The 144,179-nt window shown below is 44.8% G+C and overlaps 2 protein-coding genes across 6 annotated transcripts; one reads left to right on the forward strand and one right to left on the reverse strand.

Annotated features, from left to right (window-relative positions):
• Window positions 1–14,975: 14,975 nt before the first annotated feature.
• On the reverse strand, window positions 14,976–18,359 carry LOC115115957 (FUN14 domain-containing protein 1-like). The gene is made up of 5 exons (XM_029644438.2): window positions 18,286–18,359; window positions 17,612–17,768; window positions 17,308–17,383; window positions 16,967–17,095; window positions 14,976–16,720 (listed from the first exon to the last, which is right to left on the reverse strand). The coding sequence occupies exons 1-5, from the start codon at window positions 18,302–18,304 to the stop codon at window positions 16,643–16,645; spliced, it is 459 nt and encodes a 152-aa protein (XP_029500298.2). The 5' UTR covers window positions 18,305–18,359; the 3' UTR covers window positions 14,976–16,642.
• A 2,345-nt stretch (window positions 18,360–20,704) lies between these two features.
• LOC115115956 (lysine-specific demethylase 6A-like) lies at window positions 20,705–108,239 on the forward strand. 5 transcript variants are annotated; one of them, XM_065015745.1, is made up of 31 exons: window positions 20,705–21,176; window positions 21,276–21,375; window positions 27,601–27,709; window positions 29,640–29,689; window positions 34,270–34,328; window positions 42,447–42,491; window positions 45,631–45,751; window positions 59,369–59,423; window positions 63,657–63,691; window positions 71,011–71,104; window positions 73,580–73,706; window positions 80,215–80,313; window positions 80,737–80,956; window positions 81,472–81,630; window positions 83,239–83,361; window positions 83,646–83,723; window positions 86,372–86,479; window positions 86,638–87,117; window positions 88,243–89,162; window positions 92,578–92,707; window positions 93,278–93,383; window positions 94,696–94,901; window positions 95,161–95,192; window positions 95,769–95,843; window positions 96,147–96,295; window positions 98,404–98,518; window positions 98,798–98,985; window positions 99,264–99,405; window positions 99,522–99,648; window positions 103,697–103,867; window positions 106,731–108,239. In XM_065015745.1, exons 1-31 carry the CDS (start codon window positions 21,016–21,018, stop codon window positions 106,755–106,757), a joined length of 4,611 nt encoding a protein of 1,536 aa, XP_064871817.1. In that variant the 5' UTR covers window positions 20,705–21,015; the 3' UTR covers window positions 106,758–108,239. The 5 variants fall into 5 exon arrangements, with proteins under 5 accessions (XP_064871817.1, XP_064871822.1, XP_064871829.1 ...); XM_065015750.1 differs by having other exon boundaries at window positions 21,312–21,375; XM_065015757.1 differs by lacking the exon at window positions 42,447–42,491 and having other exon boundaries at window positions 21,312–21,375.
• The last annotated feature ends 35,940 nt before the right edge of the window (window positions 108,240–144,179 follow it).

Here is a 144,179-nt window from a genome sequence, read left to right on the forward strand (position 1 = left end):
CTCTGAGTAGTCTGGAATGTAGCATGTATTTCATGTACACTGGAATCGTTTGAGCGTTAATTCTTTTTGACTAATAAATGATATTAGTTGAATTGAGTAAATGCAGCCCTGGTTTTACAAAGTAATGATTTGATTGACCATAACGCTTATAATTGAGCAGGTCTATTGGTAGTTGTTATTTACACTATACATAGCACATGCTTGGGTTCCACCTTGACGTCTCTGATCTGCTTGCCTCAATAACACAATGCTAAAACATTGGTCGACCAGGATTAGCTACTTGTATCTAGTCTCTTAATAATTTCATAACGGTGCAAGAAAGACACATGTTCATTATAATCATACTGAGAGGTGATGTAAAGGCTATTTTTTACACTGCTGCTACTCAGTGTTTATTATCTATGCATAGTATGTACAAATGACCTGGACTAACCTGTACCTCCAGCACACTGACTCTGTACCAGTACCCCCTATATAAAGCCTCGTTATTGTTATTTTATTGTGTTACTTTTTATTAGATTTTTTCCTTTAGTTTATTTAGTAAATATTTTCTTGACTATTTCTTGAACTACATTGTTGGTTGAGGGCTATTGCAACAACACATCATCAGTAGGGTTAAACTAACCTGTCTCGCGACGGTCTAATCCCAGCTCACGTTCCCTATTAGTGGGTGAAAAATCCAACGCTTGGTGAATTCTGCTTCACAGTGACAGGAAGAGCCGACATCGAAGGATCAAAAAGCGACGTCGCTATGAACGCTTGGCCGCCACAAGCCAGTTATCCCTGTGGTAACTTTTATGACACCACTTTTGCTTAAAACCCAACAAGTCAGAAGCATTTCACGGTAAGGTTGTATTCGGCGCATGTGACACACACAATTTGATTTGATTGGTTAGGAACTATAAAACAGCAGCCATCTCCCTCCGGCGTCAATTATCCACAGGCAGACAGGCACGCTTCTGATTACACTGGATCCCCTGTATTCCCTCTGCTGTGCCGAGTAGATAAGTGGGGAACGGCCTGACAAGGGATAAGCTTCTGACAAGGCAGAGGCATCCTAACTTATCTTACAATCCAGAGAGCTATAACTACTGTCATGCACAGGCTGCAGTCCCATTCTCTACCCTTCTCCCCTATTTTGTGTGTTTTGTCAAGTTGTTTGTAACTTATTCTGTACATAATGTTTCTGCCACCGTCTATTATGACCGAGAAGAGCTTTTGGATATCAGAACATCTGGATCTTTTTTCCTTTAACCTGTTGCTTCTACCCTCTACTTTTTTGAACATTCTGTTAAAAATCGCGCAACATTTCAGCGCCCTGCTACTCATGCCAGGAAAATAGTATATGCATTTGCTTAGTCTGTGTGGATAGAAAACACTCAGACGTTTATAAAACTGGTTAAATCACTGCTGTGGCTTTACCAGAACGGCATTTACATCGAAAAGCACAGGAAAAACTGATCACTGAAAATGGGAAAATATATCCATGCGCTACTTGAACCCATTGATAAAGGTGAACCACAATTAATTGACTGAGGTTGCAGTACCTACAGCTTCCACACGGTGTCTAGAGTCTTGTCATTTCCCTTCGAGTTTTTTCTTGGTCAAACACATGCAGGACACCGTATCTCCTCCGGTCTAGGACCGGATATTTTCGTTGAGTTTCTAGCCGGACATTTTTCCAGACGGACAGCTAATGATCTTTACATCGCCTCCTGATGAATTTTATCACTTATTAACGTTTACTAATACCTAAAGTTGCATTACAAACGTATTTCAAAGTGTTTTGTGAAAGTTTATCGTCGACTTTTTGAATTTAAAAAAATGACGTTACGTTTTGAAACGATGTTTTTTTCGTTTATCACACAGTCTACATATAACGATATCTAGGCTTTATATGGACCGATTTAATCGAAATAAAGACCCAAATAGTGTTTATGGGACATCTAGGAGTGCCAACAAAGAAGATGGTGAAAGGTAATGAATGTTTTCTATTTTATTGTGCGGTTTGTGTAACGCCGAAATGCTAATTATTTTGTTTACGTCCCCTGTGGGTCTTTTGGGGTGTTACATGCTATCAGATAATAGCTTCTCATGCTTTCGCCGAAAAGCATTTTAAAAATCTGACTTGTTGCCTGGATTCACAACGAGTGTAGCTTTAATTCGATACCCTGCATGTGTATTTTAATGAACGTTTGAGTTTTAACTAATACTATTAGCATTTAGCGTAGCACATTTGCATTTCCAGAGCTCTAGTTGGGACGCAAGCGTCCCGAGTAGAGGGAAGAGGTTAATTAGTCTGACGCGAAGGATATACTGTTGCTCCCGGACCAGGCCCATCCCCGTCATTCGCATGAAGAAAAGATGGAGAAACTGGGAGCGCAGATCCGGGTGCTTTGTGAGAATTCCTCAGCGAGTAGGTAACCCGCCTCTAACATCCGTTTTATTGGCCAACATGCAATCACTGGAGAATAAACTGGATGAGCTCCGTTCGAGACTATCCTACCAATGGGACATTAAAAACGGTAATATCTTATGGTTCACACATATAATATACAGTTGGCTGGGTGTTCCATGCATCGGCAAGACAGAACAGCTACGTTCGGTAAGACGAGGGGTGGTGGTGTGTGTCTATTTGTCAATAACAGCTGGTGCACAATGTCTAATATTAAGGAAGTCTCAAGGTATTGCTCATCTGAGGTAGAATACCTCATGATAAGCTGTAGACCACACTATCTACCAAGAGAGTTTTCATCTATATTTTTGTGTAGCTGACTATTTACCACCACAAACCAATGCTGACACTAAGATCGCACTCAAGGCGCTGAATAAGGCCATAAGCGAACAAGAAAATGCTCATCCAGAAGCGGCACTCCAAGTGGTCGGGGACATTAATGCAGACAAACTTAAATCCGTTATACCTCATTTATACCAGCATGTCACATGTGCAATCAGAGGAGAAAAAAAACCTCTAGACCACCTTTACTCCAAACACAGAGACACATACAAAGCTCGCCCTTGCCCTCCATTTGGCAAATCAGACCAAAATTCTATAATCTTGATTCCTGCTTACAAGAAAAAACTAAAGCAGTACCAATGACTTGCTCAATACGGAAGTGGTCAGATGACACACATGCTACGCTACGAGATTGTTTTGCTAGCACAGACTGGAATATGTTCCGTGACTCATCCAATGGCATAAGAAGTATACCACCTCAGTCACTAGTTTCATCAATAAGTGCATCGACGACGTCGTCCCCACAGTGACCGTACGTACATTTCCCAAACAGAAACCATGGATTACAGGCAACATCCACACCGAGCTAAAGGCTAGAGCAGACGCTTTTAAGGAGCAGGACACTAATCCGGATACTTGTAAGAAATCCCGCTATACCCTCAGACGAACCATCAAACAGGAAAAACGTCAATACAGGACTAAGATTGAATGATACTACACCGGCTCTGACGCTCATCAGATGTGGCAGGGCTTGCAAACTATTACGGACTACAAAGGGAAACCCAGCCGGGAGCTGCCCAGACAAGCTACCAGACAGGCTAAATGCCTTTTATGACCAACTGGGAAGTGTATTCACTGACATTTTCAACCTCTCCCTGACCGAGGCTGTAATAACTACATGTTCCAAGTTGAAAGAGGATAATATATACAGCGAGCAGTGAGGTGATTGATTTCATAGGCTGATGATCTATCTGGCGGTTTTCTTCTCCATATCTTTGTCTCTGTGTTGCGAGTGTCGGGTCGATGTTGGTCTGGACACTACCGAACATGTCTTCCAGGAGGACAGAGTAGTTAATGCTCTTCACCTACAGTCCATGTCAAACTGTGGACAATCAATTAAGTTGATTGAATTCAACAATAGCAGAACAAAGGGCTCAAGGCAACACACAATATAGGACTCGACAAGTCCCTCATTGAGGATGACAGCTGACTTGTTTGGTTAAATAAAGGTTCCCACTGGGCACAGATGTCAATTCAACATCTATTCTACATTGGGTCAATGTAATTTCATTGAAATGGCGTGGAAACAACTTTGATTCAACTAGTGTGTGCCCAGTGGGTTAGAAGTCCTAAATTAAATAATTGTCACACTAGTAACATCCCTGAATTTAAATAGATCCAGATTAAATGCATTCGCAAAACATAAAAGCTTTTGTTTTGAAAAAGTGCAATGTTAGTGGTAACAAAACTAAATCAAAACTGAAAAAATATGTTCAAACAGGAGTCCCAGGAAGACATAGGTACTGTAGATGCCAGGCATCAGCAGAAGCGGACAATCAGGAAAAGCGTCGGCTGGAGTGGTGTAAAGCTCGCCACCATTGGACTCTGGAGCAGTGAAAACCACACTTCACCATCTGGCTGTCTGACGAACAAATCTGGATTTGGCGGATGCCAGGAGAACGCTACCTGCCCCAATGCATAATGCCAATTGTAAAGTTTGGTGGAGGATGAATCATGGTCTGGGGTTGTTTTTCATGGTTCGGACTAGGCCCCTTAGTTCCAGTGAAGGGAAATCTTAACGCTACAGCATATAATGACATTCTAGACCATTCTGTGTTTCCAACTTTGTGGTAGTAGTTTGTGGAAGGCCCTTTCCTGTTTCAGCATGACAACATGTTTGTCGACATCGGTGTGGAAGAACATGAGTGGCTTGCACACTCAACCCCATCGAACACCTTTGGAATTAATTGGAACACTGACTGCGAGCCAGGCCTAATCGCCCAACATCAGTGCCCAACCTCACTAATGCTCTTGTGGCTTAATGAAAGCAAGTCCCCGCAGCAATGTTCCAACATCTAGTGGAAAGCCTTCCCAGGAGAGTGGAGGCTGTTAAAACAGCAATGGAGGGACCAACACCATATTAATGCCCATAATTTTGTAATGAGATGTTCGACCAGCAGGTGTCCACATACCTTTGGTCATGTAGTGTACGCGTCTCTAATATGGTCATACATTTGGCAAGAGGTTAGAAAGTGCAGCTTGGATTCCACCTCATTTTGTGAGTTGTGGGCACATAGCCTGAGAATCAGGTCTTGCTCAATGAGTCTGTAAATAGTCAAAACTTTTCTTAAGTTTGGGTCAGTCACCGTGGTTAGGTATTCTGCCACTGTGTTCTCTCTGTTGATGCTTTCCAATGCTGTCCGGGGGCTCTACAGGCTCTGTTTGTGAACAGAGTATCTCTCTCTCCCCTTTCCCTCCCCCCTCTCCCTCCACCCCCCCCCCCCCCCCTTCTCTCCCTCACTCTTTCCACCTTTCCCTCCCTCTCTCCGTTCCCTTCCCTATCTCTCTCCCCTCTCCATTCCCTCTTTTTCTCTCTCCATTCCCTCCCCCTATCTCTCTCCCCCCTCTCACTCCCTCTTTCTCTCCATCCCACTTTCCCTATCCACCTTTCCCTCCTCCCTCACTCTCCCCCTTTCCCTCCATCTCTCTCCCGACCAGACGAGCGCAGAGATTAGACAAGGGAGACCAGACGAGCACAGATGAGAAATCATCATTGATGCCAAGCTTGAAAGAGGAGATGCAAGACTTGTGTGCACGTTTTTGTGTGAGGACACAGCTGTTTTCCGTGTGTTGTTGAGGAGTCTGGAGCCAGTCCTTGACATTATGACATACCGTCTTCATTACAGCAGCATTGGATAAGGAGGAGGAGGACATTTAAGACAAATCTGAAACTAACCCAGGGTAACCACATGGCCACATAAACAAGCTGATTTACCCTGTGGCGTGGATAGACATTTCCTACATGCTACAATCCACTGTGTGTGTGTGTGTGTGTGTGTGTGTGTGTGTGTGTGTGTGTGTGTGTGTGTGTGTGTGTGTGTGTGTGTGTGTGTGTGTGTGTGTGTGTGTGTGTGTGTGTGTGTGTGGCTCCTGACATGCTGGTCTGTGGGGATCTTCTGGTTCCAATGCTTCACTCACACTGCTGGAACTAATGGCTGCTACTCAAACCTCAAACCCAAACAGACAGAACCACACACACAGGCAGCGACACGGCCTGCCAACAATCACCTGGACAATGGCCCCAGATCCCCAGCAATTAGTTCCAGCAGTGTGAGTGAAGCATTGGAACCAGAAGATCCCCACAGACCAGCATGTCAGGAGCCACACACACACACACACACACACACAATAACCAACCAGTAACATTTGATTCAAACACCATAGTTGACTACTAAATTGGTACTGGGGTTCTAGTTCCTGAGTCCAGCATTTCCTACCTGAATGTTTTCTTAGGGAATCAGTCCAGCATTTCCTACCTGAATGTCAGCAGGCCCTGGCAGGAGCACAGAGAGTCCTACTCAGAGACAAAACCGTTGTAGGAAGGTACAGGCCAGGAGGGCTCAGGGGCAGGGGAGCCTTGTACTTTACTTGACTGAAGTCCTCTGAGAGAGGGGCAGAGAGAGATATAACAGAAAGAAATAGAGAGAGATCGATAGGTAGAATGATAGGGAGAGAGAGAGACAAAACATTTGAAGGAAGAGAGAGGAGAAAGTAGTAGAGATGGAGAGAGAGGGTTGGTGGGTTAGGTGATCCATCCCTAACAGACCTGAGCCTCAGACAATAACCTACACAACATTTGACCCCCTGATGTCCCCATCAGGCCTCTCCATCATTGGGGGGCCCCTGGGATAGTCTGTGACTAATACAGGGAGCCCCCCCCCCATAGACAGTTTAACCTTGCCAAGACACCTAGGAGGGGAAGCAGAATGGGGTGGAGTGACCAACACACACCCACAGACAAGAGTTAGATTACTGCAGACTGGTCAAACCCCACCTCTCCTAAACCCTCCCATCTACAAAAATGTGAGCCCCATTTGGATGGTGCAATACAGCGGACATGTTACCAAAAAACAAGCGCGTGAATCATGATGATAGCGGATTAATTTCAAAGCTTCTCGCTCACAGTGGCGAATCATCAGGTGGAGGTGGGGTATCTACTGTCAGTCAGGGACAGGAGACTGACAGGCCTGGAGCTGCTGCTTTGGTGTTGGAAAAAGTTCTAAATGACATCTGGAATTCCACAGCCTCCAGGACTCCAACTATGGGTAAGACTATGTTCACACAGTGGGCTTGAACTGCTGATATCACCATGAGAGTCAAAGCTTTGTTTACTATGATGTCAGTGCTGGAAACGCTGCTCTATCACTCAAGGATCCAGGCCTTATTACTGCAAACGCCGCTCTACCACCCAAGGTTCCAGGCCTGGTTACTGTAAACTCCGCTCTATCACTCAAGGATCCAGGCCTTATTACATTTACATTTAAGTCATTTAGCAGACGCTCGCCAACGCCGCTCTACCACCCAAGGTTCCACCACCCAAGGTTCCAGGCCTGGTTACTGTCCAGGCCTACCACCCAAGGTTCCAGGCCTGGTTACTAAACTCCGCTCTATCACTCAAGGATCCACCCAAAGGTTCCAGGCCTGGTTACTGTAAACTCCGCTCTATCACCCAAGGTTCCAGGCCTGGTTACTGTAAACTCCGCTCTATCACCCAAGGTTCCAGGCCTGGTTACTCTAAACTCCACTCTATCACCCAAAGTTCCTGGCCTGGTTACTGTAAACGCCGCTCTATCACCCAATGTTCCAGGCCTGGTTACTGTAAACGTCGCTCTATCACCCAAAGTTCCAGGCCTGGTTACTGTAAACGTCGCTCTATCACCCAAAGTTCCAGGCCTGGTTACTGTAAACGCCGCTCTATCACCCAATGTTCCAGGCCTGGTTACTGTAAACTCCGCTCTATCACCCAAGGTTCCAGGCCTGGTTACTGTAAACTCCGCTCTATCACCCAAGGTTCCAGGCCTGGTTACTGTAAACTCCGCTCTATCACCCAAGGTTCCTGGCCTGGTTACTGTAAACGCCGCTCTATCACCCAATGTTCCAGGCCTGGTTACTGTAAACGTCGCTCTATCACCCAAAGTTCCAGGCCTGGTTACTGTAAACGTCGCTCTATCACCCAAAGTTCCAGGCCTGGTTACTGTAAACGCCGCTCTATCACCTAAGGTTCCAGGCCTGGTTACTGTAAACGCTGCTCTATCACCCAAACGTCCAGACTTGGTTACTGTAAAACATTTGTGACATATGTTGTTGTTATATACAGTATATAAACATATTTTGATTTATTGACAGTGATTATTCTAAAAGTTGCATGGTTTTGATGCAATGGAGAGATTTCCATAAAAAATTTGTGTCACATTGATGGTAAAAATGATTATAATTATGTTGTTCTAATCTCCAGCCGGTCCCAAATCGAACCTTCATTAAATATGAATGACAAAATGTAAATTCAGATATGGAGAGCATCTTGGGGTCAATCTAAAACATTTAAAGATGATGGAAATACTTGACATTGAAAACAACAAACATGGGTGCACTTGAGTTTGCCAGAGCCATGCAGTGAAGTTTTTATTATACTTATACTGACATCAAGTGGTTATACACCAGAACTGCAGGCGATGGACTAAGGTATGGGATAAAACAGATGAACAAAGTTGGCGTGTGTGTGTGTATTGTGTGACTCACCAACGCCGTATTTGGAGCAGTAGAATGCTTTGCTGAAGTTGTCACAGATGACCACCCTGCACCCCCACACATTGACCACACCTCCCAGTGTCCCCCTTCTTATAGAACTTCTCATGGACAGCACCCATCTGACAGAGGAGAGGAGAGGAGAGGAGAGGAGAGGAGAGGAGAGGAGAGGAGAGGAGAGGAGAGGAGAGGAGAGGAGAGGAGAGGAGAGGAGAGGAGAGGGGAGAGGAGAGCTAGCGAGAGAGCAGCGAGGGGGAGCTAGAGAAAGAGAGAGAAAGAGAGAAAGTGAGAGAGATACAGAGACAGAGGAATACAACAGTAAAATATGATGGATCAAACTGACCCTGTACACTCCAAAGAACAGAACTGTGTTTCTACAACATCCCTTACAGGTCACCAAATTATAGGCTTCTTTTCTATTTCACATTCAAAATTTTACTAGTAAAATCTCCCTAGCAACACCTAACTTTGAGGGGGTCCAGGATGTAGCACCCTGCCTGGCCCATAGGACCAAACATGTTGAGTACCCTTCGGTCTGTGATCTCTCCGGGCTGACGCTTGGTAATGGGAGCATGCTGCAGGAGAGAACAGAGAAGAAAACCCACAGATGGAGAAGAGTCAGAATTAAAAACACACACGCACTTATACGCACACACACGTGCCAAGCTAAAACCCACACACACAAGTGGCTGGTTCTTGCCCCCTAGTCCTTGGGAATGGAAGCAACATAACAGGGAGAAAGAGAAAGAAGACAAACAGACCAAATCCTTATAATTTGTCTTGAGGGACAGGCTTACTTTTCTATCTGGGGGAAATCCTTTTGTACCACTGGCTAGGAGGTTCAGATGTAACCTTTCAGGATGACATTTAGAGAGAGGCAACCGAAACCAACAGCCTGACAATCTCTGGAGAAAAAAATAAGGAAAACAACCAACAGTGGCCATTTTTTATGTTGAGTTAGTGTCTGAACAATGACAGCTAAATGTTGTTGTTTTTTTACCTTTATTTAACTAGGCAAGTCAGTTAATAACAAATTATTTTTGACAATGACAGCCTAGGAACAGTGAGTTAATCGCCAGGGGTAGAAAGACAGATTTTTACCTTGTCAGTTCGGGGATTTGATCTTGCAACCTTTCAGTTACTAATCCAACACTCTAACCACTAGGCTACCTGCCACCCCCATTACTGCACACCTGTCAGGTTGGATGAGAGCTATGTGAGGGAAGGGAGGGCGGTAAGGAGAGATTGAGGGAGGGAGAGAGAAAGTGAAAGAGAGAGAGAGACCTGTCAGGGAAGGAGTGAGGGAGAAGACATCCAAGCAAAGAGAAAGAGGCACTTTTCCTCTTGACTACACTTCTGTCATGATATGACGAAATCAAATGAAAATGTTGTGCATTCTACCAGGAAATGGCTTGCTCTTACTCTTTTTTTACATGTGTATTGTATGATTTCACTTATGTTTTGGAGTGTCACTAAGTGGATTCACAGGAGCATCGCCTATATTCACTGGAGATTAACAACGGGAGGAAAGCAGAGGAACTCATGGACCTGTTGGCACACCAATCCCCTTGCGAGAATGCAGATACAATCATTCAGATGTATTCCCATTGGTTCACTGCATATTGTAGCCTGTATTTAAACCCTTGAAGAAGCAGCATGGAGGCAAAACATCTCAGGGTGCCGATGAGGAAGGATCACAAATGAACAGGAGAAACTGGAAAGGGGGTGGAGCGCTGGCGGCATCAATGATGGAAAACACGGACTGGGGAGTCCACAGGTTTTAAAAATTTCCACTGGACAGGAATCACGTTATTTTAAAGAACGGATTTTGGTTTTTAAGGAATCGACTGTGGTTTATTGTAAATATATACTCAAAGACAATTGTGTGGCATTGTGCTGCTCAACATTTCTTTGTTCCTCAGGTCTAACCCAGAGGAGGTGGAGAGGACAGAGCAGAAGGAAAACCATGATCGAACTTCCCCACCCCTTAAACTGGACCAAGACCTTTTCTATTTTTGTGGAACGAAATTCCACTTCAGCCCATTAGTAGGTGGCTTATATTTTTACGTGTTCAAAATAAATGTCCATACTTTTTGCTGAAATCACACCTCCTTGTGTTTTATGATTAGTGTGGTTCCCAACTGCTCACGACAACCTTATACATTTAAGTGTCCTGGTCTCCAAACCTCCATCGGGTGGTTTAGTGGCAGGATTGTGACTACTGTATTTGGAACCCAGGACAGTAACAATTAGTGAAATTGCAGAAGAAGCCCCATGAGTGTAAGGTACGGCTGCACCATTTTTATTGGAGCACCATGGGTGCCAAAATTCCAAGGCTCAGATGTGCGCTATGAAGACTGGAAAGATCAGATTCAAGCCATGTTGCGCACAAATGTGGTCGGAAGCTCAGCAATGTGGTTTCATCATGAGTGCATTGGAAGGAGAGGCCCGTAGAGAAATCTTCATTCTTGAAGAGGACGTACGAGCTACCCCGAAACTCATTTTCCAATATTTGATATATCTACTGGTGCTTTACGTGCTCTGTTTTTTAATTGGAGAGAGAAGCCTGAGGAGTCTGCACGTTCATATGCCCTGCGCCTATGTGAGCTGGCGCAGTGCTTTCAAAACTGAGACCCACAGGACCACTGCCAAGCAGACAGACACACATGACCAGTACATCCTCGGGTCTGCGAGAAAGGTCAGAAACTATGACCCCGACCATAACTTCCATCAGCTGCGCCAGGAGGCCCTGTACCTTGAGGAAGATGGGCATGGCCAATATGAAGATGAACCAACCTGCGCAGTGGTTTGGGATCTTCCAAATAACCCAAACATTATTCTTGGAAAAAAGAGCTAAAAAGAGAACCGCTGGCTGAGATGGAGAAAATGGCAGAGCTCAGCTGAACCATCTGGGAAAAGCTTTGAGGAACCAGGGTGAGGTATGAGAACACTTCTTTGTAAATGGACAATGGGTCCCTAGTTACCCTTATGACAGAGGCTTGTTTTAACCAACTTTTTCCAGAACAGGATGTTGGCTCCAAGGAGGACCTTGGCTGGCTGACACTGACTGCAGCAAATGGGTTACAAATCCCTCACATTGGCTATGTACTAGCAGATGTAAAGGTGGGAGAGCTTGTGTTGAAGTACAAAGGGATTGTGATTTCAAGGAGTGAACTCAATAACCCTGACTCCCTACTCAATATAGGCAGTAACATCATGACGGGATACATCTCTCTCTGATTCACAGATTAAATATGAGTTCTTTCCAACACTTTTAAAAAATGTTTTACCTTTATTTAACTAGGCAAGTCAGTTAAGAACAAATTCTTATTTTCAATGAAACCCTAGGAATAGTGGGTTAACTGCCTGTTCAGGGGCAGAACGACAGATTTGTACCTTGTCAGGTCGGGGGTTTGAACTTGCAACTTTCCAGTTAGTAGTTTAACCACTAGGCTAGCCTGCCGCCCCACATCTGTTGACCCCTCAGCCACGGATCCAGGACTCCACAACACCCACATAAAAGGTGTGGGTACCAGTCAAGGTGAAAAATCGAAACTCCTTTCCAGTCATATTGCCATGCTACCACAATAGATGGCCATACCTCCCACCATGTACCAAGAGGTTGATAGTCTCTTAGGGACCGTGCAGAAAACAGGACTAGTAAGGGAAGCACAAGCCCCAGGGACGCACCAACTGTCTTAGTCAGAAAGAAGAACGGAGAACTTTGAATTTGTGTTATCAGAAAATGAAAAATGTAAACTCATAAAAGATGCCCATCCGTTGGCCAGAATTGAGGAAGCACCAAACACACTCACAAAAGCCAGTTACTATTCCACCCTAGATTTGGCCAGGTGGAAGTGACAGACCAATACCGTGAGAAAATGTCTTTATGAACCCCGCTTGGCCTTTAGGAGTTTGAACGCATGCCCTTTGGGTCGTGCAATGCCCCCGCAATCTTCCAAAGACTAATGCAAAGCTGTTTGGGTAACTTCGTAGCAGAGTCCCCTTTGGTCTCCCTTGACAGCTTCATTGTGTATTTAGCAGACTTTGAAACACTTGACCTGGATATAGTGGTGTGGGGGCTGTGCTTTGGCAAAGTGGGTGGGGTTATATCCTTCCTGTTTGGCCCTGTCCGGGGGTGTCCTCGGATGGGGCCACAGTGTCTCCTGACCCCTCCTGTCTCAGCCTCCAGTATTTATGCTGCAGTAGTTTATGTGTCGGGGGGCTAGGGTCAGTTTGTTATATCTGGAGTACTTCTCCTGTCCTATTCGGTGTCCTGTGTGAATCTAAGTGTGCGTTCTCTAATTCTCACCTTCTCTTTCTTTCTCTCTCTCGGAGGACCTGAGCCCTAGGACCATGCCCCAGGACTACCTGACATGATGACTCCTTGCTGTCCCCAGTCCACCTGACCGTGCTGCTACTCCAGTTTCAACTGTTCTGCCTTATTATTATACGACCATGCTGGTCATTTATGAACATTTGAACATCTTGGCCATGTTCTGTTATAATCTCCACCCGGCACAGCCAGAAGAGGACTGGCCACCCCACATAGCCTGGTTCCTCTCTAGGTTTCTTCCCAGGTTTTGGCCTTTCTAGGGAGTTTTTCCTAGCCACCGTGCTTCTACACCTGCATTGCTTGCTGTTATGGGTTTTAGGCTGGGTTTCTGTACAGCACTTTGAGATATCAGCTGATGTACGAAGGGCTATATAAATAAATTTGATTTGAAAGGCTGAAAAATTTGGCTTGAAACTGCACCCTGACAAATGTACTTTGTTTCACAAACAGGTCAAGATCCTGGGACAAATTTTCAGTGGAGATTGGGTTGCCCTGATCCAGAGAAGATTGCCATCGTCCAGAGCTGGCTGGGCCGTCTCTCAGACAGTAAAACAAGTGCAGTCTTTCCTCGGATTTGCTGGTTATTACAGTAGGCCCATACCTGGTTTTGCAAGCTTGGCCCGGCCATTCAATTGTCTCCTAGTCCCACTGTTCTTGAATTCTGGATCTACCACCTGGATGGCGTTGTCCAACAGATAGAAACAGATCTTACACGCAGTCGGTAGAACATGAGACTCTTAATCTCAGGGTCGTGGGTTCGCGCCCCACATTGGGCGCTCTTGTTTTTTGGGGGGGCGGCAGGTAGCCTAGTGCTTAGAGCGTTGGGCCAGTAACTGAAATGTTGCTGGGTCGAATCCCGAGCTGACAAGGTAAAAATGTGTCTTTCTGCCCCTGAACAAGGCAGTTAACGCACTGTTCCCCGGTAGGCCGTCATTGTAAATAAGAATTTGTTCTCAACTGACTTGCCTAGTTAAATAAAGGTTAAGTAAAACATTTTTAAAAATTACGTGATACTTCTCGCTTCTGAGGCACAGCCTCCCAAAATAATGTGTCAAAGCTCAGCACCTGAGGGGGAGAGATGGTGAAAATATAGCAGTCTGTCTGTAGTCATCCTTCTTGACAACAATTAACCACAATGTGTATGCACTTTCCAAGATTCTTTGGAAAGCCCATAACAGTTCCATGACAGACCTGTCAAAAGCCACTAATGACAGAGTGTCACTGCCCTCTCCTTTGGGAAAGACAAGAGTAGTTTGGTTGTGCCTTCTGGCCCAGCAGCAACTCCCCTTCAATGCCTGGCTTCCCTGAACCCACCATCATAGGGACCCCCCTTGGAACAGTCAAAATACTAGGACTTGTGGAATTTGTCTTTCCCCAACTGTAGGATAAGGAAGTCACAAATGAGTCAAGAAAAGACAACAGAGCCAATTGCAGGGGAATATGATGGTTTGTGGTAAGAGGATAAAGTCAGACAAGCAGGAATTCATAACATAACATGCAAATTGCTGCCCTAATTTCCTTGCAGCAAACAGGAATGCACTATATAAGGCAAAGCACTTGCACAATCTGTGGACGCAGCTAGTCGATATATAACGTTAGCGTGAGCTGTTTTTTTCTGTTCGCTTCAATTCGCCAAGCATAGAGTATATATATGGTCATTCAATAAACAAAATAAAGTAAAATATATCCACTAGAAAACCTTACGTTTTTGATAAGAGAATTGCCAGGCAGCATCGGCAGCGCAATAGAAGCAGTATTTGGAATATAAATGTACTTTATACTTCGTCCAACTCGTGAGAACGTCTTCCGTTCTTCACCAGTTTTAGGTTGCCATGGAGCGTGCCGGTTATCGTCCGTTGCCCGGCAACGGTGCAGCGTCAGAGTCTAGAGTTTCAGTTAGATTTTTTTTTTTGCAACATTCTTCTCTGAAAATGGTAACACCGCACAGGAACATTTTTGCAATATTGCAACAACATTTGGAAATAATATACAATTTCAATTACATAGTAACGATGACTTGAAAGATAAATGCTTGCTCATTAAAGTAATTTAAGTCAAATTGGAGGGCAGGAAATGATCTGCGCCCTAAACTCAAAGTACTGAAGGAAGTTTAGTTTATTGGGATCCCTATTAGCTACTGCACTCTTCCTGGAGTCCACATAAAACACTCAAATACATGACAAAGTACAGAACAGTAATAGACAAGAACAATATAAGATTTTAAATTAAATACATTACACTAAATAAAAAACAAGTTATATATAGGAGACACCAAGAGACAACAAAAATATAATTTACACACTATACATACATATTCATATTCTTATATACAGTACAGGTAAATTAGATCTTTAGAAATAGTAGAGGTGCTGTGATACAATGTTTTTTTAAATCTGTTTTTTAAAGCTATTCTTTCATTTGAAATAAAGAAAGCCATGATTGTTGGTTGCATTTGGTATTTTATGTTAAGAATATATACACAAACTACAACAGCATTGTAATTCAATAACAAAGGTAAATTGCTTTCCTGTGAAAGAGAAAACACAAAAGAGGCTAAATTACCTCCAAGCAAATATTGCACCACTCGTAAAGGCAAAAGAAAGATAGTCATGGTAATCCTAAATCAATAAATATAATGTGATTGAAGTATTAACTCATACAAATAAATGAAAAGGGCATATATTGTCATAAGGTGAAAGCACCAATTTGTAAGTCGCTCTGGATAAGAGCGTCTGCTAAATGACTTAAATGTAAATGTATTGTGCAAACATGGTGCACTGCATGACTTGGGAATACTTGCGGAGTAGGACTATATTGACCAGAAAACACTCGAAAGAACTAGACCCAAATGTAATCAATAAGTTCCCGCATTGCAGCCCAATTAGGTGTGTATGTGTAACAAGTGCAACAGTACACTGTACATATACTGTACACATGCATGAAGTTCTGCTGAAGACCACACAGTCGATCTGAATAAATACAGCATCAATCGCAGTGTTTTTCATCTTCCTATTCTTTTTTACATATGTACATACGTCCATCTCCAGCAGCAGCTCAGAGCCATTGGAAGTGAGTATGTTTCTATCTCTCATATGATGAATATATGAATCAGAGTGAGCCAGGAACACCGGATCCCATCTACAGGTTCGCAACACCTGTGTGCTCTTAGCGCATTTTGATTAATAACTGTTTTGTAGACCAGCGTTTCCCACAGGACCCACTGGCTAGTTCCTTTTGGGTTGTACCCAATTGCCTTGAGTTGGGGGCTAAAGCCTAGCTAGAAACACGGTTTTGGGTTGTACCCAATTGCCTCGAGTTGGGGGCTAAAGCCTAGCTAGAAACACGGTTTTGGGTTGTACCCAATTGCCTTGAGTTGGGGGCTAAAGCCTAGCTAGAAACACGGTTTTGGGTTGTACCCAATTGCCTTGAGTTGGGGGCTAAAATCCTAGCTAGAAACACGGTTTTGTTTATTTGGTGGAGCAGCAGGAGATCTTGTTTCCAGTTTCTATCAGGTGGTGCTAAAACCATGCAATTACATGGTAGATAGACAGGTAGGTATTGTGAAACAGCATAGTAAGTACACATTACAGAGTATTTACAAACTACATTACCTTTTTTTGCGGGTTGTGTAATTGGCTCAATTTGATATATTGTGCTGTGCATCTGTTCTTGTTGTTCCCACCACGTTTTTAAAAGGGCATTTCACTTCACAGCCAGACCTCTCAAGTGATTCTTATCTAAAACTGCAGGCCCCTGTGGTGTTCTTAGGATGCCAGCCCAAGCAAGAAGCCTCCAAAGAATCCACTGGTGACGATCATGTTTGTCTTCACAAACTCTGTGGACTGGGAGGGATTGAGATAAATAACAGTATTAAAATGTAAGAAAAGTGCAATATCCTTTTAAGACGAATAACAAATCTGAATGCATATGGATAATTGATCCCTTGACTTAGCAGCCTAGTCTGTACAAGTAGGCATAATTTGTATTATGTCAGTATGAATGTAGTTTAATTCACACTGCTTTGTCATGCACAAATCAAATCAAATGTTATTTGTCACATGTGCCGAATACAACAGGTGTAGGGCTACCTGGTCGATAAAAGAGTTGAGCTCTGGTACAGCCCTGTCGGCTTTCTTCTTCAGGTGCCTCTTGGCTTTGTTGACATCCTTCTCCACTCTCTTCCAGTCCACCTGCACATAGCCACTGTGGTTGGCTATCTGGAGAATAGGATAGACATTTTATTTTATTTTAGGGACTATTAAAAAAACGAAGCAAAAATGCTATGTAAAATAATCCATGACAATAAGGATTTTAGCTAATAGTATTGTAGCTAAAGAGCAAGCTTCTCTTCGCAGTGGGTGACCAGCATGTGAAATAACTCATTTAGACTTTTATACTGTACATTAAAAACTTAGTGTTGAGTTCCCACCTGTAACAACAGGAATCCTCCACCCACAGCGGTGGCTGCGATCTTCCCCACCTTCTGGAAAAGATATCCCGCACACCTGGCAGCGAGAGACAATGCAAAACTCTAATTAAACCCTATCCTGCATGTAGTACACTAAACAGGGCAATAGAATCCTCTACAGAGGAAGCCTGTATTTTGATCATACCATGCATTAAAGTACAGTAGCATTGACCACCATGAGAGAGATACATCAAATGAGAAAGAACAGTCCTGAGGATGCTCCGTTGTATAATCAACATAGGCTACCTTGGCCTGCAGGACTTACCAGCCACTCACACCACCCAGTGCTATTTGTGTGGCCACCGAATACTTCTCAGCCATAGGACCCGAATTGTTCCCACCAAATAGGCAGCCCCACCATTGTTGACGCCTAGCATATTGTGTCAGGTCGACCACCTCATATGTGTCCTCATTCTCTGGGTCTTGGGGCGGGAGACACAAAGTAGAGCACTTTTTGTACAAGAGGCGAACAATTGTCAGTTTCACAAGTATTAATATCCCCGTCAGACGTGTTGGATGATTGTGCCATATTCCATTGGCAACAGTACAAATGAAGTCACGTCAAACCATGTTGGAAGGAGAGGATTATGAGTCTAATTTCTTACAGGCACATCTTGGCATAATAATCCATTCGCGTATGTGGGGAAATAGCAGTCTAAAACGTCAAATTGCATGGTGTTATAACGTGGTAACAATGTTGCAACTGTAGCCATTCCTACTTATCTTGATATAATCTATGACGTTGATACATTGAAACATACCGAGTGAGTGCGATCAGAGACCGAAAGAGTAGACCTAATCGTTTTTTAGCGAGTAGGTTGCCACATATTTGACATATATGGATATGATTTAATGCTCCATAGCGTACATCTAAGATGGAAATATGGGACCAAATATGGAAACATAAAGGTCGTTTTTTGGTTTGAGAGCGACACTTACCCTCTTCACGATCCGCCATTTTGGAGTGTCTTGACTTGAATGTTGTTGACAAATGCTGTCACAGGCGTGATGGGATACATGGTTTGCATAGTTTGTCAGACAGTCAAACAGAATTTCATGGATTTAAAAAAAATATCACTCGAATTATTTCTCTTATTAGAATGTCTCAATACAGTTTATAATTTAATGCAGCTTTCATAAATGTAGGTTGCCTCACAAATAAACAAAACTGACAAATAAAATGTTTTACCCCCCCAAAAATGTATAGCTTGCAAAGTATATAACTGTACACAGTAAATGTAACAGCACAGAATAGGCTACTTCAGTCTGTTATTTTGGAGCAGGATTATCGCTATAATAGAGTCGGGTCTGTAGCCTTTGCAATAAATTACTGATTAATGTTTTTTGTGTATTTCATATTAACATTCATCAGAGTGATTTATGGATAATATACCCTGTGGTACTATTGCATGGTAAGTGATATGACAACTGTACAGTATGACAAGTGACCTGGTATTCTGGGAGATGTTTTAGGATTACACATAACCTAACTCAATGTCTCCGATATCTAAGAGCTCTTGAGCTTTATGTAACTAAGCCTATTCTATGACTTCATGGTCGGTTATTATTTCCTTCATATTGAAAAGACACAATCTGGAGTCTGTGTTTCATCCCTTTGGCAGCCCACACATTTCATGGACAGATTTTATTAGATAAACTCCAGGTGCAAAAGTTACGTGTTTCTACAGTATATCTACAATGCTAAATGATGTACTGTTGAATCTTGGGTAAAATAATTAGCAGATTTGGTAGGCCTATGCATATTGGGCTTGCTGCCTATGTGTTTGATAACCATTATGCTTCATTGATTTAATTGAAACCAGGACATTAATATGATCCCTTTCTTTTTCTCTCAAATTACACTGCTTCCTGTTACAAGACGGCGACAGGTGGCCATCTATCTCTGTCACCATGACAGTGATGACAAATTTACAGCCCAGCCTATATTTTGGCGCGGGGGGGGCATTCCAATCGAACTGGAAAGCGACCTCTGCTCTGAGTTATCAAGTCTGATGGACGAAGCCACATCGTCTGCAGGAGACAACAACAACAGCCAGCAGGATCAAGGCTCCCCATATACTTCATCCAATATCCAAATCTTCACCTTGTGTCATTATGAGTTGAACATTGGTAACAACCCCAACTCCCCAAAGCCTGTTGTGTTGTGATGGACATGTTTAGTCAGCTCCAATATGAGTACTCCAGCATCAGACCATTTAGAGAAGCTTCAAGTTTCACTGTTACGTGCACAAGTACAGTGAAATGCTTTTCTGGCAAGATCTAGTTTGGCATATGTCTGAAGATACAGCATCTTGTCTACAACGTTATTGGCATCTTGCAAAAATAAACACATTTGTCTATGCTAACACTTGTAACACTTAGCACTTATATACAGTACAAGTCAAACGTTTTGACTCACCTACTCATTCAAGGGTTTTTCTTTATTTGTATTATTTTCTATATTATAGAATAATAGTGAAGACATCAAACTATGAAATAATACATATGGAATCATGTAGTAACCAAAAAAGTGTTAAACAAATCAAAATATATTTTAGATTCTTCGAAGTAGCCACCCTTTGCTTTGATAACAGCTTTGCAAACTCTTGGCATTCTCTGAAGTATTATAAACTATAATTTTGTAAATCACACACTACATTGTTATAGCAAACAGTGATAACAAAGCAATCACATCAGATAAAATAGTAATCATCAAATCAAATCAAATTTATTTATATAGCCCTTCGTACATCAGCTGATATCTCAAAGTGCTGTACAGAAACCCAGCCTAAAACCCCAAACAGCAAGCAATGCAGGTGTAGAAGCACGGTGGCTAGGAAAAACTCCCTAGAAAGGAGTAATAGCAACACTGCAGCATTCATGCATAATCCTTGGCAACCAATTGACCTGTACCCCCTCCTATCCGTACTCTAATCCTTGGGACGTCCATATGTAGTTTAGGTTTCAAATGGTCAAGGTAAGGGTTAACATTAGGGTTAGGTAACTATACTTTCCTAGTTAAAAAAAAATGTTAAAAGTTTATAGTAAAGGTTAGGATTAGGGTTTAGTGTATGGATGCCCCAAGGATCCCAAATTATCACTAACCATACTGGCAACCCTTGAAAAGGACAGTTACCTTAACCAATAAGATACCTCAAAGTAGACCTAGAAAAACGTATTGCTTATCACAATACAACATGGGAAACCAATCGAAAGAAGCTGTGGAACTGCGTAAAGTTGAGGGGTTGTTATTCGTGTGTGTGAGGAACGACACCCAAGAAAAATGAAGTCACATGATTACACACAGATACATTCGTTGGTCACAGTGAGGAGAGGGCGTTCCTACGGTGGCGGCGTGCATTCGCCTATGTGACACAATTACAACAACTTTGAGCTGGTGTGGGGGGAAGTTTACTATATTACCAAATAACGCCCTATCGTAAAAACCGGCATCAACTCTACTCCTTGCATTATTTGGCAAATACATACATGTAGTATTTTGTGTACAATCATGCGATAAGGCTGTTTTTGGACGGGTCTTGTTTTCCTTCAGGATTTGGCAATCACTCGGCTGAGCTAGCAACGTTTTCAGTACTACATACGGTGGTGTACTTTCGTTCTTATTATATTTTGGTGGAGTTTTGTCGCCCGCTTCCCTGTTCCTTTTCTATGAAATCGTGCAGAGTGTCGCTCGACGCGGCTGCTGCTCGAAGTCTCCGCGCTGCTGGTGATGAGGCAAAGAAAATGGCGGCGGGAAAAGCGAATGAAATAGAATTTGACTTTCTGAAGCTAACAGCGCAGGAGAGAGAGAGCTTGGTCGAAATTGACAGGTTAGCGAATGAGCAATGCATTTGCTTTCTTTGTCTACGTTTTTGTGTATTGAATTTTCGTACATTAAAGTATTTTAAAACGACCTATATGCCCCCAAGTAATACGGAACCGCCTGTGTTGTCCTCTGCTTGCAGTTCACTATTTGGATTTCAGAGGCTTCATGAAGATGGCGCCAGAACGAAGGCCTTACTGTTAAAGGTATGCCACAGATAGGACCAGAGTCGCCCCTCCGCTGTCACTCCTGATTCGTGCATATCTGGAATAAGTGTCAGGGACCTGCTGGACATTTAACCACAAACCCCTTCCATTAGTTAGAAGCCAGGCGCACAAGTGGGTGGATATTACGTTAATGAATTCCCTTTCCAGTCAATGTGAATTATAGTTGTATCTTGACAAAATGTGGAAAAGTGACACCGGCAGCATTTTAATTTAACTAATGTTACAGGACATTTGAGAAATGCATTGGGTGCGTAACCTGATTATGGCGTCCACCCACGGTACTCATAATGACACAAGTCACATTTCGATGATCGTAATTCATTTTAACAGAACATGCAACAGTAGGATGCAACTGCGTGCGTCCTTTACCAAATTTCCGATGCGCTGTTAGAGTAACTGACACATTGACTTCTCCTCAGCCAACAAGACCAGTAATGCACAGCAAAATCACTAACCTATGTCAATCTACTATCCCCGTAAGTAGACAAGTTTACACTCTATTGGTCATTTTTTTCGTTATGTGCGAGAAAGAAATATGCTATTCCAAACAGACTCTGGGACAGTTGTGGGAAGATGGATCCTAAATTCATATTACCAGTAAGCCTAGGCTACATCTGGCAATGATGCTGATGCAACAGAACAGAACGTTTAGCTTAAAATGTGGATAAAACTATTATTTCATCTCATTATAAGCGCAGCAATGTGTACAAGTCAGTAGGCTACATACTAATGTTTGTTCCTTAAAGTGGAACTGACGGCGTTTGAACTACTTTGCAGATATGAAACAGACAATCATATCAGTCAAAAATGTACATTTCCCAGTTTATGCTACAAAACCAACTTTATAAGAGGTTTTAATAATATGTTCTGTTTTCCTCAACATTCCATGACATACACGAAGGTATTGTGGGCAGAATAGATGGATGTATTTCAATGTTTGATTAATATAATTCACCAATACATTTAATTCACCAACACTATCACTCCAGTGTTTAATTGCTAAATTGTAATTACTTTGCCACCATGGCCTATTTATTGCCTTTACCTCCCTAATCTTACCTCATTTGCACACACTGTATATAGACTTTCCTATTGTGTTATTGACTGTACGTTTGTTTATTCCATGTGTAACTCTGTGTTGTTTGTGTTGCACTGCTTTGCTTTATCTTGGCCAGGTCGCAGTTGTAAATGAGAACTTGTTCTCAACTGGCCTACCTGGTTAAATAAAGGGGAATTAACATTTTTTAATTACATTTCTTGGTGGTCCAAAATATTGCTATCAGGTTGTAAATCACACCTGGCCTGGTACATTGTTTGCTGCCTCCATTGGGATGCACTGTTTGAGTTTGAATAATGGCTCAATATAAAAAAAAATGGAATAATGTACACTGGGGCAAAAAAGTATTTAGTCAGCTACCAATTGTGTAAGTTCTCCCACTTAAAAAGATGAGAGAGGCCTGTAATTTTCATCATAGGTACACTTCAAATATGACAGACAAAATGAGAAGAAAAAAATCCAGAAAATTACATTGTAGGATTTTTAATTAATTAATTTGCAAATTATGGTGGAAAATAAGTATTTGGTCACCTACAAACAAGCAAGATTTCTGGCTCTCACAGACCTGTAACTTCTTTAAGATGCTCCTCTGTCCTCCACTCGTTACCTGTATTAACGGCACCTGTTTGAACTTGTTATCAGTATAAAAGACTCCTGTCCACAACCTCAAACAGTCACACTCCAAACTCCACTATGGCCAAGACCAAAGAGCTGTCAAATAATGACCATCATTATGTTTGGAGGAAAAAGGGGGAGGCATGCAAGCTGAAGAACACCATCCCAACCGTGAAGCACGGGGGTTGCAGCATCAAATTGTAGGGGTGCTTTTCTGCAGGAGGGAAAGGTGCACTTCACAAAATAGATGGCATCAAAACGGAGGACAATTATATGGATATATTGAGGCAACATCTCAAGACCTCAGTCAGTATATACTGTACTCTATACCATCTACTGCATCTTGCCATCTTGATGTAATGTATCACTAGCCACTTTAACAATGCCGCTTTATGTGTTTTCATACCCTACATTACTCAACTCATATATATATATATATACTGTACTCTATACCATCTACTGCATCTTGCCTATGCCGTTCAGCCATCGCTCATATTTTTATGTACATTCATTCCTTTACACTTGTGTGTATAAGGTAGTTGTTGTGAAATTGTTAGGTTATATTACCTTGTTAGATATTACTGCATGGTCGGAACTAGAAGCACAAGCATTTCGCTACACTTGCATTAACACCTGTTAACCATGTGTATGTGACAAACACATTTGATTTGATTTAGGAAGTTAAGGCTTGGTTGCAAATCGGTCTTCCAAATGGACAATGACCCCAAGCATACTTCCAAAGTTGTGGCAAAATGGCTTAAGGACAACAAAGTCAAGGTATTGGAGTGACCATCACAAAGTCCAGACCTCAATCCCATAGAAAATTTGTAGGCAGAACTGAAAAGCGTGTGCGAGCAAGGAGGCCTACAAACCTGACTCGGTTACACCAGCTCTGTCAGGAGGAATGGGCCAAAATTCACCCAACTTATTGTGGGAAGCTTGTGGAAGGCTACCCAAAACGTTTGACCCAAGTTAAACAATTTTAAGGCAATGCTACTAATTGAGTTTATGTAAACTTCTGACCCACTAGGAATGTGAAAGAAGAAATAAAAGCTGAAATAAATAATTCTCTCTACTTAAATTCTGAAATTTCACATTCTTAAAATATTGCCAAGAAACTGAAGTTCTCGTACAACGCTGTGTACTACTCCCTTCACAGAACAGCGCAAACTATCTCTAACCAGAATAGAAATTGGAATGGGATGCCCTGGAGCACAACTGAGCTTGAGGACAAGTACATTAGTGTCTAGTTTACCACTGAGGAAGTACAGTTCCCGCTCAGCCCAGTCAAAACTGTTCGCTGCTCTGGCCCCCCAATGGTGGAACAAACTCCCTCACGACGCCAGGACAGCGGAGTCAATCACCACCTTCCGGAGACACCTGAAACCCCACCTCTTTCAGGAATACCTAGGATAGGATAAAGTAATCCTTCTCACCCCCTTAAAAGATTTAGATGCACTATTGTAAAGTGGCTGTTCCACTGGATGTCTTAAGGTGAACGCACCAATTTGTAAGTCGCTCTGGATAAGAGCGTCTGCTAAATGACTTAATTGTAAATGTAGTTTGAGAAACAGATGCCTCACAAGTCCTCAACTGGCAGCTTCATTAAATAGTAGCAAAACACCAGCCTCAACATTGCTGGCCTTCTAGGCAGAGTTCCTCTGTCCAGTCTCAACGTCAAAAGTGAAGAGGTGACTCCGCGATGCTGGCCTTCTAGGCAGAGTTCCTCTGTCCAGTCTCAACGTCAACAGTGAAGAGGTGACTCTGCGATGCTGGCCTTCTAGGCAGAGTTCCTCTGTCCAGTCTCAACGTCAAAAGTGAAGAGGTGACTCCGCGATGCTGGCCTTCTAGGCAGAGTTCCTCTGTCCAGTCTCAACGTCAACAGTGAAGAGGTGACTCCGCGATGCTGGCCTTCTAGGCAGAGTTCCTCTGTCCAGTCTCAACGTCAACAGTGAAGAGGTGACTCCGCGATGCTGGCCTTCTAGGCAGAGTTCCTCTGTCCCGTGTCTGTGTTCTTTTGTCCCTCTTAATCTTTTATTTTTATTGACTGGTCTGAGAGATGGCTTTTTCTCTGCAACTCTGCCTAGAAGGCAAGCATCCTGGAGTCACCTCTTCACGGTTGACATTGAGACTGGGTTTTTGCGGGTAAGAATCAGAATGTCCACAAATGGGCTTAACTACAGACAGAACTACTTCTCAGCTCAGTGGCCTTCTATTGTGCCCCCCCCCATTTTAGTGGCCTTCTATTGTGCCCCCCCCATTTTAGTGGCCTTCTTTAAGAAGCTTTTTGTGAATATGAAACATTTCTGGGATCTTTTATTTCAGCCCATGAGACATGGGACCAACAATTTACATGTTATGTTTATATTTTTGTTACCTGAGTTTGTGCCTGTGAGATTGAGTCCGAATAGTGGAAGCGTCGTCTTCTCTTCCCTTGCAGTTGAAACTCAAACAGAAAATCTACAGAAGTTGTGATCAAAACATTGTAAATAGCCAAGAAACACAAGGACAAAGTTTCACTTCAGTAGACTTTCGTTTCATGTCAACTAACTTTTATGCCTGTTCACAGGGCTTATATAAAGGAATCTTTCACTCAGCTCTTTACGTGTGCACAGATCCCCAGCCAGGCAGTTGCAGCGCCAGGGGGAATAGGCTATATAGGATTCGTAGTTTGACTTTCATTTACCAGCTATAAAATTAAACGGCTACTGCAGCATTTATTTGACTATAAATGTGATCATACTTGACTTTTTTTATTTTATTGAAGAAATGATCACACTGTGGAGCCCTGAACACCCTCCAACGTGGCTGGTGAATAGATATCTTACCCGCCAATGCCAAAATCAACCCGCAGGCTGTTAATTTTATACCCTGCCCCTGCACATTGACTACTGGTTCCCCCTGTATATAGCCAAGTTATCTCACACTGTGTATTTTATGCAGTTTTAGTATTACTGTACGTGTTTCACTGTTCTATTAAATGTTTTTTTTAGATATCATTTTCTCTTTTCTTTCTCTCTGCATTGTTGGGAAGGGCCTGTAAGTAAGCATTTCACTGTTAGTCCACACCTGTTTTATGAAGTATGTACAATTTGTTTTGATATACCTTTGCCTGAAAGTATATATATATTTTTACCCTGCAATAGAATTGAATCATGTCGGAAATTTGAACGTTTCTGTGGGACCACATAGGGTGACCTGCAATGGCGTGGTATTTGGGGGGGAAGGGGTGACTACAATGGTGTGTTGTTTGGGGGGAGGGGTGACCTGGAATGGTGTGTTATTTGGGGGCGTGACCTGAAATGGTTTGGTGTTTGGGGGGGGGTGACCTGGCGTGGTGTTTGGGGGGGTGACATTTGTCTGGTTCATATCAGCCACTGTCTGCTTCAGTCAGGTCTTGAGTGATCCTGTAGCACAGTGTCTGGGATGCCTGTCTGGCTGGCTAGATCTGAATGGATGAGACAGGGCTGTGGTGTGACGATTGAGACTACGCTGTCTGTGTGTCTCTGTCTCCCCTCAGGACTGCACTGACCTCTCTCCTCTCTCCTTTATTTTTCTCACTCACTCACTCACTCACCCACCCACTCTGTCTGACACTTTTGGCTGCCGGACTGACTCTGAGATCCCCCTCCTAGTCAATACAGCTCTACAGTGTCACCTGCTCTACATTGTGCGTCAAATGAGGAACACATGACTACCGCTTCACCCTGGTTCCTGGTATGCCATTGCTCCTGCACTGTAATAACATTCCTAACAAATGCAAATGTCGTTTTGATATCAAGTTGGTGGATTTGAAATGGCTCGACCAAACTGCTCCCTTTTCTCTCTCTTGAGTGGCTAGGCTATATCCCGGCCACTGGTCCTGGTGATATACAGCTGGGGTGCACATACTTTTTATTCAGCCAGTGACTCTCCATCCTCCAGCTCACTGCCTGTTTCTAGGTGCTGCTCTCTCATTTGGCCCTCAGCCAAACTGGGTAGGCACACCTCCCTCTTCCCTCTTTGAAAGTCTGTGGTGGTGATTTTGTGTGGCTGTTATTTACATTTTGCCAGGCTGTAACCCCAACTTTGGCATGGGAGCCTTGGCTTGTCACCTTGCCAAACGACTTGGGCGGTGAAAGCCTTGCAATGCAACCTCCCACTGAAAGGTGGGAGGGGACACCTGTGTGTCTGGGGCGACCTGCCAGAAACCTGTATCTATTTTTATGAGAGGTACAGCGATATGGTTCAGTGATGATAAAGTTATTTTAGGGACTTGTAGTTGCTGTTTTGTAACACGTTAGATGGCTGTTATTGTTTTCATATGTTCCTCATCAGGATTTTTTGCCATTAGACAGACCGTAACCAACGTGTTTAGGAAACTTAGGCCTAAAAGCTCAAACTGATTTGGTGTGGACTTCTAAAAGTTGGGGCATTCTTTAGGCCACCATTTTTAATACGGGGTGTTGAAATGATTTCCCTCTCTCCTCTTCCCTCTCCCCTCTTCCCCCTCTTCCACTCCCCTCCCTCTCTCCTCTTCCCTCTCCCCATAGGCTGTAAGCTGCTATGACTCTGCTATCCTGAAGTCAGAAGGGAAAGTAGAGCCAGAGATGTTCTGCCAGCTGGGCCACTTCAATCTTCTCCTGGAGGACTATCCAAAAGGTGATCAAACGTACACACACACACAGTCTACACCAGATCACATCCTTAATTTAGTAATAACAATGCTTTTGAAATTGTATGTTTGGCAGAATGTAGAATTTCGGTGTTGGAATTTGTCCTTTAAAAGTAGCAGCAGCAGCTGCCAGACAGATTACACGCCCTCCCTCTTATTCTTCCCAAACCCTGTAAAAGGTGTCTGGAAATGACAAATAATAGTAGGCAGTTATGTTGGCGTGTGGCATGCTCTGCTGTCTCTGTTGTCACACGGAGTCCTTCACTTCTCTGCTGTCTCTGTTGTCACACGGAGTCCTTCACTTCTCTGCTGTCCCTGTTGTCACACGGAGTCCTTCACTTCCCTGTTGTCACACGGAGTCCTTCACTTCTCTGCTGTCTCTGTTGTCACACGGAGTCCTTCACTTCTCTGTTGTCACACGGAGTCCTTCACTTCTCTGTTGTCACACGGAGTCCTTCACTTCTCTGTTGTCACACGGAGTCCTTCACTTCTCTGCTGTTCCTGTTGTCACACGGAGTCCTTCACTTCTCTGCCGTCCCTGTTGTCACACGGAGTCCTTCACTTCTCTGCCGTCCCTGTTGTCACACGGAGTCCTTCACTTCTCTGCCGTCCCTGTTGTCACACGGAGTCCTTCACTTCTCTGCTGTCCCTGTTGTCACACGGAGTCCTTCACTTCTCTGTTGTCACACGGAGTCCTTCACTTCTGTTGTCACACGGAGTCCTTCACTTCTCTGTTGTCACACGGAGTCCTTCACTTCTCTGTTGTCACACGGAGTCCTTCACTTCTCTGCCGTCCCTGTTGTCACACGGAGTCCTTCACTTCTCTGCCGTCCCTGTTGTCACACGGAGTCCTTCACTTCTCTGCCGTCCCTGTTGTCACACGGAGTCCTTCACTTCTCTGCCGTCCCTGTTGTCACACGGAGTCCTTCACTTCTCTGCCGTCCCTGTTGTCACACGGAGTCCTTCACTTCTCTGCCGTCCCTGTTGTCACACGGAGTCCTTCACTTCTCTGCCGTCCCTGTTGTCACACGGAGTCCTTCACTTCTCTGCCGTCCCTGTTGTCACACGGAGTCCTTCACTTCTCTGCCGTCCCTGTTGTCACACGGAGTCCTTCACTTCTCTGCCGTCCCTGTTGTCACACGGAGTCCTTCACTTCTCTGCCGTCCCTGTTGTCACACGGAGTCCTTCACTTCTCTGCCGTCCCTGTTGTCACACGGAGTCCTTCACTTCTCTGCCGTCTCTGTTGTCACACGGAGTCCTTCACTTCTCTGCCGTCCCTGTTGTCACACGGAGTCCTTCACTTCTCTGCCGTCCCTGTTGTCACACGGAGTCCTTCACTTCTCTGCCGTCCCTGTTGTCACACGGAGTCCTTCACTTCTCTGCCGTCCCTGTTGTCACACGGAGTCCTTCACTTCTCTGCCGTCCCTGTTGTCACACGGAGTCCTTCACTTCTCTGCCGTCCCTGTTGTCACACGGAGTCCTTCACTTCTCTGCCGTCCCTGTTGTCACACGGAGTCCTTCACTTCTCTGCCGTCCCTGTTGTCACACGGAGTCCTTCACTTCTCTGTTGTCACACGGAGTCCTTCACTTCTCTGCCGTCCCTGTTGTCACACGGAGTCCTTCACTTCTCTGCCGTTATGTAATTCCACTGCCATTTTTTGTGGATGTCTCTGGGCTTTATATGACTACAAGTCTGGGGGAGTTTCTTGAGGAAATGTAGGTCGTGTGCGTTTTCATGCTTGAGTGTTTAAGTTTGAAGAGCTGTTTTATTGTTATGCTTTGGGTTTTATTTGGCCTGTATTGCTGATGAGGTAGTGGCACCACAAGATTGTGTGTTGAGTGGATGAAGATGATGTAATGTTGGCTAATTGTTACAGCATTGTTTTGATCTGTTCACTAACTGGTCTCTCCTCTCAGCATTATCTGCATATCAGAGGTACTACAGTTTACAGTCGGACTACTGGAAGGTGAGTGGCTACTTTCTGAAACATCATTTATCCAAGTAGATGTAGCTGTAGACTGCTACTTTCTGAAACACCATGTATCCAAGTAGATGTAGCTGTAGACTGCTACTTTCTGAAACACCATGTATCCAAGTAGCTGTAGCTGTAGGACTGCTACTTTCTGAAACACCATGTATCCAAGTAGCTGTAGCTGTAGACTGCTACTTTCTGAAACACCATGTATCCAAGTAGATGTAGCTGTAGACTGCTACTTTCTGAAACACCATGTATCCAAGTAGATGTAGCTGTATACTGCTACTTTCTGAAACACCATGTACCCAAGTAGATCTAGCTGTAGACTGCTACTTTCTGAAACACCATGTATCCAAGTAGCTGTAGCTGTAGGACTGCTACTTTCTGAAACACCATGTACTCAAGTAGATGTAGCTGTAGACTGCTACTTTCTGAAACACCATGTATCCAAGTAGATGTAGCTGTAGACTGCTACTTTCTGAAACTCCATGTATCCAAGTCGATGTACACTGCTACTTTCTGAAACACCATGTATCCAAGTAGCTGTAGACTGCTACTTTCTGAAACACCATGTATCCAAGTAGCTGTAGACTGCTACTTTCTGAAACACCATGTACCCAAGTAGATCTAGCTGTAGACTGCTACTTTCTGAAACACCATGTACCCAAGTAGATGTAGCTGTAGACTGCTACTTTCTGAAACACCATGTACCCAAGTAGCTGTAGACTGCTACTTTCTGAAACACCATGTATCCAAGTAGCTGTAGCTGTAGACTGCTACTTTCTGAAACACCATGTACCCAAGTAGATGTAGACTGCTACTTTCTGAAACACCATGTATCCAAGTAGCTGTAGACTGCTACCTTCTGAAACACCATGTACCCAAGTAGATGTAGCTGTAGACTGCTACTTTCTGAAACACCATGTATCCAAGTAGATGTAGCTGTAGACTGCTACTTTCTGAAACACCATGTATCCAAGTAGATGTAGCTGTAGACTGCTACTTTCTGAAACACCATGTATCCAAGTAGATGTAGCTGTAGACTGCTACTTTCTGAAACACCATGTATCCAAGTAGGTCTAAATGTTGACTGCTGACCCCTTGTTTTCTTGGCATTCAACTGCATACCTTGACGTTGACAGTCTGTTCATAAAGGAATGGTGTTAGACTAGGGAAGCTGTTCTCCAGTGTCCAGGTCATATTCAGTTGACCGTTTGACCCGGCCAGGCCAGCCACCAGCTCTTATCATGCGGTGTGTCCTCTCCCTGCCCAGTGTGGGTGGATAAGGGGAGGATGGATGTTAGTTCCAGTCTGCCGTGGTGCCCATTGGCGTGTTAGTGGAGATGAGGTGTTGGGGACGTGACTGTAATGGTTGACGTGACTGTAAATGGTTGACGTGACTGTAAATGGTTGACGTGACTGTAAATGGTTGACGTGACTGTAAATGGTTGACGTGACTGTAAATGGTGACTGTAAATGGTTGACGTGACTGTAAATGGTTGACGTGACCGTGATGGTTGACGTGACCGTGATGGTTGACGTGACTGTAAATGGTTGCGTGACTGTAAATGGTTGACGTGACCGTGATGGTTGACGTGACCGTGATGGTTGACGTGACCGTGATGGTTGACGTGACCGTGATGGGGACGTGACCGTTGTGTTTCTGCCCCTGTTCACTGCGGTTCTGGTTCTGGGACTGTGACTGGGCCTGCCTGGGAGAAAGGGCTATGGCTTTAGAATGGAGTAAGGAAGGGCTACCTGGGACTGGGCAGAGGGCTGAAGCTGGGGTGTAGGGTTGGAGCTTGATCGAGGCTTTCTGGACTGAGCATCAGGTTGGGCTTAGGGTTGGGTGTAGGGTTGGAGCTTGAGTCTCACGACTGTTGGTGAGGAGCCAGGTCTCGGGTACATTTACATTTAAGTCATTTAGCAGACGCTCTTATCCAGAGCGACTTACAAATTGGTGCATTCACCTTATGACATCCAGTGGAGCAGCCACTTTACAATAGTGCATCTAAATCTTTTAGGGGGGGGGGGGTGAGAAGGAGGACTTGACTGAGCTATGCTGAGACTGGGAGGAGCAGGGAGGTAGGCTATACTCCCTGAGTCTGTGGAAGAAATGGTCAAAACATTGACTGAACTTGACTGAGTCGTTCTGTCTCATGGGAGGTGAATGTGAAGGGTAGGCTGCCAGGCTGTCAGAAACATTCTTACTCAGACTCTCGCATCCTCTCTCACTTTCTCAACTCTCACATCGTCTTACTCTGGGGACCGATGCATATCGATTAATTATTACTGGTGTTGCATGGTATACTGAAACTTCTGTACTTTTTCCGATACTAGAACCTGAAAAATGGTTTGATACTAAAATGTTTGTTGCTTTCGGTACTTCTGTCAAATGTGTCTCAAGTTGTCTACTGATTGAGAGAGGATCAAGTCTGTCAGTGCAGCCGATGTCCTCTTATCGTCTGCTCCACTTACTCATTGCTAGTTCTAGCGGCTAGAGTCTGTCTGTTCTGAGGAACCACTGCACTCACTGGGAGTCTGGGCTGCATCAGTTATGCTGCACAGAAGTTAAACTCTAATAATGCATGTAGAAATGTTGAAAATATTTAATTACTGTTCGCAAAACAATGTCCATTATATAACTTTATTCATTCACTTCATCTCCCCGCCTCACCTCTTTCCCAGTCAAGATCATCTTAGTTTGAGCCTCGCTGTCAGATGTCATGGGTCTTAAAGAGACAGTGCAGACTTTTATAAAATAACAGATTACTTATTCTATGCAGATGTTGTTGATCAATAAAATAAGTCCCAAATGGAAAGGAAACAGTTTGTCAAATTGACTGTGTGATTTATATAATTGATTCATTAATGCATACATTCAAATCTAAAAAGTCAAATGTAATGTAATGTAATCTGTCTGATCCTCTCTCCTCCTAACTCCTCAGCCATGCTGTCTGTCTGACCCTCTCTCCTTCTAACTCCTCAGCCATGCTGTCGGTCTGATCCTCTCCTAACCCCTCAGCCATGCTGTCGGTCTGATCCTCTCCTAACCCCTCAGCCATGCTGTCTGTCTGATCCTCTCTCCTCCTAACTCCTCAGCCATGCTGTCTGTCTGATCCTCTCTCCTCCTAACTCCTCAGCCATGCTGTCTGTCTGATCCTCTCTCCTCCTAACTCCTCAGCCATGCTGTCTGTCTGATCCTCTCTCCTCCTAACTCCTCAGCCATGCTGTCTGTCTGATCCTCTCCTCTCTCCTAACTCCTCAGCCATGCTGTCTGTCTGATCCTCTCTCCTCCTAACTCCTCAGCCATGCTGTCTGTCTGATCCTCTCCTCTCTCCTAACTCCTCAGCCATGCTGTCTGTCTGATCCTCTCCTCTCTCCTAACTCCTCAGCCATGCTGTCTGTCTGATCCTCTCCTCTCTCCTAACTCCTCAGCCATGCTGTCTGTCTGATCCTCTCCTCTCTCCTAACTCCTCAGCCATGCTGTCTGTCTGATCCTCTCCTCTCTCCTAACTCCTCAGCCATGCTGTCTGTCTGATCCTCTCCTCTCTCCTAACTCCTCAGCCATGCTGTCTGTCTGATCCTCTCTCCTCCTAACTCCTCAGCCATGCTGTCTGTCTGATCCTCTCCTCTCTCCTAACTCCTCAGCCATGCTGTCTGTCTGATCCTCTCCTCTCTCCTAACTCCTCAGCCATGCTGTCTGTCTGATCCTCTCTCCTCCTAACTCCTCAGCCAGATCTGCTCTCTTCTTTTCTGGTTGATTGGTATGTCTGTATGAGTAGGAGGTTCTGTGCTTAGAGGCTTTCGGTTGTGACTGATACTGGTACTACAGTGTCATGTGAAACTATGGCACAATGGTAACCTCAAAGGTGAATTCCTGGGACACAATGGTAACCTCTGAAAGGTGAATTACTGGGACACAATGGTAACATCTGACATGTGAATTACTGGGACACAATGGTAACCTCTGAATTTCACTCTTTGGAAATGAACTGCAGTAGGTATTTAGGCCTCTACTCTGCCATTGACCTTATGGGCATTGAATGTACTTTAATCCTGAGAGGGATGAGGAGCTGCTGTTTTTTGGCTAGGCCAACTAAACACTTTCCATTTAGATGACTCAGTCAGGACTGTATGTTAGTGATATCAATCCCTCCAGGATTGCATTATCATTTTTTGTGGGCAAAATCAACAATTCCCTTCATATTAGGCTATGCGAGGGCCTGCAAACTTGACTAGTCACGGCACTATTTCCTCAAAACAGTAAAATCATCTAAATTTTTGTGCTTTTTCGTGACAAATTGGATCTTTGCATATTGCAATGCAGAAAATGTCAATTGGCACTGCAAAATGAAGTGTCCCCTTCTCTGCAAATATCACAACAAAATCCCAGCTAAATCCTAGAGGGACTGTGACGTGTCCTTTTTTGTTGAAACTTGACTGAGCAATGTGTTGTTCAGACAGTATCTTTTTTTTAATTTAAATTTTAAAATGTATTTTTTTACCAGTGCTGTTTGAGAAATGGACTAAATGTTCCTGCCACTAATGGTTTTTCTCCCTCTCTCAAGAATGCTGCTTTTCTATATGGCCTTGGTTTGGTATACTTCCATTACAACACATTTCACTGGTAAGTACGCATGGACAGTATTTTCCTTTGGACTGTAGTGTGTTTTTATTAGCTTGGCCTCGTGGATCTGTGTTGTGATACACAGGCTATATAGTACATTACGTTTGTGTAGCTATCGTGTGTTCCTTACTGTGTGTATGTTTTCATTGAACCCTTACCTGACTGGTGGGATTGACTGTTGAATAGTCAATTATGCTTCTTTCATTCTATAAACTCATAGTTTAAAGTCCAATAACATTTTATTGGTCACATACACATGGTTAGCAGATGTTTAGCAAAATGCTTGTGCTTCTAGTTCTGACAGTGCAGTAATAACTAACAAGTAATATAACAATTCCCCAACAATGACCTAATACACACAAATCTAAATGGGTGAATGAGAATATGTACATGTAAGTATATGGATGAGCAATGGCTGAGCCGCATAGACAAGGTGCAGTAGATTGTATAAAATACAGTATATACATATGATAAGTAAATGTAAGATATGTAAACATTATTAAAGTGGCATTATATAAATTGGCATTGTTTAAAGTGACTAGTGATCCATTTATTAAGTGTCCAGTGATTGGGTCTCAATGTAGGCAACAGCCTCTCTGTGTTAGTGATGGCTGTTTAGCAGTCTGATGGCCTTAGACAGAAGCTGTTTTTCATTCTCTCTGTAAATTCTGTTTATCAGTGCTGCCATTGCTTTGTATGACACTTGTTTTTCTAAGAATGTTGCTATTTACTGCCTCTGTCAATTGTAGGTCAGACATAGCCCAGAATACTACTTACAGTAAATATAGAAGATTTGATATGCAGCAAGACTAGAGCCTGTTTGAGTTTTGGGCGGGGGGTGGAATGAGGAAGTTAGGTGGCTGACAGTTCAGGGAAAGGAAATCCTTTTACGTTCATACACTTAAGTTAGGATGATGAAAAGGTTAAAGCGTGGGGAGAGGGCGTAGTGTGATGGGGGTGCGACCAGTCTCAACGTCAACAGTGAAGAGGCCATTCCGGGAAGCTGGCCTTCTAGGCAGAGTTCCTCTGTCCAGTGTCTGTTATTTTGGCCATCTTAATATTTTCTTTTTTATTGGCCAGTCTGAGATATAGCTTTTCTTTGCAACTCTGCCTAAGAGGCCAGCATCCTGGAGTCGCCTCTTCACTTTTGACGTCGAGACTGGTGTTTTGCGGGTACTATTTAATGAAACTATTTAATGAAGCCACCAGTTGAAGACTTATGAGGCATCTGTTTCTCAAACTAGACACTCTAATGTACTTGTCCTCTTGCTCAGTTGTACACCGGGGCCTCTTCTCTTTCTATTCTGGTTAGAGCCAGTTTGTGCTATTGTGAAGTTAGTAGTACACTGCATTGTACAAGATCTTAAGTTTCTTGGCAATTTCTCACATGAAATAGCCTTCATCTCCCAGAACAAGAATAGACTGACAAGTTTCAGAAGAAAGTTATTTGTTTCTGGACATTTTGAGCCTGTAATCAAACTCACAAATGCTGATGCTCCAGATACTCAATTAGTTGAAAGAAGGCCAGTTTTATTGCTTCTTTAATCAGTACGACAGTTTTCAGCTGTGCTAACATAATTGAAAAAAGGTTTTCTAATGATCAATTAGCCTTTTAAAATGATAAACTTGGATTAGCTAACACAACGTGCCATTGGAACACAAGTGATGGATGCTGATAATGGGCCTTTCTACTAGAGGTCGACCGATTTTATGTGAATGGCCTATTAATTAGGGCCGATTTCAAGTTTTCATATCAATCAAAAATCGCTATTTTTGGACACAGATTTTTATTTAATTTTTTTAATTATTATTTTTTACACCTTTATTTAACTAGGCAAGTCAGTTAAGAACACATTCTTATTTTCAATGACGGCCTAGGAACAGTGGGTTTCCTTGGTCAGGGGCAGAACGACAGATTTTTACCTTGTCAGCTCGGGGATTCAATCTTGCAACCTTACGGTTAACTTGTCCAACGCTCTAACCACCTGCCTTACATTGCACTCCACGAGGAGCCTGCCTGTGACGGCGAATGCAGTAAGAAGCCACGTTAAGTTGCTAGCTAGCATTAAACGTATCTTATAAAAAACAATCAATCAATCATAATCACTAGTTAACTACACATGGTTGATGATATTACTAGTTTATCTAGCATGTCCTGCGTTGCATATAATCGATGCCAATGGGATTCGCGAAAAAGGACTGTCATTGCTCCAACATGTACCTAACCATAAACATCAATGCCTTTCCTGCAATCAGTACACAAGTATATGTTTTTAAACCTGCATATTTAGTTAATATTGCCTGCTAACATGAATTTCTTTTAACTAGGGAAATGGTGTCACTTCTCTTGCAACAGAGTCAGGGTACATGCAGCAGTTTGGGCCGCGAACTGTGTGAAGACTATTTCTTCCTAACAAAGACAGCCAACTTCGCCAAACGGGGGATGATTTAACAAAAGTGCATTTGCGAAAAAGCACAATCGTTGCACGACTGTACCGAACCATAAACATCAATGCCTTTCTTAAAATCAATGCACGGGTTTATATATTTTTATACATGCATATTTAGCTAAAACAAATCCAGGTTAGCAGGCAATATTAACCAGGTGAAATTGTGTCACTTCTCTTGCGTTCATTGCACGCAGAGTCAGGGTATATGCAACAGTTTGGCCCGCCTGGCTCGTTGCGAACTAATTTGCCAGAATTTTACGTATTTATGACATAACATTGAAGGTTGTACAATGTAACAGCAATATTTTGACTTATGAATGCCACACATTAGATCAAATACGGAACGGTTCCGTATTTCACTGAAAGTTTTTTCGAAATTATAGTTTGCGGAATCGACCATATTAATGACCAAAGGCTCATATTTCTGTGTTGTTATGTTATAATTAAGTCTATGATTTGATATTTGATAGAGCTGTCTGACTGAGCGATGCGTACGAGTCTGCTGCTCCCTACCATTCATTCAAACAGCACTTTAGTGCGTTTTGCCAGCAGCTCTTCGCTGTGCTTCAAGCATTGAGCTGTTTATGACTTCAAGCCTGTCAACTCCCGAGATTAGGCTGGTGTAACCAATGTGAAATGGCTAGCTAGTTAGCGGGGTGCGCGCTAATAGTGTTTCAATCGGTGACGTCACTCGCTCTGAGACTTGGAGTAGTTGTTCACCTTGCTCTGCAAGGGTCGTGGCTTTTGTGGAGCGATGGGTAACGCTGCTTCGAGGGTGACTGTTGTCGATGTGTTTCTGGTTCGAGCCCGTCAAGGAGAGGGACGGAAGATATATTTTTACATTGGCAATACTAAAGTGCCTATAAGAACATCCAATAGTCAAATGTATATGAAATACAAATGGTATAGAGAGAAATAATCCTATAATTCCTATAATAACTACAACCTAAAACTTCTTACCTGGGAATATTGAAGACTCATGTTAAAAGGAACCACCAGCTTTCATATGTTCTCATGTTCTGAGCAAGGACCTTAAACGTTAGCATTTTTACATGGCACATATTGCACTTTTACTTTCTTCTCCAACACTTGTTCAATTTGGTTTAAATAATGCAAAAAAACAAGTTTCATTATTCAGAAGCTAGCCAGAACCTAGCCAGAAGCTGGCTAACTAACGTTAGTATTCAGCTAACCACAGTTGGCGGTCATCAGCTATCCTTTAGCTCGAAAAGCTATCGCCAGTTTTGTACAACGCGACTCAGACCAGAGCATACCGGACCTATTTTCTATCCATATCCCCGGATTTCTACCGCAAGCTCTGGACATTTACACCTGGATCTTGCAGCTAGCTAGCTGGTATCCGAGTGAGTATTGGCTTACGTCGGTCCCGGAGCAAACATCAATTATTCTGGAGCTAGCCAGCAGAAGAGTTCCATCAGCCACTCCTGGGCTACAATCACCTATCCAGACCCGTTTTAATGCCGATACGGGGCCCCACCGGGCCTTCACGACTGGACTACCGACGTTATCTACACGAGGGAGTTATCCAACTGGCCACTCCGTCGCGATGTAACCTGAACGCCAATCTGCGGTCCGTTAACCGTTAGCTGTCTTATCGGCTGCTAATGGCTACGCCTACCTGGCTACGTCAACAGCACTGCACCCCCAACAGCAACTCACCCAAGCCTTCCCCATTTCTCCTTGTCCCAAATCCAGTCAGCTGATGTTCTGAAAGAGCTGCAAAATCTGGACCCCTACAAATCAGCCGGACTAGACAATCTGGACCCTTTCTTTCTAAAAAATGATCTGCCAAAATTGTTGCAACCCCTATTACTAGCCTGTTCAACTTCTCTTTCGTGTCGTCTGAGATTCCCAAAGATTGGAAAGCAGCTGCGGTCATCCCCCTCTTTAAAGGGGGGGACACTCTTGACCCAAACTGCTACAGACTTATATCTATCCTACCCTGCCTTTCTAAGGTCTTCGAAAGCCAAGTCAACAAACAGATTACCGATCATTTCGAATCCCACCGCACCTTCTCCAATGCAATCTGGTTTCAGAGCTGGTCATGGGTGCACCTCAGCCACGCTCAAGGTCCTAAACGATATCTTAACCGCCATCGATAAGATACAATACTGCGCAGCCGTATTCATTGACCTGGCCAAGGCTTTCGACTCTGTCAATCACCACATCCTCATCGGCAGACTCGATAGCCTTGGTTTCTCAAATGATTGCCTCGCCTGGTTCACCAACTACTTCTCTGATAGAGTTCAGTGTGTCCAATCGGAGGGCCTGTTGTCCGGGCCGCTGGCATTCTCTATGGGGGTGCCACAGGGTTCAAATCTTGGGCCCACTCTCTTCTCTGTATACATCAATGATGTCGCTCTTGCTGAGTCTCTGATCCACCTCTACGCAGACGACACCATTCTGTATACTTCTGGTCCTTGTTTGGACACTGTTTTATCAACCCTCCAGACGAGCTTCAATGCCATACAACTCTCCTTCCGTGGCCTCCAACTGCTCTTAAATACAAGTAAAACTAAATGCATGCTTTTCAACCGATCGCTACCTGCCCGCCCGCCCAGCATCACTACTCTGGACGGTTCTGACTTAGAATATGGGGACAACTACAAATACCTAGGTGTCTGGTTAGATTGTAAACTCTCCTTCCAGACTCACATGAAGCATCTCCAGTCCAAAGTTAAATTTAGAATTGGCTTCCTATTTCGCAACAAAGCATCCTTCACTCATGCTGCCAAACATACCCTCGTAAAACTGACCATCCTACCGATCCTCGACTTCGGCGATGTCATTTACAAAATAGCTTCCATTACCCTACTTAATAATTTGGATGCAGTCTATCACAGTGCCATCCTTTTTGTCACCAAAACCCCATATACTACCCACCACTGCGACCTGTATGATCTCGTTGGCTGGCCCTCGCTTCATACTCGTCTCCAAACCCACTGGCTCCAGGTCATCTACAAGACCCTGCTAGGTAAAGTCCCCCCTTATCTCAGCTCACTGGTTACCATAGCAGCACCCACCTGTAGCACTCGCTCCAGCAGGTATAACTCTCTGGTCACATCCAAAACCAACTCCTCCTTTGGCCGCCTCTCCTTCCAGTTCTCTGCTGCCAATGACTGGAACGAACTACAAAAATCTCTGAAACTGGAACCACTTATCTCCCTCACTAGCTTTAAGCACCAGCTGTCAGAGCAGCTCACAGATTACTGCACCTGTACCTAGCCCATCTATAATTTAGCCCAAACACCTACCTCTTCCCCTACTGTATTTTACCTTTACCTCCCTTATCTCACCTCATTTGCTCACATCGTATATAGACCTATTTTTCTACTGTATTATTGACTGTATGTTTGTTTTACTCCATGTGTAACTCTGTGTTGTATCTGTCGAACTGCTTTGCTTTATCTTGGCCAGGTCGCAATTGTAATTGAGAACTTGTTCTCAACTTGCCTACCTGGTTAAATAAAGGTGAAATAAAATAAAACATTTGAGGCTAAATTGATTTTATTGATGTATTATAGTTAAAATAAGTTTTCATTCAGTATTGTTGTAATTGTCATTATAACAAATACATTTTAAAAAATCGGCCAATTAATCGGTATCGGTTTTTTGGGTCCTCCAGTAATCGGTTTCGGTGTTGAAAAATCATAATCGGTCGACCTCTACTTTGTACGCCTATGTAGATATTCCATTGAAAACCAGCCGCTCCAACAGTCATTTACAACATTTATCAATATCTACACTGTATTTCTGATCAATTTGTTATTTTAATGGACAAAAAATGAGCTTTTCTTTCAGGAACAAGGCTATTTCTAAGTGACCACAAACTTTTGAACGGTAGTGTATATAAGATTTATGAGAAGGGGGAGATTAATAGAATATGACGATCATCTAAACTGGAGGGGGAAATTATTGTCTAAACACCCAGCAATGATGGTGAATATGCACAGTGCTCACTCACCGGGAATATGGCCGATGCGTTCCACTGGTGCCAATAAGATATAGGCCTACTGTTGTTCGATCAATTAAGTTGAGAATTTTGATAATTAAAAAGCAGATTTGTTTTTAAAAAATTGTGTTTTCTTTACAGCAAGAGCCATTTGCTTTCCAAATGTATGTTTTCCCACGATTACATTTGGTAAAAATTGCAATATGCTTGGCTGGGCCTCTACCTTTCGCTGACAGGTGCAACTCAACAATCGTCTATTTGGTATAACTCACGCACGTTGCCCAAATGACATGCGCTGCCTGCCTTCCAACTGTAGGCAATGCGGTTTAAAACGAGCTAATGATCCTCTGTGTTCAAATCATGCTTCAGTAGTCTATTTTGAATGATTGTATTTATTTATGTATAGACAGAAGTAGGCTATATAATTACTTGGGGAAAGCTTCCCCTGACATTATGGACGCGGCGCCTCTGATCCTATGTCAATCTACTATTCCCCCATAGTAGAAAAGTATTCAATTGGTCAACTTGTCGAGAAAGAAATAACCCAAACAGACTCTAGGACAGTTGTGGGACGATAGATCCCAAATTCATACAACCAGTAGGTCTAGACTACATTAGTACTTAAAAAGCAATGAATCTGATCAGAACATTTAGCTTAATGTTAATAAACTATCATTTATTAAAACGATTAGCGCACAAGGCAGTAGGCTATGCACAAGTGTGCATTTGGCTACTGGACAATGAAAGCAAGTTTTTGGAAGTCTTTATAAAACTATTGCCTCCCACAGATATGGTTGCATTTTGCCTAGGCTACTTTGAAACGAGGTTAAACATGCCTCATATGTAGTGAATCGTTCAAGTAAAAATAAAAATGAAGTAGCTATATGTTTTAAAAATGCCTACAGCCTCCAGCTCGTTGCCTAACCATTTGAATGGCGAATGAGAAGCACACTTTGTAATCATGGCCCCAAAAACTTTTTTTAACACACGATTGCATTTAGAAGTGTTGCGCTATGATTGGGCTTATAAAAGTGTTGTCTGACGGTTTTTGCGTTCTGTCTGTCTGTATGCTGTGTGCATGTGATACATAACGAAGATGCATAACGAATACACACCAATTTAGTTCCTTTAAATTATGCAAATGAACTCGTAGACAGATTTACATCAACTGGTATTTCCATCGATGAATAGGCTAAAAAAGTATTATTTTTGCAATGGGATGTTATTTTTCTCCTGGACAATTTTATTTGTCTGCTCACACTTTGCTTCTGCAGTGGGGTGCTCTGTGTGTGGAATCCAGTGTTCAGTCTTCGTTATCTGTCTCAGCCAGGTAACCAGTTACCAGACCCTGCTGTGTTGTTAACAGTACTGTGGCTCGGTCTCTTCACATGCTTACCTCACTGTTTTCTACCACTTTCCAAGCCTGTAAAGTGTATGGGACGAGCGACTACCACAGATGCCACTATAACCGAATAAGCCTAACTACATCATTTTAAATCACAAAATAAAAAGTACCCCAGAAGCTTTTTACCAAAATACTCTCTCTCCCCATATACCTCTTATAGGGAATATATTACTATACTTTAGAGTTGAAGTTGGGACCTTGTTGAGTAAGTACTTTGCTGTGTAGTGGTGTTAGGCATCTGTGGCATTGCCTGATATTGACTACTGTAGGTGCCCTTTCTCCCTGTCTAGGTCAGTGCAGCTCTCCTCCTCAGAGGCCCAGGCAGGACAGAGAAGGTAGGCCCGCTATGTTGGTTTCCATATGGAGAAATTCCATATGGCAACTTGATGCCATCTTGAATCTACATGTTGTCTAGGCAGTCATTATGCATCTACATTTCAGTAATTCCATAGAGAATAATGCAGCTAGGAAGGTCATATTGCCCTGACTAGGAGCCATCTTGAATCTACATGTTGTCTAGGTAGTCATTATGCATCTACATTTGAGTAATTCCATAGAGAATAATGCAGCTAGGAAGGTCATATTGCCCTGACTAGGAGCCATCTTGAATCTACATGTTGTCTAGGTAGTCATTATGCATCTACATTTCAGTAATTCCATAGAGAATAATGCAGCTAGGAAGGTCATATTGCCCTGACTAGGAGCCATCTTGAATCTACATGCTGTAAAGCCAAGTCGGACCATCACGGTAGAGAACTCCAGTGTCGCCCCCCCAGAGTGCAAAGAACCTTGGCGTGTCCCTGGAGAAACACCCTGTCGTTCTCTGCAAACATCGAAGCAGTGACCTGCTCCTGCAGTTTTATGCTCTACAACATCCGTAGAGTACGACCCTGCCTCACACAGGAAGTAGCACAGGTCCTAATCCAGACACTTGTTCTCTCCTGTCTGGACTACTGCAACTCATTGTTGGCTGGGCCATCAAACCCATGCAACTTATCCAGAACACTGGAGCTCGCCTGGTCTTTAACCTTCCTAAGTTCTCCCATGTCACCCTGCTCCTCTGTACACTCCACTGGCTTCCAGTCGAAGGTCACATCCACTACAAGACCATGGTACTTCCCTACGGAAGAGGAAGAGGAACTGCCCCTCCCCACCTTCAGGCTATGCTCAAACCCTGCACCCCAATCCGAGCACTCTGTTCTGCCACCTTAGGTGTCTTGGTCCTCCCACCCCTACGGGAGGGCAGCTCCCGCTCAGCTAGGACAGCAGAGCCCTGGCCATCTTCCGAAAACATCTGAAACCCTAACCTTCAAACAATGTCTTAAATAATTCTCACCTCGACCTGGATTATATATATATTGTTCTATTGCTAGGTCTTACTGCCCTGTTGGAGCTAGAAACAAAAACATTTCTGCACATCTGTGTACGCAAACAAACTTTGATTAGGGGGCTACAGGGAAGCATGTAATCTGGGTTCCCTCTATGTACTACAACTTACTTTAAACAGCTAGAGGCTACAGAGGAATGCAGCACTATCAAATGTAATGTTACCAGATGTCTCCAACCAACCCTGGTCTGAGAGAGCTACAGGGCTAGAGCTGTGGTCTCCAACCAACCCTGGTCCTAGAGAGCTACAGGGCTAGAGCTGTGGTCTCCAACCAACCCTGGTCCTAGAGAGTTACAGGGCTAGAGCTGTGGTCTCCAACCAACCCTGGTCCTAGAGAACTACAGGGCTAGAGCTGTGGTCTTCAACCAACCCTGGTCTGAGAGAGTTACAGGGCTAGAGTTGTGGTCTCCAACCAACCCTGGTCCTAGAGAGCTACAGGGCTAGAGCTGTGGTCTTCAACCAACCCTGGTCCTAGAGAGCTACAGGACTAGAGCTGTGGTCTCCAACCAACCCTGGTCCTAGAGTTACAGGACTAGAGCTGTGGTCTCCAACCAACCCTGGTTCTAGAGTTACAGGGCTAGAGCTGTGGTCTCCAACCAACCCTGGTCCTAGAGAGCTACAGGGCTAGAGCTGTGGTCTTCAACCAACCCTGGTCCTAGAGAGCTACACAGCTAGAGCTGTGGTCTCCAACCAACCCTGGTCCTAGAGAGCTACACAGCTAGAGCTGTGGTCTCCAACCAACCCTGGTCCGAGAGCTACAGGACTAGAGCTGTGGTCTCCAACCAACCCTGGTCCTAGAGTTACAGGACTAGAGCTGTGGTCTTCAACCAACCCTGGTCCTAGAGAATTACACAGCTAGAGCTGTGGTCTCCAACCAACCCTGGTCCTAGTAGAACAGTAGTCTGGTCCTAGAGAGCTACAGGGCTGGACTAGTAGAGCAGTAGTCTGGTCCTAGAGAGCTACAGGGCTGGACTAGTAGAGCGGTGGGACATATTCCCTACATTAGATAATACAACAGGATTTTGTCAGTAATAGCATAATTATAGTATTATTGGGGTTCAGTCAGAGAACACTTTGCATTGTTTAATGTTCTCCCTCTGTCTCTACCAGTCTGTCTGGCCTGGGGACTGTTTAATGTTCTCCCTCTGTCTCTACCAGTCTGTCTGGCCTGGGGACTGTTTAATGTTATGCCTCCTGTCTCTACCAGTCTGTCTGGCCTGGGGACTGTTTAATGTTCTCCCTCTGTCTCTACCAGTCTGTCTGGCCTGGGGACTGTTTAATGTTCTCCCTCTGTCTCTACCATTCTGGTTTTCTGTTAGCTTGTCTGCTGTGCACTCATTTTCACTGCCAATCTGTTCCAGCCTAGAGAAGCTAATGTGCCTACCACTCTGGAAGGAAGGAATGAATAAGAGAGAGGGAGGGAGCGAGGGATGAAGGATTGGAACAGGGAAAGGAGGGGGAGGGGGAGTGAGGCCAATGGGTTCAGAATGCTTATCCTGTGAGTTTGTGTGTAGTGAGATCAGTGTTTCTACTGTCGTCTCTCGTGCTGTGGCCCTGACATGCGATAGCCTTTGTTTTCACAACTGCACTGTGAGTGAATTGTTTTGGTTTGTGTAGGTTCTTGTAATTGTTTGTTTATGTGTTGAATACGGGTATTTGTATATCAGAGGGGTGAAGCAGTAGAGTGGGTCATGTTTATTTTGCAGCCTATATAGTTTGTTTATGTGGTTTACATCAGTGTTGTTATGGATGGGGGTTATGTTGCCACGGTAACAGAGCTGCTTGCTCTCTTGCTTCTGTTTATTCTCTCTCATTCTCTGTGGCTCAATCCAGAGATGCTCTAGCAAGGCAGAGAGCTGCAGGACTCTTCCACGCCTCTGAATGTAAAATACAAAATGTATTTTACAATAGTAGGAGCATGTCAAGGTTTTTGTTCCTCGATTTTTATCCCAGAAAAAAAGCAGCCTCATTTAACATATTGTTATTTCTACACATTTTGCTTTTGTGATTTTTTTTTTTTTTTTGGGGGGGTGTGTTTTGTTCCATCCTATGTTTAATTCTCTCCTCCTGTTTCTCTCTGTATGCAGGGCGATAAAAGCATTTCAGGATGGGCTCTATATTGACCCCAGTTTCTGCCGAGCCACAGAGATCCACATGAGACTGGGCCTCATGTTTAAAGGCAACACCAATTACGAGTCCAGTCTGAAGGTATGTACTATTAAAGGGCTGATCCCAATTAGTCGACTGCATTTGATTTTTAGTCTATATCACTTCCCCATTACATGTATCATCAGTAGCACGTTTACCGTACTTCCTATCGTTTCTAATCTACGTTTGTTCGATTATGGTAGTTTATGTTAATGCATTCAATTTATGATTATTTTAATTATTCCAGTCTTACTGTTCACATTGTTGGAGTGGACACAGTGTTTTCAGAACCTATGCTACGCTTGCAAGAAACACGTTTTTGTTTATTTTCATTCCATTTACAAGTTTTGTCAATTCAATTTAGTCATTATGTTTAGTTTGGAGCGATTCTGTCAATGTTGAGTAAGGACGCGCACCTGATTATGCATAGAAGTATATAGGCTATCTGGGCTGCGAGCAAATGTATATGGGGATGTGATGGTGTTCCTGATTTGCTTCACCTGCCACCACTAATGACGTGTGGAGCTTCTCAGAGTAATGTTTTCTTCACCTCAAACATCAAGCAAACAAATGCTGTTTTTACATCCATTGAGAATGACAACCAATTCCTCAATGTATTTGAAAAATCTTTCCAGCGCTCTCCCTTTCAAAAACCTCTCAGCGTGAAAGAGAAAAATGTCATGTTCTGATCCAGTGGAAACATCATAGAACAGGCCTACCTGATTACTTCTTGTCAGTGCTTGACTTGAACTGAAATAGGTTCCGGTACTCATTTTGGGTAGTGATGCACCGATATGCCCTTTTTGGCCGATATCCGATATTTTCCTTGCCAAAAAAAAGATACCGATAACTTATATTTAACATTTTAGCTGCCTTTTGAAGCATTCTAGTATAGTTAAATAGTTAACACACATGGACACAGCGGTCTAAGGCACTGCATCTCAGTGCAAGAGGCATCACTACACTCCCTGGTTTGAATCCAGGCTGTATCACATCCGGCTGTGATTGGGAGTCCCATAAGGTGGCGCACAATTGGCCCAGCGTCGTCTGGGTATGGCCGGGGTAGGCAGTCATTGTAAATAAGAATTTATTCTTAACTGTCTTGCCTAGTTAAATAAAGGTTACACACACACACACACACACACTGACCAAAAAGTTATTTTGTTGCCATTTATGTATGTCCCCATTACCAGTAAAACATCATCAAAAGCTATTTCTTTCACTTTGCTTGCTGTGCTGTTTCGTTGTTCAGTTGTTTCATTCTCAACCAGGATTTTTATGGGAATGCTGTTTGGGTCTTTGCTTGTCAAAAAATATACATGTTCAATAACACTATTTGACGTGTCAAATAAGCTTGTTGACCAATCAGGACCTGAATATGACTGCACGTCACATAATAATTTAACGCATTCATGCATTTCTTACGTAGTTATTACACTATCACTCGTATTTCACGTCACAATGATTCATTGATACATATGCCTTGATGATGGTAAAGTTGTCTCGCGCACCTACAGTGCTGGTCATAAAAAAAAAGAAGCTAGCTCATTGATGCAAACAATGTTTTTCCTCAGAAACATAGCAAAACGGCAATCTAGGTGTCATCATCTAAAATAACCCTAATTTATAAGACATTTCTTATTTGATTAATGGTGGCCGGACCCATCTATGTGAAGCTAGCCACAATAAGGATTAGTCACAATAGTGGAGTTTGCATTTAGCCATCAAAATAAAAGTATGACATAATTCTACCTTTTTGTATTAATTTGTATCACTGTCGATGACATACTTTTATTTTGAAGGCAAACCACAAATTCCTCTCTTGTGCCTAATCCTTATTGTGAGCAAATCAAGTGCACTATAAATCTACCGTTGGCATAAAAGAAAGCTACAGCAAAGTTGATCTTGTGAGGTTTCAAAACATTTAAAGCAATGACTAGAGAGAGACGGTCAAAGAATACAGCAAATAGCTGCTGTTTTTGAGTGAATTCATGTTTTTTAGTTCTTACACAGCACTTTCAACACTTTTTAAGACATGAAATGTTTTTCCTATTTTTCCACTCAGTGCTACATCACTCACTGCAGCAGTAATGAATGATCGGAGAAGTGTATCATGAGGCATGTGTTATTATTATTGGCTTGGGTCTTTTTTTAGAATATCAACAATATTGAGAATGTCAACATATCTAGATCTCTGCCTCTCTCTTGAGTCATTTTGTCTTATTTCATCAAACCGTAAGCTTAAAGAATCAGACCAGCTCAATGCATATCGTTGATTCTATTAAAAACACACAGGGTGTGTCTATATATGTAAAAATACACTTTTAAAAATGTAAACCAATCGATTGGTTGAAAGAACAGACAACTTTTGGTCGACCAAGATTTTCTTTAGTCAGGGACAGCCTGCTGATGTATAAAGCCTAGGTATGTATCAGTGCTCTCCTTTATGACAGTCTGTCTCCTATTTCACAGAACAATCTTCCCTACTGGAGTATGTGTAGAAAAGAATAGCCTGTCTGGTGGGTGTGTAGGCCTGTCTGGTGGGTGTGTAGGCCTGTCTGGTGGGTGTGTAGGCCTGTCTGGTGGGTGTGTAGGCCTGTCTGGTGGGTGTGTAGGTCTGTCTGGTGGGTGTGTAGGCCTGTCTGGTGGGTGTGTAGGCCTGTCTGGTGGGTGTGTAGGCCTGTTTGGTGCCATTGACATTGACACTATAAGCTAGGGTGGATCTCTGTGTCTTTTCTCCTCTGTGAAAGTGATACGTCTGAATGTATACTTTGTTCTGCTTTGTTTTGTCCAGACCAGACACGCGCACCTGAGTGCTTCTGAACCAGACAGGGTTAGAGCTGCCATGCATTGGATAGGGGTTGAATGGTGCTATTATTACCAGCAGAGCTTAGAGAGGAGGAGCATGTAGTAGACTGTCTGAGTCTAAAATGGAATGTGGGACGGTGGGTTTACTTGGAATGTGGAACGGTGGGTTTACATGGAATGGAGTGGGACGGTGGGTTTACATGGAATGGAGTGGAACGGTGGGTTTACATGGAATGTGGAACGGTGGGTTTACATGGAATGGAGTGGGACGGTGGGTTTACATGGAATGGAGTGGGACGGTGGGTTTACATGGAATGGAGTGGGACGGTGGGTTTACATGGAATGGAGTGGGACGGTGGGTTTACATGGAATGTGGAACGGTGGGTTTACATGGAATGGAGTGGAACGGTGGGTTTACATGGAATGGAGTGGGACGGTGGGTTTACATGGAATGGAGTGGGACGGTGGGTTTACATGGAATGGAGTGGGACGGTGGGTTTACATGGAATGGAGTGGGACGGTGGGTTTACATGGAATGGAGTGGGACGGTGGGTTTACATGGAATGGAGTGGGACGGTGGGTTTACATGGAATGGAGTGGGACGGTGGGTTTACATGGAATGGAGTGGGACGGTGGGTTTACATGGAATGGAGTGGGACGGTGGGTTTACATGGAATGGAGTGGGACGGTGGGTTTACATGGAATGGAGTGGGACGGTGGGTTTACATGGAATGGAGTGGGACGGTGGGTTTACATGGAATGGAGTGGGACGGTGGGTTTACATGGAATGGAGTGGGACGGTGGGTTTACATGGAATGGAGTGGGACGGTGGGTTTACATGGAATGGAGTGGGACGGTGGGTTTACATGGAATGGAGTGGGACGGTGGGTTTACATGGAATGGAGTGGGACGGTGGGTTTACATGGAATGGAGTGGGACGGTGGGTTTACATGGAATGGAGTGGGACGGTGGGTTTACATGGAATGTGGAACGGTGGGTTTACATGGAATGTGGAACGGTGGGTTTACATGGAGTGGGACGGTGGGTTTACATGGAATGGAATGTGGGACGGTGGGTTTACATGGAATGGAGAGGGGGACGGTGGGTTTACATGGAATGGAATGTGGAACGGTGGGTTTACATGGAATGGAGTGGGGGACGGTGGGTTTACATGGAATGTGGGACGGTGGGTTTACATGGAATGGAATGTGGAACGGTGGGTTTACATGGAATGGAGTGGGACGGTGGAAGGGAGGCTGAGTGGTGAGAGGGTACGAGCAGACTGAATGGAAGGGAGGCTGAGTGGTGAGAGGGTACGAGCAGACTGAATGGAAGGGAGGCTGAGTGGTGAGAGGGTACGAGCAGACTGAATGGAAGGGGGGCTGAGTGGTGAGAGGGTACGAGCAGACTGAATGGAAGGAAGGCTGAGTGGTGAGAGGGTACTAGCAGACTGAATGGAAGGGGGGCTGAGTGGTGAGAGGGTACGAGCAGACTGAATGGAAGGGAGGCTGAGTGGTGAGAAGGTACTAGCAGACTGAATGGAAGGGAGGCTGAGTGGTGAGAGGGTAAAGGAAGGGAGAGGGTAAAGCAGGGGTGGTGCATACCGGCCTAGTGGAAGTGGTTTCCCTCCCTCCTGAAAGAGGGAGGGGGAGAGGCAAGTTGGCTGGATAGAGAAAAGGCATAGAGACGGTTTGTATTTTCATGTAAAAGGAATCAATGAGCCAACCTATGGAAATCTCCAGCCATTTTGCATAAATTGATGTGCTTTTGACAGCAGATACTACTGTATCTACAACAAACACACCCACTCAGTCACTCTCTCAGCAGGTGCTAATGTAGGCAGTGAGGGAGACCGAGGGAGAGGGTTAGGGATCACTAGAGGAATTGATTGGTACATATTAGTCAGCTGATGAGAATCCTTCTTCCTGGGGTGAGAGGGAGATCCTCTACTGCAGCCATCTGCTGAATAGTAATCAGTGACACCGAGAGGGGGAGATCCTCTACTGCAGCAGTCTGGAGAGCTGTAGAGAGGGAGAAAGGAAGAGCTGTATAGAGGGAGAGAAGGTGCAAGGAGGAGCTCTAGAGAGCTGTAGAGGGAGAGAAGGGGCAAGGAGGAGCTGTAGAGAGCTGCTGGAAGATATTATGATGTTTCAGGCAGGTCCTGCATCGTACAGAAGGTTTGGCATGCATGGTAGAGTATTGTTTGTGTTTTGGTCTAGTGATACATTTTCCATGTTGAGTGTGTTTGATGAGAAGTGTTTGTTTGTTCCGGGTATATCTCCTCAGCTTTGTGTGTGTGTGTGTGTGTGTGTGTGTGTGATTAGCTGAACTGTGACTCTGCCAGCTCTGACTGAGGTGTGGGGGAGGGAGGTTGGCTGAGGGAGGTGTGGGGGGAGGGAGGTTGGGGGAGGGAGGTGTGGGGGAGGGAGCATGGCTGAGGGAGGTTGGCTGAGGGAGGTGTGAGGGAGGGAGCATGGCTGAGGGAGGTGTAGGGGAGGGAGCATGGCTGAGGGAGGTGTGGGGGAGGGAGCATGGCTGAGGAGGTGTGGGGGAGGGAGCATGGCTGAGGGAGGTGTGGGGAGGGAGCATGGCTGAGGGAGGTTGGCTGAGGGAGTGTGGGGGAGGGAGGTTGGCTGAGGGACGTGTGGGGGAGGGAGGTTGGCTGAGGGAGGTTGGCTGACTGAGGTGTGGGGGAGGGAGCATGGCTGAGGGAGGTTGGCTGAGGGAGGTGTGGGGGAGGGAGGTTGGCTGAGGTGGGGGGGGGGAGGTGTGGGGGAGGGAGGTTGGCTGAGGGAGGTGTGGGGGAGGGAGGTTGGCTGAGGGAGGTTGGCTGAGGGAGGTGTGGGGGAGGGAGCATGGCTGAGGGAGGTTGGCTGAGGGAGGTGTGAGGGAGGGAGCATGGCTGAGGGAGGTGTGGGGGAGGGAGCATGGCTGAGGGAGGTGTGGGGGAGGGAGCATGGCTGAGGGAGGTTGGCTGAGGGAGGTGTGGGGGAGGGAGGTGTGGGGGAGGGAGCATGGCTGAGGGAGGTTGGCTGAGGGAGGTGTGGGGGAGGGAGGTTGGCTGAGGGAGGTTGGCTGAGGGAGGTGTGGGGGAGGAGCATGGCTGAGGGAGGTTGGCTGAGGGAGGTGTGAGGGAGGGAGCATGGCTGAGGGAGGTGTGGGGGAGGGAGCATGGCTGAGGGAGGTGTGGGGGAGGGAGCATGGCTGAGGGAGGTTGGCTGAGGGAGGTGTGGGGGAGGGAGGTTGGCTGAGGGACGTGTGGGGGAGGGAGGTTGGCTGAGGGAGGTTGGCTGACTGAGGTGTGGGGGAAGCAGGTTGGCTGAGGGAGGTGTGGGGGAGGGAGGTTGGCTGAGGCAGCCTGATTTTTATCTGCCTGACATTGACATGTGACTCTGTGTGTGACACCGTTAACTTCTTGCGTCAAGCAATCCCGTATCCGGGAGCGTAATCATAGCCTCAAGCTCATTACCATAACGCAACGTTAACTATTCATGAAAATCGCAAATGAAAGAAATATATTCACTCACAAGCTTAGCCTTTTGTTAACAACACTGTCATCTCAGATTTTCAAAATACGCTTTTCAACCATAGCTACACAAGCATTTGTGTAAGAGTATTGATAGCTAGCATAGCATTAAGCCTAGCATTCAGCAGGCAACATTTTCACAAAAACAAGAAAAGCATTCAAATAAAATAATTTACCTTTGAAGAACTTCGGATGTTTTCAATGAAGAGACTCTCAGTTAGATAGCAAATGTTCAGTTTTTCCAAAAAGATTCAGTCAAAATTCAGTCATTACAACGCCAAACTTTTTTCCAAATTAACTCCATAATATCGACAGAAACATGGCAAACGTTGTTTAGAATCAATCCTCAAGGTGTTTTTCACATATCTATTCGATGATAAATCATTCGTGGCAGTTGGGTTTCTCCTCTGAAGGAAATGGAAAAATACACGCAGCTGGAGATTACGCAATAATTTCGACGGAGGACACCGGGCGGACACCTGGTAAATGTAGTCTCTTATGGTCAATCTTCCAATGATATGCCTACAAATACGTCACAATGCTGCAGACACCTTGGGGAAACGACAGAAAGTGTAGGCTCATTCCTGGCGCATTCACAGCCATATAAGGAGACATTGGAACACAACGCCTTCAAAATCTGGGGCATTTCCTGTTTGAAATTTCATCTTGGTTTCGCCTGTAGCATCAGTTCTGTGGCACTCACAGATAATATCTTTGCAGTTTTGGAAACGTCAGTGTTTTCTTTCCAAAGCTGTCAATTATATGCATAGTCAAGCATCTTTTCCTGACAAAATATCTTGTTTAAAACCAGAACGTTTTTTTTACCCAAAGATTAAAAGAGCTATATCGAAGAAGTTAAGTATGTTTATTCTAGACAGGTGCCTCTGTTATTTTTGATGAGGTGTTATGCCTTATCTCTTTGATTTGGGTTACATTCCTTTGTTTCCAGTGTTACATTACCAGTACAGTGTGTGCATATGTTACAGTATGTTTTTTATTATAAACTGGGTGGTTTGAGCCCTGAATGCTGATTGGCTGACAGCCATGGTATATCAGACCGTATACCACGGGTATGACAAACATGCATTTTTACTGCTCTAATTATGTTGGTAGCCAGTTTATAACAGCAATAAGGCACCTCGGAAGTTTGTGTCGCGCCTAACAGCCCTTAGCCGTGATATATTGGCCATATACCACACCCCCTCGTGCCTTGCTGCTTAATTATTATACTATGTTCTGTTGGTGTGTCACAGGCTGGTGATGGCAATAAGATGTTGTCTAACACAGAGTAATAAGGCGTGCTGCAGAACCTGTGATAAGTTTTTTTATTTTCTTGGAGCTTAAGCATTATTGTCATGGTGTATTTGTGTAGGGGTCAGAGTATCTGAGCTGAGCGGTCGGAAATCAAAGCTCCAAGCTCATGGAATGGTGCTTGCGCACAACCTTTCCACCCGCTCTGCTAAAATCCTCTCTGCTAAAAAACGCTCCCCCGAAGGAAAAAAACGTATTAAAAAAAAACTGACGCTCCGAATTTGCTCCATTCATTAAAATCACTCATTTCAAATAGGCTACATGTCGTTTTTAAAAAGCATATAAAACTCTAAATATTTCAGGAGCCAGACAGGTAGTCTAAAAACAAATAAAAATGTATTATTTATGCTATTTTATTTCAATTATTTCTAGGCCATAGTCTACAAAGAACTACATTGTGAAGCAATTGCGAGAGTGACACTAGGCTGGCACTCAGCATTTAAACAACATTTCGAAACATGAGTTTGGCTTCAGGCTCAAGCGATGATGTCTGGAGAGCAGGCCAGCAGTAGAGACTACCCTCTCAGCGCTCGGAGAGCAGGCCAGCAGTAGAGACTACCCTCTCAGCGCTCGGAGAGCAGGCCAGCAGTAGAGACTACCCTCTCAGCGCTCGGAGAGCAGGCAGGCCAGCAGTAGAGACTACCCTCTCAGCGCTCGGAGAGCAGGCCAGCAGTAGAGACTACCCTCTCAGCGCTCGGAGAGCAGGCCAGCAGTAGAGACTACCCTCTCAGCGCTCGGAGAGCAGGCCAGCAGTAGAGACTACCCTCTCAGCGCTCGGAGAGCAGGCCAGCAGTAGAGACTACCCTCTCAGCGCTCGGAGAGCAGGCCAGCAGTAGAGACTACCCTCTCAGCGCTCGGAGAGCAGGCCAGCAGTAGAGACTACCCTCTCAGCGCTCGGAGAGCAGGCCAGCAGTAGAGACTACCCTCTCAGCGCTCGGAGAGCAGGCCAGCAGTAGAGACTACCCTCTCAGCTCTCGGAGAGCAGGCCAGCAGTAGAGACTACCCTCTCAGTGCTCGGAGAGCAGGCCAGCAGTAGAGACTACCCTCTCAGCGCTCGGAGAGCAGGCCAGCAGTAGAGACTACCCTCTCAGTGCTCGGAGAGCAGGCCAGCAGTAGAGACTACCCTCTCAGCGCTCGGAGAGCAGGCCAGCAGTAGAGACTACCCTCTCAGTGCTCGGAGAGCCACTGGGGATGCTAAACAACCTTCAGGCCACTCTTACCAAGTTGGGCAGAGATGTGTTTTATTATTATTTTTCTCTCTTAGTAGACCAAAGGGTTATTTTACCTAATGTCCTTATCAAAACAGAAAATCTCCTTGAAAGAGGTAATATGCCAGGCATATTGGGCCGAAATCAATGATGGCCTATTGTATAGATAATAGAACAAATGAACAAAACTTTTATGAGATCTGATTTTTATTTTAGAAACACTTTGCTACAATGACACACTAGCTACCCACCTCCTTCCTTTATGTTATAGCATGTGCACATACTAAGTACACCACCATGCTTTTGGGATACTTGTCTTTTCACATTTCACAATGATTCTTTAGTTGTGGACACTACATTTCCTCCTCATCTTTGACTACCAATGCATGCTGGGCCATGCATGCCCTGAGCTCGTGAAGTGAAAGTTACTGGAGCGTAATTGGACCGGCCAAGAAGGCCAACGCTCCAGCCTTTGGGGAAATTGGCGCCACGCTCCAGTCAAAATTGGGCACGCTCCATTGCTCGCTCCACTCCAGCTTCGCTCTGCTAGTAATACTCTGATAGGGGTGTAGCATGTGCAGGCTTTCGCTCCAGCCCAACACTAACACTTGGTGCCTAAATGTAGGTTGTGGTATCAGGTGTGGTATAGCTCGGCTGGAACAAAAGCCTGCAGCTCTCCAGCATTACTGGGTCATGACCAGAACATGACACTGAAACCAGTAGAGGCCTGAACTACATGTTGAGACCGGGGCCTGCCGCCTACCTCGGGTACACTCACTTCACGAGCTCAGGGCATGCCCAGCATGCATTTGTGGTCTACTTGTGTTCCGCTAAAGATTAGGAGGACCAAGAGCAAGAGAGGGAGTGTGGTGATGTAGTGTCCACAATTAAAGAATCATTGTGAAATCTGAAAAGATAAGTATCCCAAAAGCATGATGGTGTACTTAGTAAGTGCACATGCTATAACATAAAGGAAGGAGGTGGGTAGCTAGCAAAGTGTGTCATTGTAGCAAAACAAAAAAATCAGATCTCTTAAAAGTTTCATTAATTTTCGTTATATTATCTATACAATAGGCTGCCATTGATTTTAGGCCCAATAGGCCTGGCAAGTTACCTCTCAAGAAGCTTTCTGTTTTGATAGGGTTATTTTGCCTATAATCCTTTAGGCTTACCTACAGGAAAAAAACAACTATACATCCCTGCCCAGCCTGGAAAGAGTGACCAGAAGGGTGTTTAGCATTCCCAGTGGCTCTGCAAGCTCTGATATTCTTCGCTGCTGGTCTACCGCATGAGCCTGAAGCCACAGACTCTGGCCACACTCATGTTTTTGAAAAATTATTCAAAGGCACTGTAGATGGAGCCTAATAAATCATTTTTCATTTAATTCTAAGTCACAGTTTAGACTCTAATGATTTAATACAACAAAATGTTGAAATAGTGTAGCCTTGAGAATGTTGATCTTCCATCTGGAAGGTTCTCCCGTCTCAACAGAGGAACTCTGGAGCTCTGTCAGTGACCATCGGGTTCTTGGTCACCTCCCTGACCAAGGCCCTTCTCCCGTGATTGCTCAGTTTTGCCTGGCAGCCAGCTCAAGGAGTAGTCTTGGTGGTTCAAAACTTCTTCCATTTAAGGATGATGGAGGCCACTGTGTTCTTGGGGACCTTCAATGCTACAGAAATGTTTTACATCTGTTTCTCGACACAATCCTGTCTCTGAGCTCTATAGACAATTCCTTCGACCACATGGCTTGGTTTTTGCTCTGACATGCACTGTCAACTGTGGGAACTTATATAGACAGGTGTGCCTTTCCAAATCATGTCCAATCAATTGAATTTACCACAGGTGGACTCCAATCAAGTTGTAGGAACATCTCTCGAATGATCAATGGAAACAGGATGCACCTGAGCTCAATTTCGAGTCTCATTGCAAAGTACTTGAATACTTATGTAAATACGGTATTTGTTTCTTATTTTAAATACATTTACAAAAGTCTAAACCCTGTTTTTGCTTTGTCACGATGGTGTATTGTGTGTAAATTAATGAGGAAAACTATTAATTTAATACATTTTAGAACAAGGCTGGAACTTAACAAAAGGGGGGAAAAGTCAAGTGGTCTGAATACTTTCGAATGCGTTATATGTAGGGCAGAAAATTGACTACTCATATTCCACATCAATCTGGCCGTGCAATATTGGGTTACATTACTTTATGTGCCCCCCCCCCCAGGCATTACTATTCACTGTTTCAGATATGGGTGCGTGTCTAAATATCTATAGATTTAACCGCTTTTGCAGGAAAATAGTTTAACGCAACCATCGTTTTGATATATGGGAGACCTTGGTGGAGTTTTGATATATGGGAGACCTTGGTGGAGTTTTGATATATGGGAGACCTTGGTGGAGTTTTGATATATGGGAGACCTTGGTGGAGTTTTGATATATGGGAGACCTTGGTGGAGTTTTGATATATGGGAGACCTTGGTGGAGTTTTGATATATGGGAGACCTTGGTGGAGTTTTGTTATACCTCGGTTAGAGGTAGCACATTTTTGTTGGGTGGTGGGGGGGGGGGGGGACTTGCCACTTGCCTATGGATCGAGTCATCTCCATATCAAATCATATGTTATTGTGGTTGTAGTGAAAATGCTTGAGCTCCTAGCTCCAACAGTGCAGTAATATCTAACAATTGATAACAATACACATCTAAAAGTAAAATAATGGAATTAAGAAATATATAAATATTAGGACGAGCAATGTCGGAGTGGCTTTGGCTAAAATGCAGTAGAATAGAATACAGTATATTATACTATTAAAGTGACCAGTGATTCCATTTCTATGTAAATAGGGAAGCAGCCTCTAAGGTGCAGGGTTGAGTTGCCGGATGTTAGCCGGCTAGTGATGGCTATTTAACAGTCTGATAGCCTTGAGAAAGAAGCTGTTTTTCAGTCCCTCGGTCCCAGCTTTGATGCACCTGTGCTGACCTCGTTTTCTGGATGATAGCGGGGTGAACAGGCAGTGGCTTGGGTGGTTGATGATCTTTTTAGCAATTGTGCATCTGTAAAGTTTCTGAGGGTCTTAGGGGCAAAGAAGAATTTCTTCGGGCCCCTGAGGTTGAAGAGGCGCTGTCACGCCTTCACCACACTGTCTCTGTAGGTGGACCATTTCAGATCGTCAGTGATGTGTACGCCAAGGAACTTGAAGCTTTCCACCTTCTTTGCTGCTGTTCCGTCAATATGGATAGGGGTGTGCTCCCTCTGCTGTTTCCTGAAGTCCACAATCAGCTCCTTTGTTTTGTTGACGTTGAGGGAGAGGTTATTTTCCTGGCCCCACTCTGTCAAGGCCCTCACCTCCTTCCTGTAGGCTGTCTGGTCATTGTTGGTAATCAGGCCTACTAATGTTGTCTCATTTGCAAACTTGATGGTTGAGTTGGAGCTGTGCGTGGCCACGCAGTCGTGGGTGAACAGGGAGTACAGGAGGGGGCTGAGCACGCAACATTGTGGGTCCCCAGTGTTGAGGATCAGCCAAGTGGAGGTGTTGTTTCCTACCTTCACCACCTGGGGGCGGCCCATCAGGAAGTACAGGACTCAGTTGCACATGGCGGAGTTCAGACCCATGGGCCTCGAGCTTAATGATGAGCTTGGATGGTACTATGGTGTTGAAGGCTGAGCTGTAGTCAATGAACAGCATTCTGACATAGGTATTCCTCTTGTCCAGGCGGGATAGGACAGTCTGCAGTGCGATGGCATCGTCTGTGGATCTATTGGGACGTTAAGCAAGTTAAGTGGGTCTATTGTGTCAGGTAAGGTAGACGTGATATGATCCTTAACCAGCCTCTCAAAGCACTGCATGATGACAGAAGTGAGTGCTACGGGGTGATAGTCATTTAGTTCAGTTACCTTTGATTTCTTGGGTAGGAACAATGGTGGACATCTTGAAGCAAGTGGGGACAGCAGACTGGGACAGGGAGAGTATGTCTGTAAACACTCCAGCCAGCTGGTCTGCGCATGCTCTGAGGACTCTAGGTTTTGAGTAGGTTTTAATGGTCACCATGGGAACAACATACCCTATACACATATCCAGTCCCAATCAGGTCTACACACAGGACTAGGGGAGTTGGGGAAATTATATTTTCTAAGGCAGGGCTTTCCAACCCTTTCCCTGTCCTCTACCCTGCTGTATATTTTCACTCCAACCCTGTCCTCTACCCTGCTGTATATTTTCACTCCAACCCTGTCCTCTACCCTCCTGTATATTTTCACTCCAACCCTGTCCTCTACCCTCCTGTATATTTTCACTCCAACCCTGTCCTCTACCCTCCTGTATATTTTCACTCCAACCCTGTCCTCTACCCTCCTGTATATTTTCACTCCAACCCTGTCCTCTACCCTCCTGTATATTTTCACTCCAGCCCTGTCCTCTACCCTCCTGTATATTTTCACTCCAACCCAGGTGTAACTAACCTGATTCAGCTTATCAACCAGCTAATTATTAGATTTGTATATGCTAGATTCGGGTTGGAAAACCCCCCCACGGGACTGTAGCTCTCCAGGAACCGGGTTGGAGAGGCTGGTTGTCAGGCCGTGTGCGTCCGCGGAGAGATGGGTCTGCTGTTGAGGAGACACTGCAGCAGGGTTGTGCAGACTAGTCACATGGTCATCCCGGGCTTTGAACGTCCTCTCTGTCCGTTGCGCTGTCAAACTTTAGCTGTTGTTTGTAAGCCTGGCGGGACATGTTTTGTCTACTTCATGTGAAATGCTAACCTTTTGTCATAATGGACCAACGCTGCATAGAAACCCTCCTTAATGACATGCATTCTCTCTCTGCAGCATTTTCAGCTGGCTTTGATTGACTCCAACCCCTGCACTTTGTCCAAAGCTGAAAGTAAGAACCATTACATCCCCATCTCTTCTACACTCACACTCAAGCACACCATTCCCCTTCCTGTTTGGTACCGTCACTGAAACCCCAATGAATTCCCCTTCCTGTTTGGTACCGTCACTGAAACCCCAATGAATTCCCCTTCCTGTTTGGTACTGTCACTGAAACCCCAATGAATTCCCCTTCCTGTTTTCCCCAGTATGTGGAGTTATGTACTCACTGGCTATGTGAGATGATGCATTATCCATAATGACAGTGTCAGGTTGACTTGGTCATTTGTCAGTGTTAACCCACGTAAAGGAAATGGCACAGAACGCTGTCTGGGTATTTTTATAATTTCATTATATACTCCCGGTTGCCGTGCCATTTCCCCATGGTCTGTATGCCTGATCCTGGGGTTTTCAAGGCGACACACACACACACGCTCATTCCGACACCTGCCTGAGATTGAGTTGCCTAGGAGACCACATTAGAAGGGATCGGCAGAGAGCTGCTCGCTAGAGCTCAGACTCTGCCACACGTACATGTGAGCAATTTTAAGCACACACACACACACACACACACACACACACACACACACACACACACACACACACACATTGGGGAACTAACCTCTCTCCCATCTGTTGCCACACACCATGCAGAGTCCTTCCGTCTGCACCCAGGGACTCAGAAGCAGTACCACAGGGGGGAGTCAGAAGCAGTACCACGGGGGAGTCAGTAGCAGTACCACGGGGGAGTCAGTAGCAGTACCACAGGGGGGAGTCAGTAGCAGTACCACAGGGGGAGTCAGAAACAGTACCACAGGGGGAGTCAGAAGCAGTACCACAGGGGGAGTCAGAAGCAGTACCACAGGGGGAGTCAGTAGCAGTACCACAGGGGGAGTCAGTAGCAGTACCACAGGGGGAGTCAGTAGCAGTACCACAGGGGGAGTCAGAAGCAGTACCACGGGGGAGTCAGAAGCAGTACCACGGGGGAGTCAGAAGCAGTACCACGGGGGGGAGTCAGAAGCAGTACCACGGGGGAGTCAGAAGCAGTACCACGGGGGGAGTCAGAAGCAGTACCACTGGGGGGGAGTCACTGGGGGAAGCAGTACCACGAGGGGGAGTCAGAGGCAGTACCACGGGGGAGTCAGTACCAGTACCACGGGGGGAGTCAGAAGCAGTACCACGAGGGGAGTCAGAAGCACCACAGGGGGAGTCAGAAGCAGTACCACGAGGGGGAGTCAGAAGCAGTACCACAGGGGGAGTCAGAAGCAGTACCACAGGGGGAGTCAGAAGCAGTACCACAGGGGAGTCAGAAGCAGTACCACAGGGGGAGTCAGAAGCAGTACCACAGGGGGAGTCAGAAGCAGTACCACAGGGGGAGTCAGAAGCAGTACCACAGGGGGAGTCAGAAGCAGTACCACAGGGGGAGTCAGAAGCAGTACCACAGGGGGAGTCAGAAGCAGTACCACGGGGGGGAGTCAGAAGCAGTACCACAGGGGGAGTCAGAAGCAGTACCACAGGGGGAGTCAGAAGCAGTACCACAGGGGGAGTCAGAAGCAGTACCACAGGGGGAGTCAGAAGCAGTACCACACAGGGGGAGTCAGAAGCAGTACCACAGGGGGAGTCAGAAGCAGTACCACAGGGGGAGTCAGTTCCACAGGGGGGAGTCAGAAGCAGTACCACAGGGGGAGTCAGAAGCAGTACCACAGGGGGAGTCAGAAGCAGTACCACAGGGGGAGTCAGAAGCAGTACCACAGGGGGAGTCAGAAGCAGTACCACGGGGGGAGTCAGAAGCAGTACCACCGGGGGAGTCAGAAGCAGTACCACGGGGGGAGTCAGTACCAGTACCAGGGGGAGTCAGAAGCAGTACCACGGGGGAGTCAGAAGCAGTACCACAGGGGGAGTCAGAAGCAGTACCACAGGGGGAGTCAGAAACAGTACCACAGGGGGAGTCAGAAGCAGTACCACAGGGGGAGTCAGTACCACAGGGGGGAGTCAGTACCACAGGGGGAGTCAGTACCACAGGGGGAGTCAGAAGCAGTACCACAGGGGGAGTCAGAAGCAGTACCACAGGGGAGTCGGAGGCAGAGGCAGTACCACAGGGGGAGTCAGAAGCAGTACCACAGGGGGAGTCAGAAGCAGTACCACAGGGGGAGTCAGAAGCAGTACCACAGGGGGAGTCAGAAGCAGTACCACAGGGAGGAGTCAGAAGCAGTACCACAGGGGGAGTCAGTACCACAGGGGGAGTCAGTACCAGTACCACAGGGGGAGTCAGAAGCAGTACCACAGGGGGAGTCAGAAGCAGTACCACAGGGGGAGTCAGAAGCAGTACCACAGGGGGAGTCAGAAGCAGTACCACAGGGGGAGTCAGAAGCAGTACCACAGGGGGAGTCAGAAGCAGTACCACAGGGGGAGGCAGTACCACAGGGGGAGGCAGAGGCAGTACCACAGGGGGAGTCAGAAGCAGTACCACAGGGGGAGTCAGAAGCAGTACCACAGGGGGAGTCAGAAGCAGTACCACAGGGGGAGTCAGAAGCAGTACCACAGGGGGAGTCAGAAGCAGTACCACAGGGGGAGTCAGAAGCAGTACCACAGGGGGAGTCAGAAGCAGTACCACAGGGGGAGTCAGAAGCAGTACCACAGGGGGAGTCAGAAGCAGTACCACAGGGGAGTCAGTAGCAGTACCACAGGGGGAGTCAGAAGCAGTACCACAGGGGAGTCAGAAGCAGTACCACAGGGGGAGTCAGAAGCAGTACCACAGGGGAGTCAGAAGCAGTACCACAGGGGGAGGCAGTACCACAGGGGGAGGCAGAGGCAGTACCACAGGGGGAGTCAGAAGCAGTACCACAGGGGGAGTCAGAAGCAGTACCACAGGGGGAGTCAGAAGCAGTACCACAGGGGGAGTCAGAAGCAGTACCACAGGGGGAGTCAGAAGCAGTACCACAGGGGAGTCAGAAGCAGTACCACAGGGGGAGTCAGAAGCAGTACCACAGGGGGAGTCAGAAGCAGTACCACAGGGGGAGTCAGAAGCAGTACCACAGGGGGAGTCAGAAGCAGTACCACAGGGGGAGTCAGAAGCAGTACCACAGGGGGAGTCAGAAGCAGTACCACAGGGGGAGTCAGAAGCAGTACCACAGGGGGAGTCAGAAGCAGTACCACAGGGGAGTCAGAAGCAGTACCACAGGGGAGTCAGAAGCAGTACCACAGGGGGGGGAGTCAGTACCACAGGGGGAGTCAGAGAAGCAGTACCACAGGGGGAGTCAGAAGCAGTACCACAGGGGGAGTCAGAAGCAGTACCACAGGGGGAGTCAGAAGCAGTACCACAGGGGGAGTCAGAAGCAGTACCACAGGGGGAGTCAGAAGCAGTACCACAGGGGGAGTCAGAAGCAGTACCACAGGGGGAGTCAGAAGCAGTACCACAGGGGGAGTCAGAAGCAGTACCACAGAGGGGAGTCAGAAGCAGTACCACAGGGGGAGTCAGAAGCAGTACCACAGGGGGAGTCAGAAGCAGTACCACAGGGGGAGTCAGAAGCAGTACCACAGGGGGAGTCAGAAGCAGTACCACAGGGGGAGTCAGAAGCAGTACCACAGGGGGAGTCAGAAGCAGTACCACAGGGGAGTCAGTACCACAGGGGGAGTCAGAAGCAGTACCACAGGGGGAGTCAGAAGCAGTACCACAGGGGGAGTCAGAAGCAGTACCACAGGGGGAGTCAGAAGCAGTACCACAGGGGGTGTCAGAAGCAGTACCACAGGGGGAGTCAGAAGCAGTACCACAGGGGGAGTCAGAAGCAGTACCACAGGGGGAGTCAGAAGCAGTACCACAGGGGGAGTCAGAAGCAGTACCACAGGGGAGTCAGAAGCAGTACCACAGGGGGAGTCAGAAGCAGTACCACAGGGGGGAGTCAGTAGCAGTACCACAGGGGGGAGTCAGTAGCAGTACCACAGGGGGGAGTCAGTAGCAGTACCACAGGGGGGAGTCAGAAGCAGTACCACAGGGGGGAGTCAGAGGCAGTATCACAGGGGGGAGTCAGAAGCAGTACCACAGGGGGGAGTCAGAAGCAGTGCATGGATTTATTTGCCATAGCTCTCGCTGTAAAAAACAAACATGTTTTTCTCCATTTCATGAATTTCTACCAGCTGGAGCTTCTGTTTGGTTTCATCTCTAAGGGGAAATGTGAGAGAGCACACTATGTAAGTGATTTAATCTCCAGTCCTTTGTATCAGTTTAACTCTCTCTTTCTATTTACAGTTCAGTTCCACATCGCTCATTTATATGAGATTCAGGTAAGAAATCCTTCCTTATTTCCCCCTTTTCTCTGGTGCTGGTAGTGAAGGCTGCTGAGAAGTCTGCTGTACATTTTGGTGGTGGATAGGTTGAGTTGACCTCGTATAGATCTTCCAGTGACCTAGTATCACTATATACCTTATAATATGGCCTATCTTCTAATCCCTTATCAGTTGTTGTCATTACTCCTAAAAGGGAAGGTAGCTGTGGTCTGTTTACCTTGTGGTCTGTTTACCTTGTGGTCTGTTTACCTTGTGGTCTGCACAACCCGTTATTTCTTTGTCCTCTGTGACAGCAGGAAGTAGGCATATGCAAACTGAAACAAGGCAACAGTCAACATGTCGTCTGCCTCGAATGGGCCTGTTAGTGACAACTAGAAACATTAACAACATTTATTGTCAGCTGTATCTGTATGGAATTAAAGTACCAACACATAGTCTACACACACTTATAAAATGCTAACTTTTTGTGAATGCGCTTATCGAGTCAGTCAAAAGTTTGGACCTACTCATTCAAGGGTTTTTCTTTATTTTTAATATTTTCTATAGTGTAGAATAATAGTGAAGACATCTATGAAATAACACATATGGAATCATGTACTAACAAAAAAAGTGTTAAACAAATCTAAGTTGATTTTTGATTCTTCAAAGTAGCCACCCTTTGCCTTGATGACAACTTTGCACACTCCTGGCATTCCCTCAACCAGCTTTACGAGGAATGCTTTTCCAACAGTATTGAAGGAGTTCCTACATATGCTAGCTTGTTGGCTGCTTTTCCTTCACGGTCCAACTTATCCCAAACCATCTCAATTGGGTTGAGGTCGGGTGATTGTGGAGGCCAGGTCATCTGATGCAGCACTCCATCACTCTCCTTTTTGGTCAAATAGCCCTTATACAGCTTGGAGGTGTGTTGGGTCATTGTCCTGTTGAAAAACAAATGATAGTCCCACTAAGTGCAAACCAGATGGGATGGCGTATCGCTGCAGAATGCTGTGGTAGACATGCTGGTTAAGTGTACCTTCAATTCTAAATAAATCACAGACGGTGTCACCAGCAAAGCACCATCACACCACCTCCTCTATGCTTCATGGTGGGAACCACACATGTGGATATCATCCTTTCACCTTCTCTGCGTTTCATAAAGGCACAGCGGTTGGAACCAAAAATCTCACATTTGGACTCATCAGACCAAAGGACAGATTTCCACCGGTCTAATGTCCATTGCTCGTGTTTCTTGGCCCAAGCAAGTCTCTTCTTATTGGTGTCCTTTAGTAGTGGTTTCTTTGCAGCAATTTGACCTATAAAGGCCTGATTCACACAGTCTCCTCTGAATAGTTGTTGAGATGTCACTTGAACTCTGATTTCCCGGATTGGCCGACCTTTGTCTTAAAGTAATGACTGTCATTTCGCTTTTCTTATTTGAGCTGTTCTTGCCATAGTATTGACTTGGGTCTTTTACCAAATAGGGCTATCTTCTGTATACCACCCCTACCTTGTCACAACACAACTGATTAGCTCATGCATTAATTTGTAGAATTTCTTTCCTTCTTAACTGAAATGCATTCCAGGTGACTACCTCATGAAGCTGGTTGAGAGAATGCCAGGAGTGTGCAAAGCTGTCATCAAGGCAAAGGGTGATTACTTTGAAGAATCTCAAATATAAAATATATTTTGATTTAACACTTTTTTTTTTTGGTTACACAAATAGTAAAAAATAGAGAAACCTTGGAATGAGTAGGTGTGTCCAAATAGTAAAAATAGAGAAGCCTTGGAATGAGTAGGTGTGTCCAAATAGTAAAAAATAGAGAAGCATTGGAATGAGTAGGTGTGTCCAAATAGTAAAAATAGAGAAGCCTTGGAATGAGTAGGTGTGTCCAAATAGTAAAAATAGAGAAGCCTTGGAATGAGTAGGTGTGTCCAAATAGTAAAAATAGAAGCCTTGGAATGAGTAGGTGTGTCCAAATAGTAAAAATAGAGAAGCCTTGGAATGAGTAGGTGTGTCCAAATAGTAAAAATAGAGAAGCCTTGGAATGAGTAGGTGTGTCCAAATAGTAAAAATAGAGAAACCTTGGAATGAGTAGGTGTGTCCAAATAGTAAAAAATAGAGAAGCCTTGGAATGAGTAGGTGTGTCCAAATAGTAAAAATAGAGAAGCCTTGGAATGAGTAGGTGTGTCGAAATAGTAAAAATAGAGAAGCCTTGGAATGAGTAGGTGTGTCCAAATAGTAAAAAATAGAGAAGCCTTGGAATGAGTAGGTGTGTCCAAATAGTAAAAATAGAGAAGCCTTGGAATGAGTAGGTGTGTCCAAATAGTAAAAATAGAGAAGCCTTGGAATGAGTAGGTGTGTCCAAATAGTAAAAATAGAGAAGCCTTGGAATGAGTAGGTGTGTCCAAATAGTAAAAATAGAGAAGCCTTGGAATGAGTAGGTGTGTCCAAATAGTAAAAATAGAGAAGCCTTGGAATGAGTAGGTGTGTCCAAATAGTAAAAATAGAGAAGCCTTGGAATGAGTAGGTGTGTCCAAATAGTAAAAATAGAGAAGCCTTGGAATGAGTAGGTGTGTCCAAATAGTAAAAATAGAGAAGCCTTGGAATGAGTAGGTGTGTCCAAATAGTAAAAATAGAGAAGCCTTGGAATGAGTAGGTGTGTCCAAATAGTAAAAATAGAGAAGCCTTGGAATGAGTAGGTGTGTCCAAATAGTAAAAATAGAGAAGCCTTGGAATGAGTAGGTGTGTCCAAATAGTAAAAATAGAGAAGCCTTGGAATGAGTAGGTGTGTCCAAATAGTAAAAATAGAGAAACCTTGGAATGAGTAGGTGTGTCCAAATAGTAAAAAATAGAGAAGCCTTGGAATGAGTAGGTGTGTCCAAATAGTAAAAATAGAGAAGCCTTGGAATGAGTAGGTGTGTCGAAATAGTAAAAATAGAGAAGCCTTGGAATGAGTAGGTGTGTCCAAATAGTAAAAAAATAGAGAAGCCTTGGAATGAGTAGGTGTGTCCAAATAGTAAAAATAGAGAAGCCTTGGAATGAGTAGGTGTGTCCAAATAGTAAAAATAGAGAAGCCTTGGAATGAGTAGGTGTGTCCAAATAGTAAAAATAGAGAAGCCTTGGAATGAGTAGGTGTGTCCAAATAGTAAAAATAGAGAAGCCTTGGAATGAGCATATTTCAGTCTGCTTCTTCCTGTTTGAGTTTTTGCTTGTAAGCAGGAATCAGGAGGATAGAGTTATGGTCAGATTTGCCAAATGGAGGGTGAAGGAGAGCTTTCAATGCATCTGATTGATTGTGCCAGTAAAGGTGATCTAGAGTTTTTTTTCCGCATCTAGTTGGACAGGTGACATGTTGGTAGAAATTGGGTAAAGCGGATTTCAGTTTTCCTGCATTAAAGTCACCGGCCACTAGGGGCGCCTCTGGGTGAGCATTTTCTTGTTTTCCTATGGCCCTATACATCTCATTGAGTGTCGCCTTAGTGTCAGCATCGGTTTTGGTGGTAAACCAGCTACAAACAATATAGATAAACTCTCTTTCCAGATAGTGAGGTCTACAGCTTATCATGAGGTATTCTACCTCAGGCAAGCATGACCTCGATACTTCCTCAATATTATAGATGGTGCACCAGCTGTTGTTAACAAAGAGACACACCCCCTCTGAGCTTCCCTGATTCAGCCGTTCTGTTCTGCTGATGTATAGAAAACCAGCTAGATTTTTATTTAACGTGTCCTTGTTCAGCCACGACCCAGAGAAACCTAGGATATTACAGCTCTTCAGGTCACGTTGATAGGATGGACTCGAACGGAGCTGATCCAGTTTTAATCTCCAGTGATTGAATGTTCGCCGATAGAACTGTAGAGGCGTTTTATCCACGCTCCGACATTGTCTCGTTAGTTATCCCGCTCGGTGGTCTCTGTAGCGACGTCTTCTCCTTTTGAGTGTCAGTGTTTTGGGCCTGGTCTGCGATAATCAATGTCCTTCTCCTCCAACTCATTGAAGTAAAAGTTCTTGTCCAAATGGAGGTTAGTGATAACTGTTCTGATGTCCAGAAGCTCTTTTCAGTCATAGGATGGCAGAAACATTATGTAAAAAAAAATTGTTACTATCAGCGCCGAAAATACACAATGGTTTAATTGGTCAGGACCGTAAAATGGCTGCTATTCCCTCCTGCGCCATTATCCCATTTTGGACCACAGTGAGCCTCTCTCCACTAGCCTGCCTATTGTTCTAGCAGTGAGGAGAATCCACCATATTTATATTTTGAATGTTTTCATCATTTATCTGCAGATAATTGCCAAAAAGCCTACCAGTATGCAAATTAGGGAGCCAAATGAACAGCTCTCTTACCGAGACAATTCGGTAGGCTACTGACAAGTCACTCACTTCCATGTCACTCACTTCCATGTCACTCATTTCCATGTCACTTTTTGGCAAGTCCGGATGGACTTCATATCGAAAAATGCAAACAAGATCTTTAGAGTACTTGTCTGGATGCGATAACATGGACATATAACTAGGTTGTGTGATTTATGAAAGGCAACGCTATGAGAGAGACTTTATTCAGTCAGTCCGACAACTTTTATAAACAAGTCAAGCTGGCTGTTTGTCAATCAGAGCACAGTAAATAGTATGGGTTTGCCCACATGGCCTTTACTCGTATCCATACATTGACAGTTGATAATGGGATGGAATAATAGCTGGCTGTTAGTCAATCAGAGCACAGTAAATAGTATGGGTTTGCCCACATGGCCTTTACTCGTATCCATACATTGACAGTTGATAATGGGATGGAATAATACTTGTGAATGGAAACAACAGAAGTGTTTTAATATGCTTAAGTAGATGTTGGCATAATAACTACGTGCCCATTTTAACAGCTGCAGATTTTATGCTGGTTGCGTGTGTCCTCCAACTTGCAGCCGGCAGCCAAGTTTGCTGTCACTCAGTCAGAATCCGCATCACCTTTTCATATTTTTCCCTACCCATGCCTCGCTTTTTATATGTTATGCAAAATGATAGCTTGATAGCAAATGTTCTTCAGGCATGTGATCTACCATAGTTACAGGCAGCAGCAATCTGAATGATCAGACTGAAAACATGTGAGGGAATAGTGATTGGGTGAAATTATGAAGCGAGCGGATGGAGAAATACATCTTCACTCTATGCAATCAGAGCAGCAGGATCAACATACAGCCCGTCCTTCTCTTTACAATCAGAGCAGCAGGATCAACATACAGCCCGTCCTTCTCTTTACAATCAGAGCAGCAGGATCAACATACAGCCCGTCCTTCTCTTTACAATCAGAGCAGCAGGATCAACATACAGCCCGTCCTTCTCTTTACAATCAGAGCAGCAGGATCAACGTACAGCCCGTCCTTCTCTTTACAATCAGAGCAGCAGGATCAACATACAGCCCGTCCTTCTCTTTACAATCAGAGCAGCAGGATTAACGTACAGCCCGTCCTTCTCTTTACAATCAGAGCAGCAGGATCAACATACAGCCCGTCCTTCTCTTTACAATCAGAGCAGCAGGATCAACGTACAGCCCGTCCTTCTCTTTACAATCAGAGCAGCAGGATCAACATACAGCCCGTCCTTCTCTTTACAATCAGAGCAGCAGGATCAACATACAGCCCGTCCTTCTCTTTACAATCAGAGCAGCAGGATCAACATACAGCCCGTTCTTCTCTTTACAATCAGAGCAGCAGGATCAACATACAGCCCGTCCTTCTCTTTACAATCAGAGCAGCAGGATCAACATACAGCCCGTCCTTCTCTTTACAGACAGCCACATGACTGATTGACATGAGAAAGATGTGTGCTTTCACCCGAAAATGTATTAGTTTCAGATGATTCTTACAAAAAAAAGAATAACATCATAGTCGTATACAGTAAATTGCCAGTTTTGTCCGACTATTTGGAATACCATTAGTAAATAACCTATACACCACCACGTGGCATTCGGAAAGTATTCAGATCCCTCAACTTTTTTGTTTACAGCCTTATTCTAAAATGGATGAAATAGTTTGATTTCCCTCATCAATCTGCCAAAAATAACTCATGGCAAAGCAAAAACAGGTTTTAAGACATTCTTGATTACATTTTTTTTTTTTTTTTTTTTAAATCCCATTTCCATAAGTATTCAGACCCTTTACTCAGTACTTTGTTGAAGCACCTTTGGCAGCGATTACAGACTGGAGTCTTCTTGGGTATGACGCTACAAGCTTGGCACACCTGAATTTGCGGAGTTTCTCCCATTCCTCTCTGCAGATCCTGTCAAGCTGTCAGGTTGGATGGGTAGCATCACTACACAGCTATTTTCAGGTCTCCAGAGATGTTAGATCGGGTTCAAGTCCGGCCTATGGCTATTATGTACCCTACTCAGGGGGCGTGGTCAAGTTAACCCCTGCCTCACTGTGTATCAATGCTACAGTAGGTGTCTTTCTAGCGTTCTCTTTACAGACTATCAACCGTAGCATATTTTATGTTCACTATTAAAAGTTTACTTTTGTAAATTACTTTTTCTAAAATAAGCTCAGCAAGTAGATTGATGGGGACTTGATTTTGCTCTGAACAGCTGACGTGTGCTGTGTGAAGGGGTTATAAACTCATGTACTGCTCCAGAAGTTGTGACTAGCGACAGCGTGGTGGTGCTTGGACGAACGGCCAGTCATATTGCTCAAATTCAAATGGCAGGACATTTACACGTGTAGTCTTCAATGTTTCTTCAATGTTTTTAATGATAGACTGTGACAGAGCAGGTAAATGTTCAACTGGAATGCAAAAACACTTCTGTACTCGGCGGTCCCGTTCTGTGGGCTTGTATGGCCTACCAGTTAGTGGCTGAGCCGTTGTTGCTCCTAGACGTTCCCACTTCACAATAACAGTACTTACAGTTGACCGGGGCAGTTCTAGCAGGGCAGAAATTTGACGAACTGACTTGTTGGAAAGGTGGCATACTATGATGCTGCTACATTGAAAGTCACTGAGCTCTTCGGTAAGCCCATTCTACTGCCACTGTTTGTCTATGGAGATGGCATGGCTGGGTGCTTGATATTTAACCCTAACCCTGTCAGCAACGGCCGAATCCACTAATTTGAATGGGTGTCCACATACTTTTAGCCTGTAGTGTATCTGGTGGTGGTCTGAGGTGTCCAAACTTCTGTGTCTGACCAGTGAGACCATAAAACACACTGACTCTTTGGTCTGGTTTAAACATCCTTCATCTCTCTCTCTCTTTTCCTCCCCCTCTCTCTATCACTCTTTCCCCCTCTCTCTATCACTCTTTCCCCCCCTCTCTCTATCACTCTTTCCCCCACTGTCATTCTGCAGAAGAAATTCAGAGCAGCCAAAGAAGCGTATGAGAATTTACTCCAGACAGAGAATCTTCCTGCACAGGTGAAGGCTGCTACACTGCAGCAACTAGGTAAGTCCTCTTTCCTCTCTCCTATGTACTACGGCATCGAAGACCATGCATTTGGGCCCACTTGTTACAAGCAATATGTCACTTGTCCTTTTGATAACATGAACCTATATTTTTCTTTGCGTCTTGTTGAATATCTATCCTAGTTTGTTCTTGAAGGTTCTATTTAAAAAGTGCAGTCTTTTACATGTTATGTACAAAAAGTTTTTAACTTTCTAGAGCAGTGTCTATAGGACGAGTGTGTGGCGTTTTGAGTCGTCAAGTTACTTTACCACATTTATGCCTCTAGTATTTTGTATTTTATTTTTTATAAAATATATTTTTATTTTATAAACAATACAAAACATACAAACATTACTGCATCACACCTGACATATCCACTAGCCCCATCTCCAGCACCCGAATACATTTCTTCCACATGTCCTCAAACTGCACCATTTGTTGCTGAAGGTACTACTATGTACCAGGTGTATAAGGCTGATGACACAGGATTGCATTGTGGGAGAAGTTGTGCTCCTTGTTGTTTACCATATTCCCAACTGGACAGTATTCCCAGATCCCCACCTCTTCCCTGCTCCCATCACACGTTTCCCAAGTCTCTCTCTGCCCTGGCCTGACTCATGCAACTGCTCATTATGGAGGTGTTAGTGTCTGTACCCCAACCCCCACGCTATACACACATACCTTCCCCGACGTAGTCCTCTCTGAACACAGACAGCTCTTGTCTTGTTTCTATCCGTCTTCCCCCAGTTTGGGATGTTCCCTAGGGTCTGAAAACATTATATTTTTCTGCCCTGCCAGCCACCCTACTAGGGAACACAAGTGTTTCGCTACACCAGTAATAACATCTGATAAATATGTGTGTGATCGATAAAATGTTATTTGGTGGTGGCCTTCCAGCAAAAGGCTCGCCACAGCTGTTGTGTGGAGCGATGGGGAGATGTGTCTGTGTGTGTGTGTGTGCCCGTCCTTAGGGAGATGTGTGTGTGTGTGCCCGTCCTTAGGGAGATGTGTCTGTGTGTGTGTGTGCCCGTCCTTAGGGAGGTGTGTCTGTCTGTGTGCCCGTCCTTAGGGAGGTGTGTCTGTCTGTGTGCCCGTCCTTAGGGAGGTGTGTCTGTGTGTGTGCCCGTCCTTAGGGAGGTGTGTGTAGAGAGAGAGAGAGGTGGGAGCGACCCCAGGGGTGAGTTGTTTAGACCTTTGAAGACACGGCTGATGTGTGTATGGACGACGAATCCCCCGCTCTCCTTCCCTCCCTGACTCTTTCTCCTCCCTCTTCTTTAGAAAGCTCTAGATAGATGAGCCTTTTGGTCCTTTTTATGAGACTGGTCCTTTTACATACCAGGCAGACAGCAGTGTTCCCCTCTCTGACTGACAGTCTAGTGTAGTTTTAATATGTTGTGTATATTAGTGTAGTACTAGACCTGGTAATGGACTAGCAGAAGTACCTGCAGGATCAGTTGTGTTGACTTACTATTGGAGACAGTAAAGTGTAGTGGTTCTGTTGACCAGCTAGCAGAAGGATAGCCCTGGACCCAGACTAGCAGTGGTTCTGTTGACCAGCTAGCAGAAGGATAGCCCTGGACCCAGACTAGCAGTGGTGTAAAGTGCAGTGATTCTGTTGACCAGCTAGCAGAAGGCTAGCCCTGGACCCAGACTAGCAGTGGTTATGTTGACCAGCTAGCCTAAGGATAGCCCTGGACCCAGACTAGCAGTGGTTATGTTGACCAGCTAGCAGAAGGATAGCCCTGGACCCAGACTAGCAGTGGTTCTGTTGACCAGCTAGCAGAAGGCTAGCCCTGGACCCAGACTAGCAGTGGTTCTGTTGACCAGCTAGCAGAAGGATAGCCCTGGACCCAGACTAGCAGTGGTTCTGTTGACCAGCTAGCAGAAGGATAGCCCTGGACCCAGACTAGCAGTGGTGTAAAGTGCAGTGATTCTGTTGACCAGCTAGCAGAAGGATAGCCCTGGACCCAGACTAGCAATGGTGTAAAGTGCAGTGATTCTGATGACCAGCTAGCAGAAGGATAGCCCTGGACCCAGACTAGCAGTGGTTCTGTTGACCAGCTAGCAGAAGGCTAGCCCTGGACCCAGACTAGCAGTGGTGTAAAGTGCAGTGATTCTGTTGACCAGCTAGCAGAAGGCTAGCCCTGAACCCAGACTAGCAGTGGTGTAAAGTGCAGTGATTCTGTTGACCAGCTAGCAGAAGGCTAGCCCTGAACCCAGACTAGCAGTGGTGTAAAGTGCAGTGATTCTGTTGACCAGCTAGCAGAAGTCTAGCCCTGAACCCAGACTAGCAGTGGTGTAAAGTGCAGTGATTCTGTTGACCAGCTAGCAGAAGGATAGCCCTGGACCCAGACTAGCAGTGGTGTAAAGTGCAGTGATTCTGTTGACCAGCTAGCAGAAGGCTAGCCCTGAACCCAGACTAGCAGTGGTGGTTGTTGGATCCTTCACCCTGCTAACTCCCCTGGTCTCCTCCAGGCTGGATGCATCACACAGTGGAGCGGTTAGGGGACCCAGGCTCCAAGGACAGCTATGCCATCCAGTGTCTGCAGAAGTCACTAGAAGCAGACCCCAACTCTGGACAGTCCTGGTACTTCCTCGGCAGGTAAAAGCATTTTCTTTCATAGTGAATTCCTGCGGGCTCTTGTTTTCCTTTTAGCGAGTGTGTAAAAACGTTACACCGCTGTGTGTTGAATAAGACTCAGCCCTGAAGGTCTTTTCTCTCTGCAGCTCCTGTCTCAGCTGTTTCTCTACAATCTATAGGCCTAGAAACTGGAGCCGTTTCAGAGCTGCTCCTCCTCTGATTATTATTGATCCAAGTCTGTACTCTCTAGGAAGACGGCGTGTTACACAGAGACCTATTGATTAATGGCTCTGTAAATCTGAGCTATTAATTAGATGGAATTGTTCCTTTCTGTTATTCCACACGCTTTTATAAAGGCTTTTTATATAGTGCTTACTTATTGAATCCACTTGTTTTAGTATAGATCATTAGACCACAGTTGACCTGGTGTGGCAGACAGTGTTGCAGTGGATAGATGGCCTCCTGTCTGTCAATCCTGTAGTACAACTAAGGGCTGCAGCAGTATGTTGTTGTGTTAGCGGCTGTGAGAGAAGTTAATGGCTAGCAAGTAGGGTTTGGTAGGTTACTTTATAAATGTAATATGTTAGTTACTAGTTACCTGTCCAAAATTGTAATCGGTAACGAACCTTTTGGATTACCCAAACGCAGTCATGTAATCTGATTACATTCAGTTACTTTTAGATTACATTCCCCTTAAGAGGCATTAGAAGAAGACAAAATGTATGTTACCAATTGAACGACATCTATTGCAGGATAAATCAGTGTTAAAGTTTACATAGCTGGCCATATATGGATGTTACATTTTACTATATGGGTTGGTTATGTAGGCTTCTTCTAACCCATCACGTTCTACTACATCTAATAATATGATTAAATTACATCTTTACATTAAAAGCCAAAGTCTATCAGAATGACAGTCATTCCAATAAATGTTATACCCCTAGATCTTCAAGAATAGCACTTGGAAATATGAAGGTATAGATTAGTCAAATAGTTTTGCCTGAGCATGACCCAAAACAAAGGATTTATTAGCCAGCCCTACTCTGTTGTTTATGATTTTGTTGTCATTGAGGACTGATTGGGCTCATTGATTCGAGTTGATAAATAAATGCTGTTCTCATGGAATGGCATGCTTTGAGCACTACTGAAAAGTGCTATTTACACGTGAAAAATTAATGCCATATGCTGCATTTTCTATAGACCTGTTTACCTTTTCGTTGGGGACACTTGATATCTTGATAAAGCTGTTTAAAGGGCAAATCAACAAATCTGTTTTGGTAAAACGCTGAGGGATGGGCCTGGAGAAATGTGACCACTCAGATGAATAGACAGAGCTATTAATACAAGGACTGACCATCCATGATATGAAGATGATTGTTTTAACCATGTTATGAGGCTATACAGCATTTATTTACACTACCGGTCCAAAGTTTTAGAACACTTACTCATTCAAGGGTTTTTCTTTATTTTATACTATTTTCTACATTGTAGAATAATAGATAAGACATCAAAACTATGAAATAACACATATGGAATCATGTGTTAAATAGGGGTAAGTGTTAAACAAATCAAAGTATATTTTATGTTTAAGATTCTTCAAATAGCCAAATTTGCCTTCATGACAACTTTGCACGCTCTTGGCATTCTCTCAACCAGCTTCTCCTGGAATGCTTTTCCCAACAGTCTTGAAGGAGTTCCCACATATGCTGAGCACTTGTTGCCTGCTTTTCCTACACTCTGCGGTCCAACTCACCCCAAACCATGTTATATTTGTGGTTCTGATGGAGTTTGACAGTTGAAGTAAGCTTATGAAGCGCTTGTAGGTTATATTATTCAAGAATCAGTGGGTATATATCCAGTGCCTTCAGCAGGGTTGTACATTTTGGGGAGTAATTTAGGGGTGGAAACTTTCCATGGGAATTAACGGGAATATATGGGAATTAACAGAAATATATGCAAATTAATATTAATACCATTTAAATGTAGATGTTTTTGCATTGGATCTATTTACCATATCATATGGAGACAGAAACATAAACCGTTTACCTCGTCATAATTAGACATAATTGCAAATGATTAAATCCTTCCTGTAGGAAAAAAAACTGTTTAGTTACGATTTGAACTTTAATTAAAAGAGCTGACTCTTCACATGGGATGATTTCACTGAACAACAAAAGGGAATATTGAATGATCCCCAATGATCCAGGAGTTTCAGGCTGCTTACCACTCTCTCCCAAAATACATCATCCAGGAGGATCCTCTTGATGGGGCTGTCTATATCGGCAGACTGTGATATGGCCATTTCTTGGAGAGACTCCTTCCCCTCTAGGAGACTGTCAAACATGATGACAACACCACCCCCAACGGGTGTTGCTTGGCAGCTTCAATGTGGTGCTCTTATTCTTCCCACTTTGCTTGGTGAGGTAGATTGCTGCTTTAACTTGATTATCCTTCACATACCTAACCAACTCATTGGCTGTCTTGTAGAGTGTATCCATTGTTTTCAGTGCCATGATGTCCTTGAGGAGCAGATTCAATGCATGAGCAGCACAGCCAATGGGTGTGCTGTGAGGGTAGGACTCCTCCACTTTAGACCAAGCAGCCTTCATGTTCACAGCATTGTCTGTCACCAGTGCAAATACCTTCTGTGGCCCAAGGTCGTTGATAACTGCCTTCAGCTCATCTGCAATGTAGAGACCGGTGTGTCTTGTGTCTGTGCTCTTGTAGAATACTGGTTGAGGGGTGGAGATTTATGTAGTTCATTCTTCCTTGCCCACGAACATTCAACGACCCATCAGAGATGATTGCAATAGTCTGCTTTCTCTGATTTGCTTGACCTTCACTTGAACGCTGTGGAACTCTGCATTCAGTAAATGAGTAGATAAAGCATGTCTGGTTGGAGGGGTGTATGCTGGGTGAAGAACATTCAGAAATCTCTACCAATACACATTGCCTGTGAGCATCAGGGGTGAACCAGTTGCATACACAGCTCGAGCAAGACATTCATCAGCATTTCTCTGTTTCTCCATTAAGTCAAAAACCTTCAGATTCCAGGAGGACCATGAGCTGTTGCTATCGATACGGTGTCTGATTCATAATTTTCACCTCGAATAGAAGTAGAGGGACTTTTGTCAGAGGTTGCTTGTTGTGAGCGCTGAGGGAACTTCATGCACTTGGCCAGATGATTCTGCATCTTTGTTGCATTCTTCACATATGATTTGTAATAGTATTTCCAAATGTACACAGCTTTTCCTTCCACAATAGTTGCAGTGAAATGTCTCCACACATCAGATAGTGCCCGTGGCATTTTCCTGTAAAGATTAGAAAAAACCCAAATACAATTCCATGTACAGATAAATAGTTAAGCAGTTAGATTAAACAACTCCTTTGTAAGATCATGTTTTAACATGAAACAGGTGAATTAACACTCCTCAGTTAGCAGGCTCAAGCAAGCTAAAACTAACTAGCAGAAATTGTTTTGATTTAAAATTATTTAGAAATTATTTAAACACACTTTGCTGTAGGCTACTATTTACTAATTAACAGGTTAAGGACTAATCGAATGAAGCAAAGCACAGGCAAAATCCTAGAGGAAAACCTGGTCGTCTGCTTTCCACCAGACACTGGGAGATGAATTCACCTTTCAGCAGGACAATAACCTGAAACACAGGCAAAATCCTAGAGGAAAATCTGGTTGTCTGCTTTCCACCACTGGGAGATGAATTCACCTTTTAGCAGGACAATAACCTGAAACACAAGGCCAAATCTACACTGGAGTTGCTTACCAAGAAGACAGTGAATGTTCCTGAGTGGTCCAGTTACCGTTTTGACTTAAATCTACATGAAAATGTATGGCAAGACCTGAAAATGGTTGTCTAGCAACAATCAACAACCAATTTGACAGAGCTTGAAGAATGTTGAAAAGACCAATGGGCAAACGTTGGTGTGGAAAGCTCTTAGAGACTTACCCAGAAACACTCACAGCTGTAATCGCTGCCAAAGGTGCGATTACAAAGTTTTGACTCGGGGGTGTGAATACAGATATTTCTGTATTTCATTTTCAATAAATGTGCAAACATTTCTAAAATCATGTTTTTACTTTATCATTATGCGGTATTTCGTGTAGATGGGTTGTGTTGTAGCAACAACATGTGCAATAAGTCAAAGGGTATGAATACTTTCTGAAAGCAGATTGACCTCTTTTTTGTTTAGAATTTTACCCCTTTTTTCTCCCCAATTTCATGGAATCCGATTGTTTAGTAGCTACTATCTTGTCTCATCACTACAACTCCCGTACGGGCTCGGGAGAGACTAAGGTTGTTGTAGTAGCTACTATCTTGTCTCATCACTACAACTCCCGTATGGGCTCGGGAGAGACGAAGGTTGTTTAGTAGCTACTATCTTGTCTCATCACTACAACTCCCGTACGGGCTCGGGAGAGACGAAGGTTGTTTAGTAGCTACTATCTTGTCTCATCACTACAACTCCCGTACGGGCTCGGGAGAGACAAAGGTTGAAAGTCATGCGCCCTCCGATACATAACCCAACCAAGCCGCACTGCTTCTTAACACAGCGTGCATCCAACCCGGTAGCCAGCCGCACCAATGTGTCGGAGGAAACACCGTGCACCTGGCAACCTTGGTTAGCGTGCACTGCGCCCGGCCCGCCACAGGAGTCGCTGGTGCACGATGAGACAAGGATATCCCTACCGGCCAAAGCCTCCCTAACCCGGACGACGCTATGCCAATTGCGCATCGCCCCACGGACCTCCCGGTCGCGGCAGAGCCGCGGTTACGACAGAACCCGGTTACGACAGAGCCTGGGCATGAACCCAGAGTCTCTGGTGGCGCAGCTGGCGCTGCAGTACAGCGCCCTTAACCACTGCGCCACCCGGGAGGCCCCCAGATTGACCCTTTTTTCTTGTTTTTATTTTATTTAACATTTAACTAGGCAAGTCAGTTAAGAACAAATTCTTATTTACAATGACGGCCTACCCCGGACAAACCCTAACCCGGACTACGTCGGGCCAATTCTGCGCCGCCCTATGGGACTCCCAATCACTGCTGGATGTGATTTAGCCTGGATTCCAACCAGGGTCTGTATTGACTCCTCTTGCACAGAGATGCAGTTCCTTAGACTGCTGCGCCACTCGGGAGCAGGAGCTAGGTGAGATCGCGAGGTGAGATGACCACATCACAGTCGTAGCAAGTACATTTTCTCTCTATAGTAGTTATTATCATCAAGTTGGTGCAAGTTGGAAAAGTCAAGTGCAGGCTGTGGGATTTTTTTCTATTGGTTGTTGTGTGGTAGAGCCACTGAATGCAACGGCTAATGGTTCTGCATGAGCTGTAGTCACCCTTTGAGCTTGTAGATGTGCAGTTGCACAACTGTGTGTAGAGTGTTCGCTTTAAGGCTGACCCCATTTAGTCAACCGGTCAAGTGTTTTGTTGATAGGCTGTTGGTCGACCAAGATTTCTTTAATGGAGCGCTAGCAACAACAACAAAAAATATGGTATACACGACACCTGTCTGATTGGCTCCTGTTTGAGTGGACTGGTCCATTGTAATGAGCTTTTTGGGACATGGGAAGAATATGTTCACATTGCTAAAGCAAGTGGAATAGATAATAAACAGAAGTGAAGAAGAAGAAGAAAAAACAGTAAACATTACACTTCCAAAAGTTCCAAAGGTATAGAGACATTTAAAATGTCATATGTCAATATACAGTGTTGTAACATTGTGCAAATAGTGAAAGTTAAAAAGGGAACATGAATAAATATGAATGTGGGTTGTATTTACAATGCTGTTTGTTCTTCACTGGTTGCCCCTTTCTTGTTGCAACAGGATGCAAATCCTGCTGCTGTATTTCACCCAGTGGATATGGGAGTTTATCAAAATTGGATTTGTTTTGTAATTCTTTGAGGGTCTGTGAGGGAAGTATGTCTCTAAAATATGGTCATAGATTTGGCAGGAGGTTAGGAAATGCAGCTCAGTTTCCACCTCATTTTGTGGGCAGTGAGCACATAGGCAGACCTGTCTCTCAAGAGAAGACGGGCTATGGCAGCCTTTCTCAATATCAAGGCTATTCTCACTGAGTCTGTACATAGTCAAAGCTGTCCTTCATTTTGAGTCAGTCACAGTGGTCTCGGTCTCACTCTTGCTCCCTCTCGGTCTCACTCTTGCTCCCTCTCGGTCTCACTCTTGCTCCCTCTCGGTCTCACTCTTGCTCCCTCTCGTCTTGCTCCCTCTCGTCTTGCTCCCTCTCGTCTTGCTCCCTCTCGTCTTGCTCCCTCTCGCTCCCTCTCGGTCTCACTCTCGCTCCCTCTCGGTCTCACTCTCGCTCCCTCTCGGTCTCACTCTCGCTCCCTCTCGGTCTCACTCTCGCTCCCTCTCGGTCTCACTCTCGCTCCCTCTCGGTCTCACTCTCGCTCCCTCTCGGTCTCTCACCTCTCGGTCTCTGACGGTCTGACAGTATCTCTCTCTTCATACTCATATTGATAGTACTAAGCATAATGTGTGTTCTCTCCAGGTGCTACTCCAGTATTGGGAAAGTCCAGGATGCCTTCATCTCCTACAGACAGTCCATTGACAAGTCTGAGGCCAGCGCTGACACCTGGTGCTCCATAGGGTAAGACCTGACACTGCAGCCAGCGTGTACACCTATCATCTGTCTGTAGGATCCTTGGAGAAGGCTTGTAGCTGTTGGCCATGGCAACAGGATGGAGGTAGTGGTCCCTAGAGTTAAATATGGATAGACTTGGCGTGTGGCCACTCGAGGGAGAGAGAGGACACTAAAAACTCCATGCACTCCCCCCTCTCCCCATCACTTGCTCTTTCTCACGTTCTCTCTTCCTTCTTCCCTCCCTCCCCTCTCTCCCACCCCTCTCTCTCCCCTCTCCCTCCCTCCCACCCCTCTCTCTCCCCTCTCCCTCCCTCCCCTCTCTCTCTTCCCTTCCTTCTCATTCCTTCCTTCCCCTCTCCCTCCCTCCCCTCTCTCTCTTTCCCTCCTCCCCCCGTCCCTCCCTCTCTCTCCTCCCCCTCCCTCCCCCAGTGTTCTGTACCAGCAGCAGAACCAGCCTATGGATGCTCTGCAGGCGTACATCTGTGCAGTGCAGCTGGACCACAGTCATGCGGCTGCCTGGATGGACCTGGGCACGCTCTACGAGTCCTGCAGGCAGCCGCACGACGCAATCAAGTGTTACATCAACGCCACGCGCAGCAAGGCCTGCACCAACACCGCTGCCCTCACACACCGCATTAAGCTGCTCCAGGTAGGCAGGGAGGGATACATACACACACATGCAGAGATATGTAAACACACACACACACACCAAGCAGAAACAAATGATTTGACTGGCTGTTTTCTGTTAAACGTAGTGCTGTGTGTTGTGTTGCAGTGTATGTATGTGTTTTAAAGCCAATGACATTATTCACTCTCTGAAAGAGTTGTATTTTATACATGTGTGTGTCCCTGTTTATTGTACAGGCTGTGATTATTCTATTTTTTTTATTTGAAACATTGAGATATGATCACTGATTCATATTGATGTCATACTACACATTCTCACCAGTAATCGTAAGACATAATGTCATGGCATTGACCATTCTTTGAGTGATTATTTTCATTTGACCTCATCTCATCTCTGGAGAGGCTGTATTTAATGTGCAATTACCTAATAGTGTAACAAGGTGCTCGGTCAGCAGTGTCAGTGGGTTGTCCTACCATAACGTAGAGCAGTACTGAAATACTGAAATGTGTCTTTATGCCCCCCCCCTCCTCCTATAGGCTCACCCTCAGACAGGTAGTGTTGCGGGGGGGAAGGGTGGTAAAATGCTTCCTAGTATTGAGGAGGCGTGGAGCCTGCCCATCCCCGCTGAGCTCACCTCCAGACAGGGGGGCCTGAACACTACAGCAGGCAGCCCAGGGCCACAGGCACAGCAGCAGGTGAGACCTCTAGAGACCCCCCCAGATAACAAACCCCTGCTACTACTACTACCTAAACTAACCCGTCCCGGTGCATCTTAATAGCCTTCATCTTTCCTCGTCTTCCTCCCCCCATTGGCACTGATCTGCAAATTCAGGATAGTTGAGTAGAGTGGATGCTCTGTAGCTTTATCTGCATTCACCTGACCGTTTAGAAACGTTTTGTATCAGTGCAGACAAAGCAAAGGAGTTGAGAGAATCCCCCTTCACAAACACTAAGTTCACATACGGTACATTTACTAGGTGTAATTCTCTGTGTGGTTCATAATACAGTAGATTTACTAGGTGTAATTCTCTGTGTGGTTCATAATACAGTAGATTTACTAGGTGTGGTTCATAATACAGTAGATTTACTAGGTGTAATTCTCTGTGGTTCATAATACAGTAGATTTACTAGGTGTGGTTCATAATACAGTACATTTACTAGGTGTGGTTCATAATACAGTAGATTTACTAGGTGTGGTTCATAATACAGTAGATTTACTAGGTGTAATTCTCTGTGTGGTTCATAATACAGTAGATTTACTAGGTGTAATTCTCTGTGTGGTTCATTATACAGCAGTACAGGTCATAAGTCAAGTCACTTTTCTCACCCCATCTCCTCACCCTGACTAGCTGTTGGACATGACATCTACAGAATGAATGTAAACTACTGATATGCTGTTGATCTGTTAGTGACTATGAATATTTAATTCATTGTCAACTTGCATGTCTTGTCCTTTTTTCTTGGATGACTGTTTGACATTAAAACTACTTTGGCACCAAAGGTTTGATGGTAAACGGTGGTAAGCCAGATATTTTTGTTCCTTATGTTTCATCGCATTCCTCTTGCCAAGAAAAAAAGACTTCACACAGTTTGTTGGCTCTGAGATTCCTGATTAGAAGTATCACTTAGGTTGTTGTCAGGATTGTGGCATCTGCTCTGACCCCCTCCTCTCTTCCCTCCCCCCGTAACCATCCCACTCCTCTCCTGCGTTCCCCCTATACCCTCCTCTCCTTCCTGCCCCCCCCCCACACTCCTCGCCTGCCTCCCCCTAATACCCTCCTCTCCTTCCTGCCCCCCATCACCCCCCACTCCTCGCCTGCCCCCCCTAATACCTTCCTCTCCTTCCTGCCCCCCACTCCTCACCTGCCTCCCCCTATAACCCCCCACTCCTCGCCTCCCCCATACCCCTCATCTCCTGCCCCCTCTATAACCCTCCACTCCTGTCTCCCCCCCTCCACTCCTCGCCTCCCCCATACCCCTCATCTCCTGCCCCCTCTATAACCCTCCACTCCTGTCTCCCCCTCCACTCCTCGCCTCCCCCTCCACTCCTCGCCTCCCCCATACCCCTCATCTCCTGCCCCTCTATAACCCTCCACTCCTGTCTCCCCCCCCCCCCCTCGCCTCCCCCATACCCCTCATCTCCTGCCCCCTCTATAACCCTCCACTCCTGTCTCCCCCCTCCACTCCTCGCCTCCCCCATACCCCTCATCTCCTGCCCCCTCTATAACCCTCCACTCCTGTCTCCCCCTCCACTCCTGCCTCCCCCTATAACCTTCCTCTCCACTCCTGCCCCCCTCCTCCAGGCATGTAAGCCCCACCAGGGAGGTGAGGGAGGCCAGGTACAGACACAGGTCTCTCCCCATCCCAGCCACACTGACAGTCAGGCCAGCCCTGCCAAGAGGAAACGCACCACCAGCCCAGCTAAGGTAGGGTTCAGTCTTTTACCCACCCAACTGACCCTATTCATTAAGGCATTCATTCAAATGAGTTTCAACGCATAACTAAAGTGAGTGTTTCTTATTGGACATGTCCAGGTAGTCCTGCCCCTTTTTCAGTGAGTTTTCATCCATGTGGTGCCTTTACAATCCAGCTCTGGTACTAAAGCCTGGGAACTGTCCACTCCATCACACAACTGGTGAACGCAAAAAGGAATGACGCTGAAACATTTACACGGTATATTGACGAGCATCTCTCTTTTCTCTGAGCACAGAGTGGTGTCGACTTGTGGACAAACGGCCCGGTACAACAGCAGATCCCCAGCTGGTACCTAACGCCACAGAGACTACAGGTGGGTATTTGTTAACCCCTATAGGTCTACGCCCATAAATTGCAATATCTACTAAGTTAACATATGGAATTGTTTTAAGATGATGATGAAGCCATTTGATTGTGAATTTTAGGACCCTGTAGGTATAAAAATAAAACGTAAATATATCTATTAGAGGTCGACCAATTATGATTTTTCAACGCCGATACCGATTAATCGGCCAATTTTTTAAAACTTAAAAAAAAAAAAATTGTAATAATGACAATTACAACAATACTGAATGAACGCTTATTTTAACTTAATATAATACATCAATAAAATCAATTTAGCCTCAAATAAATAATAAAACATGTTCAATTTGGTTTAAATAATGCAAAAACAAAGTGTTAGAGAAGAAAGTAAAAGTGCAATATGTGCCAGAACATGAGAACATATGAAAACTGGTGGTTCCTTTTAACATGAGTCTTCAATATTCCAAGGTAAGAAGTTTTAGGTTGTAGTTATTATTGGAATTATAGGACTATTTCCCTCTATACCATTTGTATTTCATTAACCTTTGACTATTGGATGTTCTTATAGGCACTTTAGTATTGCAAGTGTAACAGTATAGCTTCCGTCCCTCTCCTCGCTCCTCCCTGGGCTCGAACCAGCAACACAACGGCAACAGCCACCATCGAAGCAGCGTTACCCATGCAGAGCAAGGAGAACAACTACTAGAAGGCTCAGAGCGAGTGACGTTTGAAAAGCTATTAGCGCACGCTAACTAGCTAGCCATTTCACTTCGGTTACACCAGCCTCATCTCGGGAGTTGATAGGCTTGAAGTCATAAACAGCGCAATGCTTGACGCACAACGAAGAGCTGCTGGCAAAACGCACGAAAGTCCTGTTTGAATGAATGTTTATGCGCCTGCTTCTGCCTACCACCGCTCAGTCAGATACTTAGATACTTGTATGCTTGTATGCTCAGTCAGATTATATGCAATGCAGGACACACTAGATAATATCTAGTAATATCATCAACCATGTGTAGTTAATGAGTGATTATGATTGATTGTTTCTATAAGATACATTTAATGCTAGCTAGCAACTTACCTTGATTTACTGCATTCGCGTAACAGGCAGTCTCCTTCTGGAGTGCAATGAGAGAGAGGCAGGTCGTTATTGCGTTGGACTAGTTAACTGTAAGGTTGCAAGATTGGATCCCCCGACCTGACAAGGTGAAAATCTGTCGTTCTGCCCCTGAACAAGGCAGTTAACCCACCGTTTCTAGGCCGTCATTGAAATTAAGAATGTGTTCTTAATTAATTGACTTGCCTAGTTAAATAAAGGTATAAAAAACGAATAAATCGGCACCCAAAAATACAGATTTCCGATTATGAAAACTTGAAATCGGCCCTAATTAATCGGCCATTCCGATTAATCGGTCGGCCTCTTATATATACCGTGGGGCAAAAAAGTATTTAGTCAGCCCACTTAAAAAGATGAGAGGCCTGTAATTTTCATCATAGGTAGGTACACTTAAACTATGACAGACAAAATGAGAAGAAAAAATCCAGAAAATCACATTGTAGGATTTATGAATTTATTTGCAAATTATGGTGGAAAATAAGTATTTGGTCAATAACAAAAGTTTATCTGTCATATACCCTTTGTTGGCAATGACCGAGGTCAAACGTTTTCTGTAAGTCTTCACAAGGTTTTCACACACTGTTGCTGGTATTTTGGCCCATTCCTCCATGTAGATCTCCTCTACACACACAGGGGGAGCTGCAGCTCAACAGTAGGTCTCTAGTATAAACACACAGGGGGAGCTGCAGCTCAACGGTAGGTCTCTAGTATAAACACACAGGGGGAGCTGCAGCTCAACGGTAGGTCTCTAGTATAAACACACAGGGGGAGCTGCAGCTCAACGGTAGGTCTCTAGTATAAACACACAGGGGGAGCTGCAGCTCAACGGTAGGTCTCTAGTATAAACACACAGGGGGAGCTGTAGCTCAACGGTAGGTCTCTAGTATAAACACACAGGGGGAGCTGCAGCTCAACGGTAGGTCTCTAGTATAAACACACAGGGGGAGCTGCAGCTCAACGGTAGGTCTCTAGTATAAACACACAGGGGGAGCTGCAGCTCAACGGTAGGTCTCTAGTATAAACACACAGGGGGAGCTGCAGCTCAACGGTAGGTCTCTAGTATAAACACACAGGGGGAGCTGCAGCTCAACGGTAGGTCTCTAGTATAAACACACAGGGGAGCTGCAGCTCAACGGTAGGTCTCTAGTATAAACACACAGGGGAGCTCAGCTCAATGGTAGGTCTCTAGTATAAACACACAGGGGAGCTGCAGCTCAACGGTAGGTCTCTAGTATAAACACACAGGGGGAGCTGCAGCTCAACGGTAGGTCTCTAGTATAAACACACAGGGGAGCTGCAGCTCAACGGTAGGTCTCTAGTATAAACACACAGGGGGAGATTCAGGATTCAAAATGACGTCAGTGTTTGACGCTGTGGAGCATCACTCAGCTTTGCTGGGTTTTAATGTGAGTAATTTTAGACTCTCTGGCCTTTTCAAAAGCAACTTGAGGACTGAATAGTAAGAATAAAAGTCTTAAGCGAAACAATTCAGAATGTAAATAGTTAAGGATGGTTCTAAATACCTTTCCCTCCACCTCTAGCTCCTGGATCAGCTCCGGACCAACCGGACCAGTCTGAAACCACCACAGGTACAGATGCTGGATCAGCTGGAAAACCAGTTCTCCCTCATTCAGCAGCATCAACAGCAGGTACATACACACACTCAAACAAACCTGTGGCTTTATGTATGAATAACTTAAGCCATCGTTCCATTCCAGTGTTTAAAGACATTTGGAGTGCTATATATAAGAAAAAGATGTGCTAGTACAGCTTTTCTGTCTTCCATCTCTCCGTTTTTATTTTCTAGGTGAAACAGCAGGCAGCAGGCCAGTTGTGGCCCACACAACCCAACGGCCCCTCGCTATCCCCAAACTCCCTCCCCTCACCTCACCCCCTCTCCCGGACTTCACCTGTCAGTCACACCACAGCCCACCCTCCCTGCACTCCTCAGCCAATGGCCAACGGACCTTTATCTTTAAGTCACCTGGGACAGCTGGGTAATCAGGAGGCGGGGACCATGGGCAATAATCACACTCCCGGTTTACCGGGTGCAGGGACTTTACCGGGGGGTCTAACGGAAAGTGGCAGGAGTAACAGAAACGTGCCTTACCTGCAGCAGAACTGTCTACCTCACAACTGCACAGCCGCTAGTGATACCAGTACCCCTACCAGCAACAACACTAGTAGTACCAGTACCCCCACCAGCAACACCACCTGTCACCGCAGTAACAGTACCAGTAATGCAGAGGAGGCCTGGAAGAGCCAGCAACACACCAACTCCCCAGAGGTACATATTGATGGTACTGTCTCAGTTGAGCTGCTCATATGGTCTGTCTAATCTCCTTCGTTCTAGCTCTCTTTTGCTCTGACTTGGTCTCGCACTCACTCTTTCTTGTTTTCTCACCCTCTAATGTTCATTGCTGTTTGTCTCACCCTCTGTTTGTTGCTGTTATGTCTCACCCTATAATGTTCGTTGCTGTTTTGTCTCACCCTCTAATGTTCGTTGCTCTTTTGTCTCACCCTTTAATGTTCGTTGATGTTTTGTCTCACCCTCTAATGTTCGTTGATGTTTTGTCTCACCCTCTAATGTTCGTTGATGTTTTGTCTCACCCTCTAATGTTCGTTGATGTTTTGTCTCACCCTCTAATGTTCGTTGATGTTTTGTCTCACCCTCTAATGTTCGTTGATGTTTTGTCTCACCCTCTAATGTTCGTTGATGTTTTGTCTCACTCTCTAATGTCCGTTGCTGTTTTGTCTCACCCTCTGTTTGTTTTGTCTCACCCCTCTGTTTGTCTCACTCTCTAATGTCTGTTGCTGTTTTGTCTCACCTGTTTTGTCTATAATGTTTTGTCTCACCTCTAATGTTCGTTGATGTTTTGTCTCACCCTCTAATGCTGTTTTGTCTCACCCTCTAATGTTCGTTGATGTTTTGTCTCACTCTCTAATGTCCGTTGCTGTTTTGTCTCCTCTGTTGCTGTTTTTGCTGTTTTGTCTCACCCTAATGTTTGTTGCTGCTGTTTGTCTCATGTCTGTTGCTGTTTTGTCTCACTCTCTAATGTCCGTTGCTGTTTTGTCTCACCCTCTGTTTGTTGCTGTTATGTCTCACCCTATAATGTCTGTTGCTGTTTTGTCTCACTCTCTAATGTCTGTTGATTTTTTGTGTCACCCTATAATGTTCATTGATGTTTTGTCTCACCCTCTAATGTCTGTTGCTGTTTTGTCTCACCCTATAATGTTCATTGCTGTTATGTCTCACCCTCTAATGTCTGTTGCTGTTTTGTCTCACCCTATAATGTCTGTTGCTGTTTTGTCTCACTCTCTAATGTCTGTTGCTGTTTTGTCTCACCCTATAATGTTCATTGCTGTTATGTCTCACTCTCTAATGTCTGTTGCTGTTATGTTTCTCCGTCAGGGGCTTCACAAAGGTCCAGGTTCATATTTGGCAGGTCCCAATGGAGAACACCCTTCCTCCCCCTCCCATCCCACCCAGGCAGCTGGCCCTGGTGCTCAAAGTCTAAATCAGGTCGGACATTCCACCGGGCCCTACCCTGCCTCCTCTTCCTCCTCCTGTTCCTCCCTCTCCTCCTTCTCCTCTTCGCCACAGAGGGGCGGTGCCCCCAACTATCTCCCTTCCTCTCCCCTCCCCTCCACCACCACTACCTCAGGGGCCCAAACCAAAGAGACCACGCCTTTAGGAAGCAGCAGCGGATTGGCTACCCCTGCAGGGACACTACTCAGTCCCAGTCTCACCACCCTTACACATGGATTGGCTAATCACATCCAGCAGGGGGCGGTGACCACCACGTACAGCTCGGGGAGCCAATCCCAGCCCGGCTCTCCTCCTCCGGGCGCGCTCAGTTCAGACGACCCTCAGCTCTCAGCCTTGCTCAGAGGAAAGGACAATAATAAGGATGATGAAAACCACGATAGTAATAATAATCATCATCGTGGCGTTAATCAAGGAGCCACCACGGACGATAACATCAAGGTCAACAACATCCACCCGGGTGTCCACCATGGAGGTCCCAAACCCCTGTCGGAACACTCTGTGGCGTCCTCGCCCCTCTCAGCCATGTCCGTCACCACCCCCTCCCCCCACCGCTCCACTAACCCCCCGACAGCCAACAACCTCGCCAGCCTTAACAGCAGCCCGTCCAACAGCGGAACCACCGGTACCACCACTACCCCACAGGTCAATGGTAAGGGGCTAGAGGACTCTCGCAGCCCAGTCAAGGTGGATCCCACTGAGCGGTCTCACAGAAGGCCAGCCCTGGCCTCATGGTCCTCAGTATCCATCTACCCCAGCTCAAACCAGGTGCTAAAAGCATGCAGGTAGGACATCATATCCTTCTGTCACATCACACTTCAATTGTAGCCAATTTCCGTTTTGATCGGAGTGTATGTATGGATGTGGTAAAGGCTGTGTGCGTTTTGATCGGAGTGTATGTATGGATGTGGTAAAGGCTGTGTGCGTTTTGATCGGAGTGTATGTATGGATGTGGTAAAGGCTGTGTGCGTTTTGATCGGAGTGTATGTATGGATGTGGTAAAGGCTATGTTGTTATGCAGTGTTTCATTGTAAATGTCATACTAACTAGAGTTCACTGTCTGAGTCAAATGGAGCTGACTGGTGTGGCTGATGATGTGGTAAAGGTGTGGCTGATCGGAGTGATGTATGGACTGGTGTGGCTGACTGACTGATGACTGGATGTGGTAAAGGCTATGTTGTTATGCAGTGTTTCATTGTAAATGTCATACTAACTAGAGTTCACTGTCTGAGTCAAATGGAGCTGACTGGTGTGGCTGACTGACTGACTGGTGTGGCTGACTGACTGACTGACTGGTGTGGCTGACTGACTGACTGTGGCTGACTGACTGACTGGTGTGGCTGACTGACTGACTGGTGTGGCTGACTGACTGACTGACTGACTGACTGGTGTGGCTGACTGACTGACGTGGATGACTGACTGACTGACTGGTGTGGCTGGCTGGCTGACTGACTGGTGTGGCTGACTGGTGTGACTGACTGACTGGTGTGGATGACTGACTGACTGGTGTGGATGACTGACTGACTGGTGTGGATGACTGACTGACTGGTGTGGATGACTGACTGACTGGTGTGGCTGACTGACTGACTGGTGTGGCTGACTGACTGACTGGTGTGACTGACTGACTGACTGACTGACTGGTGTGGCTGACTGACTGACTGACTGGTGTGGCTGGCTGACTGACTGACTGGTGTGGCTGGCTGACTGACTGACTGGTGTGGCTGGCTGGCTGACTGACTGGTGTGGCTGACTGACTGACTGACTGGTGTGGCTGGCTGACTGACTGGTGTGGCTGGTGTGGCTGGCTGACTGACTGACTGGTGTGGCTGGCTGGCTGGCTGACTGACTGGTGTGGCTGACTGACTGACTGGTGTGGCAGGCTGGCTGACTGACTGATATGGCTGGCTGACTGACTGACTGGGTGGCTGGCTGACTGACTGACTGGTGTGGCTGGCTGGCTGACTGACTGATATGGCTGACTGACTGACTGGTGTGGCTGACTGACTGACTGGTGTGGCTGACTGACTGACTGGTGTGGCTGACTGACTGACTGGTGTGACTGACTGACTGGTGTGGCTGGCTGACTGGTGTGGCTGGCTGACTGACTGGTGTGGCTGGCTGGCTGACTGACTGGTGTGGCTGACTGACTGACTGACTGACTGACTGGTGTGGCTGACTGACTGACTGGTGTGGCAGGCTGGCTGACTGACTGGTGTGGCTGGCTGGCTGACTGACTGGTGTGACTGACTGGTGTGGCTGACTGACTGACTGGTGTGGCTGACTGACTGACTGACTGACTGGTGTGACAGGCTGGCTGACTGACTGGTGTGGCAGGCTGGCTGAGTTGCTGATGACTTATTTATTTTGGTGAAAAAGACGACTGTGGTTTGAGTTGCCTCTTGAAGGTCTTTGTGCTGTAGCCAGCCAGCCTGGCCTTAAGGGCCTGTAGCCCTTAGTTAGCCTTTAGTTGGTGGTAGGTAGCCTAGTGGTTAGAGCGCTGGACTTGTAACCCGAAAGGTTGCTGGTTTGAATCCCCGAGCTGACAAGGTAAAAATCTGTCGTTCCGCCCCTGAGCAAGGATTAAGAGGGGTTTGGTTAAATGTGGAAGACACATTTCAGTTAAATGCATTCAGTTGTACAACTGACTAGGTATTCCCCTTTCATTAGTTAGCCTTCTAGTTAACCCTTAGTTACCCTTTTAGTTAACCCTTTAGTTGGCCTTTTAGTTAACCCTTTAGTTAGCCTTTTAGTTAACCCTTTAGTTGGCCTTTTAGTTAACCCTTTAGTTAACCCTTTAGTTAGCCTTTTAGTTAACCCCTAGTTGGCCTTTTAGTTAACCCTTTAGTTAGCCTTTTAGTTAACCCTTAGTTAGCCTTTTAGTTAGCCTTTTAGTTAACCCTTAGTTAGCCTTTTAGTTAACCCTTTAGTTAGCCTTTTAGTTAACCCTTTAGTTAGCCTTCTAGTTAACCCTTAGTTAGCCTTTTAGTTAACCCTTTAGTTAGCCTTTTAGTTAACCCTTTAGTTAGCCTTTTAGTTAACCCTTAGTTAGCCTTTTAGTTAACCCTTAGTTAGCCTTCTAGTTAACCCTTAGTTAGCCTTTAGTTAACCCTTAGTTAGCCTTTTAGTTAACCCTTAGTTAGCCTTTTAGTTAGCCTTTTAGTTACCCCTTAGTTAGCCTTACCTGCTCTGGGTTACCAAATAGTTGTATCAGTGTTGTGCTCATTAGGGGGCGGCAGGTAGCTTAGTGGTTAGAGCGTTGGACTAGTAACTGAAAGGTTGCTAGATCGAATCCCTGAGCTGACAAGGTAAAAATCTGTCATTCTGCCCCTGAACAGGGTAGTTAACCCACTGTCTTTGTAAATAAGAATTTGTTCTTAACTGACTTGCCTAGTTAAATACAATCAATAAAAAGTGTAGATCTGAAGGACCTGGACATGATGACATGGCAGATCTCCACTAGCTTTCCTCTCTGATAGGCTAGGGGGATGTCCTCGGGTGGACACCAGTGACTAGGCTGGGCCCTAGGGGATGTGTCTGGATGGATGGGTTATTTGTTGATAGCACATCTGTTTAGTGTCTACAGGAAGTGGCCAGGAACTGACAGGGCTGTAGAGTTCCTGAGCAGTAAGCCCTGTGTGTACACAAGCCATAGCTGTTATTCTACTGTACATCTACAGTTCTGTATATGACTGGAGCTTTGGTTAACTGCTTCTCTAGACTTCTTTCTCTTAATGAAGCACTTCAATAGGCTGTTTACACAGGCAGCCCGATTAGAATCTTCTTTTTTTTCCCACTATTTGGTCTTTAGACCAAATTTTCAAATCAGATTAATTTTTTCCCCAAAGCACAGGGGGAGCTTTTTCCCCAAAGCTGATCTGATTTGTCAAAACTAAAATAAAAACTGTTTATCTGAATTAGACTGCCTGTGTAAACATAGCCATAGTACCAGTTAATCTGGAATCTGTTTTAACGGTGATCTGTTTTAAGTGTTTTCCGCTCCACAATGCATGTCTAGACTCCAGATTCATCGTGTTGGTTTGTGCTGCTGCTCTTAGCTGAAAAGTCATCTGTGCTGTCTCACCTAGCCAATTAAAGAGGAGAGATGGGAGAGATACAACAAAAAGCATTGTTATTGGAACAGTTTAAAAATACTGTTTCTGAGACCTGGTGTTTTCTCTATCACCCCCCCTGTGTCTTTAGGAACCTGGGGAAGAATGGCCTGTCCAGCAGCAGTATCCTCCTTGATCAGTGTCCCCCGCCCAGGCCCCCCCTGCCTCCCTCACCCTCGCTGCCGAAGGACAAACTCAACCCCTCCACACCCAGTATCTACGTGAGTAAATAGCTGTGAGGGTTTTTACTCACTCCAATTCCGGTAAATTTAAAATGTTGCCGGTCAAATATCCTGCGCCTCATTTTCCTAACAGAAACCCTGGTTGGGATTTCATTCCTGTGCTTTTTACTCTCTCAGATAAATGTAGTTGTCGTTCCTACTGGCCTGGGCTCTATGGCTGGCCTGGGCTCTATGGCTGGCCTGGGCTCTATGGCTGGCCTGGGCTCTATGGTCTTAGTGTTTATTACAACTAATTGTCTAGTTTGCATTTCAAGTCAACATTTAGGGCAGCAGGTGGGCTGGTAGGCTAGTGGTAAGAGCGTTTGGCCAGTAACTGAAAGGTTGCTGGTTCGAATGCCCGGGCTGACAAGGCTCTGTCGACGTGCCCTTGAGCAATGCACTTAACCCTAATTGCTCCTGTATGTTGCTCTGGATAACAGCATCTGCTAAATGACTTAAATGTAAATCATTTGGTAGTCAGTTGGTTACAGTTTGGTAGTGTGGTGTGGCTATACTCGACATTAGAGTGTGTGTGGTCTCTGATCTGTCTGTTCCTCCCATGGTGTGTAGCTGGAGAATAAGAGAGATGCCTTCTTCCCTCCGCTTCACCAGTTCTGCACCAACCCCTCCAACCCTGTCACTGTCATCAGAGGGCTGGCCGGGGCGCTCAAACTGGGTGAGTTACACACACGGCTGCCAGTCATATACCGCCATTACACACAGTACTGCTGCTGGTCGCATTCCAGTCCAGCAGAATAAATACAAGTCAACTGTCTAGTCCTTCGGTCTAATTTTTGTTTAATGTAGTAAAGCCATGTGTGTGTGTTTGCATTCATTCACTGGCTTGGGGGGTGTGTGTGTGTTTGCATTCATTCACAGGCTTGGGGTGTGTGTGTGTGTGTGTGTCTGAACAACTTTACATGTATGAGAACAGCACCACCTGCCGGCAGAGAGTGTCATTACATTCAATGTAGCATATGGAGTAAAGTATTTGCTGCATAGAAAATATATTGGCTCCCTCACTCCATCAGTTCTCTACTGTTGCATCAACACACACTGGATAGGTGCAGTGTAATGTGTTGTTTTACAGGGTCAGTCATAGTAGTATGATAGGTGTTGTTTTACAGGGTCAGCCATAGTAGTATGATAGGTGTTGTTTTACAGGGTCAGCCCTAGTAGTATGATAGGTGTTGTTTTACAGGGTCAGCCCTAGTAGTATGATAGGTGTTGTTTTACAGGGTCAGCCCTAGTAGTATGATAGGTGTTGTTTTACAGGGTCAGCCCTAGTAGTATGATAGGTGTTGTTTTACAGGGTCAGCCCTAGTAGTATGATAGGTGCAGTGTAATGTGTTGTTTTACAGGGTCAGTCATAGTAGTACGGTGCCCCTAGTGTACCTGCTTGAAACTCACTCAAAATATCTGGATGGATAAATAGTTTGTATTTCATTAAGCTAGAGTGCTTCTGAACTCTTTGTTTTTCTGCACTGGGAAATACTTTTCAGCCATGCTGTCAGGAATTAGCTGAAGTGACATATTTTTTGCAGATGCAAGTTGTGAGTTTACTAAACATCACCTTTCTCTTTTTATCTCTCCACTTTTCCTCATTTCCCATCCCTTTCTCTGTCTCCCACTTCTTTCCTCTCCCTCGCTGTTTTCCCTCCCTCCACCCTTCTCTCTCTCGCTCTCTGTCTCTCTCTCCCTCCACCCGTCTCTCTCTCCCTCCACCCTTCTCTCTCTCGCCCTCCACCCTTCTCTCTCTCGCTCTCTGTCTCTCTCTCCCTCCACCCGACTCCCTCTCTCTCTCTCCCTCCACCCTTCTCGCTCTCTGTCTCTCTCTCCCTCCACCCGACTCCCTCTCCCTCTCTCTCTCCCTCCACCCGACTCCCTCTCCCTCTCTCTCTCTCCCTCCACCCTTCTCTCTCTCGCTCTCTGTCTCTCTCTCCCTCCACCCGTCTCTCTCCCTCCACCCTTCTCCCCCACTCTGTCAGACCTGGGTCTGTTCTCTACTAAGACCCTGGTGGAGGCTAACCCAGACCACCTGGTGGAGGTGCGGACTCAGCTGTCTCAGCCCACCGATGAGAACTGGGACCTGAGCGGCACCAGGAAGATGTGGCGCTGCCAGAGCAGCCAGTCACACACCACCATCGCCAAGTACGCCCAATACCAGGCGTCGTCCTTCCAGGATTCACTACGGGTTAGTAGAGGGAGCGGCTGTAGGATACAGGCACACAGACAGACCGACACAGAGAACCATCACCATTGCAAATGCTCTCAATACAAGGCCTTGTTGTTTAGAGACTCAAGGAGTTTTGAGCTGGAGCCTGTTCTCTGAAAGGCTGTGTGTTCACTGTGCTGAGAACCAACCCCTGTCAGACACTGAATATTCACATGTTCTCTCCTCACTCTGTCACTCAAACTAGACAACGTAAATCTATATTGAATGTATTTCCCAGGAGGAGAAGAAGATGGAGCTGGAAGCAGAGAGGTAAGATGCCCTCTGTCTGTCTCTGTCCCTCCCTCCCTGGCCGTCTGTCTGTCTCTGTCCCTCCCTCCCTGGCCGTCTGTCTGTCTCTGTCCCTCCCTGGACCTCTGTCTGTCTCTGTCCCTCCCTCCCTCCCTGGCCGTCTGTCTGTCTCTGTCCCTCCCTCCCTCCCTGGACCTCTGTCTGTCTCTGTCCCTCCCTGGCCGTCTGTCTGTCTCTGTCCCTCCCTCCCTCCCTGGCCGTCTGTCTGTCTCTGTCCCTCCCTCCCTCCCTCCCTGGACCTCTGTCTGTCTCTGTCCCTCCCTCCCTCCCTGGCTGTCTGTCTGTCTCTGTCCCTCCCTCCCTCCCTCCCTGGACCTCTGTCTGTCTCTGTCCCTCCCTGGCCGTCTGTCTGTCTCTGTCCCTCCCTCCCTCCCTGGCCGTCTGTCTGTCTCTGTCCCTCCCTCCCTCCCTCCCTGGCCGTCTGTCTGTCTCTGTCCTTCCCTCCCTCCCTGGCCCTCTGTCTGTCTCTCTCTGTCTCTCGGTCTGTGTGTCATATCGCTCTGCTCTGTCTAAACTACATCTCCCATGATCCTGCAGTGTGGCGTGCCGGAAGAAAGGGCCCTTCAAACACATCAAGTTTGGCACAAACATCGACCTGTCCGACGATAGGAAGTAAGTGTTCCACACAACTCTCACTGACAACGTTATGTAGTTCTGTTCACGAGAGACTTTAGTTTGACCTTTTCATGTAAACCAGATTATATCACATGGTCCAAAAACAGACTGGTTAGGGTCTACAGGTGGAGCTGTCTCCAGACCGTTTGGTGGTAGAAACAGACACGAGGTATGGCTTAGGGAGAAGGGCTGGTTTTGGATTAGGCATTGTTATCATGATGAGGATCTCTGAGATTGGGTGCGGTGTGTGTCTGTGCAGTAGAGTTTAGTGCTGACCCTTGCCCTCTGACCTCATCCAAGGTGGAAACTGCATCTGCAGGAGCTCAGTAAGCTGCCAGCCTTTGCCAGGGTGGTGTCTGCTGGAAACCTGCTCAGCCATGTAGGACACACCATCCTGGGCATGAACACTGTCCAGCTTTACATGAAGGTCCCTGGGAGCAGGACACCAGGTACACACAGACACAGATGCACTCATACACACTGTGCGCACACACACACACCTAAATGCAACACAAACACCAGACCTGGGTTCAGATACTATTTCAAATATCTACGTTACTTTCACATTTCCAAGTAAATATTGAAATGTATTTTTTTTTTTTTTTTTTAAGACAAGGAGTTGAATATTGGAATGTATAACTCAGGTATTTGAGCATTGGGCCAGTAACCGAAAGGACGCTGGTTTGAATACCTGAGCCGACAAGGTGAAAAACCTGTCAACGTGCACTTGAGCAAGGCACTTAACCCTAATTTGCTCTAGGGACGCCATACTACTATGGCTGACCCTGTAAAACAACACCTATCACACTACTATGACTGACCCTGTAAAACAACACCTATCACACTACTATGACTGACCCTGTAAAACAACACCTATCATACTACTATGACTGACCCTGTAAAACAACATCTATCACACTACTATGACTGACCCTGTAAAACAACACCTATCACACTACTATGACTGACCCTGTAAAACAACACCTATCACACTACTATGACTGACCCTGTAAAATAACACCTATCATACTACTATTACTGACCCTGTAAAACAACATCTATCACACTACTATGACTGACCCTGTAAAAAAACACCTATCACACTACTATGACTGACCCTGTAAAACAACACCTATCACACTACTATGACTGACCCTGTAAAACAACACCTATCACACTACTATGACTGACCCTGTAAAACAACACCTATCATACTACTATGACTGACCCTATAAAACAACACCTATCATACTACTATGACTGACCCTATAAAACAACACCTATCACACTACTATGACTGACCCTATAAAACAACACCTACATTTACATTTAAGTCATTTAGCAGACGCTCTTATCCAGAGCGACTTACAAATTGGTGCTTTCACCTTATACACCTATCACACTACTATGACTGACCCTATAAAACAACACCTATCATACTACTATGACTGACCCTGTAAAACAACACCTATCATACTACTATGACTGACCCTGTAAAACAACACCTATCATACTACTATGACTGACCCTATAAAACAACACCTATCACACTACTATGACTGACCCTGTAAAACAACACCTATCATACTACTATGACTGACCCTGTAAAACAACACCTATCATACTACTATGACTGACCCTGTAAAACAACACTTATCATACTACTATGACTGACCCTGTAAAACAACACCTATCATACTACTATGACTGACCCTGTAAAACAACACCTACACTACCTGACCCTGTAAAACAACACCTATCACACTACTATGACTGACCCTGTAAAACAACACCTATCACACTACTATGACTGACCCTATAAAACAACACCTACATTTACATTTACATTTAAGTCATTTAGCAGACGCTCTTATCCAGAGCGACTTACAAATTGGTGCTTTCACCTTATACACCTATCACACTACTATGACTGACCCTATAAAACAACACCTATCATACTACTATGACTGACCCTGTAAAACAACACCTATCATACTACTATGACTGACCCTGTAAAACAACACCTATCATACTACTATGACTGACCCTGTAAAACAACACCTATCACACTACTATGACTGACCCTGTAAAACAACACCTATCACACTACTATGACTGACCCTGTAAAACAACACCTATCACACTACTATGACTGACCCTGTAAAACAACACCTATCATACTACTATGACTGACCCTGTAAAACAACACCTATCACGCTACTATGACTGACCCTGTAAAACAACACCTATCATACTACTATGACTGACCCTGTAAAACAACACCTATCATACTACTATGACTGACCCTGTAAAACAACACATTACACTACTATGACTGACCCTGTAAAACAACACATTACACTGCACCTATCTGTTGTATGTGACAATAAATCATAATAAAATACTTAAAGTGGTTGATTCACATTATTTGAAAGTACTCAAATACACAGAAAATATGTATTTAAATAACAAATAATCATATATTTGATTCCAGGTCTGACACACAATTAGTTTTTTTGTAGTCATTTTGTTTTGAGGTATTTGTCTTGTCTTTTAGGTCACCAAGAGAACAACAACTTCTGTTCAGTGAACATCAACATCGGCCCGGGGGACTGTGAGTGGTTCTCTGTGCCCCAGCCTTACTGGGGAATCATCAACGACTTCTGTGAGAAGTACGTCAACAAAAATCTCCTGCTTCTAGCTCAACACAAAGTGCATCTCCTACCTATGTCTGTTTACAGCCAATACAATCTGAAGTCACAGACACGTCTAACTCTGCTTTGACTATAGTGGACCTAATGCTAATAAAAGTTGAATCGTTTTTTCATATTTTCATTCATTGATGATGTAACAATCATTCATTGATGATGTAACAATCTATTTGATTTGATGAACTGCAAGGAGTCGGCAGTAATTGTATTTCTAACATCCTGTGTGTCTCTCTCCTCCAGGAACAACATCAACTTCCTGATGGGTTCATGGTGGCCCAACCTGGAGGACCTGTACGAGGCAGATGTCCCTGTCTACCGCTTCATCCAGCGCCCCGGAGACCTGGTGTGGCTCAACACGGGCACCGTCCACTGGGTCCAGGCCATCGGCTGGTGCAACAACATCGCCTGGAACGTAGGACCCCTCACTGGTAAGACTGGGAGAACAAGGGGATATACTTACTATGAACATACACTGCTGTTTTATGGGTTTTAATGCTGAATTCATTGGAGCATCATTTAAATATGATAGATGGATTCTGACAAGCCTTGACATTGTGAAATTGAAATGATATTGTCATTAATACCCCCCTTCTACCTTCTCCCCCTCTGTCTCCCTCACTTTCGCTTTATCTTTCTCCCCGCTCTCTCTCTCTCGATCTCTCTTGCGCTCTCTTTCTGTCTCTCTTTCTCTCCCTCCCTCCCTCAGCGTACCAGTATAAGCTGGCAGCAGAGCGATATGAATGGAATAAGCTGCAGAGCGTCAAGTCCATTGTCCCCATGATACACCTCTCCTGGAACATGGCCAGGAATATCAAAGTCTCCGACAGCAAGCTCTTCCAGATGATCAAGTGAGTCTCACACACACGCACACACAATTCCCTTTCGCTCGGCCTCTCACTCATACACACCTGCGCTCGTGCACGCACACACACACCTAACCCCTGTGTGTGTCGGTCTCTGCTAGGTACTGCCTGCTGCGGACATTGAAGCAGTGTCTGATGCTGCGGGAGCTACTGCAGGCGTCAGGCAAGGAGCTGGTGTGGCACGGCAGGACCAGGGACGAGCCCGCACATTACTGCAGCATCTGTGAGGTACACACACACACTGTCCTTGTGGGGCCCAAACAATTGATTCCAATTCAAAAATCCTATTTTCCCTAAGCGGGGTTTCCGTTAGCCGGTGATGATTTTAAAAAAGGAGGTATCGCCGAATATGTAAAACTGTTGCCGACCAAAACGACCGGGAGAAACAATTATCCCCTTGCAAAATAATGCTTTTTATTAATTGATGGTAATACCACTTCATAGAAATACAGTTGACCGTCATGCTTATCAGTCTATTGGTTCATTTGCCTAATTTACTAGAAATAAATTGGCCAGTTTTTTTTTTTCTTCGTTAGTCACCATCTTATTTGTCCAACACAACTATCACATGCACACAGCATACAGAGTCTATTCTGAGTGGGATTTCTCCTGCTGCTCCTCAGCTGGTTGCTGCTGGAGTAAAACACGTGGTTCTCCTGCTGCTCCTCAGCTGGTTGTTGCTGGAGTAAAACATGTGGTTCTCCTGCTGCTCCTCAGCTGGTTGCTGCTGGAGTAAAATGTGGTTCTCCTGCTGCTCCTCAGCTGGTTGCTGCTGGAGTAAAACATGTGGTTCTCCTGCTGCTCCTCAGCTGGTTGCTGCTGGAGTAAAACATGTGGTTCTCCTGCTGCTCCTCAGCTGGTTGTTGCTGGAGTAAAACGTGGTTCTCCTGCTGCTCCTCAGCTGGTTGCTGCTGGAGTAAAACATGTGGTTCTCCTGCTGCTCCTCAGCTGGTTGTTGCTGGAGTAAACCATGTGGTTCTCCTGCTGCTCCTCAGCTGGTTGTTGCTGGAGTAAAACATGTGGTTCTCTTGCTGCTCCTCAGCTGGTGGCTGCTGGAGTAAAACATGTGGTTCTCCTGCTGCTCCTCAGCTGGTTGCTGCTGGAGTAAAACATGTGGTTCTCCTGCTCCTCCTCAGCTGGTTGCTGCTGGAGTAAAACATGTGGTTCTCCTGCTGCTCCTCAGCTGGTTGCTGCTGGAGTAAAACGTGGTTCTCCTGCTGCTCCTCAGCTGGTTGTTGCTGGAGTAAAACATGTGGTTCTCCTGCTGCTCCTCAGCTGGTTGTTGCTGGAGTAAAACGTGGTTCTCCTGCTGCTCCTCAGCTGGTTGTTGCTGGAGTAAAACATGTGGTTCTCCTGCTGCTCCTCAGCTGGTTGTTGCTGGAGTAAAACGTGGTTCTCCTGCTGCTCCTCAGCTGGTTGCTGCTGGAGTAAAACATGTGGTTCTCCTGCTGCTCCTCAGCTGGTTGCTGCTGGAGTAAAACATGTGGTTCTCCTGCTGCTCCTTGTTGCTGGAGTAACACGTGGTTCTCCTGCTGCTCCTCAGCTGGTTGTTGCTGGAGTAACACGTGGTTCTCCTGCTGCTCCTCAGCTGGTTGCTGCTGGAGTAAAACATGTGGTTCTCCTGCTGCTCCTCAGCTGGTTGCTGCTGGAGTAAAACGTGGTTCTCCTGCTGCTCCTCAGCTGGTTGTTGCTGGAGTAAAACGTGGTTCTCCTGCTGCTCCTCAGCTGGTTGCTGCTGGAGTAAAACATGTGGTTCTCCTGCTGCTCCTTGTTGCTGGAGTAAAACGTGGTTCTCCTGCTGCTCCTCAGCTGGTTGTTGCTGGAGTAAAACGTGGTTCTCCTGCTGCTCCTCAGCTGGTTGCTGCTGGAGTAAAACGTGGTTCTCCTGCTGCTCCTCAGCTGGTTGTTGCTGGAGTAAAACATGTGGTTCTCCTGCTGCTCCTCAGCTGGTTGCTGCTGGAGTAAAACGTGGTTCTCCTGCTGCTCCTCAGCTGGTTGCTGCTGGAGTAAAACATGTGGTTCTCCTGCTGCTCCTCAGCTGGTTGCTGCTGGAGTAAAACATGTGGTTCTCCTGCTGCTCCTCAGCTGGTTGCTGCTGGAGTAAAACATGTGGTTCTCCTGCTGCTCCTCAGCTGGTTGTTGCTGGAGTAAAACATCTAGTGCACAATTTAACCAGATCTATTTTTATTTCTCAACTGGTAGTTGAAGCACGCCTCCCATTCACCATTCAGGTGCAGGCAACAGGATATCAGCGTTTCACCCACCATTTAACAATGTGAGCTGGAGGCAGTATGTATTTTAAAACATACTTTGTTTGTATCCTGACTGTTTTACTTAATGTTATGAGGCATGTCCTACCTTGCTTCAAAACCGACCATGGAAACGAGGCATTTCTTTTATAAAGAGTTATAGGAGGTGCGTGAGTTTCAAGTTTGGGGACGCTTAGCATTGGTTTTCATATAAACTTTATTTCGTCCAGAAGCCAAAGGCACAATCCTGTTCGTATTAGCAACCCATCCTAGTTGTTACATCATCAGATTACCACTCTTTCTAAGTTTCTAACTGTTCAGATATGGAACCACTATCAGGTGCGCTGTTCAGAAGGGTGTTTTTTTATACCGCAAATGACATTTTGGCAAATGTTGAACGTTTTCTTGGCTGCTTCATTACGCGTGTTGCATGTTCTGTTAACCTCTTAAGTCGACCCTCTACTTTTTTGAACATTCTGTTAAAAATCGCGCAACATTTCAGCGCCCTGCTACTCATGCCAGGAATATAGTATATGCATTGGCTTAGTCTGTGTGGATAGAAAACACTCAGATGTTTATAAAACTGGTTAAATCACTGCTGTGGCTTTACCAGAACGGCATTTGCATCGAAAAGCACAGGAAAAACTGATCACTGAAAATGGGAAAATATATCCATGCGCTACTTGAACCCATTGATAAAGGTGAACCACAATTAATTGACTGAGGTTGCAGTACCTACAGCTTCCACACGGTGTCTAGAGTCTTGTCATTTCCCTTCGAGTTTTTTCTTGGTCAAACACATGCAGGGCACCGTATCTCCTCAGGTCTAGGACCGGATATTTTCGTTGAGTTTCTAGCCGGACATTTTTCCAGACGGACAGCTAATGATCTTTACATCGCCTCCTGATGAATTTTATCGCTTATTAACGTTTACTAATACCTAAAGTTGCATTACAAACGTATTTCGAAGTGTTTTGTGAAAGTTTATCGTCGACTTTTTGAATTTTAAAAAATGACGTTACGTTTTGAAACAATGTTTTTTTTGTTTATCACACAGTCTACATATAACGATATCTAGGCTTTATATGGACCGATTTAATCGAAATAAAGACCCAAATAGTGTTTATGGGACATCTAGGAGTGCCAACAAAGAAGATGGTGAAAGGTAATGAATGTTTTCTATTTTATTGTGCGGTTTGTGTAACGCCGAAATGCTAATTATTTTGTTTACGTCCCCTGTGGGTCTTTTGGGGTGTTACATGCTATCAGATAATAGCTTCTCATGCTTTCGCCGAAAAGCATTTTAAAAATCTGACTTGTTGCCTGGATTCACAACGAGTGTAGCTTTAATTCGATACCCTGCATGTGTATTTTAATGAACTTTTGAGTTTTAACTAATACTATTAGCATTTAGCGTAGCGCATTTGCATTTCCAGAGCTCTAGTTGGGACGCAAGCGTCCCGAGTAGAAGCAAGAGGTTAAGATGCATTATCATATTGTAAATGTGATTTGTGTCATTCCGAGCACTATGGGTGGACACCGTAATGGGCGTATGCACCCAATGCATATGGTTCAGTAGAATTTCTCAAATGGACAGTAAATTAAAATCTTCCCGGTCGCATTGTCTGGCGTCACCTTTCCCAAATGGGAACTCTGCCCCTAATTAGCGTTAGCGTAATGAATGGAAGCCTGTGGGTATCTGCTAGAATGCTTGTCAATGCTAGCAGATACCATAGACTTTCAGTCATTCCGCTAACACTAGACACTGAGGCATGCAAATTGTGGGGATGACTCTGGGGAAGTAACTAAAGGGCCTCGTTGCCACAATCCCAAAGTATCCATTTAACCCCTAAACCTAACCCCTACCCTAAACCTAAAATAGACTTTTTCCTTGTAGGGGCTGGCGAAATGTCCCCATTTTCCTTGTTTTACTCTCCTTGTGAGGACTTCTGGTCCCCACAAGGAGAGTAAAAGCAAAACAAACACATGTACCTCTCCTCACACACTCACTCTCGCCCTATTTCCAGGTGGAGGTGTTTGCCCTGCTGTTTGTAACCAGTGAGAGTAACAGCAGGAAGACATACGTGGTGCACTGTCAGGACTGTGCCCGTAGGGGGAGCTCTAACCTGGACAACTTTGTGGTGCTGGAGCAGTACAAGATGGACGACCTCACACAGGTCTACGACCAGTTCACACTCGTAAGTCAACAAGGACACGAGTGACTATATGATGACCAGTAGGTTAACACTAGACCAGCTAAAGCAGCCATTTTGATTGCTCGTGAATTTAAAACCATTTATTACTCTGCCCGTCTTTGACTTATCCTTTAATCCACACTGTCATTGTTAGAATCTTAATGTCACAAACAGAACTGGCGTTCTAACCAGCATGCCATTTTATGAATGGTTTTCCTCCTCCTTCCCGACAGTAGGGCATGCTCTGCTCCTTCTCACAACAGTGGAAGGTACGGTGCCCAGTTGATACCCTGGGCTCCTGAGTGGTGCAGTGGTCTAAGGCACTGCATCTCCGTGCTAGAGGCGTCACTACAGACCCTGATTCGATTCCAGGCTCTATCACAACCTGCCGTGATTGGGAGTCCCATAGGGCGAACCTAAATTGTACCGAAACTAATTTCACACATATAACAGATTAAATAAATGAAGAAACAAGTATGATGGATGAGAACGGGGGAGAATGGATGAGCGAGGAGACACAAACAATGCATTATTGTGTAATCACCAATTGTGACCGACCGTCTCGATTCGTTCGGTCTTATGTAGCAAAATTTGAAATTGTGTTTTTTACAATCGATAAAAGTAGAGACTCGGAGCTCTAAAATTATATTTCATACACTACAGTTGAGGAACAATGGGAAAGTAATTCTGCTTTGAAAGTTGATACATTTGTAAAATCACTTTGAATGTTTTGGCACTACTACTGGAGAGCTCATCTTTGTTTTACAACCATTCAGTATCGTTCACACCATCTTAAGCTTTAACCCCACCCATCTCTTTAAGGATTCACATGTGAGGCTGTGTACTAAACAACCAAAGATTAAAAGACTAAAGGTTGATTTATACTACGGGTGTGTTTGTAAATTTCATCTGGAGTGCCAGAGTGTTTTCTGGGAACTGAGTGTTCTAACAGAGCTGGGTAGGCTGTTTTTATGTTATCCAGAGCTTTGGTGACTGCAACTGTGCTGTTGGCAACAATTTAATGATGCTTTTTGCCAACGTTCACTGACACAGGCCATATTGAACGGGTGTTGAGCATTCGTAAATGTGCCAGTTATTCTGTGCTCTAGCTAGCTAGCTAGCTAGGTAAACAATGAACCATATTCTCAACTCAAAACATTACTAACCTGAATGAATCGGCAGGTAGCTAACCAACCAGGTTCAATGTTAGCTAGCTAACATTAGGCTATAATTAGCAATGCAAATGGCTTTGAATATGTAATCCGGAGACGGGTGATTTATACAACCGCCTGCTGTGTGTTCACTTTTCGTTTGCATATTTGCAATCAAACAGGCAGAATTTTCTGCATTTCCTTAGCTGTCATACTCTAATTCCACTGATTTCATAACGAATGGTCATTTTGTTCGATAAAGTCCTTTATATCCCAAAAAAGTATGTTTCAATGGCACGCTTGACTCAGTAATCCACCGGTTTCCCTCATTCAAAATGCATACAAAATGAATAGACTTCTTCTAAACAAGTCAAACAACGTTCCTAATCAATCCTCAGGTATCCTATTATGTAAATAAATGATCAAATGTAAGACGGAGAATACCGGAGACCATTACCGGAGATAAATAATGAAGTACGCGCACTCACCGGAATGCGCTACAAACACTACAGCCAAAATGAGAGCCACAAAATTCTAGATAATTTTTCAAAAAACAAGCCTGAAACTCTTTCTAAAGACTGTTGACATCTAGTGGAAGCCCTAGGAACTGCAATCTGGGAGGACTTCCTTTTATATTCCCATTCCAACCATTGTATTTAAAAAAAATCTGGATGGATTGTCCTCCGAGTTTTTGCCAGTTCTGTTATACTCACAGATATTATTTTAACAGTTTTGGAAACTTTAGAGTTTTCAATCCAATACTACCAATTATATGCATATCCTAGCTTCTGGGCCTGAGTAACAGGCAGTTTACTTTGGGCACCTCATTATCCAAACTTCCGAATACTGCCCCCTAGCACTAAGAAGTTAATGCTGCTGGTGGCCAGATACTGACTGCTGCAACTTTTGATTTTGCCCCCCTTTGTTCAGGGACACATTATTCAATTTCTGTGGAACTTGTTCAATTTATGTTGAATCTTGTTTTGTTCATACAAATATTTACACATGTTAAGTTTGCTGAAAATAAATGCAGTTGACAGTGAGAGAACGTTTCTTTTTTAGTTTAAGTTACTGTCCCAAGGATGGAAGTTTAAACAAGTGGAAAAATGGACACTGAAACTGTGCATTATGCAAGGAGGCAACATTCACTTTCACTAAGCAATCATTCTTCCTTGCATAATTACTGCAGTCACTTCCACCCCTTAAAAAGCATTACCCTACACATGGTGTCAATACTTGGGCACCCCTTAAAAAGCATTACCCTACACATGGTGTCAATACTTGGGCACCCCTTAAAAAGCATTACCCTACACATGGTGTCAATACTTGGGCACCCCATAAAAAGCAGTAGCCTACATATGATGTCAACACGTGGACACCCCTTAAAAAGCATTACCCTACACATGGTGTCAATACTTGGGCACTCCATAAAAAGCATTACCCTACACATGGTGTCAATACTTGGGCACCCCATAAAAAGCATTACCCTACATATGTCAATACGTGGACACCCCATAAATAGCATTACCCTACACATGGTGGCATTCACAGTAGTAAGTCTACACACTAGTGAGTTAAATTCATATGAGTTATTGTTTCGAAAAAAGGTACTAGCTTGTTCATTAGTAAGTCTTCAACCAGTTTACATTAATCTCATCTCTCTCTCTCTCTCATCCCTATCTCTCTCTCATCCCTATCTCGTTCTCCCTCCACAGGCTCCTCCTTTGCCATCATCCTCTTGACGGTAACATTATGTTGTTCTGAGGACAATAAGAATCCATGCTGTACTCCCAGAAGCCACCGGAAGCCCCTTTTCTGATATTCAGGAAGTGAGCCAGCAGTCCTCTTCTGCTTTCTGTAGATATTCCACAAGGCAGCTGGGTGAAAAGCTGTGTGTCTATGCAACCTGCCCAGAGTGGAGGTGAGGTGTCTCCTCCTAGAGGACTGGAGGGGGAGGGCATTACTCCTGCCTTCTCCACCAGCCGTGGTGGAAAAAGTACCCCATTATCATACTTGAGTAGAGGTAAAGATACCTTGATAGAAAATCACCAGCCACCAGTAAAATACTACTTGAGTAAAAGTCTACTATATGGTTTTAAACTATATGGTTTTAAATATACTTCAGTATCAAAAGTAAATGTAATTGCTAAAATATACTTAATCAAAAGTACAAGTATAAATAATTACACATTTCTTATATTAGGCAAAGCAGATGGACACATTTGATTTATTTTTTAATTTACAGATAGCAAGGGGCACACTCCAACACTCGGATATCATTAACAAATAGCAAGGGCACACTCCAACACTCAGATATCATTAACAAATTAAGCATTTGTGATTAGTGAGTCTGCCAGATCAGAGGCAGTAGGGATGTTCTCTAGATAAGTGTGTGAATTAGACCATTTTCCTGTCCTGCTAAGCATTTCAAGTGTAACGAGTACTTTTGGGTGTCAGGCAAAAATGTATGGAGTAAAAAGTACTTTTTTTTTTTTTGTTGAAATGTAGCGAAATAAAAGTTGTCCAAAATATAAATAGTAAAGTACAGATACCCCCCAAAAAACTACTTAATTGCTGTCTGGCACAATAGCTAACAAAAATGATGACCGCATTTCTTTTGTATATATATTTTGTTAAAACTGGCAACAACATCACACACAGACTACTGACTTGATACACATTTCCCTTTTTTAATGATGTTTGTGGGCTGATACAAACGTGCTCTGAGTTGGTGTGTCCCCCCTTGAGTCTACGTCCTAGAATCGCTGGTCTTTTGTATGTTAGTAAATAGAAGTCGTCTTTGGGCAAGAAAATAAGAAGAAGAAAACATTTTGTAAAGTAATATATATATATATTTTACTGTTTTTGTTATTTTGGAACCATATGGTTTGGTTCTGTAGGTAAAATAGTATTCCAATGAGAGAGACATTAACAGCCAAGTCACCAAGAGACTTTTATGGAATAAACTTTTTTTTTCTAACCTTTGCTGTAAATTTACACTATTTATAAAATGTATATTTATTGCTTGAAAATATTTGTTGATCGAATGCTGTAATTTTTTCCCCACAGATGACCTGCCATTTAAAGGAGTTTTATACACGACCTTTCCTACGTTTTCTATACGAATAAAACTGCTTTAGCAAAGCATTTTTCCAGAGACTCCTTGAAATGGTTTTATTGTTTGAAGGATGTTTGAGTCATTAAACAGAAGTTGTATTCATTTACATCTGGAACTTCTCTCGTGTTTCTTCTCTAGTTTAATCTCTCCTCTGATGCACAGAGATGCTGACCGCTTCACTACCTGATACTGGCTAGCCAAGGTCAGCTGCTGACCGCTTCACTACCTGATACTGGCTAGCCAAGGTCAGCTGCTGACCGCTTCACTACCTGATACTGGCTAGCCAAGGTCAGCTGCTGACCGCTTCACTACCTGATACTGGCTAGTGGAGGTCAGCTGCTGACCGCTTCACTACCTGATACTGGCTAGCCAAGGTCAGCTGCTGACCGCTTCACTACCTGATACTGGCTAGCCAAGGTCAGCTGCTGACCGCTTCACTACCTGATACTGGCTAGTGGAGGTCAGCTGCTGACCGCTTCACTACCTGATACTGGCTAGTGGAGGTCAGCTGCTGACCGCTTCACTACCTGATACTGGCTAGCCAAGGTCAGCTGCTGACCGCTTCACTACCTGATACTGGCTAGCCAAGGTCAGCTGCTGACCGCTTCACTACCTGATACTGGCTCAGTGGAGGTCAGCTGCTGCTGACCGCTTCACCTGATACTGGCTAGCCAAGGTCAGCTGCTGGCTAGATACTGGAGGTCAGCTGCTGACCGCTTCACACCTGATACTGGCTAGAGGTCACTGGCTAGTGGAGGTCAGCTGCTGACCGCTTCACTACCTGATACTGGCTAGTGGAGGTCAGCTGCTGACCGCTTCACTACCTGATACTGGCTAGTGGAGGTCAGCTGCTGACCGCTTCACTACCTGATACTGGCTAGTGGAGGTCAGCTGCTGACCGCTTCACTACCTGATACTGGCTAGTGGAGGTCAGCTGCTGACCGCTTCACTACCTGATACTGGCTAGTGGAGGTCAGCTGCTGACCGCTTCACTACCTGATACTGGCTAGTGGAGGTCAGCTGCTGACCGCTTCACTACCTGATACTGGCTAGTGGAGGTCAGCTGCTGACCGCTTCACCTGATACTGGCTAGTGGAGGTACTGGCTCACTACCTGCTGGCTAGTGGAGGTCAGCTGCTGACCGCTTCACTACCTGATACTGGCTAGTGGAGGTCAGCTGCTGACCGCTTCACTACCTGATACTGGCTAGCCAAGGTCAGCTGCTGACCGCTTCACTACCTGATACTGGCTAGCCAAGGTCAGCTGCTGACCGCTTCACTACCTGATACTGGCTAGCCAAGGTCAGCTGCTGACCGCTTCACTACCTGATACTGGCTAGCCAAGGTCAGCTGCTGACCGCTTCACTACCTGATACTGGCTAGTGGAGGTCAGCTGCTGACCGCTTCACTACCTGATACTGGCTAGTGGAGGTCAGCTGCTGACCGCTTCACTACCTGATACTGGCTAGTGGAGGTCAGCTGCTGACCGCTTCACTACCTGATACTGGCTAGTGGAGGTCAGCTGCTGGCTTCACTACCTGATACTGGCTAGTGGAGGTCAGCTGCTGACCGCTTCACTACCTGATACTGGCTAGTGGAGGTCAGCTGCTGACCTAGTGGAGGTCAGCTTCACTACCTGATACTGGCTAGTGGAGGTCAGCTGCTGACCGCTTCACTACCTGATACTGGCTAGTGGAGGTCAGCTGCTGACCGCTTCACTACCTGATACTGGCTAGTGGAGGTCAGCTGCTGACCGCTTCACTACCTGATACTGGCTAGTGGAGGTCAGCTGCTGACCGCTTCACTACCTGATACTGGCTAGTGGAGGTCAGCTGCTGACCGCTTCACTACCTGATACTGGCTAGTGGAGGTCAGCTGCTGACCGCTTCACTACCTAGATACTGGCTAGTGGAGGTCAGCTGCTGACCGCTTCACTACCTGATACTGGCTAGCGGAGGTCAGCTGCTGACCGCTTCACTACCTGATACTGGCTAGCGGAGGTCAGCTGCTGACCGCTTCACTACCTGATACTGGCTAGCGGAGGTCAGCTGCTGACCGCTTCACTACCTGATACTGGCTAGCGGAGGTCAGCTGCTGACCGCTTCACTACCTGATACTGGCTAGCGGAGGCTCAGCTGCTAGCGGAGGTCAGCTGCTGACCGCTTCACTACCTGATACTGGCTAGCGGAGGTCAGCTGCTGACCGCTTCACTACCTGATACTGGCTAGCGGAGGTCAGCTGCTGACCGCTTCACTACCTGATACTGGCTAGCCAAGGTCCAGTGGTGGGTATACCCACTTCGTTTTGTCGGCATTGAGTATACTCCTTAATCCCCACGATGCGTGTCAAAGTAGTGTAGTGGAGGTATATGCCATATAAATGAAGACTGATGGAACAGATCAGAACGTTTAGCTTATAGTGTTGATAAACTAGTTCACATTTTAAGCACAGCAATGTGCACACGGTGGTAGGCCTACTCACAAATGTTTCTCAAAATGCAATTTGCGGGAAGACACTTCTAAAATGCACACCACACATGCGAGCAGTTTCATGGAGAGAGATGGAAATATCCCATTAGAAATGTAGAAAGAGGGGAGTTCCAAAGATGCAAAAACTACATTTGGGTTGCTAATATAACTAGGATAATGCATTTGGTTATGAAAGAAAGTTGATTTGAAAACCAAAAGAACAGGAGAGCGCATATGAGGAAGTCTTTATTAAATAATTGCCTCCACGTTTCTATGGTGGGATTTTGGCTATAGGCTGCTTTGAAACAAGGTAAGACATAGCGATGCTAATGAATATAGCGATGCTAATGATAGGCCTTAACACTCTTCTGGTAGATGGAATGGCTTTCCCGAAATCCTCCATTCAACGTTAACTGCTGTATCTCCCAAAGTAGCATATACTTACCTGGCACACTGATATGGTGATTGTTTGCGTCAGTAATCCATCTCGTGTGCACTACAGAAACCAAACAACAGTGTTAGGTGCCTGCACAGTTGAAATAAAGGGTAACTACACTCAAATCTACTTTTCTAAGATTTTCCCGACGTGGTTTAAGGATTGTTGTGGACTTAAAACATCCTATGTTGTTTTTCTAGAAAAAGAAGTGGAACTTTGAGAGAGAACCTGAAGAAAATTAAACCTCTGAAGCCTGTGAATTTCTGACTCATTTGACAGCCTCATGTTTCAATAGTAGGTCTACTAATAGCCTACTTGTACAGCTTAGGTTGGCCTGACTGTGAAAAAACAATTATGGGATTGATAATTTTAGGTCATTCAGCGTGTATGTCACGTTTTGTGAGATTTTGGGAAAAATTAAAAGAGTATACCCACTTCTCCAATACACCACTGCTGAGGTCTGAAGAAGGCAAGCATTACTACTAGGGCTATCAAATGGTTAAAAAAAATGAAATTGAGTTAATGGCTGGATTCACATACTGACACCACACCATACTTTCCCACTCATAAACGCTGCTGCTACTGTTCCTTTTGTTACTCATAGCCATACTCTGCCTACAGTGCCTTTTTAGAAAGTATTTACACCCTCCACGTTTGTTGGTGCTTTTCCAATGCCTCGCAAAGAAGGGCACCTATTGGTAGATGGGTATAGAAAAAAGCAGACATGGAATATACGTTTGAGCCTGGTGAAGTTATTATTTACACTTTGGATGGTGTATCAATATACCCAGTCACTAGATACAGGAGTCCTTCCTTATTGTTTCTGTAGAGGAAGGAAAACCTCTCAGGGATTTCATTTTAGTATTGTGGAGTAACTACAATGTTGTTGATCCATCCTCTGTTGACTCCTATCACATTGGCCTCGTAAACGACATAGTGAACAGAAGGAACCCTTTCCATTCCAAAACAACAAGGCACTAATGTAAAGCTGCAAAGAAATAAACTTTGTCCTGAATACAAAGCATTTTGTTGGGGGCAAATCCAACACATCACCACACTTCATACACTGAACAAAAATATAAACGCAACATGTACTGGAACTGACTGACCCTGTATATACACTGAACAAACATATAAACGCAACATGTACTGGAACTGACTGACCCTGTATATACACTGAACAAACATATAAACGCAACATGTACTGGAACTGACTGACCCTGTATATACACTGAACAAACATATAAACGCAACATGTACTGGAACTGACTGACCCTGTATATACACTGAACAAAAATATAAACGCAACATGTAAAGTGTTGGTCCCATGTTTCATGAGCTGAAATAAAAGATCCCAGAAATGTTCCATACGTACAAAAAGCTTATTTCTCTCAAATGTTGTGCATAAATTTGTTTACATCCCTGTTAGTGAGCATTTCTCTTTTGCCAAGATAATCCATCCACCTGACAGGTGTGGCATATCAAGAAGTTCATTTAAACAGCATGATCATTACACAGGTGCACCTTGTGCTGGGAACAATAAAAGGCTACTCTAAAATGTCACATATCTCAAGTTTTGAGAAAGTGAGCCAATGATATGCTGACTGCAGGAATGTCCACCAGAGCTTTCGCCAGATCATTTATTGTTCATTTCTCTACCATAAGCTGCCTCCAAATGTCGTTTTAGAGAATTTGACAATACGTTCAACCAGCCTCACAACCGCAGACCATGTGTAACCACACCAGCCCAGAACTCCACGTTTCTTCACCTGTGGGATCGTCTGAAACCAGCCCCCCGGACAGCTGATGAAACTGTGGGTTTGCACAACCAAATAATTTTTGAACAAACTGTCTGAAACAGTCTCGGGGAAGCTCGTCGTCCTCACCAGGATCTTGACCTGACTGCAGTTTGGCGTCGTAACCAACTTCAGAGACGTGTGCTCTTCATGGGCAGATGGCAAACAGCGTGTATGGCGTCGCGTGGGCGAGCGGTTTGTTGATGTCAATGTTGTGAACATAGTGCCCCATGGTGGAGTAATGGTATGGGCAGGCATAAGCTATGGACAACAAACACATACTTTTTTTGATGGCGATTTCAATGCACAGAGATATAGTGACGAGATCCTGAGGCCCATTGTCGTGCCATTCATCTGCCGCCATCACCTCATGTTTCAGCATGATAATGCACGGCCCCATGTCAAAAGGTCTGTACACAATTCCTCAAAGCTGAACATTTCCCAGTTCTTCCATTGCTTGCATACTCATCAGACATGTCACCCATTGAGCCTGTTTGGGATGCTCTGGATCGACGTGTATGACAGCGTGTTCCAGTTCTCGCCAATATCCAGCAACTTCACACAGCCATTAAAGAGGAGTGGGACAACATTCCACAGGCCACAATCAACAAATTGAAAATCTCTGGCAAGACTTAAAAATTACTTTCTACCAATGATCAACAACCAACTTGACAGAGCTTAAAGAATAATGTGCAAATATTGTACAATCCAGGTGTGCAACGCTATTAGAGACTAACCCAGAAAGATAATTCTAACATGTATTGACTCAGGGGTGTGAATACTTATGTAAATTAGATATTTCTGTATCTCATTTTCAATAAATTTGCAAACATTTATTAACATGTTTTCACTTTGTCATTGTGGAGGGCAGTCTGCATGCAGAGGGCTCTAAATTACCACAATATTCCATCTTCATCCTATAAGGTTGAAAGCAGTGCCATGTTACAGCTGCTTCTCTTTAGACATATAGCCAGTAGTAGGGTAGATTGGCCATCTGGCAATATGCATCCAACACATTTGTAGAGTCACAAGCTTGATGTAGTCATTGCATGCTATGAATATGAGACCAAATAATATACTTTTTACTACTTTTGTGAATTTGTCCTAATACTTTTTGTCCACTAAAAATGGGTTGGGATATGTATAAGAAGTGTGTTAATTTCTAAACAGTTCACCTGATCGGAATGAAAATAACCTCAAATTAAAGCTGCCAGTCTGCACTTTAACCTTAAAGTAATTGTATAATTTCAAATCCAAAGTGCTGGAGTACAGAGCCAAAACAACTAAATGTATCACTGTTCCAATACTTTTGGACCTCACTGTAGTTAATGTGTTGAGGTTCCACATCCTTGGGTGTTAAACCCAAAATACCTGTGATATTACTTATTGTATGTGATTAATCTCTATTGAACAAAAATAAATCTGGAAAGGAGTCCTATTTTGACAGTAAAATAAGAGTAACTATAGTCTAATTGTCAACCCCAAATTCTTGACAATCACTGGATTAGGTTGCAGAAAATATCTTGTCATGCATTCCTGCTTGGACGTGTTAGATGAAATAACGTATTTCTTGAATAGCTCAGTGAATAGCCCGGCGCCGACAGAGATGGCCGCCTCGCTTCGCGTTCCTAGGAAACTATGCAGTTTTTGTTTTTTTACGTGTTATTTCTTACATTAGTACCCCAGGTCATCTTAGGTTTCATTTACATACAGTCGAGAAGAACTACTGAATATAAGATCAGCGTCAACTCACCATCAGTACGACCAAGAATATGTTTTTCGCGACGCGGATCCTGTGTTCTGCCTTACAAACAGGACAACGGAATGGATCGCATGCAGCGACCCAAAAAAACGACTCCGAAAAAGAGGGAAACGAGGCGGTCTTCTGGTCAGACTCCGGAGACGGGCACACCGTGCACCACTCCCTAGCATTCTTCTCGCCAATGTCCAGTCTCTTGACAACAAGGTTGATGAAATCCGAGCAAGGGTAGCATTCCAGAGGGACATCAGAGACTGTAACGTTCTGTGCTTCACGGAAACATGGCTCACTGGAGAGACGCTATCCGAAGCGGTGCAGCCAACGTGTTTCTCCACGCATCGCGCCGACAGAAACAGACACCTTTCTGGTAAGAAGAGGGGCAGGGGCGGATGCCTTATGGCTAACGAGACATGGTGTGATGAAAGAAACATACAGGAACTCAAATCCTTCTGTTCACCTGATTTAGAATTCCTCACAATCAAATGTAGACCGCATTATCTACCAAGAGAATTCTCTTCGATTATAATCACAGCCGTATATATCCCCCCCCCAAGCAGACACATCAATGGCTCTGAACAAACTTTATTTAACTCTTTGCAAACTGGAAACCATTTATCCGGAGGCTGCATTCATTGTAGCTGGGGATTTTAACAAGGCTAATCTGAAAACAAGACTCCCTAAATTTTATCAGCATATCGATTGCGCAACCAGGGGTGGAAAAACCTTGGATCATTGTTACTCTAACTTCCGCACTAAAACTAGAGGCTCCCACGCTGAGGTCTGTCCAACGCTGGTCCGACCAAGCTGACTCCACACTCCAAGACTGCTTCCATCACGTGGACTGGGATATGTTTCATTGACGAATACGCTGAGTTCATTAGAACGTGCTTTGAAGATGTCGTTCCCATAGCAAGGATTAAAACATTCCCTAACCAGAAACCGTGGATTGATGGCAGCATTCGCGTGAAACTGAAAGCGCGAACCACTGCTTTTAATCAGGGCAAGGTGTCTGGTAACATGACCGAATACAAACAGTGCAGCTATTCCCTCCGCAAGGCTATCAAACAAGCTAAGCGTCAGTACAGAGACAAAGTAGAATCTCAATTCAACGGCTCAGACACAAGAGGCATGTGGCAGGGTCTACAGTCAATCACGGACTACAGGAAGAAACCCAGCCCAGTCACGGACCAGGATGTCTTGCTCCCAGGCAGACTAAATAACTTTTTTGCCCCCTTTGAGGGCAATACAGTGCCACTGACACGGCCTGCAACGAAAACATGCGGTCTCTCCTTCACTGCAGCCGAGGTGAGTAAGACATTTAAACGTGTTAACCCTCGCAAGGCAGCAGGCCCAGACGGCATCCCCAGCCGCGCCCTCAGAGCATGCGCAGACCAGCTGGCCAGTGTGTTTACGGACATATTCAATCAATCCCTATACCAGTCTGCTGTTCCCACATGCTTCAAGAGGGCCACCATTGTTCCTGTTCCCAAGAAAGCTAAGGTAACTGAGCTAAACGACTACCGCCCCGTAGCACTCACTTCCGTCATCATGAAGTGCTTTGAGAGACTAGCCGAGGACCATATCACATCCACCCTACCTGACACCCTAGACCCACTCCAATTTGCTTACCGCCCAAATAGGTCCACAGACGATGCAATCTCAACCACACTGCACACTGCCCTAACCCATCTGGACAAGAGGAATACCTACGTGAGAATGCTGTTCATCGACTACAGCTCGGCATTCAACACCATAGTACCCTCCAAGCTCGTCATCAAGCTCGAGACCCTGGGTCTCGACCCCGCCCTGTGCAACTGGGTACTGGACTTCCTGACGGGCCGCCCCCAGGTGGTGAGGGTAGGCAACAACATCTCCTCCCCGCTGATCCTCAACACTGGGGCCCCACAAGGGTGCGTTCTGAGCCCTCTCCTGTACTCCCTGTTCACCCACGCACGCCTCCAACTCAATCATCAAGTTTGCGGACGACACAACAGTGGTAGGCTTGATTACCAACAACGACGAGACGGCCTACAGGGAGGAAGTGAGGGCCCTCGGAGTGTGGTGTCAGGAAAATAACCTCACACTCAACGTCAACAAAACTAAGGAGATGATTGTGGACTTCAGGAAACAGCAGAGGGAACACCCCCCTATCCACATCGATGGAACAGTAGTGGAGAGGGTAGCAAGTTTTAAGTTCCTCGGCATACACATCACAGACAAACTGAATTGGTCCACTCACACAGACAGCATCGTGAAGAAGGCGCAGCAGCGCCTCTTCAACCTCAGGAGGCTGAAGAAATTCGGCTTGTCACCAAAAGCACTCACAAACTTCTACAGATGCACAATCGAGAGCATCCTGGCGGGCTGTATCACCGCCTGGTACGGCAACTGCTCCGCCCTCAACCGTAAGGCTCTCCAGAGGGTAGTGAGGTCTGCACAACGCATCACCGGGGGCAAACTACCTGCCCTCCAGGACACCTACACCACCCGATGTTACAGGAAGGCCATAAAGATCATCAAGGACATCAACCACCCGAGCCACTGCCTGTTCACCCCGCTATCATCCAGAAGGCGAGGTCAGTACAGGTGCATCAAAGCTGGGACCGAGAGACTGAAAAACAGCTTCTATCTCAAGGCCATAAGACTGTTAAACAGCCACCACTAACATTGAGTGGCTGCTGCCAACACAATGACACTGACTCAACTCCAGCCACTTTAATAATGGGAATTGATGGGAAATGATGTAAATATATCACTAGCCACTTTAAACAATGCTACCTTATATAATGTTACTTACCCTACATTATTCATCTCATATGCATACGTATATACTGTACTCTATATCATCGACTGCATCCTTATGTAATACATGTATCAATAGCCACTTTAACTATGCCACTTTGTTTACATACTCATCTCATATGTATATACTGTACTCGATACCATCTACTGTATCTTGCCTATGCTGCTCTGTACCATCACTCATTCATATATCCTTATGTACATATTCTTTATCCCCTTACACTGTGTATAAGACAGTAGTTTAGGAATTGTTAGTTAGATTACTTGTTGGTTATTACTGCATTGTCGGAACTAGAAGCACAAGCATTTCGCTACACTCGCATTAACATCTGCTAACCATGTGTATGTGACAAATAAAATTTGATTTGATTTGATATTTATTAAGTTCTTAATTAACTACTTTGTAAGATGACTAAATGATTTGGTCAGGGGCCAAGGGAAAATGTTAGTCTGGAGCCCTGTAATAATAATAATTAACACATAGGGTAGGTGTTGATTCACGGGAACACATATAACAGGCACTCATTTGCAACATAACTTATAAGGCTTAAGCAGGCAGACAGACGGAGAACAAGAAGAAGTACAGATTGACAGCAGAGAAGATGCTGAGACAGCACAACAGGGAGGCAAACCAAATGGCTAAAGGACAGGAACAGTTCTAGTGGTGAGTTGTATCTCCAGAGGAACAGTTATAGTGGTGAGTTGTATCTCCAGACAGAGGAACAGTTATAGTGGTGAGTTGTATCTCCAGACAGAGGAACAGTTCTCCAGGCAGAGGAACAGTTATAGTGGTGTGAGTGGTGAGTTGTATCTCCAGACAGAGGAACAGTTATAGTGGTGAGTTGTATCTCCAGGCAGAGGAACAGTTATAGTGGTGAGTTGTATCTCCAGACAGAGGACAGTTCTAGTGGTGAGTATCTAGTTCTAGTGGTGAGTTGTATCTCCAGGCAGAGGAACAGTTCTAGTGGTGAGTTGGATCTCCAGACAGAGGAACAGTTCTAGTGGTGAGTTGTATCTCCAGACAGAGGAACAGTTATCTCCTGGGGTGTTTTGAAATATTGTATTTGTTTTGGCTGTGGATCCAACGTTTTCTGCATCTTTAGTCCTCCGACTAAAAGATCTGGAGTTGTCTACTGTATGTTCTATACTAAACACGCAGAGAACAGGCTACTCGGGTCAAGTTAGATCAGGCTGAATCAAGGTCTGCAAGATCACATAATGATCACAGTATTCTACAAAACATTACTGAATATAATAGCACAGTGTAATGTTACTGTAAGACTAAACCTCCACCGCATTTTTTGCTCGTGGCCAAAATGAACAGCGCACCCCACTAGGCAAAATACACAGGTAGGCTACGCTACAGTTCACACCATCTGCTCTGAAATTAGCTCATTGTACATCATTCAAAACATCACTGAAGGCTACTTCAAAAACTCCAGATTTAAATGCATATATCCCCATGAAACTGATCTGAGATCAAATGGTTGGTTACTGTGGGTAAAACTTTAAGAATATATCATTCACGATTAAATGTGGTGGTTCTTTTGTCTTACAGTAACGCTATGCTGTTATACTTGGTTCTGTTATGTCGAATACTGTGATCATTATTTGAGATCTTGCAGACATCGATTCAGCTTGATCTAACTTTATTAAACAGGCACCTTTCACCTGAGTAGCGGGTTCTCTGCACGTGGAGAATATCTGCATACACAAAATCTTCAGGAAGCTCCTGATCTTGTAGTCAGGGACAAAAAAAATCCAGAAAAAGTTGGATCTGCAGCCATGGCGTGAGCTGGTTGAAAGAGGAGGACCATGTCTCAACAGTCACTGGTACGGGAAATGGTTGACAAACACTAATCTATGGCCAGGTTCTGCCAGCACTACTGCCTGTGTCTAAGTCGGGCATGTGTGTATGATCTGCCCCTAGCCACCGAACTGCACCTACAGTATCTGAAATATGACAAGGGTCAATCAGATCGCCAGGTAGCCTTTTGTTCTAGCGAAGATGAGTCGCAAGTAGATTTCCAGGTAGCCTTTTGTTCTAGATGAGTCGCTAGTAGATCGCCAGCTAGCCTTTTGTTCTAGTGAAAATGAGTCACTAGTAGATTTTGCTAAACTGAATTTTCTATGGATGATAAACTTAGGCCAACTCTGTTTTTGCGAAACTGGAATACATTTTTTTAAAGTTACTTTTGGTCACTGGATGTGCATGCCCACTTTGCAAACTGGTCAAGAATCAAGACTCTCAACTTTTTGATTCTGAAGCATAGATGAGAATTTAAAGAACAACCCACCAAAAATGTATAGGAAAAAAAACTACTTTTGGGGGAAATTATACCACCACAAAAAGGGCACTTTGGAGACTGGAAGGGCAAAGGGGCATGTGTTGCTCTGCACAGGTAGATCCTCATCTGTGCCCATTCCACATTCAGGTACATTAATAAAGCATTACTTTAACGGTTAACATCACTGTCAACTTTTGACATCACATTGTTGTATTTAGCTGTAGATTATGTATTTCGGACGTTTTCAGTGTATTTTGATTGCAATGTGGTTTATCACAATGAAAAAATATTAGTACACTAAAATGACAAAAAGTGAATTAGTTAACTCTGACAGGCCTCATTTCTACACAAGCAAGCACTACAAGCTGTTACGACAGATCACATGCACAACCCTGTGTAGAAGCACCACCCCCTTTGTATGCATAGGCAATTCAGCTCAGTGCATAGTCAATTCCAGCACACACCACCCTGGCATCAGTTCTGTCCTGTTCCATAACGTTTCTAAAGTCCCTGTGCCAGTCCGATCTCAAAGCTCTGCAGTCCCACCAGGTTTCATATCTGGTCATATCTGCACCTGTGGACTTAACATTGTCTATATAGCAGGGAAGTATGGGTAGTGTAGTCCTGCCATCTCTCTGTATTCCTGGTTGTATCTACACTCTGGGTATCTGTAGGCGTAGCGTGGGTTGCTGGGCCTCAGGGGTTTAAGCAGGTCCCTCAGAGATCTTACTGCTGCCATGATCCTCCAGCTCGGGTCTGCACCCACTCTCAGCAACAGGGACACGTCTCTGGCATACCTGCCTCCGCCTGCCTGGGTAGCCTGGTTGGCTCGGCCACCCTCTCCCTGGATGTGAGCAGCAGTCAGGGCAGCAGGGCTGTGCAGAGCAGAGTGAGGCTCTGGGTGGTGGGGGCGGAGCTGCAAGGAGGGGGGCACAACCTGACCCAGGCAGGACAATATGTCAGAGAGAGAGGGAGAGAGACAGACTGAGTTAAGGGGGAGTCTCAAAATTAACCATGGACCTACCCATTGACTGTATAAAATAAATGTTTCAAATACTGAGCTACAGTGGGGCAAAAAAGTATTTAGTCAGCCACCAATTGTACAAGTTCTCCCACTTAAAAAGATGAGAGAGGCCTGTAATTTTCATCATAGGTACACTGCAACTATGACAGACAAAATGAGAAAAAAAATCCAGAAAATCACATTGTAGGATTTTTAATGAATTTATTTGCAAATGATGGTGGAAAATAAGTATTTGGTCAATAACAAAAGTTTATCTCAATACTTTGTTATATACCCTTTGTTGGCAATGACAGAGGTCAAACATTTTCTGTAAGTCTTCACAAGGGTTTCACACACTGTTGCTGGTATTTTGGCCCATTCCTCCAAGCAGATCTTCTCTAGAGCAGTGATGTTTTGGGGCTGTTGCTGGGCAACACTGACTTTCAACTCCCTCCAAAGATTTTCTATGGGGTTGAGATCTGGAGACTGGCTATGCCACTTCAGGACCTTGAAATGCTTCTTACGAAGCCACTCCTTCGTTGCCTGGGCGGTGTGTTTGGGATCATTGTCATGCTGAAAGACCCAGCCACGTTTCATCTTCAATGCCCTTGCTGATGGAAGGAGGTTTTCACTCAAAATCCCACGATACATGGCCCCATTCATTCTTTCCTTTACACGGATCAGTCGTCCTGGTCCCTTTGCAGACAAACAGCCCCAAAACATGATGTTTCCACCCCCATGCTTCACAGTAGGTATGGAGTTCTTTGGATGCAACTCAGCATTCTTTGTCCTCCAAACACGACGAGTTGAGTTTTTAACCAAAAGTTATATTTTGGTTTCATCTGACCATATGACATTCTCCCAATCTTCTTCTGGATCATCCAAATGCTCTCTAGCAAACTTCAGACGGGCCTGGACATGTACTGGCTTAAGCAGGGGGACACGTCTGACACTGTAGGATTTGAGTCCCTGGCGGCGTAGTGTGTTACTGATGGTAGGCTTTGTTACTTTGGTCCCAGCTCTCTGCAGGTCATTCACTAGGTCCCCCCGTGTGGTTCTGGGATTTTTGCTCACCGTTCTTGTGATCATTTTGACCCCACGGGGTGAGATCTTGCGTGGAGCCCCAGATCGAGGGAGATTATCAGTGGTATTGTATGTCTTCCATTACCTAATACAGTGGGGCAAAAAAGTATTTAATCAGCCACCAATTGTGCAAGTTCTCCCACTTAAAAAGATGAGAGGCCTGTAATTTTCATCATAGGTACACTGCAACTATGACTGACAAAATGAGGAGGAAAAAAATCAAGAAAATCACATTGTAGGATTTTTAATGAATCTATTTGCAAATTATGGTGGAAAATAAGTATTTGGTCACCTACAAACAAGCAAGATTTCTGGCTCTCACAGACCTGTAACTTCTTCTTTAAGAGGCTCCTCTGTCCTCCACTCGTTACCTGTATTAATGGCACCTGTTTGAACTTATCAGTATAAAAGACACCTGTCCACAACCTCAGACAATCACACTCCAAACTCCACTATGGCCAAGACCAAAGAGCTGTCAAAGGACAACAGAAACAAAATTGTAAACCTGCACCAGGCTGGGAAGACTGAATCTGCAAGAAATCAACTGTGGGAGCAATTATTAGGAAATGGAAGACATACAAGACCACTGATAATCTCCCTCGATCTGGATCTGGGTTGTAGGTTATGTGTGGAAGCCAGGAGATGCTAAATGTGTTTATGTTACTTTTCGGTCAATTACCGTAAGACTGACAGTTCATCACTGGCTGATGAAATTTCATGACTGCCCTACTACTGATTACTCCTGTTTTCTTGGCTGTTTGCTTAGGATAGTTGTCCTATTGGAAGGTGAACATTCGCCCCAGGTCCTGAGCACTCTGGAGCAGGTTTTAATCAAGGATCTCCTTGTACTTTGCTACCTTCATCTTTGCCTTGATCCTGACTAGTCTCCCAATTCATGCCACTGAAATACATCCCCACAGCATGATGCTGCCACCACCATGCTTCATCGTAGGGATGGTGCCAGGTTTCCTCCAGACGTGACACTTGGCATTCAGACCAAAGTGTGGGACCTTATATAGACAGGTGTGTGCCTTTCCAAATCATGTACCACAGGTGGACTCCAATCAAGTTGTAGATGTCACGTCCTGACCTTAGTTCCTTTTTTATGTCTCTGTTTTAGTTTGGTCAGGGCGTGAGTTGGGGTGGGCATTCTATGTTGTGTATTCTAGGTTTTGTATTTCTGTGTTTGGCCTGGTACGGTTCCCAATCAGAGGCAGCTGTCTCTGATTGAGAACCATATTTAGGCAGCCTGTTTTCCAACTATGGGTTGTGGGTAGTTGTTTTCTGTGTTTTACCATACAGAACTGTTTCAGTTTTCATTTATTTCATGTATTCAGTGTTCGGTTATATTTCATTAAAATATGGACACTTCCCACGCTGCGCATTGGTCTGATCTTTCCTACTCCTCCTCATAAGAGGGGGAAAACCGTTACAGTAGAAACATCTCAAGGATAAACATTGGAAAAAATTTCAGCAAATTGTCTTAATATTTATGTAAATAAGGTATTTCTGTTTGGACCCCAGGAAGAGTAGCCGATGCCTTGGCAGCATCTAATTGGGGATCCTAAAAAATATACTAAATTCAAAAATACTGTCAGAAATCAGCTTCTCTCCCCTAGTCTGTGTGTGGGTCTATTTCCCCCGCAATTCCAACCCAATCTTCCATATGATGCCACTATACACAAAGACAGCAGACATCATTACATATCCCCACTGGGCTTCTGTAGATCTGATAGAACAGTGGAACATATTGTTTTTTTGTTTCATGAGGAAAAGGAACGTTGCAGTTACTTCAGACAACTACTGTTTGACCTTAGGACTCTGGTTATTAGAACTATTTATCTGACAGTTTTTAGATGTTCTGTTTGTACACTCACTGCTCGCAGGGTAGCATTTTCTTCTCTTTGTAGACAATTACATCATCTCAGTAAATTGTCCCTCTAATACGGAGTTACAGTCACGCTTAAAGGAACACAATAGCCTCTGAATTACCAGCAAAAGAAACCTGGTTGTGTTCAATAGGGAAATAAACACTGAACAAAAATATGAACGCAACATGTAAAGTGTTAGTCCCATGTTTAATGAGCTAAAAAAAAATATTCCCAAAAATGATTATTTATATTTTTTGTTCAGTGTAATTTCAGGTTGCACCTCCCTGTTTCAAAACTGTATTCCCCTATCAGACCCAACCCAGGATTCTTTTGTGTGCTCGTAGTTCAGAGGCAATTGTGTTCCTTTAATACACATTGAAAATGTTGTGCACAAATTTGTTTACAACCCTGTTAGTGAGCCTCCTTTGCCAAGATAATCCATCCACCTGACAGGTGTGTCATATCAAGAAGCTGATTAACCAGCTGATTACACAGGTGCGTGTCATGAAGTATACATGACACGCACACTTAGTTTGCTTACACACACTCACACCTTACCATCTACATGCTTTTATTTGGGTTTCTATGCAAACGTATATTATTTAATGGTTCTTTAACCTCTTGCGTCCCCCCGACACGCAGGCGTCCCATCTAGACATCTGGAAATGCAAATGCGCTACGCTAAATGCTAATAGCACTCGTTAAAACTCAAACGTTCATTAAAACACACATGCAGGGTACTGAATTAAAGCTACACTCGTTGTGAATCCAGCCAACAAGTCATATTCTTAAAATGCTTTTCAGCGAAAGCATGAGAAGCTATTATCTGATAGCATGTAACACCCCAAAAGACCCGCAGGGGACGTAAACAAAATAATTAGCATAGTCGGCGCTACACAAAACGCACAAATAAAATATAAAACATTCATTACCTTTGACAATCTTCTTTGTTGGCACTCCTAGATGTCCCATAAACATCACTATTGGGTCTTTTTTTCGATTAAATCGGTCCATTGATATATTTTCCAGTTTTCAGTGATCAGATTTTCCTGCGCTTTTCGATGAAACGCACGTTCTGTTATAGTCACAGCCGTGATTTAACCAGTTTTAGAAACGTCTGAGTGTTTTCTATCCACACATACTAATCATATGCATATACTATATTCCTGGCATGAGTAGCAGGGCGCTGAAATGTTGCGCGATTTTTAACAATGTTCGAAAAAGTAGGGGGTAGGATCAACAGGTTAAGCCTGCTACTAATTACTTGAAATGAGACATACACTCCTTGGCCAGTTTATTAGGTACACCACCTAATAAAGTGTGTGACCTAAGCGATTTTGAGCTTGGTATGATCGTCAGTGCCAGGCGCGCCGATTCCAGTATCTCAGAAACGGCTGGCCTCCTGGGCTTCTCACGCATGACTGTGTCTAGGTTTTACAGAGAATGGTGCTACAAACAAAACACCTTGAGTCAGTGGCAGTCCTGTGGGTGAAAACAGCTTGTTGGTGAGAGAATGGCAAGAATCTTGCAAGCGAACAGGCAGGCCTCAAACAGACCAATAACGGCGCAGCACAACAGTGTTGTGCAGAACAGCATCTCAGAATGCAAAACTCATCGGTCTGTGTCACGGATGGGCTACTGCAGCACACGACCACAGCAGGTTCCACTCCTATCAGCTAAGAACAAGAAGAAGCGACCCCAGCGGGCACACGATCACCAACACTGGACAATTGAGGAGTGGAAAAACATTGCCTGGTCAGGATTTGGCATAAGCAACCAGTTTATTGAAAGCTACTGTTAATTTAACCAGTTTAACCAGTTTATTGAAAGCTACTGTTAATTTGACTAGCCTAGCCAGCTACTGTAAATGTCTATTTGTGTTTCATTACCTCCCTCTCTGTCAGTGAATTCAATTTTTGAATCATGTTTTGGCATGATTATAGCATCAGTCCATGGCCCCATCCTGTCTGGTGTCAACAGTACAGGCTGGTGGCGGTGGTGTAATGGTGTGTGTAATGATGTTTTTACAGGCACACGTTAGGTCCCTTGATACCAATTGAGCAATGTTTCCATACCCCAAAGAAGTCAGGCTATTCTGGAGGGAAAGGGGGGTCTGACTCTACTAGATGGGTGTTCCTAATAAACTGGCCACTGAGTGTTGTTAAATTAACAGTAGCTTTCAGATTGGCTTTCAATAAATTGGTTAAATGGTCAACGAAAACAGATATTTAAATTTACTCAAACAGATATTTATCTTATTTCAGTCTTTGGGAGCTAGCTACACCACATGACCAAAAGTATGTGAACATCTTTTCATCGAACATCTCATTCCAAAATCATGGGCATTAAAATGGAGTTGGTCCCCTCTTTGCTGCCTCTACTCTTCTGGGAATGCTTTCCACTAATGTTGGAGCATTGCTGTGGGAACTTGCTTCCATTCTGCCACAAGAACATTAGTGAGGTCGGGCACTGATGTTGGGCGATTAGGCCTGGCTTGCAGTTGGCGTTCGAAACCATCCCAAAGGTTTTCGATGGAATCGAGGTCAGGGCTCTGTGCAGGCCAGTCAAGTTCTTCCACACCGATCTCGACAAAACATTTCTGTATGGACCTCGCTTTGTGCACAGGGAAATTGTCATGCTCAAACAGGAAAGGGCCTTCCCCAGACTGTTGCCACAAAGTTGGAAGCACAGAATCGTCTAGAATGTCATTGTATGCTGTAGCGTTAAGATTTCCCTTCACTGGAACTAAGGGGCCTAGCCCGGACAATGTAAAACACCCCCAGACCATTATTCCTCCTACACCAAACTTTACAGTTGGCACTATGTATTGGGGCAGGTAGCGTTCTCCTGGCATCTGCCAAACCCAGATTTGTCTGTTGGACTGCCAGATGGTGTAGTGTGATTCATCACTCCAGAGAATGCGTTTCCATAAGAGTCCAATGGCAGTGAGCTTTACACCCCACCAGCTGACGCTTGGCATTGCTCGGCCATGAAAACCTATTTTATGAAGCTCCCGACTAACAGTTCTTGTGCTTACTTGCTTCCAGAGGCAGTTTGGAACTCGGTAGTAAGTGTTGCATCTGAGTACAGATGATTTTTACTTGCTACGCTCTTCAGCACTCAGCGGTCCTGTTCTGTGAGCTTGTGTGGCCTACTTAGATGTTTCCACTTCACAATAACAGCACTTACAGTTGACCAGGGCAGCTGTAGCAGGGCAGAAAATTGATGTACTGACTTGTTGGAAAGGTGGCATCTTATGACAGTGCTATGTTGAAAGTCACTGAGCTCTCCAGTGAGGCCACTTTACTGCCAATGTTTGTTTATGGAGATTTCATGGCTGTGTGCTCGATTTTATACACCTCCGCAATGGGTGTGGCTGAAATAGCCGAATCAACAAATTTGAAGGGGTCCACATACTTTTGTATATATAGTGTATATCTGTTCCTCTTCATTAGACAGCAGCTCACGTTTTCACGAGGCTTTGCTTACATCATAGATAGAAGCAGGCCAATGGCTGCCTTCATTAATGAAGGGAATGTACAGGAGTTCTGATTGGTTCTACATTTAGTAGTTCAGCAAATTTGCCTGAGCAGACATTGTTGAAATATTCTTTATGAGAAAATGGCCAAGAATTGAAGGTGTCAACTAATTTTATAGTCATCATAAGAATGTTTTAATGTCATAAACAACAATTCTCCTCGAAGGGGATGGATCAACTTCACATGTTTTGGCTTCGGGCCACCACCTACATGTAATATAGCTTTGAGTACTTTAGGAAAGTGCAACCCCTTATCATCATCATCATCATCGGTCTCCCCATCCTCCGTAACGTCAGCGCTGGTAGCCATTCATTCCACTCACCCTGCTCCAGGTCAATGACTCCTATGCTGCTGGCATCTGTGATGAACACTGGTTATCTAGCAAGCTGAACATGTCCTCTCCTAGCCGGGTATAGTAGAGCAGGAAGCCCAGGCTGTTGTGGCGCAGGTCCTGGGTGATCTGGAGCAGCTGGTAGGCCTAATCATTCCTCTAGAGGAACTCCCTGGTGGAACTAGAAAAGGCCCCACAGAGGTCTGGAGCTTGCCCAGACCATCAGCCTGCCACACGAGCCCTGGTGGCGGTGGAACGGCCAGCACTCTGTGCCCGGGAACATCTAGGAATGGGGAGTGGAGGAGGTGAGAGAAGACATTTACACATTTACATTTACATTTAAGTCATTTAGCAGACGAGGACAAGAACATTTTTAAAAAGAGAGAAGGAAACAGGATACAGAGAAGAGGAGAAGAGGAGGGTAAGATGGTGAACAAACATCAGAAGGCTTGCCACTGGGTTGTTCCAGGACTCTGTCTCCACAGTAGGAACCCCTTTGAACTACGTACAGGGGGGATGAAGGCAGCAGCTGCATCAAAGGGGTTCCTTCTGATCTGGACAGAGAGTCACCTGAGGTCTCTGCTGCTTTTATTGTGATCTCCATGGTCAGTGTATTTATTTCCTAAAATATTGAATTTGGCCTTTACTACTATAGCCCATAGAAACTAAATGAATAACACATTCATGAAAGGACGAAAAGACAGTCAAAAAATAAATGATAAGGAGTGTCTGTCCTCTATCTAGGAGATTTAATATACAGTTGAAGTTGAAAGTTTACTTACACCTAAGCCAAATACATTTAAACTCAGTTTTTCACAATTCCTGACATTTAATCAGAGTAAAAATTCCCTGTCTTATGTCAGCTAGGATCACCACTTTATTTTAAGAATGTGAAATGTCAGAATAATAGTAGAGAGAATGATTTATTTCAGCTTTTATTTCTTTCATCACATTCCCAGTGGGTCAGAAGTTTACAAACACTCTATTAGTATTTGTTAGCATTGCATTTAAATGGTTTAACTTGGGTCAAATGTTTCGGGTAGCCTTCCACAAGCTTTAATTTTGGCCCATTCCTCCTGACGGAGCTGGTGTAACTGAGTCAGGTTTTGTAGGCCTCCTTGCTCGCACATGCTTTTTAAGTTCAGTGCTTTGTGATGGCCACTCCAATACCTTGACTTTGTTGTCCTTAAACCATTTTGCCACAACTTTGGAAGTATGCTTGTGGTCATTGTCCAGTTGGAAGACCCATTTGTGACCAAGCTTTAACTTCTTGACTGATGTCTTAAGATGTTGTTTCAAAATATCCACATAATTTCCCATTCTCATGATGCCATCTACTTTGTGAAGTGCACCAGTCGCTCCTGCAGCAAAGCACCCCCCCCCAACATGATGCTGCCACCCTCGTGCTTCATGGTTGGGATGGAGTTCTTCGGCTTGCACGCCTCCCCCTTTTTCCTCCAAACATAACAATGGTCATTATGGTTGAACAGTTCCATTTTTGTTTCATCAGACCAGAGGACATTTCTCCAAAAAGTACGATCTTTGTCCCAATGTGCGGTTGCAAACCGTAGTCTGGCTTTTTATGGCGGTTTTGGATCAGTGGCATCTTCCTTGTGAGTGGCCTTTCAGGTTTTGTCGATATAGGACTCGTTTTACTGTGGATATAGATACTTTTGTACCCATTTCCTCCAGCATCTTCACAAGGTCTTTTGCTGTTGTTCTGGGATTGATTTGCACTTTTGCACCAAAGTACGTTCATCTCTAGGAGATAGAATGCATCTCCTTCTTGAGCGGTGTGACGACTGTGTGGTCCCATGGTGTTTATACTTGCGTGCTATTGTTTGTACAGATAAACATGGTACCTTCAGGCGTTTGGAAATTGCTCCCAAGGATAAATCAGACTTGTGGAGGTCACATATTTTTTTTCTGAGGTCTTGGCTGATTTCTTTTGATTTTACCATGATGTCAAGCAAAGAGGCACTGAGTTTGAAGGTAGGCATATTTTGAAAACTCCATGTTCCATAGCCTCCCATTGCTCCATTTAAAGGGATATCAACCAGATTCCTTTTCCTATCGCTTCCTCAAGGTATCAACAGTCTTCAGACATAGTTTCAGGCCTTTATTTTGAAGAATGAGCGTGAACGACCACATTGCGTAAGTGGACAGGTGGGGGCTCTCAGAGTGAATTGTGCGCAAAAGAGAAAGGCGGCCATTGTTACTCCCGGACCTAGTGAAAAGCCAACTATCCCGGTTGATATATTATCGAATAGATATTTGAAAAACACCCTGAGGATTGATTATAGAAAATGTCTGACATGCTTCTGTGGACATTATGGATATAATTTGGAATATTTGTCTGCGTTGTCGTGACCGCTCTTTCCGGTGGATTCCTGGGCATAACGCACCAAACTAACGGAAGTATTTGGATATAAAAAATATCTTTATGGAACAAAAGGAACATTTGTCTAACTGGGAGTCTCGTGAGTAAAAACATCCGAAGATCATCAAAGGTAAACGATTAATTTGATTGCTTTTCTGATTTTCGTGACCAAGTTACCTGATGCTAAGTGTACTTATTGTTTTGTCAAACGATCGATAAACTTACACAAACGCTTGTATTGCTTTCGCTGTAAAGCATAATTTCAAAATCTGAGACGACAGGTGGATTAACAAAAGGCTAAACTGTGTTTTGCAATATTGCACTTGTGATTTCATGAATATGAATCTTTTCTAGTAATAGTAGACACACCCACTCCTGTCCACACACCTACTATTTTCATTTGGACACACCCACTCCTGTCCACACGCCTACTACTTTCATTTGGACACACCCACTCCTGTCCACACCTCTACTACTTTCCTTTAGACACACCCACTCCTGTCCACACCTCTACTACTTTCCTTTAGACACACCCACTCCTGTCCACACGCCTACTACTTTCCTTTAGACACACCCACTCCTGTCCACACGCCTACTACTTTCCTTTAGACACACCCACTCCTGTCCACACGCCTACTACTTTCCTTTAGACACACCCATTCCTGTCCACACGCCTACTACTTTCCTTTAGACACACCCACTCCTGTCCACACGCCTACTACTTTCCTTTAGACACACCCACTCGAGCGCCGCCCGAACAGGAAGAGGAGCAATCTACGGTGGACAAAGTGTTTTAGTATTATATCTCTTAACACAATGATGAAAAAATCATGGCCTCTAAACCTTCAAGCTGCATACTGAACCCTATTCCAACTGAACTACTGAAAGAGCTGCTTCCTGTGCTTGGCCCTCCAATGTTGAACATAATAAACGGCTCTCTCTCCACCGGATGTGAACCAAACTCACTAAATGTGGCAGTAATAAAGCCTCTCTTGAAAAAGCCATACCTTGACCCTGAAAATACAGTATAAAAAACTATCGGCCTATATCGAATCTTCCATTCCTCTCAAAACTTTTGGAAAAAGCTGTTGCTCAGCAACTCACTGCCTTCCTGAAGACAAACAATGTATACAGTCTGGTTTTAGACCCCATCATAGCACTGAGACTGCACTTGTGAAGGTGGTACATTACCTTTTAATGGCGTCAGACCAAGGCTCTGCATCTGTTCTCGTGCTCCTAGACCTTAGTGCTGCTTTTGATACCATCGATCACCACATTCTTTTGGAGAGATTAGAAACCCAAATTGGTCTACACGGACAAGTTCTGGCCTGGTTTAGATCTTATCTGTCGCAAAGATATCAGTTTGTCTCTGTGAATGGTTTGTCCTCTGACAAATCAACTGTAAATTTCGGTGTTCCTCAAGGTTCCGTTTTAGGACCACTATTGTTTTCGCTATATATTTTAACTCTTGGGGATCTCATTCAAAAACATAATGTTAACTTTCACAGCTATGCGGATGACACACAGCTGTACATTTCAAAGAAACATGGTGAAGCCCCAAAATTGCCCTTGCTAGAAGCCTGTGTTTCAGACATAACAAAGTGGATGGCTGCAAACTTTCTACTTTTAAACTCGAACAAAACAGAGATGCTTGTTCTCGGTCCCAAGAAACATAGAGATCTTCTGTTGAATCTGACAATTAATATTGATGGTTGTACAGTCGTCTCAAATAAAACTGTGAAGGACCTCGGCATTACTCTGGATCCAGATCTCTCTTTTGACGAACATATCAAGACTGTTTCAAGGACAGCTTTTTTCCATCTATGTAACATTGCAAAAATCAGAAACTTTCTGTCCAAAACTGATGCAGAAAAATGAATCCATGCTTTTGTTACTTCTAGGTAAGACTATTGCAATGCTCTACTTTCCGGCTACCCGGATAAAGCACAAAATAAACTTTAGTTTGTGCTAAATACAGCTGATAAAATCCTGACTAGAACCAAAAAATGTGATTATATTACTCCAGTGCTAGCCTCCCTACACTGGCTTCTTGTCAAGGCAGGGGCTGATTTCAAGGTTTTACTGCTAACCTACAAAGCATTACATGGGCTTGCTCCTACCTATCTTTCCAATTTGGTCCTGCCGTACATACCTACACGTACGCTACGGTCACAAGACACAGGCCTCCTAGAATTTCTAAGCAAACAGCTGGAGGCAGGGCTTTCTCCTATAGAGCTCCATTTTTATGGAATGGTCTGCCTACCCTTGTGAGAGACGCAGACTTGGTCTCAACCTTTAAGTCTTTACTGAAGACTCATCTCTTCACTAGGTCATATGATTGAGTGTAGTCTGGCCCAGGAGTGTGAAGGTGAACGGAAAGGCTCTGGAGCAACGAACCTCCCTTGCGGTCTCTGCCTGGCCGGTTCCCCTCTCTCCACTGGGATTCTCTGACTCTAACCCTATTACAGGGGCTGAGTCACTGGCTTACTGGTGCTCTTCCTTGCCATCCCTAGGAGGGGTGGGTTGAGTCACTGACGTGGCCTTCCTGTCTGGGTTGGCGCCCCCCTTGGGTTCGTGCCGTGGCTGAGATCTTGTGGGCTGTACTCGGCCTTGTCTCAGGATGGTAAGTTGGTGGTTGAAGATATCCCTCTAGTGGTGTGGGGGCTGTGCTTTGGCAAAGTGGGTGGGATTATATCCTGCCTGTTTGGCCCTGTCCAGGGGTATCATTGGATGGGGCAACAATGTCTCCTGACCCCTCCTGTCTCAGCCTCCAGTATTTATGCTGCAGTAGTTTGTGTCGGGGGGCTAGGGTCAGTCTGTTATATCTGGAGTATTTCTCCTGTCTTATCCGGTGTCCTGTGTGAATTTAAGTGTGCTTTCTCTAATTATCTCTTTATTTCTTTCTCTCTTTTGGAGGACTTGAGCCCTAAGACCATGCCTCGGGACTACCTGGCATGATGACTCCTTGCTGTCCCCAGTCCACCTGGCCGTGCTGCTGCGCCAGTTTCAACTGTTCTGCCTGCGGCTATGGAACCCTGACCTGTTCACCGGACGTGCTACCTGTCCCAGACCTGCTGTTTTCAACTCTCTAGAGACAGCAGGAGTGGTAGAGATACTTTTAATGATCGGCTATGAAAAGCCAACTGATATTTACTCCTGAGGTGCTGACTTGTTGCACCCTCGACAACTACTGTGATTATTATTATTTGACCATGCTGGTCATTTATGAACATTTGATCTTGGCCATGTTCTGTTATAATCTCCACCCGGCACAGCCAGAAGAGGACTGGCCACCCCTCATAGCCTGGTACCTCTCTAGGTTTCTTCCTAGGTTTTGGCCTTTCTAGGGAGTTTTTCCGAGCCACCGTGCTTCCAAACCTGCATTGCTTGCTGTTTGGGGTTTTAGACTGGGTTTCTGTACAGCACTTTGTGACGTCTGCTGATGTAAAAAGTGTTTTATAAATACATTTGATTGATTGATTAATTGAACTAAGTGAATAAACAATCTTGTGTTGCCTTACTTAGCTAAAGGCCCAGTGCAGTCAAAAATGTGATTTCTCTGTGTTTTATATATATTTCCACACTATGAGGTTGGAACAATAATGTGAAATTGTGAAAATTATAATAATGCCCTTTTAGTGTAAAAACTGTTTGAAATGACCGCAGAAAATTTCAGCCTGTTTTGGTTGGATGGAGATTTGTCCGGGGTTTAATTCGTTAATAGACCAAAAAGAAAGAGTTCCAAACCTCTTTGCCAATAACAGCTAGTTTTCAGTTTTCCCTCCCCACTCAGACCACTCCCAGCCAGTCCTAGCTAAATTCTTGTTTGAGAAATGTCTTTTTTAAATTTATTTTTTACAATTTTAATTGAAAACAGTCACAGTAAGGTACTTCGTGATTTGATATTGAGATAAAAATGGCTGCGTTGGGCCTTTTATGTATGAACATTCTGGTCTTATAATTGTAGTGTGCAGAACTAATGCATAACCAGTAGGTGTCCCTCTAGCTAAACTTGAGAGAGGTCGTCCAGTGGCAAGTCTGACGTAGTGACACCAGTAATAATACAGTACCTTCAGAAAGGACTCACAACCCCTCAACCTTTTCCACATGTTGTTGTGTTCGAGCCAGAACTTAACATTCATTACATAGAGATCTCATGTGAATGACTTACACACAATATCCCATAATATTCAAAGTGGAATTATGTTTTTAGAAATGTTCGCAAATGAATTACAATTGAAAAGCTGAAGTGTCTTAAGTCAATAAGTATTCAACCACTTTTGCTGTGGCAAGCCTAAATACATTCAGGGATAAGAATGTGCCCATACACACCTGTACCCATAGACACCTGTACCCATGTACCCATAGACCCGTCACACAAGTGTGCATAAAATTGTGCTTCACAAATCATATAATAATTTGTATGTGTTTAACATGATTCTTTTTATGACTACTTCATCTCTGTACCCCACACATACAATTATCTGTAAGGTCCCTCAGTCAGGCAGTGAATTTCAAACACTGATTTTACCATAAAGACCAGGGAGGTTTTCAAATGCCTTGCAAAGAAGGGCACCTATTGGCAGATTTTAAAAAAACAAACAGACATTGAATATCCATTTGAGCATGTTTATTAATTATTTATTAATTACACTTTGGATGGTGTATCAATACACCCAGTCACTACAAAGATACGGGCGTCCTTCCTAACTCAGTTGCCGTAGAGGAAGGAAACCGCTCGGGGATTTCACCATGAGGCCAATGGTGACTTTAAAACAGCTACAGATTTTAATGGCTGTGATAGGAGAAAACTGTGGACGGATCAACAACATTGTAATTACTCCACACATCAGACATATTCAAATGGAACGGAGTCAAACATGTTTCATTTGTTACATGTGTTTGATACCGTTCCATTCATTCCATTCCAGCCAATACAATGAGCCTGTCCTCCTATAGCGCCTCCCACCAGCCTCCTCTGACACCCACCCATACAAGAAAGAACAGATTCTTAGTTCAAAGCAGTTGTTAAATGATGAAGGTGTATTTTAAGTGGGTGACTCAGCTGGAGTGCGTTGCATTCCAGTTTGTTTTTACTCTTATATCCCGCGAGTCACACACACTTCAGCACATAACACACATGTCAATGTTTTGGGAGAGGAAACTGGATGTACAGCAGGGTAGAATAATATGTCACCAGCCCAGAGGGAAGCACAGTCAGTTGTGGCAGTGGTGGGCTGTTGAAAAAGTGTGACGGACAAGGTTCACTGGGTTAGAAGCATGTTCATGGGATAGGGAGAGGGAGATAAAGGATTGGAAAGATTCTGTTTCTCAACCAGAATATGCTAATACATGGAATTTATATTTTATGATTTTAAATACAGTTTATGCAGTTACATTTGAAGGTGCCTTTTACGATGCTTCAGCCAATGCAGAGGCTGTATCTTTGGTTGAAGATGGACAGTTTTATCACTTCTGAAACATCAGGCCCATCCCAGTGCAATCTGATCATGATGTAGTTTATTCCCTTTCTGGTCCTGCTTAGAAAACATGTCTATAACTTGTTTATTCATGTTTCCCACATTTGAAGGACTCCCTATTAGTTTAATGAAATATTTAGCTATGCTTTTTCCCCATTTGAATTCCTGGCAGCTTTCTTAATTCGTTATCCAACTTTCACTAGGACTACAGGGCAAGCATATTGTATCTTAGTCCCATAGTAAAGGTATTACAATGACACGATCTCATATTGCCATTCAGTTGTTCAACAGTCAACAGCAATAAACAAGGACAGTGCAATGAAGAACACACACATGAAAAAAACCCTGTGTTCCAGAATCTGACCACACTGCTCTGTCTGTCCTTCAGATTCAGTCTCTTGTCTCCTGTCTGTCCTTCAGATTCAGTCTCTTGTCTCCTGTCTGTCCTTCAGATTCAGTCTCTTGTCTCCTGTCTGTCCTTCAGATTCAGTCTCTTGTCTCCTGTCTGTCCTTCAGATTCAGTCTCTTGTCTCCTGTCTGTCCTTCAGATTCAGTCTCTTGTCTCCTGTCTGTCCTTCAGATTCAGTCTGTCTCCTGTCTGTCCTTCAGATTCAGTCTCTTGTCTCCTGTCTGTCCTTCAGATTCAGTCTCTTGTCTCCTGTCTGTCCTTCAGATTCAGTCTCTTGTCTCCTGTCCTTCAGATTCAGTCTCTTGTCTCCTGTCTGTCCTTCAGATTGTCTCTTGTCTCCTGTCTGTCAACTACTGTAGTAGAACTTTGTCTCCACATGTGCGCATGGCTCTATAAATACGGCCCAGAAATAGGTTCCTCGCGCGCCCTGTGAGTCACCGAGCGCACATGCCCTTTGAGGTTGCGGTCCTGTGTCCCTCCGGATGTGAAGAGAACTGGGTAGCTGCAGCCCAATATGGTGAGGTGGTGTCCAAATGAAAGTAGTAGGCGTGTGGACAGGAGTGGGTGTGTCCAAATGAAAGTAGTAGGCGTGTGGACAGGAGTGGGTGTGTCCAAATGAAAGTAGTAGGTGTGTGGACAGGAGTGGGTGTGTCTAAAGGAAAGTAGTAGGCGTGTGGACAGGAGGAAAGGAAAGTAGGCGTGTGGACAGGAGTGGGTGTGTCTAAAGGAAAGTAGTGTCTAAAGGAAAGTAGTAGGCGTGTGGACAGGAGTGGGGTGTGTCTAGGTGTGTGGACAAAGGAAAGTAGTAGGCGTGTGGACAGGAGTAAAAGAAAGGTGTGTCTAAAGGAAAGTAGTAGGTGTGTGGACAGGAGTGGGTGTGTCCAAATGAAAGTAGTAGGCGTGTGGACAGGAGTGGGTGTGTCTAAAAGAAAGTAGTAGGCGTGTGTACAGAGGAGGGTGTGTCTAAAGGAAAGTAGTAGAGGTGTGGACAGGAGTGGGTGTGTCTAAAGGAAAGTAGTAGACGTGTGGACAGGAGTGGGTGTGTCCAAAGGAAAGTAGTAGGCGTGTGGACAGGAGTGGGTGTGTCCAAATGAAAGTAGTAGGCGTGTGGACAGGAGTGGGTGTGTCTAAAAGAAAGTAGTAGGCGTGTGTACAGAGGAGGGTGTGTCTAAAGGAAAGTAGTAGGCGTGTGGACAGGAGTGGGTGTGTCTAAAGGAAAGTAGTAGGCATGTGGACAGGAGTGGGTGTGTCCAAATGAAAGTAGTAGGCGTGTGGACAGGAGTGGGTGTGTCTAAAAAAGAAAGTGTAGTGTGTCTAAAGGGTAGTAGGCGTGTGGACAGGAGTGGGTGTGGGTCGTGTGGACAGGAGTGGGTGTGTCCAAATGAAAGTAGTAGGCGTGTGGACAGGAAAAGAAAGTAGTAGGCGTGTAGTACAGAGGAGGGTGTGTCTAAAGGAAAGTAGTAGGCGTGTGGACAGTAGAGGAGGGTGTGTCAAAGGAAAGTAGTAGGCGTGTGGACAGGAGTGGGTGTGTCTAAAGAAAGTAGTAGGCGTGTGTACAGAGGAGGGTGTGTCTAAAGGAAAGTAGTAGAGGTGTGGACAGGAGTGGGTGTGTCTAAAGGAAAGTAGTAGACGTGTGGACAGGAGTGGGTGTGTCTAAAAGAAAGTAGTAGGCGTGTGTACAGAGGAGGGTGTGTCTAAAGGCAAGTAGTAGGTGTGTGGACAGGATTGGGTGTGTCTAAAGGAAACTAGTAGGCGTGTGGACAGGAGTGGGTGTGTCTAAAGGAAAGTAGTAGGTGTGTGGACAGGAGTGGGTGTGTCTAAAGGAAAGTAGTAGGCGTGTGGACAGGAGTGGGTGTGTCCAAATGAAAATAGTAGGCGTGTGGACAGGGGTGGGTGTGTCCAAATGAAAAAGTAGTGGACAGGCGTGTGGACAGGAGTGGACAGGGGTGTGTCCAAAGGAAAATAGTAGGTGTGTGGACAGGAGTGGTGTGTCTAAAGGAAAGTAGTAGGCGTGTGGACAGGAGTGGGTGTGTCTAAAGGAAAGTAGTAGGCATGTGGACAGGAGTGGGTGTGTCTAAAGGAAAGTAGTAGGTGTGTGGACAGGAGTGGGTGTGTCCAAATGAAAGTAGTAGGCGTGTGGACAGGAGTGGGTGTGTCCAAATGAAAGTAGTAGGTGTGTGGACAGGAGTGGGTGTGTCCAAAGGAAAATAGTAGGTGTGTGGACAGGAGTGGGTGTGTCTAAAGGAAAGTAGTAGGCGTGTGGACAGGAGTGGGTGTGTCTAAAGGAAAGTAGTAGGCGTGTGGACAGGAGTGGGTGTGTCTAAAGGAAAGTAGTAGGCGTGTGGACAGGAGTGGGTGTGTCTAAAGGAAAGTAGTAGGCGTGTGGACAGGAGTGGGTGTGTCCAAAGAAAAGTAGTAGAGGTGTGGACAGGAGTGGGTTTGTCTAAAGCACTCTGTTTTGATTGAGAGGTTAACACACCATTTTGTCTTTGTGTTTTACCACATAGCTATGGTACATTGAACTACCTTAAAGGCCCTGTATGTTCATGCTGACCTCTGCATAGGTCGTGCATCATTTACAGTGAAATGGCCTCTGCAGAAGTCACGGCATTCATACTTCTTGCACTTCCCGAGCAGTGGTTGAGCCGTTGTGAAGGAAGTTGTCAAGGAAGTGAGTTTGTGTTTATACAGTACCTCTTGCCCTCACCTACCCTCAACCAATCATGTCAATGCAGAGCTATACGAAGCCCTCCCAAATGGTTGAACAATTTGAGAGGTGCACAGCGACGCGGTACAGAGCTCAATTTGGCCTCTGTGTGCATCCAACCCCTAAACCTGTCCTCCCTACAGATATAACCATCGGGACTGCGGGTTATGAGTCAACCAGCGCATCGCTAATGCATGTAAAGCCACATTCTGGTAGAATTCCCCTAGATTCCTGTCAGGTTACAGGCTGCTCTCTGCCATGACTCATCGGATGTGCCGAGTGTTGTTTCTAGAGGTTTGCATCGTAACGCACCGAGTCACAGGATTTATATAACATGCCAGGTGTAAAATAATAAACTACTTCACTTTGCTTTCACCCACTGAGCCGTACCCGTGTTTTGCAGACTGGAGGAGGACTCAGTGGGAAGCTCTGTCTACTCGCGCTAGATTTGTCAACAACACCACTCCTGTGCATTCCTATATGACCTATGACTAATTCAGGAGTGAAAGCAGATCTGGGGATTAGGACCTTGAGGTCGCTCTGCAGTGAGACGTTGATGTTAAATTGGTTTGGGCACAATGGTCTAGTTATAGCGTGTTTCAATATTTATTTATTTTATTAATGGGGGGTTTATTTCCCATTGTGAGTAACACACATTGGGTACTTTTAAGTTTGCGTTACAGGACATTCTTGTGCTCTCCAAAGGAATATGATAGGACATTCCACATTCCTTAGTTATACCAAACATGATACATCTTATTGTTAGAAGGATTGCATTGGGTAAAGATTTCGTTTATCTTGGTTTCCATAGTTTTTCCATTAAAAAGACATTCATCAATGTAGTCTCTCCGACTTGATGCATGTGGTCAATATTGACAAAGAAAAAAGCCATGTGGTGGCACTGTTCACAACAAATCTGTATCATCACCCTTTGGAAAAAATATTTCAGTCAAAGTGCAGTATACTGCAATACTCTGTCCAAAAATAACATTTATTTGATTTGTATTGCAGTAATTTTGTGGTTAGATTGTAGTATAACTGTTATTAAGCTGTTATTTTTCTGTAAGGGCAACACATGAGATGGGACTTTTTGTTGTTGTCAGAGATTGATATCACTGGAGTTTTACTTTACTCTACAGGTTTTTTACAAACCCACCTTTATTTTTGTCAGTTGAATGTTGTAACAATTTTTTTTCTTTTAAATAAGACACAGGGATTTTTTTATTTTTTTATTTCACCTTTATTTAACCAGGTAGGCTAGTTGAGAACAAGTTCTCATTTGCAACTGCGACCTGGCCAAGATAAAGCATAGCAGTGTGAACAGACAACACAGAGTTACACATGGAATAAACAATTAACAAGTCAATAACACAGTAGAAAAAAGGGAGTCTATATACATTGTGTGCAAAAGGCATGAGGAGGTAGGCGAATAATACAATTTTGCAGATTAACACTGGGGTGATAAATGATCAGATGGTCATGTACAGGTAGAGATATTGGTGTGCAAAAGAGCAGAAAACTAAATAAATAAATAATAAAAAATAAAAAAACAGTATAAAAACAGTATGGGGATGAGGTAGGTGAAAATGGGTGGGCTATTTACCAATAGACTATGTACAGCTGCAGCGATCGGTTAGCTGCTCGGATAGCTGATGTTTGAAGTTGGTGAGGGAGATAAAAGTCTCCAACTTCAGCGATTTTTGCAGTTCGTTCCAGTCACAGGCAGCAGAGTACTGGAACGAAAGGCGGCCAAATGAGGTGTTGGCTTTAGGGATGATCAGTGAGATACACCTGCTGGAGCGTGTGCTACAGATGGGTGTTGCCATCGTGACCAGTGAACTGAGATAAGGCGGAGCTTTACCTAGCATGGACTTGTAGATGACCTGGAGCCAGTGGGTCTGGCGACAAATATGTAGCGAGGGCCAGCCGACTAGAGCATACAAGTCGCAGTGGTGGGTGGTATAAGGTGCTTTGGTGACAAAACGGATGGCACTATGATAGACTGCATCCAGTTTGCTGAGTAGAGTGTTGGAAGCCATTTTGTAGATGACATCGCCGAAATCGAGGATTGGTAGGATAGTCAGTTTTACTAGGGTAAGCTTGGCGGCGTGAGTGAAGGAGGCTTTGTTGCGGAATAGAAAGCCGACTCTTGATTTGATTTTCGATTGGAGATGTTTGATGTGAGTCTGGAAGGAGAGTTTGCAGTCTAGCCAGACACCTAGGTACTTATAGATGTCCACATATTCAAGGTCGGAACCATCCAGGGTGGTGATGCTAGTCGGGCATGCGGGTGCAGGCAGCGATCGGTTGAAAAGCATGCATTTGTTCCCGTAAATAACCTACAACGTGCCTGTAGCACATTGCTCATTTGAAACAGTGGGCACATGTTAATCCATTGTGGCTAAGGTTAGGTTTAGTCATATTCAGACACATTACAATCATACAGAGTAAAGTAGGTGAAGGGTCAACGCTCCCTCAATATCTCTAATAACTTCATTACTAATGTAGCAGTTAAGAAGGAACAGCTAGATGAACCAGTGACTCTGTGGTTATCATGTGCTATAATAGTCCAGACCTCTTGGCAGATCCAGCGGTAATTGCCTACATACAGGATTCTATTTTTCTACCATGGAATGAATGCATTTAGGACATTTCTATAGCATTTTAATAAGAAAAGGGTTTTAGTTCCCCGAGTATTGGTCTTCTGAGCAGGTGATACAGTAGGTCAGACTGGTTGATTGATTGTTACAAGCAGAAGAGAGTTTGTTTTTTAAATTTGAACACCTGACCCTGAAAGGTCTGTGCACAGCCCTGTGTGTGTGTGTGTGTGTGTGTGTGTGTGTGTGTGTGTGTGTGTGTGTGTGTGTGTGTGTGTGTGTGTGTGTGTGTGTGTGTGTGTGTGCGTGCGTGCGTGCGTGCGTGCGTGCGTGCGTGCGTGCGTGCGTGTGCGTGTGTGAGAGAAGGAGAGGGAAGGAGAGGGAAGGAGAGGGAAGTAAGGGGGTTTTGGACTGAGTGAGTCCCTTGGCTCCAGCCCAAGAGTCTTGGAGCAGGACTTCAGTGAGTGAATCATACAATGAGATCCAAAAGTATTGGGACAGTGATACATGTTGTTGTTTTGGCTCTGCACTCCATCACTTTGGATTTGAAATTATACAATGACCATGAGGTTAAAGTGCAGACTGACAGCTTTAAAATTGAGGTTATTTTGAACTGTTAAGAAATTACAGTCCTGAGTGAATTATGGATGATTCTGACTGAGAAAGATGCAGACGCACAAATATCAGACCCCCATTATTTTTGTGGCAGGTATGATATTTGTTTGTCTGTAAACTTTCTCACTCATCATAATTGACGATTAATTCAGGATTATCCGTAACCATGGTATCATCCACATGAATGTAGAAGTGTTTCGAAACATTCTATTTTTACTTATAGTAAAAGTGACTCCAAAATGACAATACATTATTTATCGTTCATTACTATTGGTCACAAAATAATCTGAAGTACAACCAAATCAAAAAAGCAAATGCATCCAACAATTTGGTAGTCTCAAGACTGATTTAATCATTGCATCCTAGGAATATGGGACAAAATGCTACACTTTTTACTACTTTAATACAAATATAAGTTAATTTTTCCCAATACCTTTGTGGGCCTAAAATGGGAGGACTATGTGCAAAAAGTGCAGTAATTTCGGTTGACCCGATATGGATGAAAATGCCCTCAAATTAAAGCTGACAGTCTGCACGTTAACCTCATAGTCATTGTATCATTTCAAATCCAAAGTACAGAGTACAGAGCCAAAACAACAACAACATTGTCACTGTCCCAATACTTTTGGTGCTCACTTTAGTCCTCATTGTAATAATCACAGTGATAAAGTGGACCAGCAAACACCACACAAGTAACCATTGTTTAATAACAAAAGTCTATCCCACAGTCTTTTCTATATCTGACCAGGCTAAGAATGGGACCCTAACTTTAAACCTAACCTTAAACCTAACCTTAAACCTAACCTGAACTTTAACCCTAGATAGATAACATAATGGGAGCTTAGTTTATAAACGAAGGATAGGGATGACTTAGTAAGGTTGCGCTTCATTCCATTTCAACTCACTCAATTGATGCATCAATCGATGAATTTAAACTTTCCCATACAGGATAGAAAGAAAATGTAAATTCAACGAATGACTGAATGACAGCTGTTTGTAGTCCTGTGCTAAGCTAGAGAGGAGTACTGTACAGGCGCCTCAGAGATCCATTGTAGTCCTGTGCTAAGCTAGAGAGGCGTCCTGTACAGGCGCCTCAGAGATCCATTGTAGTCCTGTGCTAAGCTAGAGAGGCGTACTGTACAGGCGCCTCAGAGATCCATTGTAGTCCTGTGCTAAGCTAGAGAGGTGTACTGTACAGGCGCCTCAGAGATCCATTGTAGTCCTGTGCTACAGGCGCCTAGAGAGGCGTCCTGTACAGGCGCCTCAGAGATCCATTGTAGTCCTGTACAGGCGCAGAGATCCATTGTAGCTAGAGAGGAGTACTGTACAGGCGCCTCAGAGATCCATTGTAGTCCTGTGCTAAGCTAGAGAGGCGTCCTGTACAGGCGCCTCAGAGATCCATTGTAGTCCTGTGCTAAGCTGGAGAGGAGTACTGTACAGGCGCCTCAGAGATCCATTGTAGTCCTGTAAGCTAGAGAGGCGTCCTGTACAGAGAGGCGTCCTGTAGCAGGCGCCTCAGAGATCCATTGTAGTCCTGTGCTAAGCTAGAGAGGCGTAGAGAGGATCCGTCCTGTAGCAGGCGCCTGTACAGGCGCAGAGATCCATTGTAGTCCTGTGCTAAGCTAGAGAGGCGTCTTGTACAGGCCCTCAGAGATCCATTGTAGTCCTGTGCTAAGCTACAGGCGAGAGGCGTCCTGTACAGGCGCCTCAGAGATCCATTGTAGTCCTGTGCTAAGCATAGAGAGGCGTAGTCCTGTGCTGTACAGGCGCCTCAGAGATCCATTGTAGTCCTGTGCTAGCAGAGAGGCTACTGAGAGGCGAGATCCATTGTAGTCCTGTACAGGCGCCTCAGAGATCCATTGTAGTCCTGTGCTAAGCTAGAGAGGCGTACTGTACAGGCGCATCAGAGATCCATTGTAGTCCTGTGCTAGAGGCGTAGAGAGAGATCCAGTCCTGTGCTAAGCTAGAGAGGCGTACTGTACAGGCGCCTCAGAGATCCATTGTAGTCCTGTGCTACAGGCGCTAGAGAGGCGTCCTGCTAAGCAGGCGCCTCAGAGATCCATTGTAGTCCTGTGCTAAGCTAGAGAGGCGTACTGTACAGGCGCCTCAGAGATCCATTGTAGTCCTGTGCTAAGCTAGAGAGGCGTCCTGTACAGGCGCCTCAGAGATCCATTGTAGTCCTGTGCTAAGCTAGAGAGGCGTACTGTACAGGCGCCTCAGAGATCCATTGTAGTCCTGTGCTAAGCTAGAGAGGCGTCCTGTACAGGCCCCTCAGAGATCCATTGATTGTGGCTGTTGCTAATGTCCCCTTTAACTTTAAGAGGAAGCAGATTGGGCGGGGGTGAGGGGAAGAGAGGGTTGAGGGAGGAGGAGTGAGGGAAGCAGGGAGAGGGTGGGGTTACATCAGTAGCGTGGAGGACAGGAAGTGCTGTCATATTCAGGAGGAAGTGCTGTCATATCCAGGAGGAAGTGTGACTCAGCTC

The sequence above is a fragment of the Oncorhynchus nerka genome, linkage group LG3, assembly GCF_034236695.1.
Source record: "Oncorhynchus nerka isolate Pitt River linkage group LG3, Oner_Uvic_2.0, whole genome shotgun sequence".
NCBI lineage: Eukaryota > Metazoa > Chordata > Actinopteri > Salmoniformes > Salmonidae > Oncorhynchus > Oncorhynchus nerka.

Coding starts and splice junctions, on each gene's coding strand:
- LOC115115957 (XM_029644438.2), bottom strand. Junction 17,384..17,611: donor CTGGGTGGTGTGAGTGGCTG/GTAAGTCCTGCA, acceptor TCTCGCTGCCAG/GTGTGCGGGATATCTTTTCC. Junction 16,721..16,966: donor TCAACTCTTTTATCGACCAG/GTAGCCCTACAC, acceptor AATCCCTCCCAG/TCCACAGAGTTTGTGAAGAC.
- LOC115115956 (XM_065015745.1), top strand. CDS start 21,016: ATGAAATCGTGCAGAGTGTCGCTCGACGCGGCTGCTGCTCGAAGTCTC. Junction 21,376..27,600: donor CGAAGGCCTTACTGTTAAAG/GTATGCCACAGA, acceptor CTCTCCCCATAG/GCTGTAAGCTGCTATGACTC. Junction 96,296..98,403: donor CCCTGGGAGCAGGACACCAG/GTACACACAGAC, acceptor CTTGTCTTTTAG/GTCACCAAGAGAACAACAAC.